The sequence below is a fragment of the Anabas testudineus genome, chromosome 3 (genome assembly GCF_900324465.2).
Source record: "Anabas testudineus chromosome 3, fAnaTes1.2, whole genome shotgun sequence".
NCBI lineage: Eukaryota > Metazoa > Chordata > Actinopteri > Anabantiformes > Anabantidae > Anabas > Anabas testudineus.
The window spans coordinates 21515025-21626404 of record NC_046612.1 but is presented as its reverse complement, the minus strand read 5'-3'; the positions used below and the strand labels follow the sequence as shown (position 1 = coordinate 21626404).

The 111380-nt window shown below is 39.5% G+C and overlaps 3 protein-coding genes and 2 long non-coding RNA genes across 10 annotated transcripts; 2 read left to right on the top strand and 3 right to left on the bottom strand.

Annotated features, from left to right (window-relative positions):
* The first annotated feature begins 871 nt into the window (after positions 1-871).
* Positions 872-27611, top strand: LOC113173971 (leucine-rich repeat-containing protein 49). Of its 3 annotated transcripts, none has more exons than XM_026377582.1 (16): positions 872-1167; positions 1358-1658; positions 1763-1859; positions 2303-2506; positions 3288-3354; positions 7043-7186; positions 11214-11275; positions 13220-13367; positions 15356-15439; positions 16690-16862; positions 17996-18091; positions 21664-21898; positions 22238-22423; positions 23115-23224; positions 25741-25894; positions 26790-27611. In XM_026377582.1, exons 1-16 carry the CDS (start codon positions 1078-1080, stop codon positions 27003-27005), a joined length of 2367 nt encoding a protein of 788 aa, XP_026233367.1. In that variant the 5' UTR covers positions 872-1077; the 3' UTR covers positions 27006-27611. The 3 variants fall into 3 exon arrangements, with proteins under 3 accessions (XP_026233367.1, XP_026233366.1, XP_026233368.1); XM_026377581.1 differs by having other exon boundaries at positions 16687-16862; XM_026377583.1 differs by lacking the exons at positions 872-1167; positions 1358-1658; positions 1763-1859; ... (1 more) ...; positions 3288-3354; positions 7043-7186 and having other exon boundaries at positions 12880-13367; positions 16687-16862.
* A 5409-nt stretch (positions 27612-33020) lies between these two features.
* LOC113173966 (thrombospondin type-1 domain-containing protein 4) lies at positions 33021-63838 on the top strand. 3 transcript variants are annotated; one of them, XM_026377573.1, is made up of 18 exons: positions 33021-33250; positions 33729-33783; positions 33867-33936; positions 35073-35374; positions 36052-36481; positions 37452-37554; positions 38984-39120; positions 56316-56520; positions 58312-58487; positions 58674-58770; positions 58984-59181; positions 59493-59622; positions 59961-60165; positions 60255-60428; positions 61063-61236; positions 61379-61558; positions 61756-61900; positions 62206-63838. In XM_026377573.1, exons 2-18 carry the CDS (start codon positions 33755-33757, stop codon positions 62346-62348), a joined length of 2898 nt encoding a protein of 965 aa, XP_026233358.1. In that variant the 5' UTR covers positions 33021-33250; positions 33729-33754; the 3' UTR covers positions 62349-63838. The 3 variants fall into 3 exon arrangements, with proteins under 3 accessions (XP_026233358.1, XP_026233359.1, XP_026233361.1); XM_026377574.1 differs by lacking the exon at positions 33021-33250 and having other exon boundaries at positions 33593-33783; XM_026377576.1 differs by lacking the exons at positions 33021-33250; positions 33729-33783; positions 33867-33936; ... (2 more) ...; positions 37452-37554; positions 38984-39120 and adding an exon at positions 49239-49437.
* A 5805-nt stretch (positions 63839-69643) lies between these two features.
* LOC113174292 lies at positions 69644-70694 on the bottom strand. The gene is made up of 3 exons (XR_003299896.1): positions 70620-70694; positions 70029-70106; positions 69644-69732 (listed from the first exon to the last, which is right to left on the bottom strand). It is a non-coding gene; the product is annotated as an uncharacterized LOC113174292 (long non-coding RNA).
* A 2558-nt stretch (positions 70695-73252) lies between these two features.
* LOC113174293 lies at positions 73253-74809 on the bottom strand. 2 transcript variants are annotated; one of them, XR_003299897.1, is made up of 3 exons: positions 74728-74809; positions 74328-74372; positions 73253-73271 (listed from the first exon to the last, which is right to left on the bottom strand). It is a non-coding gene; the product is annotated as an uncharacterized LOC113174293 (long non-coding RNA). The 2 variants fall into 2 exon arrangements; XR_003299898.1 differs by lacking the exon at positions 73253-73271 and adding an exon at positions 73620-74143.
* Positions 74810-91280: 16471 nt separating this feature from the next.
* pepd (peptidase D) lies at positions 91281-104757 on the bottom strand. Its single transcript, XM_026378169.1, has 15 exons — positions 104678-104757; positions 102875-103058; positions 102250-102377; positions 100952-101015; positions 98557-98604; positions 98149-98210; positions 97744-97788; positions 96302-96377; positions 94984-95030; positions 94344-94412; positions 93753-93830; positions 93308-93456; positions 92766-92950; positions 92005-92196; positions 91281-91803 (listed from the first exon to the last, which is right to left on the bottom strand). Exons 1-15 carry the CDS (start codon positions 104692-104694, stop codon positions 91660-91662), a joined length of 1488 nt encoding a protein of 495 aa, XP_026233954.1. The 5' UTR covers positions 104695-104757; the 3' UTR covers positions 91281-91659.
* Between the last annotated feature and the right edge of the window lie 6623 nt (positions 104758-111380).

The following is a 111380-nucleotide window of genomic DNA, read 5'->3' as shown; positions in this document are numbered from 1 at the left end:
AGTCTTAGTGGTTGCAACCTGCGCCTCTTCCTGCAGTGAAAAAAAAATGTCCACTGTGAGAAAGATCCCTTGTCGTTGTTTTTGTGCTCATCATGAGAACAATCCATTTCCTCGACATTACACCAATTTTATCTGAAATACAAAACAGGACGAGAGAACAAATCCAAATACGATGTTCACATGTTCAGGTACAAGTAATTACTTGTGCTTGTTTTAATTATGTACAGAACTCTACTATTATGTGTAATTTGCACCTTTACAAATCCAGTACTCTGTCAGCTTGCGTCAGTGTTTTGTCGTGTTACCCACTAATGGTTCACTGTGGCCTGATTGTAATAAAACTTCTGTCTGAGGACAATGTTTGTGCACCAGTTACATAAAACACCAGCCGTGTACTTGGATACTGTAGGCCTATCCAGTGTCTGTCTATGTTGTGTATTGTGATGTGAGTGTTGTGACATAACTACAGTAGTTCAGCTGGGTTTCTGGAAAATAGACTGTGCCCACATCTCTAAGCTCTATGTGACTGACCATAGTTCAGGCTGCTAGTGTCTACGCAGACTGTTGTGTAAATGAGGCCATTCATTTTTCTGTTGCATATGTGTGTGTGTATAACATTTATAAAACACTGTGAAATACCATTTGAAATACAAACATTTTCCTACAAGGCATTGTATATATAGATAGGGTTATAGATAGGTTAAGTTATAGATTATAGATAGGGTTAAAATGAGTGATAATCTTGGTTTTAAACCAGCTAAACCCAGACTTAGCCAGGGAAACTATTTTAGTATTTGTTTTCTCACGGACATCTTTTTAGTAACACGGGAAGTGAGGGTAACCCAGCAACCAGTTACCATGGCAGCACTGCTTGTCTCCGTCCGAGGAAGTTTGTAAAGTAGAAAAAGGATCAGTTTTGGGACAATGCAAACATAAAACTCTAGCAACGCAGTAGCAAATGAATTCGCAAATTTATTTTAAATGTTCGTGGCACCGTTCTTCGAAACCGAGCTTTGTTTCAGCGTCCAAGTTTGGTCTTCATCTTTTAATTGTTAACCTAGCTTAACGCTACGCTAAATGGAGCCGGAGAGGACAGAGGGCAAAACGAAGCGCTCTCATAAACACAACTCTAGTGTCAACGATAAACTGATGTTGCTCACCCCCATGGTAACACTTTTAATAAACTTCTACCGTTGTTTACATTATACTAGTATATATGCTAAATATTGACGATACATACTCGATAGAAATATAATATATTAAGTTGTAGCTTTTTGTTAGCTGGTTGTGTTATGGTCATGTTGGAACTAAGTGTTTCTGTATATTTTAAAGCAACATACTTGATCTGTTTCTGCAGGTCAACAGTTGCAAGTTGCACATTACAACTGCCAAATCTATAACACCGGAAAAAACCTCTATAGAAAACAGGCTGTACACATGCAGCCAGAGATCTGTCCAGACGCCTTCGGTGCCATCATTTTCCAGTGACTTTACAGATTGCTCTACACATAATCTAGTACCACTAGCAGGTGGTGCTCAGACTGGTTTTGCTGCAGTTTCACCTGCAGCACAAGAAGCTAGAGACAAATCTAGAAGAACGACCCACAGTGCAGGGGTCAATTACTACCATAATGCTTTGAACCTTCCCAGGCCAGCAGGTAAATATGGTGGTTTTACTTGGCAAAGGTCATGATGAGGTCATTTACGCAACGTGCTATGAAAGTTTGTGCATTCTAAAGTCAGTGTGTATTGTCCATATCAGGTGGTTCTGGAGGATTACATTACAACTCTGGTTTTCCCTTTACTCGGATGCCTTGTGACAGTTTCCCATCCAGTTTTCAACGAATTGACTTGGATAGGTATCCTTTTCAGATACATTTTTTTTTATTGTGGAGTAGAACATGTTAGTTCAGGTAAAAGTTGCCCTAAACAGGAACTATGATTGACATTTCACGCGTCATAATGTTTCATGATGTTGGTCTGGTATTCAAAGCATTTACAGTAAGAATAATAACACTTTCAAAAAAATGTCAAATGCTTCAGCATGCCACCAGGGAGCAGCAAAGGCCCTTAAGATACCCACACCTTGTCTCCTAAGATCATTGGTGATCAAGATTTACTTACTGGTGATTGAGTAGAAAACCCACAAGTTAATCAATATTTAAAATGAAATACAAAATATATATTACTAGTTTTTGCATCACTAGATTGAATCAGTTCAGGGTGAAATACAGGTGTTTTTCCCATGTCTGTCTGAAATTTGCCAGATGTTTTTATTTCTTCTGTTTTTTCAATCATTCAGGCACTGCCTGGAGAAATGTCCCCAGCTGGGCATTATGGATGAATTGCAAGTTCTCAACCTACAGCACAATCTAATCACGAGGATTCAGCATTTGTCACATCTGCAACAGCTGGTGTTCCTAAACCTGTACGACAACCACATCTCTGAAATGTCTGGCATTGAAGCTCTAAGCTCTCTTAGGATCCTTATGCTGGGGAAGAACAGGTTGGTTGTTAAGGAATTCATAAGCAAACACAAGAATATGTAAGATTTCTGAAGATTGAAGATTTGAAATTGCTTTAATGTGTAAGATAATAATACTATGCAGATTTTCTTTGTGGTAGGACAGAAAAAGCTCTAATGTGCAGAATTGTCCATCCTGATGTAGTGAAAACATTGCCATCTTGTTGTTTGCTTGTAGTGTTTTATCAATTTTAAACACTAGTGTTAAATGTTAAACTTCAGAGATGAGTGTTTTCCAGCAGGTCTCCGATTTAATTTGGAAAACCTTTTATTTCAATTAGGCAGTTTTGTTTGAAAATGTCAGCAGGAAGAAGATTAAAGTCACAAATCACAGTGAATGACATTAAGATCTTACAGCTGGCATTTATTCTGCTTTGAGTTAAACATTACATTTGTCTTTTTAGATCTACTTCCAGGGCCATGAATACCACTGATTTAGATTTCCACTGGTATTTTTCAAGAAACTACAGCCTTACATCCTGGACTGTAATTTGATCTAAATCCATATGGACCAACCTGAACAATAAGTCACTGTACACGACTGTATGTTCAGTTTCCTCTGGGAATGTAACCTTTTAATACACTTGGCCACAGTTAGCTGCTCTGCTTGGTTCCCATTCAAAAGACACTCACCCTCCTTTTGAAAGTGGTTGCACCTGGTGCAACCAAGAAGACTAAAAATGTTCATTGATTCTTTACATATTTTGTGCCACATTGTCTTGTACACTAATTTTTAACATTTTATCTCACCTTTCCCCGATAGAATCCATAAAATATGCTGCCCGGGAAGCTTGGCCAAACTGAATATTCTGGATTTGCATGACAATCAGGTACTGTTCTTTTACCATCCTCCCACCTACACAATGTATGCATTTAGTTGTTTGTTCAGTTACACATACAAAAGCTGGAGATGCTGTAGAAGTGGATTGTCCCTGCCACCTCCACCAGATGGTTGATAGCTATTGGTTTGCAAAGAGACACATTTCTCTAAATGCTAGAGTCAGTTATTAAAATCACATTGTCCACCTCTTACAGTTAAATAATACTTGATATAAATAAAGACAATTTTTATTAACTACTTCTAGAAATAACAAGATCAGCTCTATTTTGTAGATTATATGTCCTTGTCGTGTCCAGTATTGTATTCTAAATTCCTATATTGTAAAGTCAGGAATTTGATGGATGTCATGATTATCCTTTTGACTATTTCTGACTTTCAGTTCACAGCACTGTTAGAAAACATGAAAACAATCAGAACCCAAAAGCTCTTGTCTGGGGTCAACTCCCACACCCACTTTTGATTATTTATTCAACAGGCACAACTCATTATGTGCTTTTAGTATTAGTAGTATTTTTCAGCTATAGCAGATTTTACAGCTCTGCAATTCATTTGCGGTTGAATCTATTATGGGGGACTGATTTTTCAGCCTTCACAATTGAGAATGGCTCGATGATATTAAAAGCCTGAGAAAGCAAATGATGTAAGCAACACCAACATCTGATGAGGATTTTAGCAGCTCTTACACAAGAAAGATATAATAGAAAGACTTCCCTTGGTCAAAATAGTGTTTTGCCAGCATGCCGCCTACGCCCCTCCTCAGAGAGCTACTCCAGAGCCCGGGTAAGACTCCCTCCCGTTCTGATATTGGCAGCTCTTTACATAAGCAGATATCCCAATTACTATTCAATGTCTGTTACCATTTTATGTTATTTTTACCTACGAAAAATTGCATCAAGCTCTGTCTATTTTTTGTGGTTTTTAACCGCATTTTGGCAGTAAGTTTAAATAATTCTGACCAAAGGAGTGACTGTAGAATTAATTCATGATTATAATCATTTGTACAGTTCTTGTGTTTGATGACTTTTCTTTGCTTTCATTGGCAGCCATTTGCTGCCAGGCACCTATTAATGAGCAAAGAAGTCTATTATTCTTAGTACAACTGGGTTGCTTTTCACTCACTGACCTCAAAACCTCCTGTTTTGTGCTTTTGCATAACTGGTAAATCACCTTTACTCAACATTTCTACTCTCACTAGGGAACCCAACATCTACTTGTAATCTGGATTGCTGCATAATAAGTTATACAAGCAGACTGAATTCAGCTATGGAAATAGGAAATGAAATAATGAAAATACTGTTAGGTCATGACTATTCTACCCAGTCAGGTTGTTGTTTTGTCATTATTGACTACAGAACACCAACAGCTTGTCCTTTTTCATTTTGTTTGCATGATTTAACCTCAAGATTTATGTCACTGTCGTACTTTCTTTCCCCCAATTCTCTTGGAGGGAGGCACACATCTATCCAAACACTTGTACCCATTAATTTCTGTAGCAGGATGTTGTTTGGTTTCTGGTTTGTTGGAGCTATTTAAAAGGAGATCTTCTCTATGTGTCTGTGCAGCCTCAGTGACCAATTGGTGGGGTTACAATGAGACCTGACATTGTTGGATAACCAGTCTTTAGTTAGGCAGTGGTGTTTTCCACTCGATCAATTTGATTTACTGTAAACACTTAGATAAGATAGTGGAAAATGCCCTACAGGGTCTACAAAATAAAGACAAAGTATCATGTCCACTGGAAAAAACAATCCCTTTTACACATCAAAATGATGATTTTGATTAGGCTTGGCTGAATCTCTCATGGATGGCAATCATAGCTCTCTGGGGTAGGTTGAAGTTAGTTCAGAGACTCGCTTGCACGCACTAATAACACCTGTAACACAAGGTTATCTATTTTCTTGTTTTTAGACAATAGAGATTATTAAATATTTAACATGATGCGATTAGCATATTGTTGACAATGACTATATCAAGAGCTGATGTTATTGTCCATTTGGAAGGTGCCCGTTTGCTGTTACTTTTAACTCTCCAGACAACAACAGGTCTCTTGTCCTGCCTGTCAAACAATATTTTGAAGTCACTGACAAAATTATTGGAACTAGAGATGCTCTTTATATTTTACTTTTTGGAAATAATGTGCACTTATTATGGTACTAGACTGTTTGTGAAGCCTCCTCTCTATTTCTATTTAAATGTGACCTTAAGTTCGATCAAGTTTTCACACATTCAGAAATACAACAGGGATTTTAGTTCCTGCTTACAGAAAAAGTTCCGCTAAGGCATGTTGGTAGGTGTCCTTGCATGAACTGCCTGCTTAAGGTTCTTCAACAGCATTTCTGTCAGCCATTCCAAAATACTCCATGTCTTCTGCATTAACCATTCTTATGAATGTTTCTTATGATTTGGACCTTCAAATCATGAAACTGCCATATATGGTCCCTACTCTTTGGTAATCCTTTTCACCCTGGGGGAGCATCTATACATTTTCTTTTCAGGTCTTCAGAAATCTCCTTTGTTCATACCGTGACACATTATAAACCTGCAAACATGTATTGTGATGTATTTTGAAAACTCAGGTTCACACCTGATTTTCTCAGCTTACAATAGAGGTTGTCATATTTCTTCCACCCACGTACTGTATGTAAAATCTGATCATTTTTCTCAGTAAATTATTAAACAATGAAAGGTTGTCTGTCTTTCAGGACTTACATGGAAATCTGAAGGCATTTTGGGTCATTCTCATGCCAAAGTAAAGGGGAAGGTTTGGAAACTTTCAAGCATTATATCCAATTTGGATATGACATTTATATCCATAAATAACAAATTCCACCCCATGTTTGTGTTTTCATGCATCAGCCCAATATGACTCATAGATTGAATTTTTAACTGTGACAACATAAGGAAAATTATTGTAGCACTCATTTTACACAGGCGGTGATTTACTAATCACAGAGTTTACTTTAGCATAATTTCTGGCTAACATTGAAGTCTGAGAAAACGAATTTGAATGACAGTAGGTACAAACTTTAATGAACAGAAGACAGACAGAAATATAAAGTGCTAGTGGTGTGAAGTTTGAAAGATGTGTTTGTTTATGACACTGGAAGGAGACAAGGAAATCTTCACCGGTGAGACACAAATGGATGTGTCTATATACAACACTGGACACGTTTGAAACCTACCTTCAATCTTATATTTTGGTTTGTAACTAGAGTATATTTCATTATTATAATTAGTATATTTCATTACCAAATTTCAATTCCATTTGAGCTGCTTAACGTTAACCACATATCCTCAAAACAGTATGCACTGTAGGGACCAAACATGCCATGACAAACATTCCCAGGGTAAGAGCCCAAAGGAGTTCTTTTGAAATATTTTGTTATCTCCCAGAGACAGAGGGGGACAAGGCGCTCTAATATTACATCCCTGACTGACCCTTAGCTAAGTGGTTATTGTGAACAAACATTTAACTGGCCAATTAGATCAAAATAGTTTTAATCTGATGACCTTTAAATACATGACTTGAATGTGAGAGTGAGCATTGAATGTTTACATTTCATGTATGCTGTGTTCCCTCCCTCTGTACAATGTGATTACACTCTAAATATCTTGTGATAGATAGATAGATATTAAAAATCTAATATCTTGTGCTTTCTTACTGTGCTTTTACCCAGATTGGCAAGATAGAAAACATTTCTCACCTGAGTGAGCTGCGAATGTTGAACCTGGCTGGAAACAGCATCACCAGAGTAGAAAACCTGCAGGGCCTGCACTGTTTGACTGAACTCAACTTAAGGCATAACTGCATCTCTTTTGTGGTAAGGGCCCTCTTTCCCACTTTGTTGAAATCCTTACACAGTAATATAAAGGAAAAGGTGGCAGCTATTCAGTAAGCACAATCTAATTTTTAACTAAGGCTTTGTGCAGTTTCTATTTTCTTTCATTTGAAAGTGCAAGTAGGAGTTATATAAAACAAATGTTAAAAAAAACTATTATAAGCTATCCTAGTCAGTAGTTTTACTGTAGTAAGCAAGACAGTTGCTAAATTCAGTCAATACTGTACACCTCATAATAATGCATCACACACAAACATAGTGCCAGATTGTCATCTGCCCTGCAGTTTTTAAGGGCTGAGCTGATGCTCAGGTGTGTAATATTTGCTGTGCTGGTGAAGTTCCTGCGGCTACCAATATTGCCGCATTTTTTAATTACATTTACATAATTGACAAAAAACGTGCACCGATGCAAATGTTTCTTAGTAAAGTGTTTCTCAAGAGATATATTTTATGGTAGTTGCATGCTTCATCTTTCATCTTCATGCAATTTCTTCACCCTATGTGTTTTGGTTGGTTCCATTTTCCTCAATTACAGGATCACATATTGCAATTTTTACTGTCAGAAAATAACAAACAGAAATTACATCAATAGAATCTTTGTAAGAAAGTCTGTGGTGAAATGTATCTCATTGTTACCTGGAAAGACGTAGTTCATTACAGCCTCACTTTCTGGTGCAGTGAAAAAGAAACTAGATATTCTGAAAACGGAAATTCACTCCCTTTGGTTTCCATAGTGTTAATCTGATAAACAGAACAGAGCATGCCAAAACAGGCCATTCGTTTGTATGCAAATGCAATCCTGTTTTTTGAGCTAGAAAACACAGACAGAATCCAACATTGTGTTGTATGAAACATCTTCCCATCACTCACCCTGTCCTCTGCTTGCAAGTTGTGATTAAGAGCCACTTCCAGTTCTAATTATCGGATGTAATGTCTTTTTATTTGATACACAGGCGAGGAAAAATGCTGCCTCTCAGCAGATTCTCCAGTCTCTGTCATTAGTGGTTTTTGGTGCCAAGTGCTGATATCAGGCACAAAGTAAATAACCACCCTCCAGGTGTCTAGGTTTTTCCATCTCATGAGAGGGAGGGCAGATTAAAAAAGGAATTCTGGACAAGAAAAGATGTTTCATTGACACGTTTTAGGTAATTATAGGCTCTGCTGCATTATACAGTACATACTGAATGAACTTACATAAGATATAAGATATAACATAAGATGTATCACAATTAGTCTCAGGTGTGTTGTGTGATTTGTTTTCAAAGAACAGAGGAGTCAGCATGAGCAGTGATTAAACAGACAAAGCAAAAAGGCACATAGAGACAGTGACTCTATATATATTTTCTGTTTTGGCTTGTCTTCTTGTGGACCAGGTAGACTAAATAGCTTAATAAATATATTGTCTGTGGGTCTGTTCTACCATTTATATGTTATTATAGTCTGCAGTCAAGAGGATCTGCGGGGATGAAAACACTTGCTACCTTAAAAGAAATATTAAAATTATACATGGAACTTGCCACTAGCAAAAAGTAGGTCAGTATACAGTACAATACAACAACAATGGTAATAATGAAAAGATATGACCATTCCAAGCAGCAACCATGGAAATACTGCTCTTTCTAAGAGAAGGTCAAGCTGTACAATTCTACTAAATTGAAGACAACAATTAAATTGCTTGCCAAACATTTGATTTTGACCTCTGAAGTGTAGTTCAAGAACAACAAAGCGATGAACAGTTAACAACTCACCATCTGCAATTCTAGCCAACAAACCTGAGGCCAGATGTATGTCAGCTAAGCTCACATCTCAAGTGTTCGCTATTCAGTGAGCAATCATGAAACCCAACAGCTTACAATCTTTGAAACTCCCTTTAGAATCAACCAGTACGTGTTTGTTTGAGCAGCTTTCATGCTTTTTCGTGGTGTGTGATGTTGCATGCAACAGACACAGCGATGATGAGCGGTAGTTCTGTGTTTGCAGAGTAATGCATCTGCCAGAGCTTAGTACATGTGAGTGTGAAAAATGAAGACACGCAACCTGCCAGTAAGAAGAGGGTGGAGCAGGGCTAAAGTGGTGAAGGCACAAAGACACATAAATACACACCTGCAGGCATATACACATATTAACAGAGCTGTACCCAGCTTCTATGATCTGATTGGTCCTGATCAATAAGGTTTTTTCAAAAAGAGACCACATTGGTGGGCAGTTGTTATGCAGCACACCAATTCAGTGATGACATCATTCAGTCTGAGACAGGGTTTCTATATTTAGTATCAGACAGAGTTCAATGGCTGCTGCTTCACCAGCATCCGTACAGGGACTGGCACAGACAGTGTCTCTGGGTGTGTGGTAAAGGATCAGTAGGAGTTTGCCCTAAATGGCATGACTTGCAGTTTTTTTTAAAGAAGGAAGGAGAACATGGTCCTGTATTGCTAACAGCACTGTATCCTTCTCATCTCATCATGCTAGTCAGGTGGGGTTCAGTCACCCATGATAAAGAAATGCTTAGAGGAGTTTTAATGCAGCTAACAACAACAACAGCTAATTCCTAGAAATGACACTGCCTTTTTAAAATTTAACCCCAAGAAAATTTGTTTTCTCTTTTTTTTTATGTTTTGTGGTCTGGAGCAGTAGATTATTTTTTTGTTAAATTTTAAACAGTAAAGGCTTAATTACAATGAAGATTCACCCAGGTGAGGTTATCTGGACTTCTGTGTCCAGGTGCTCAGGACTTAGTATCCAGTTTATAGACTAATTAGTAGTATTAGATTAGTGTGCTCTGATGCTTGTCCCAAAATAATGCTTGCTATGTTTTAAGAAAATAATCAACAAAACATGAAAACGCTTTAAGAAAGTGAATTTATTATTGATTGGAAAAGTAGGCAGTCCAGATCTGGCAAGGCTCTAAAGAATGTCTGTAGATGGGAAAGTATGCAGTACGAAGTGAGCTATCATTTCTTGTATGCAAATTGTTGCATACAATGTGTAACAAATTGAACAGCATTAACATTGTTTCTGATATTGCATATTGTATTATAGTCTGCAGTTCGGCAAGTGGAATGGATGAAAGAGGAATGAGTAAGAGTGTACCATATTTATATGGTTGTGTGGGTTGTGGGAATTTTCCAAATATTAAGACTGTGCTGCAGTGAGGTATTGTTCTCTGCAGAAGAGCTAGCATAGCTTAAATGCTAGGCAAATATCCCATTTGAATTAAGACTGGTGACAATGCTAGAGGAGGCTTTGAGGCGGTGGCTGAAACATGGGCGGATGCTGACGCAGCTCATTCACACTGCTGCTGGGAGTGTCCTTTTTGCTTCCAGCATGTGCAACACTAGCCTTAGATGAGGACATACAGCACAGACTTTGACATTACTGAATATGATTTTCTCCACACTGCTGTATGATTAGCTGAAGACGTTGTGTTTGTGATACTGTCTGCATCCCTGTCTGTCCTCTTCAGCCTGCCAGCTGGCCAGCTGCTGCTCTTGCCCCACCCCCTCTCTAAATTTTGCATTGATTTTGATGTTGAGCTGGCCTAGAGAAGAAACAACACCCATCATACTTAGTTTCCCCTAATGATAGCCTAGCTATTATTTTGTGTGATAATATACAGTACCTAGCATCACAGTACATGTACAGCTGCATATAAATGTGTTTCAGTGAGCCTTTCAGGTTAGCATCCTGCAGTAGGGGATCTCCGCATTAGCGCAGCACACACTTTACGTCCCCTCCCCTCCCCCTTCCCTCTTCATGCTCTCTCTCACTCTCTCTCTACTGCCCCTCCTCTCCATGTGCAGACAAGGCAGCGTGCTTTATGTGTGTGTGTGCATGCGCAGCTTGGATGGGGATGCTGTGTGCTGGAGCTGAGAGCTGCAAGGTGACTGAGGGGATGGAGAGGAGCTCTGACGACAGTGACGATGCAGTGCCCTCTCTCTAAGTACCTTCTCTTTTTCACATCCCTTCGTCTCTCTCTCTTTCCTCTCCCTCTTTCTGTTTCTCTTTCTAGACTGAGGTGGAACGCCTGCCCTGCTTGCAGCGCCTCTTTCTCAGCTGCAACAACATCACCAGGTAAGAGCTCGTACCGCTTAACTCCCTCCTCCCCTCAGGACAGAGATAGGGATAGTGACTGGACACCTCCCCTCTTGTGGCTCTTGGCAGGGCCTGGCCAGCAAGCTGCAGGCAAACGAACACACATACACACACACACAGGTTTGCTGTAGTGGGCAGCTTTTGTAACCTAGAAAAAACCCCGACATGGATGTGTTCTTTATTGTTAGTAATTATTTTGTGGTTGCCTCAGAAATGGGTGTGCCTATTCTTTAAAGTTATTCAGTGAAAAAGCAGGTTGGGAGAAGATAGCAAAGTTCTAGAAAAAATTAATGATCAATTTGAGGGTTGAGTGAATTCGAGAGCAGCATTGCTAGGATAGTTTGTGTGGGATGAATGAAAGGTGTGTTTTGTTGCTCAGAGCCAACTTAACCTTCTTTACAGACTTTTTCCAATATCTGTATGTTATTTCTTTGCTTTCTGCACTCTTCTCTGGGCCAAAAAATCAATATGCCAAGATAATACAGTTAACTTTTACTCACTGAATAAAGCTGCTTTAAAATTGCTTTGTGTTTGTCTAGAGGAGGTGGATTCAGGGTGGGACAAAGGTTCATTAATGTCTCGTAGTCACCTTGTGCTGTGGTAGCCCTAACGTTAAAAACCAGCCCTGCTGTTCTGGTGTCTATATGATTCAGTGTTAAACACAGCGAGAGAGTCATGACAGAGAAACAAACAACAAATACGCAATTTGCGTTCTTAAACTCCACTGAAATGTGCAGAATGACAACTTATTCCAAATACCAAATTTTCACGGTACTGTATGCACACAAATGTACTACTACCTAAAGCTATTCTTTTCAACATATGCCCATAAGGGCAGTTTAGATGGTTTGTGTACCTTTCAAAACTGTTAATTTGTGATTGGAGAACAGTTGTGCTCTGTTGCTAGGTAGACAGAACACACATCTTGTTGTTGGAGTCAGAAAGCAGTAATGAAAAGATGCAAGAATTGTAGTGCTACTGTGGATGAAGTTGGAGGCTAGACAGTTCCCACCACCCCTTAGTCGGCAGACACAGCTCATACAGTATATAGAATATTTTTTAAAAGTTGCCTCTTGTTGGACCTTTTTTGATCATAATAACAATACAAAAAAGGGCATTGGTCCAAACACTTATGAAAAATAAAAAAAAGCGGTTTTCAGTAATCTCGCATAATCAATGTAAAAAAACACCATAACCACTTACTGTAAATCTGTGTACAAATTAAGGACAAACTAATTTACTGATTATTGAATGTAATAAACTAATAATAGTCTTAGGCCAACAGTATCAGCAGGGCAGGAGAGAATTTTAATTGAAAAATTTTGCTTTGTATTTGTTATTGCTCCCTCAACAATCTTCCCTGATGGTTGTATTTACTTTAATGGTTCATGAGAGGTTATTATCTGACCCTTTTTCACATCCAAGAAACCTCTGGCTAAGATCAGGCACAGAGCAATGTAACAGTTCCTTCAGTAGTTCTAGGCAAATGATTCATCGGAGTTATTATCACAAATTAGTAATGATTAAATCGCCACTACTTTACATAACATAGCTGTGCTTTTTTGTGTCTCCTTTTGCTACAGGGTGATATCAACAGTGTAGCAGTGTTTTCTCTCCTGAGTGCCTCCTGAGTAATGTCAGGCTGCCAATGTGTCTGTAAAATTACCAGTTTTTCATGTCTTTTTTTAGCTTGGTTCCATTCTGTCACTATAGGCCCAGATTAAAGGTTTAGGAATCTAAACATCGCGGCAATTGTCTTGTTTGACTTACCCTGTGGATGAGTCAGGTTTCCAAATAAATAGTTAGGTCATGATGCTTCTGTATAATTAAAATCACTGAGTGTACGTTGTTTTGTATTGCAAAAATTGTAGCATGTGTAACTTTAACTTGATATGATTTTAAATGTTCTTTGTCCGATTGTAGTTTTGATCAGCTAGCCTGTCTTGGAGAGTCACGCTCTCTTTCTGAGCTCACCCTGGATGGGAATCCTGTAGCCCTGGAGACATGGTACAAGCAGGCCGTCCTGCGCTGTGTGCTTCATCTGAGACAGCTGGACATGAAGCGCATCACAGTAAGACTGAAATACTTTTCTACAGTTCGTCTGTGCCTGTGAACTGGGAACTGGCCATTGGCCAAATGCTGCTCATTTGTAGTTGTGTCTGCTGAACTTTTAAAATCTCTCAATTCATATGTTTTTTTGTCTAACTTTTTACACATTAGGGACAATGAATCACACAGCCACAGTGTGTGAACATTACCATAATGACATAATCAAACATATTTAGATATATGCAGAATAATTGATGCAAGCAAAGAATCTTAAGGAAATTGTTTCCATGTAAGAATTACACTTACTATACTATGTATATAAACTATAAAAGCCTTTCAACCAATGACTATGTTGTACAATATGTTGCATTTACAAAAGCCTGTGTTACTATATCATATCAGACTTTTTTATTGAGCAGATGACCCCAAAACCTTATGCCTCTATCTGCGCATATCCTGAAGGCACTGTACATGTTGATTCTTGAAAGTGACTCTGTCTTGACATTTTGACATAAGGTTTGTTATGATTTCACAGTTCAAACTTCAGATGAACCCACAGAGGCCATCTCCCATTCACTCTCAATGGTGCATTAAGTTCTGCACTTCTTGATGAAGATATATTCATTAGTCTCTATTCATTACAGCATTAATAGAGTTCTAAACTGCATGTTAGAGGCAAAAATCATCACTAATGATTGTGAACTTTAATTTATTTGAAACAAACATTATGTACATTTAATCTTACAAAACAAAGTTTACTCTCAAGCATAAAAGTGAAGTCGTCAGCAAAGTGCTACAATGAAAAATCGGCCTGCTTTTAGAAGCTGTCAAGCAAGGAGCACCCAGGTCTGAGCTTGTATTTTGAAGGAATCTGAATTTACCACACACCTTTCCTCAGAACACACTGCTGAAAGGGAGAAAAAGAAAGACGTGATTCTCCAATTTCATTACTTTCCATATTTTTACTTGAATTTTAATGTACATATGATTTGCAACAGGTTTGGCAGGTTTTAATGCCCTATGGCCCATTAAATCCCTGCCACAAAGTAGTGCTACAGACAAACTGCTGTCTGTAGCTGTCAATCCTGCCAAACGCTGTTGTTTTATTTCCAGAAAAGTTACTTTTGGGAAATGCAATGTTTGGATTTGACAACAGATTTGTCATCCTGAGACTGGAGCTTCCATTTTTTCAAAGTGTGTCATGATATTGCTGAAGGGGAAACTTCGATGTAGCCGCTGATGATGTAGACATTTCCTATTGAACTGATTGGAAAACTCTGTCTGCAGAATGTGCCAGAATTATTTGGACCATTTGCAAAACAGAATAAAGGAAGGTCAAATAACTACTGACTAAATATATTGTCAGTAATGTACATTTTACTAAATAATAAATGTATAATCCCATTCTTTATACTGGAAATAATGTAGTTGAAACCTTTTGTGACTTTGTGGTAGCTGCTAAAATATTAGTATAATAAGTATTAGTGCTGTAAAATATCACCTTCTGCAATCAAAAGGATAATGATCAATTGCACAGAATATCATATGCTGTAGATATTTTCCTTCATAGAATCTTCATTAATTGAAGAATGACATACACACCTGGCATCTTCATCTCTCTCCACTAGCTGACATTAGTGCCTTGACTCCAGTAAGGCTAGCATTTTGCCTATATTGATCAGACTGAAGCATCGTCTCTGCTAGCTCATCACAGACAACTGAATATCCCCCAGCTCTTAGCTGGCACACTCAGATTGTGTTGGCAGCATTGCATTCTGGGAGTTTTGGCTTTCCCCAACAGCTGGGCTCAGTTGATCCGAGTCTGAAAATCAGACAGATAATCCTGTGATGCACCCAGCTAGTGTGAGATTTTCTCTGCTTTCATAGTTGTCCAGTTCTGTTGTAGAGAACAGTCTTCCTTACAGTGTCTTTTGTTGTTCCCCTCTCTCCTGAATAATTCAGAACTCATGAATGGAGCAACATTCTGATTGCTCTAGCTATCTTTTTCAGGACGAGGATCGGCGCATGGCTGGTGTACAGGCTCGAAAAGAGGAGGAGAAGAAGAGGGAGAGTCACAAGCAGACCATTCATAAGGTACCAGTCTGATCTGATTTGTTCTTGTTGTCTTTGTCTGCCTGGATTTAGAGTTTAAATATAGAGCAAATACACAACAATAGACTACATTTCGGATGCTTGAATATCAAGTGTCCTCTGAATACACTTGTGTCTTTTTTCAAAAATCGAATGTTGCTCGATAAGTTATTCTTGATAAGAAGATAATTAGTTGCAACAAAGCACAGCACAGAGCTTTAATAGCATCAACACTCTTACCATTTTAGAAACGCTGCATTTCAATGTTTAGCAGTGTTACCCATCACCTTAATGTTTTTAACAGTGGAGGAAATTCGAACTATAATTGTCATATCCAGATTCAAGTAAGCATTAGGTGCTTATTTGCACAACCCCCATGGCCTGTTAATGTGGCGTTTTACTGTAATTTGCATCTGTTTTTCTTTTTTTCTTTTTGAAAAGCTTTACCCTCAGATTTGTTTTGATGGGAAAGCTGATAAAGAAAACAACAAAATGCGTAAATAAATATTTTGGTCATGTCATGTTTACAGTTAGTTGATATGTTTTTAATTTTTCTTTGTCTTCTAACTTATGTGTCTTGGCATTACTGAGGCAAGGTTTTAAGTACCCTTTTTGAATGCTGCAATGGACACTTTCAACTTTTCAAATGTATCCAAATCAGTTCTACATCACACAAGTTGCCCTTTAGGAACTTGAATGGAGGTGGAGTACCATGTCCATAGTGGTACTGTCTGTAAATTAAACTTGATTTATTTAAATGGTCAAAGATGTTCTGTCTTGCACAGACGTCAGTTTTATTGAGTATGCATATGTGTATGCATGCGTGTGTGCATGTGTGTGTATATGTACATATTGATGTTCTCCTACTGTGTTTGTGCTACAGATGTGCCTTTTCCTGAGAGATCTCTGTGCAAAATGTTTTGTCTCTCAGTAACCTAACTCTTGCTAATCCCTGGTGTTGAGAAAATGTTATATTCAATGCTGCAGCCAAATGTTTGTGAGGGCAAAGGATTCACTATAACTGATACTGACTCACCCCTGTGTTGGGGAGTGGCACATTCCATGAGTAATCTTATTGAAACTACATGTTGGCCAGGAAATAACAATTGAAAGACACCAGAAGAGTATAAATGCTGCTGTTTGGGAGGTTCCATTAGCTTAATTCAGGCCCTCTTTGCTATGCTCAATCTGTCACTTGAAATCTTCTTTGTCCTCTGTGTGTGTCTGCTTGTTTATTGGTTTTCATCAAGGAGAAACGACGTCTGGCAATCCGTAATGCAGCACAGCAGTGGGAGGGTGTTAAAGCCTGCCTAGAGCTACCACCAGCAAACGGCACTAAAGAGGAAGTTAGTCCAGAGAATAGCCCTGCCCATAGCCCTGCCCAGACAAATGGTCTCGTCCAGGAGCCTTCTCCAGATGAGCCAAGGTATACACCATGTCAGCAGAAAATAGGTTACAGAACTAAAAGGGTCAATGGCTGGTATTATGCCAGTTTTATATAACCCTGTAGTGCTGGTCTATGTGTGATATCAGTATGTCCATGGTTGGTGTGGTTTATATCAGTATTATTTATACACCGTGGGTTAGATTTAGAAACATGCAGCCCATTAAGCTCTGCTAACCTTTTGGAACTTTGCTGGTATATTGGCAGATTTAGCCATACTAGCAGTCTAGCTCTAGGGTTGCTATGTCATGGTGATGAAGTAATATTATTAATTAATATTATACTAACATTATACACCTTTTTAAACTCAGCATTTAGCAATTATTAACTCATTCATTTCCTTCTCTTATTTAGCTCTATTTAGAAACTACAATCTCACAAATCCTCACCTAGGCTTAGTAAATTCTAAGTTAATCAGATTTTACCAGCTAGATTTGCTACTAACCAATCAAATCACAAACCTTTCACTGTATTTGCTCATTTTCCAAGCCCCACCCTTCACCCAATTGTTCATTTAGTACGGTGTTTTCAGCTGTTAAGAGTGTTGATTAAGTTGAGCAAGTTTAGGGAAAAAAGTGTTTGAGTGAAATAAGAATAGTTATTAGAATATATTTATACTGTATTTTATTATGTGACATTTTACAGTCTGCTGACATGTACTTTTAGAGAACATATTGTAGTTATTTCATAAATAACCACTACTAAAATGATGACTGTTTAAACATTTAGCCGTGGTTTGACGTAGCTGAGATAGAAAACTGAGAACACAAGAGAGGAAGAATCTATTGCATGTTATGTTCAGATTGCCAGAGATTTTACTTGACTGCCTCTTCACTGAGGAAAAGCCTGGTCTGCAGTCTTAATTGGTAGACATGGTTGTGCATAGAGTATTGGCTGAAGATCTTTCTGACCCATAGGCAAGTTCTATTTGGGGCACTTACAAAAATCCTTATAATAAAAACATACAAGACAAAAAAATTATATAATAGTGCCATGTAAAAAATGGACGCACAACAGCTAAATCAAGGAATTGATTTTTTTTTTCCATTTGAAAGAGTTGTGAAAAGAGTAGTTTGTTCTCTTGTCAAGGAGTTTTATTTATGTTTATCTATCAGACGGGTAAGCCCAGGTTCTGGACCAGAGAGACCATCAGGGGGAACAGAAAGCAGACTTCGCACTAACAGCCGTCCAAACAGCCCACGAGATCCCAAGTAAGACAAAATTACATGTGTGTGTATAAATAAACACAACAAAATAACACCCAAATGTCACTCACCACCCAGCACAACTGGGAAACACATGAATAGATTAGTGACACCTTACAAAGTTTTAAGATGTCACTAATCTATACAGTAACTTTTTCGAGGCAAATTACATCAATTACATTGAAATATTTCTAAGCAGCACATTGATCCATCTATTTACTACAGGGGAGTGGAGCTTGGCTGCTCCTGAGTTCTGTGAGTTCTCTAGTAACATCAGTGCCTACACGTCTAAGAAAACAGTGTTCTGTTTGACTGTTATAACATGATGTTTAAAGTGAAATACTGTAAATCAACAGTCTGGCCCCAGTAATATGAGAATAGGGCTCAGATATAGTTTAGTCTGCCACACAGAATATCATCCAAGTCAGAATGAGTTATAAGAGGGAGGGCTAAGATGAAAGTGGGGGCTGTGTCAAGGACTATTATTACATGTTTTAAAGACGACTTTTTCTTCCTGCACCAGGATATGAAAATGGCCCTTAAGCTCAATCCCTCAATGGCCAGGGCAAAGAATTACACGCGCAGTACGCGATTGAGTGTACTGTGCTACTTAAGATTTATATTACTTTGGTTTCTATTGTTTAAATTTAAAGGATGTGTTAATTCAATGTGTAGATTTAAACATTATATTGCCTATACAGTACAGCTCAGGTTATCACAGATAGCTACTGACGCGCTACATGCTGAAGAAAATTACACTGTCCTCCCCCATGTAGATCATGAAAGGGCAGATGATGGATGAGCTTGTCTCTGTCATCTGGATCTGCTCTGTGGGAGTCAGGAAAACACAGTAACCACTTTACGCATGTGTGTGTTTTTATTTTAGAGTAACAAACTGGGGACTGTCTGCAGTCCCTAGTTGGGGGCTGCAGCTGACAACTATCATCTCAATTATAGACAACTTACGGGTGAAAAACACAACTTTATCTGATAAAAGCTTCAGTATGGATTTTAATTTGAATATTTTCTTAGTACAAATGTAGGTTTCTGTGTCGCAGAGATATTGTGGGGCTCACCTTTGTTGTGTTGAAAAAGCAATTACAACTAAACATACTGGCTATGTACAGAGTATGATAATGTATACTACTTCAGAATATGTTTACATGTGAAATTGATCTTAAACTATTACCATCTAGAAGTTGAACAATCTCTGAAATGTAGCAATTTGTAGAGATGTCACACTTTTTCACAGACTTTGCTAGGACAACAGTTAGTCCGATATAGTCAGTGCATAGTGCTAATGTCAATTTCAGGTTGGTTTTAGTTCTATGGCAAGTTGTAGAAGGGATTTACTGGCTAAACTGAGGGACAATTTGTCTCATGCATGATATCATCTCTGGTTGACATTAGCAGCCAAATTAGAATAAGGATGAAGTCAATGTTGACAGCACATTTAGCATAATACTGTCACTACAGTAACTTATGTGACAATAGTTTATGTTCCTGCCAAAGCATGACTGTGATGCGGGCCAAACTTTATTCCAATGTGAACGATTTAAGATTTATTTGACTTCATTCCCCTGAGAGGTGGGGATGCAATGCAGTGGAAGAGCTCTAACTCATAAATCTAATAGTGGGGTTGGTCACCATGTGGAGAGATGAAAAGCTCTTTGTGCTTTTTATACATACAGTCAGCAAAGGTGAGAGTTGTGCTGAGATCCCAAGCAGGTGGTGTTGCAGGTATATATTCTAAGTGAATAAGTTATTTTCAGAATGGTGAGAAATAGGTTTGGTAGCTCCGATGAAATCTTTAACGACCACCCTGTAGATTAACAGGCTGCACAACTCAGCACCGCATAAGAATCCATCTGCAGTGCACTAGTTAAAGTGCTCATCTTTACTTTTTAACACAAAATGTTATTTTGTAATGACAGCTCGAAGAATAATGTTTCACACATATCACTACCACAGAGTATTTGGGCAATTGAAGACATGTGTATGATACAAGCTATGTCTTGGGGGGATTAAGTTGTTGAGACATGACAGATGTCCTTTTTAAAACAGCTCTAGGATTAAGTGAGATAGTCTTAATTAAATTAAATTCAGAGTATCCAATAATAGGCCAGAGCAGGATCCATGTACTGTAATTTTGATAGATTCTCACCTTGTTTGCTTCTCCTGGGTTGATGTCAGAAGGGAATTCAGTGCCACCTGGCTGCCTTTCAGCTGTGATTATAGGGGAACAAAATGCAAGTGTGTTGATGGCACTCTTCCAGGCACACAGAAGTCACTCTAAGTCTCATAGTGACTTATCTACATATTACATCTATGTCTCCTGCACCACTCTGGAGCTTACTCTGATTTACTGCCTTTAGCAATCCTATAATACGGAGACATGACATATCCATCCAATTAACTGTCTTTCAGTGTCTTAAGCCTCCCCATCCAGTGGTAGCCAAGTTCCATTGCATACTTGGACTTTAGAACTTCAAAATTTCTACTCACCAGCTGCACTGAGTGCAAGTATTTGCTATGTCATGTCAACAGTTGTACCGAGGTGTATTTTGTAATCTAAGTCTTTGGGGGGAGAAGGTTTCTATACTTTCAGGGGATTTTTTTTTGTTGGATTTCCGTGGTTGCAGCAAGAATGAGTCTGCCACAGTGTATCCGGTTCTTTTAATTTATCCCTGGGATCCCCCATGGTCCTTTAAGACCATCGGATGACATTTGATTAAGAATGACTCTCAGGGTATATGATGGATCACTTTGGGTAACATATAAGGGAATTTGGCAAGCATGATGATTAAATTGGACATTCCCTGCCTGCCACTTGTTTATTTGCTGAGGGTCAGACTTTGTATTTGTTGTCATTTTCAAATGTTGGATCCCCTTTTACTGCTCATTTATTAAGTAAACTGCTCCTTCTGTCTGGTACACAGGGGAGTTACCTGTTGGGGATCATTCTACTGTGTGTGCAACAAAGATGGGGAAAAAAATGAAGACAGCTTCATTTTTTTCCCTATGTATGTACCTCTACAGTATGTCTACTGTGCTTTCTACCCTTCTTTCTTTTTCTCTTTCTGTCTGTCACTGTTTATTTTGTCACCTCTCACTATTGAAACACATCTTATAGAAATTGGTCACAACAAGAATCTTGGATTAGAGTTATGTAATCATAGGATTAGTCCTCTAACCACCATGGTTTTCCTTTGTGGCAAGAATGGGATGGTGTGAAATATGAATAGGGGTGATTAGTTTGTTGGCGTGCTGAACCCAGAATTATCAGTGTTATTAGTATGCAGCCTGTGGCCATCTGATGCCCTGCTATGCTGAAAAATCCCCTGAGTGTCAGAAGAACCAGTAGGCTGAGCACATGGGCTCATACAGGGAGATTATGTCTCCTTGAGACTTGCCCAGATTCTTAGCTCTCACAACTCTCTTATCAGGAAAGGGCACATAAACTGTGGCAGACTAGAAAATATTGACTAGACCACTGACTGTTCCGCAGCAGCGTTACTTCTTCCTTCTCTTAACACAATGCTAGCTTTCACATGTTTTTATGTGTGTGTTCTTTGCAGGCTTGTAGAGGCAGGGAGCAGCAGTGTTCAGAGCTTGTCCCTGTCTGACAGTCACCTGGCAGAACTGGATGGAGACACCCTCCGTTTATTTGGACTCGGGGCCCTTGAGGCCCTGGAGAGGGGGTGGGGAGTTCAGACCGCTGGTGCCGTCACTGTAATAACCTTCCGCTACATGAACTTTGACGCTATTGTACCAACACTACCACGAATAAGGGTCAAGTTCCCCAATCTATCGGTGAGGGCACTAGCCACATGAGGCATAGGATAATAAATTTCATAAATTCTTCAAAAAGAAAAATAATAGAATGAACATTTTTCATTTTAGCTGCACATTTGTGGTAAATGTTGAATATAATCTAACCACATGCCATGTCATGACACAAAGAATGAGGATTTTGGAGGTGTTGAAATAAACATAGTCATCAACATTTGCCTTAAGTTACTGGAGCATTTGTTCAGAGATGGATCTTGTAGGAGTAGAGTATCGCATTAATGTATTAATCTACTTTTTCTTCAAGATAATCTAATGTATACTGTAGTTTTAACTCACATAAAATCAACATTTTTGTTACAGCACTTGATCTTCCTGGAAACCAATATCAACCGTTTGCCGCAACTAGCAGCCCTGGCTCAGGTGAGACGTCTTGACCAGCTGACCATTCACCCTGAGGGCAACCCAGTGGTCAGTCTGGCTCTGTGGCGCTCCTTTGTCATCTACCGCCTCCATCACTTCAATCTGCAGAGGATCAATGGCCAGGAGGTGAGGATCAAATCAGTACTGAATGTAGTCTTTAATGTCAAACTATTCTTTTACTTAAATTAAGGGCTAATAACTGTGTCTGAAAAATGTTTAGTTTACTGTCTATATGTATGTATGTACAGGTATATCCCATTCTTCCCACACAAGAATGAGACAGACAAGAGTACCTCACATTTACATTTACTGTTATTTGGCAGACAGGTACAAAGCAAGAAAAGGTTCCACTTGGACTCAGATACAGTCTGAACTGATTTGATTTTGATGGTCAAGGGTTAAAGGTCAAACTTATTGTGACCTTATGGCTGTCCCTTTCTTGTCCACACAATGTCTCAGGAATGCCTGAAGAGAATTTCGTTATATCTTGCCCAAATGTCCACTTGGATGATCCTATTAGGAAATGAGTCTGGACAGACATGCATGTAAACTGCAACTTCACAAATGTGAGGTGTTAATTGGTGGTTAGATTTGATTTAATAAACCCTGAAATGTGTTATAATATCTGCTGTTTTTTTCTTGCTTATATTCTTCTTACCTTCTATCTGTTTCAATGTGTCATCTGTAAATTTTAACCATCGTCTGTTAAATGCACTCAGATAAAATATAATACAGAGTTGTACTTTCTTAAACAAAGCTGTGTAGGTATACACTTAGTCGTCTTTTTCTGTGTAAGACCATGTTGTATCTATTTCAGGTGACCATGAATGATGTAATTGCTGCAGAGCGTGTGTTTGGGACACTGGGTCATATAGCAGCCACTGAAACTCCACGTTGCCGACTTCTTCTGCTGCTAGAGGAGTCCAGGTGAGAATTTGGTCTCAGATACTTGATCATGAAATAAAATAACTACAGTTTATTGACAGGCTTGTGATGTGTCCTTGGCTCTGTGCATTGTTTGTTTAAATTTATCATATTTGTGTGGATCCTTAAATGAGTATATGTGAGTTACAGCTTGTGAGTGTGCAGGCTACCATACATGTATGTGCATGCCTGGGCATAAAGTTTTGCGTGTATACATTTGTGTGTGTGTGCCTGTCTGTCTGAGACAGAGCCTGGCACCAAGGAGCCAAAAGAATTAAACTGTGTCTCAAAGTAAGGGTGGGAACTTGGCACTTTGGCACAAACATTCCTCTCTCTCCCCAACCAAAAGCTCTTGACGTATGTCACTTGGGGTCAATGAAAAATGTTTTTGCAAAGCAAAATTCTGTTAAATGTCAAACATAAGAATGTGTTTTTAATGATTATTAACAACTGAGTGGTTGCACACATTTTGCTGCTGCTTATAAGTTTGCCTACAGTTGGGAAAAGTGCCTAGCTGAATCATTATGTATTATATACATATGACAATGAACAGTGTGCAGATATAATTATGAATTTTAATGGTGTGGAAAAAAATTTAATTCATACTTAATAAAATATAAACAAAATTAATAAAACTTAATGTGAGGCAGTGTAGGAGTGTGTGAGCCTAGTAATGGATTTGAGCTGTCTTGCTGTACAAAGTTGCACTTTTAGAATAACACTGAAAATGAACTAGCAGATTTTAGGGGAAAAATGGCTTTGGCTGAATGTCACTTTAATTTATACACACCCTGTTATGAATAGATAATAGACAATAGCCCAAGGCTAAAGATTTTTTTTATATCAGCGATGAAGTCTTATTCACTGTTGTCTGCATGCACAATCACTACCCTTAAAGTTAATTATATCTTTTTGGCTAAATGCTGTTAGATTTGACATCTTATTTCTCAGCACCTTTCCGCTGTAGTCTGCGGAAAGGTTTTATTTTATGTTGTTTATTTTCTGGTTTCAATTAGACGTAGGCAACACAATGAAGAGAATATGAGAAAAGCACAAACATATTTTGCTTTATGTTACATGTTTGCACAAAGTTTTTTTTTCACTGTATCCTGTTGTGTTGCTCTGTGAATGGTGGTTTTAAAACAATACACTGTGAAGACGTCAGACAGTTGAGTGTGCAGCAGTGGGCCCTGACATTCCCAGGACTTACGGATTAGTTCACACCGGTGTCACGGCACTCACTGGAGTGCCTTAATGCTCTAAACCTTACATGTGGTGGTAGTAGGATAAAATGTATCTAAAATCTATGTGACTCAGCCATTTTACCATTTATATTTAATGTCATTACTATCTACAGTATTTTTTTTAAGTTTGCATTGGACACAGGCTCTAATTTTTATGAAGTGCAGTAATGTATGCATAATGCAGTTTATCACAATGTCCTCTTTTCACTTGTTTATTTGTGACACCGTCTGCCTAAGTCATTTACAGTACGTTTTCTTTTTTTAACCACAAAACAACATTGTTGGGTCCTGTCTTGACCTTGTTGTGTTAGTGACAATGAGGTGACCTGCCCTCTTCTACTTAACAAATTCAGTCAAATGGTTCTCACTAAAGGGAAGGCAGTCAGGGTGAAAACGTACGTGATATACTTTTTAATGCATATATTGTGTATCTTGCAAATGCAACAACATATATATTTTACCTTTAAATTGATTACACTGGCTTTCCCTGACAACTGAGTGTCTCTTTTGGCTTGTAACCCAGACTGGAAAAATGAATTCTACAATAAATGTTGCAAAGTTGTGTTAATACATTGCATAAGGACCATTTGGCTGACTTGGCAAACTGGCAAACTGATCATCGCTACTGTTCTCTCACACAGTACATTTAACAAATACAATTTGTTTAATGGGTACATACTGCTCACTGTTTCTTCTGATACACATGTAATTCTCACTACCAGTGACAAACATAAACTGTATAGACAGAACTTACACACACAGGCCTAACCTATATAAATTTATTTTACCCTGTTAGTCACTGTAATGTCTGACTGACATGCACTCACACTCACAAACTGTCTTATCCTATGTGGAATGTTTGCCTGCAGCTTCCTCTGAAAATACTATTTCAGCATCCTGGCACTGAGCTGTAGAACATGTTGGTGCAGTAATGTATCACATGAGATTTCACACTAAAAACAGAAACATTTGAAGTAGACTACATCACTTTTAGCATTTTCTACTAGCTTTGTGAGTGCACAAATTCCACTGCTGCATATATTGAAACATCTACCAAAAATAATTGATTTGTACTTAAATGACACTTGATTGAAGTGTAGGTTACACCCCTCAACTTCCCCCTCAGCAAGTGAGTAAAAAAGGTGTGTTCATATGGTTGAGGTTGAGAGGGTATTAGTTGATGGCCAAAAGTCCCACCTTTATTACATTGGTGCCACTCACTCCTCTTTCTTAATACCTTCACTCTGTTTTCTCATTTCTCTCTTCACCCTGAAGGAAGCGTCAGCTGCAATTCCTGTTAGAGGGGCGTGGCAGGCGAGCAGGACTGAGTCCAGAGGAGTTGCGAGACAATGGGAAGCTCCTGGGAGAAAGCCTGAGCAGAGCTCTGTTTAACTACCCAAGCAGAGACTGCAACGTAGAGAGCCCTGAGGTCAATTCCGTTTTAGTCACAGTGCTTTTTTTTATTGCAACATCAACCTATTTGTTTACTAATAGTCAGAAATGTCTTGTTGGGTTGTACAGTGGAAATCCACATTGTGCTCCACTGCTGTATTTCCTTAAGAAAACAAGTTAAGATGCTGCACTGCAGTTTTTTGTATGCATGTCACATGCTTAGTGTCCTCATCAATCATAGAAACAAAAATCTGGTATGTTCTATTTCTGAAATGAAGTCACTGGTTCTCTATACTTTTAGTATTAAATCATCTAAATCATCTGCTGTTGCCAGAAATAGTGAATTTGCTTACATGGAGTACAGACTTTGCATCATATCATCTTAAAATCATATCGGCTCACTCCTTTCACCAAATTCACCTAAAACAATCTCTTATTGACCAAATCCATACTTCTGTTGACATTTAATATCCTGCTCAGCATCTATATTAAACAGATTTGTGTAGTGCACTGTGATCGAATAAATTAAAATTATGTTACATGTTGTTATTGCAATCTCTGACTTCCCCATAAGACTTCTTCATAAATCTAACTACGTCAATGTTAAAAGGGTACAGGGTGGTGTAGTACTGATAGCACTGTAGCCTTAAAGTTAGAAGGACCTGGGTTCAAATACTCTGGGTACACTGGCCCTGACATGCACTTAGAGTTAGGGTTAATTGGGGACCCTAAATTGTCCAAAGGTGTGAATGGTGGTCAGTCTTTATATGGATCTAGCACAGGTAAAGCAGCTAAAATGATGTTGGAAAGGAAAAGAATGTAGTTAACAAGCGTCTTCCTACCTTCTACCTCTACCACTACACTTGACCTTAATGTCATTGCAACACTCAAACCAAATAAACATGAATGATATTCCTGTGTTTTCCTTATAGGAGGGCACTGTGGAGTCATCAGAGCGTGCTGCCATGATAGAGCAGTACCTCCAGGAGTTGGTCCAAAGGGCCTCAGACACCAATCTAAAGGGCGAGGCTCTTCACAAGCTCTGGCCCTCCATGTTTGCTGAGATGGTCAGGGACTGTGTGCTGGAAATGAGGGACCGAGCAGCCTTCCGCCAAGCCAGCCTTGCAAAGCTTTCAGAGACTAAGTGAAGAAGACCAAAGGATCACTAGTAGATCAAATACACATACAGTATGGACATAGTGTTCCACTTACACAGGGGGGACTGTAGTGCTCCATCTTAAACTCCATCTGTAACTCATCATCTCTTAGTGACATTAGCAGTTCTAAAACACTGAAGGGTGCATTTCCCCAGTGTTTGGGGAGACCTTCCCCAAGATGGATGTAGACTGTTTTAAAGATGTCTAAAGAACTTGTCATGACAAAGGCGTCTTGACTGAATGTAGATTTTCACTAAAGACACAGTGATTATTCAGTGCTTAGAGATGTAATACTGTATGCTTGAAGAAAGTAAAAGGGACATCTTGACTCACGGTGCAGTATGGTCCCTGTGGAGTGTGCTCAGCACTATAAAAGCCTTCTGACTAACCCCTTTTCACCATTGATATCATGAGCTGAAAATGACCAGTGACCCCTTACTTGAGACTAGAATGATTTTTCTGTCTTACATCATATTTCACTCATTGCTCGCTCACTTTTGCCTGTCTGACATAAAAAGAAGGGCACAAACAAGGATAAGGACTTTTCTTTGTTTATCACTGATTTTCAGTATTGTACTTAGTATTAAAAAATTCTGTATTAACACTCAGTTGGTGTATGTGTCTACGTGTGAAGAAGTCGCAGTGGAAGCATCCACCTGGATCCATGAGTCCTCCAAGTATTGTAATGCTCATTTCATCTTCTTTCTCTCGTAGGCAGTATACACTTGACAGTCACTTTGAAGCACTGCATTATCAACACCTCATAGACCACTGGTCTCTTATGAGGCAAGGACTATGTGTTAAGAGGTTCAGAAACCATGAAGGATCCTCTGGGTAGCATTAACTTAGGTTGGAATTTCCCTAAAGGCACCAGATCCATACCACCTGTTCCTGCTCCCCTCACTTCAGCCATCTCACTTTAACCCTTATTTAATAAGCCATGTCAGCAGAGATTACAGCACCAGTACCAGGAGGAGCAACTGCAAGGCAATGAAGTGTTAAACAACTGCACACACGCACAAAGGAGTTGACAGGTGCTGCTGTCCGGTGTCATCCACTCTACTGGAGAGCAAGATTGCTTAAAGGTATTTGATTTGAAGAAGACAACATCTAACGTTGGGTTGTATGTTAAATACATTGTTTCTCCTCAGAAAGAAGATTGTTGGGTTCTGTTTTCAGTTGCATTAGTGACTCATATCTCTTGCTTTACTGAATGTTCATGTCAGTCTTACTCATCCAGGTACTATGTCTTTGGGAAAGTTTAATCCAACCTAGACATTTAGGCTGTTTTGCTCTTGCTGAATATCAAAATAGCACTTCTAATAAATGATTCAATCTAAATCAGCAGACAAATACAGATGTTTAAACACATTGACTGAAAGAAAGTACAGTAAGACTGTATAACTGTATATTTAGCGTTTTGGTAAATCTTTCACTTGAAGATCTTATATGAACATGAAAACTGAAAACCGAATGCTGTGCAAGGGAACCACTCAGTGCCGATGAAGCCACTATATTTAGAACAACTCCGATAACCAACATTGTTTTGTGCTGACACATTTTGTTGTTTTATGGGACTATAGCTGTCAACATTGTGAGAGATTTCTGGTCCCCAAGAACTGACAGACCGCCACGATTAGTGATGACATGCATGAAACGGAAAGCATGAACAGAAAGCAAGAACAATGCTTATCAGCGTTCCAGCTTATCCAGACAGCATACTGTAATACTTCCTGAAACCCACACAGTCAACACGGCTAAACACACACACACATCTTGGTGACTAATAATCCACAATCAGTCTGTAGCTGAATTATTTTAATATGCACAGGTGTGTTCAACATATCTTACTGTAAGATTTAACTCTAATGCTATCACTGCTACAGATAGACAGCTTAACGAAGATTTCAGGTGAGAGCCCTATACTATAGGGAAACACTGCTTGAATGAGCTATAAACATTTCAGTTTCTATTGGATGATATGTGGTATGATAAGCTATGCCCCAATCATGTGTTTTAATAGTAATACTATACAATATTAGTATACTTCATTATTTATACAAGATTATAGAAGATTATGAGGTAGTGGATGTCAAACCCTGTAAACTGTACTTTAGACAGCAACATTTGTTCCAGTTTTATATTTTTTGCTTTCTGAGCTATTGCTAAAAGAATAGCACCACTGTCTGTCTCAATCTGTGAAGAACAGGCTCCTCCAGTTTCTTATTGCTTTTACAAGTACATTTTTATATATTATTTATATATTGTACACAACCTAGACACAATACTGACAATTTACAAGCCACCAACACCATTGTCATTGCCATCATTGTCAGTTTGCATAACTGATGAAGTAGGGATTTGTGTCTGTTGGGAGTTGAAGTAACTGAACTAGCAAACCCTTTGACTAGAATGCAGGGATTGTGTGACTTATGATAATTTGATCGGTTTAAAAATATAACTCATTACATATTTTGATTACAAAGATCAATTTCATCACTAATTTAATATATCAACCTTAAATGCCAAATATATAAATGCAGAATGCCACAGAAGAGGTCATATTATGCTCATTTGTAGCTTTATATCTTATTCTTGGGCGTGACTAATATGAAATTATATAGTTTTCAAGTTACAAAAGCACAAATACTACATGTTATAATGTCTATTTAAGCATCACCTACTCAGCATTCGAGTTTGATATGAAAAGATGAAGATGAGACAAAAGATCAACCTTTCAGCTTTTATTTCCAGGTGACTTTTAATTGTCTCTCAGCTTCACAATTGCTTGTTTTTCACTCTAAGCTAAGGTAAAGGAACTACTTTTGGAGGGGCGTGTACATATGGATAAAGTACTACTGTGCTGACCAAGGTTAAAAACTCTGTGCTCTACAGAGATACTGAAGGAGGGAGCTGCTTTTGCTCATGTGTATGCTGTAAATAAACATAATATTGTGAAATCTTATTTTGTAGCTTTAGCTTTGTAAATTACTATGTGTGCTGCACTGCAGAGTAAAACTCAGGCCAACTGTTGGCATTGTCATGTAATTCCTGAATCATGTAATAATAGATAAAAAACAGAATCTCAGATCCATATTTTAACTTTCTGATGTAGCATGATGCTTCAGAAACAACCCCTGCACTAGCTATGAGCAGAACTGTGGCACCTAACCTGAGAGAGTGGGTGGGATGGAGTACTTAAAGTGTGTAGGAGCCTAAAACAGATGGCCAGTTATGGACCTCCACAATGATTGGTGTCAGACTGTTTAGCATTTAGTAAACTTTTAAGAATATTGAATTTGCCAGACTGAAACCTGGACATTCCACCAGCTTGCAAACACACATTCACCTCGAGCTTTGGACCTGACTTTGTATGACATGGACATCCAACTTCACAGAAGTATATACCCTACTGCTCAAAGGTTTGGGATCACTTGAATATTTTATTGTTTTCCAAGGAAACACACACGGAATAGTCTGAATAGGAAATATAACAAAAGATCATGACATGCTGACATTATCAGAGTTAGAAATAATGATTTTGATGGAAATGATGAATGGCTTCTTGCACCAATTACAGTCTGGCAGACCTTAGGCATCCCAGCTGTCAATTCCTTCCAATCTGTAGAAATCTATTTTCCATCTACAAAACACCCCCAGACACTCACGCTGCCTCCACCACTCTTGACAAAGGTATTAAGCACCGTTGCAGCATCTTTTTATTTGTTCTTTGTCTCACAAATGTTCTACTGTCTGATCCAGAGACCTCAAACTTGGACTCATCTGTAGACAACACCTTCTTCCAGTCTTGGACTTGCAGTGTTCAATGTCTGTGTCCATCTCAGTCTTTTGTTTATAGTGGTCTGTCTGAGATACGGCTTTTTCTTGGCAATTCTGCCATAAAGTCCAGCATCCTGTCTCCTCTTGACTGTTGATGCTGACACTGGTGTTTGATGCGTATTATTTAGTGCAGCTGCCAGTTGAGGACCTGTGAGGCGTCTTTGTCTTAAACTACAGACTCTCAGATATTTGTCTTCTTGCACAGTTGTGCATCGGGGCCTCCCACTCCTTTTTCTGTCCTTGTTAGAGTCAAAATTGTAGGTTTCCTTTCAGTTTCCTTTCTTTGTTAGTACAACAATGGACTGACGGGAAAGTTCACTCGTTCTGGCTATTGGTACCTTTTGGAACCTGTAAACAAACAGCTGCTGATGATCAGATAATAAACTAACCTGAAGCCATGCTCCCACAAAAAGCATGATATGACCGCTTTCACTGACTGTGTATGATTATAGGCAGTTGAAGTTAATGTCTGTTCGTTAAAATGCCAGCTTACTAATTGAACTCTCGCTGATAAAGGTGCCATGCATTAAATCGCAGCAATGTTTTTTTTTATCTTGAATGAAATAATGAATAAAAAATAGTGTGGTAAGTGTGCAAGCCTTTGAAGAAACTCACTCATTTTTAAGGTGCGCATATTTATGCTATGTTCTTCGAAGTCGGTTCAAGACTTCATTGTGTCCATTGTGTTATTGATGTGTTGTGTATCTATTTCAGTTCGTGACCTACATTTCCCAGAACACCTTTTGATGGAACCTGCCTGCACTGATTTCATGCTGCTGTAACAACAGAATAATGTTCTTAAATAATGTACAAATAGAAGAGGTTAGTAATAAGGTTAATAGCAAAATGAGTGTGTAGCAGGATTATTGCACTAATACCGACCAAAAAAAATGAAACAAGGTCATGTAATATTATCTAGACAGTAAGTGGGTGAATGAGAAGAAAGAAATTGCAGACTGCACTGTTGATATTTTGAACTGTCTGACAGACTTTTGTATAGTCTGGAGACGTGGCCGCCAATTCGCTCCACCTCACAGAACCAATTACGTAGTTTCTCCTGAAATGAACCAAGTACATTATTTACTGTGAGACACACAAAAATAACACCTTGATTCTGCAATTTCACTAAAATCAGGTTTTTAAGATAGTTTAAGATAAAACTGCTGAGTTTCCATCTTTCACTGTCAACCAAACCAAATATTTACTAATAGAGTAATTACTGTGAATCTTATTGCAGTGTTTTTAATCAAATAAGTCTTCACTAGAAACAAAATCGTATTCATTCTCATTCTTTTATAAATGCTAAAGTTAAAGTAGCACAGTCATTTCTCCTGCTATACTTTTAGATTAAAGAGGCCTTCAGCAGGTCTTCTGGCGTTCTGGGATGATGCTTCATTAACAAGCTTTTCGTTGGAGGCTTCTTTGTCTGTGAAAGGTTTGAAAGCTCTGAGGTTTAAAGCAAATTCCTGAGCAACATCAACATCTACGCCCCAGCGAGTTTGTGAGTAGAAAGACTGAATCTCCGTCGTTTGGGTCCTGGAGCAAAGTTCCACAACACTCCACTGTTGTAGTGGTGTGTTACACAGGACAGGCAGAGATCTGGTGACATGAGTCTCCTTAATTACCAATAGTCAATCAACAGTTGCCACAGTGGGGTTAATAGTAAATTAAAAGATCACAATGGATGTTCCTCCAACTTGTTTCTGTCTGAGATAATGATACTGAGCTGGATGCAACGAGAACAACTGCTGTAGGTCAAAGTGTAAGTTAAAGTGTGTGACTACTGCTGATGGTAGTGATGGACTGACATGACCAGTTTGTGTCCACCATCAGAGCAGCTGCTGAGAAATGCGATCTTTTCTCTTCCTGTGGCTCCAGTTTAAAACCCTTCACTGTGAGAGGACAGGGTAAGAGAGAGACGCAGTATTTGGAGTATTTTGGAAAACATGTGCACTTTCACTCTTCAGTGACTCCGCCACACACAGACAAATCCCAGCGCGCCACTCGCACAGTGAGAAGACCAAACACACACCTACATATTAACATGGCACGCACACGCACGCACACGCACGAACAGAGGATAATAGTTGCGAAAGGGGGCGCAGCAGAGGCTGTTTTCTGTCTCTGTTTCTGTCCGTGTCCAACTTTCTGTCACTCTGACTTCGTGCGTAAAAGCAGCTCCGCCGGGTCTCACCGTGATCTGCTGCGCCCGGATCTGTCTTCCCAACCCAGGACATGGATCCTCTGACTGACGTGGCTCTGCACCAAGTCGCGAAATTAATGCTTCGACCATGAGGATAAGTGCGCTTGGAAACTGATCCGCGGACGTTAAGGTGTAAGATTTACCGGCTAGAAAGTGGCACAAACTTCAAAATACCCGCATCAGCAACGTACAGGTAGGTTGGCACGGTGACGAGTGGACAGTAACAATAATCCTGCCAGTGAAGTATAGATGTAAACGTTCAGATGATCTGATGTGGCGCGGACGCACAGTTCTGTTGAGTGCCCACTTGGTTTTAATGTTTTTCTCCACACTTTAAAGTCTGCAGGATTTTCCATCCTCTCTGGTTCAGTGAACATAAGTTAGAGAAGGTCCTGAGTGGGCTTGAGGTGGATGTTCTGGGGTAAGGGGGCTCCCTCATTAGGAGCCTGGAAGGTTAGAGGTCAACTCACATGGTCAGACAGAATTATGTTGTGTTTAGAAAATACCACAGGTCCTCCACTGTTCTGTAGATTGATAGTGATCAGACAGAGTTAAGGGAAGTTTTCGGACACCACCGCCTCTGGACTGCGTCCACACAAATGGCAATTGTGTTGCAAATGCCAGTGCCACTGAAGTGTATGCTAATCTAAACTTCTCTCTTTACTATTTAGTGTCTATTGCTAAGAATCTAGGAGCTATGCAGAGATCCTGTGCCTGGACTGTCAGGTAGTATAAATACACAGAACAGAAAATGTGTTTTTATGAATGCAATGTAAATTCAATAAATGATTTCTCTTTGTCATTTCTAGAGTCTCTGTGCTGCTTCTGCTGCTTTGCTCAGACCCCTTGAAATGCCAACATACGACAGACCACAGGAAGGTAAACAGCAGCTGTTTAACATACAAACCTGTTGTTTAACATCTAGCATCCATTAGACATCTTCACTCTGATGATAGTAGAGCTCCCGCAAATAGTTTTAGGAATTCCTTATTGGTTCATCCCTCAGTCTAATCATGTGATTTTCATAGGAGGGTGTGATGCTGGCCTCTAATGATCACACACATGATCATTTCTTGGTAGCACAGCCAAACTCCACCTGAGTTGCGGACTTTCATTGTCTGCTGCTGGTTCAGGTGCGTACCTGTTAAGATGTAATGAACAACAGTGAAAAGTTGTGTTGAATGCAGTGGGACAGAGACGCACTATGCCTGTTGTCGGCAATCCCCTTTTGAACTCTGGAGCCACAGAAGCCACATGGAGGGAACTGGTAGGTGCACCAGGTGTATGAAGCTGGCTGCAAGTCAGCTCCATGTGTTTCCACCGAGAGTCCAGCTTTGTGACCTATAGCTGACCTGGGTAATGACGGTGGTGTTTTGTTACAAAGGATGAAGCCGGGTAGAGGAGGTGGAGGGAGGTCTGAGGTCTGTCTGAATAGCCACACATGCAGATTGACAGCAGAGGAGCTTCCTGCCAACTCTCCCTACTGCTTCTGTATTCTCTTTCCATCTGCTAAAAGTCAAAAGCAGCTGAGCTTTTACTATGGCCATGTGTTTGCCCAGAGAGGTTGCTATGAATGGAGACAAAGTGCTCCTTAAAGAGCAGGATTTCCACACAGCTCCACAGATAAAGCCGGCTTGGCACAAGAGTCCTGCTGGCAGATTCCTCAAACAGAGAGTACAGTGGTCGGTGCTAATATGTCCCTGGCAGAGTTGCACTGAGGGATAGAGTCAATAGTGAGAAATGCAGGTAGCCAATGGGGGATAGACCACTAACAGACACCCACTAATCAGCCAAATCAGGCCTTTATGTCCATGAATAGAGGTCTGTTTTATGAACAGTGGGAGGCAGAGGAGCATGGTAGCTATGCTGATGAGGTGAGGTCACTGACTTGAGCTTTTAAACAAGTCTCCTAGATGGAGGATTTCCATCAAACCTTGGCATCCACATGTTGTCGCACTGCCCTGGTTCTTTGCACTTGTTGTGTTGCTAATCACTGTTGTTTTGTCTCCATACAGGTTCCTCAGAGGGCAGAGCTCCAGCAGGAATTCAGGGCAGAGAACAGGGAAGTTCAGGGATCCTGGGGTGCCTGGGGGACCTGGTCAGACTGCTCCCGGACCTGTGGAAAAGGGGTACAAGAGCAGAGCAGGCCCTGCCTGCCAGTTTACAGTCCATCCCAGTACCACTCCAGCAGAGGTGGTGTTCCCCCCCAGCAGCCAGCTCACGTCATCTTAGCCCTGCAGCCAACAGTTCCTCTGCACCGCTCCTCCAACAGCAGTCGCGGTGGGATGAGGAAGGAGATCCGGCCTGGTGGACGAAGGTGCTGTGTCAATTATGATGTGATCATTATTTTCCTCCCGTCCACTTTATTTAAACTCAGTGTTACGTTTTTATTCAATGATGAACAGAACTCAATCTGTTGTAATTCATTTCACTAACGTGGTGCTGGTGAGAAGAACATTTAGCTTTTTTTTTTTTTCAGTATTGCAGCTCTTGTCTTTGTTAAAATCTGGAAGTCCACACAAAGAGCCTGTATGAGTGCGCTGCATGCTGAGCAGCCTGGGCTAAAAGTGACTCTCTGGAGCCATCACTGTGGGCAATCTGACTGCCCTCCAGTGGAGAGCTAGTCTTTTGTGAATGGTGTCAAAGGCTCGGCTTGTGCTTGGCAGCTTTGTGACCTCCTTCCTGTTGTGCTTGCCTTTAAACAAATAACACTGACAATTGAGTCAGTGTTATTTGGGGCGGGGGGTATTTGAGTTGGAATATAAGCAACCAAATAAAGACTAAAGTTCCCAGAAGTCTGCTACTGTGATCCTGGTGCTGATCAGTCAAAGAAGACATTTAGCTAAAACATCCTTCAAGGCCTCGGTTATATAATGTGTGTATGTGTTTTCCATAGTTAGCAGAATGTTTACCCAGAGACGGTGATAATAATTAGTAGTGTCATTGTTTAGTTACCGTACATTTTGTTCAATTTCCTCATGTTTGTGTCTTCAGGAGAGTTACTCACATCGTTCCAGGGAGATTTGGCTATGGGAAAGGTCCTTACACTGCTCCGTTGCAGACAGATACAGGACAGGCCTTTGGGTTGACTCACCCCCAAAGACAAAGACGCTATCCTGCTGGTGATGCCCGTCATCCTGCCGCTAGAGGTCACAGCTCCCACAGGTCACACACTGATCCGTCCAGCAACAGCCAGTCCTACCGCAGACCCTACACGCAGGCCAGGGCAAAGCAACACAAAAATAATAATGTATGGGCTCCGCTCTATCAGCCCGGTTCAGCCAACCATGGTGAGGTCCAGCAGGAGCAGCAATCCGGCAGCCAGACCTCTGGGCCCCAGCAGTACCAGGAGAGACCTTACAATCCGTTACCTGCCTCCTTCTGCACAGGGGAGCCTGCTCACTACAGGATCTGTAACAGTAACGTATGTAACTTTCTTTTTTCATAGTGAGCTGATCTTAAAAGGTTTTTCCACAGAGATTTCCTTCCCGTCACAGCTTGGTGTAGCCTTTGCCCGTGAGAAATCAGGCGGTGGGAAACTGGGCTCGATTATTGATTTCCATTAGTAATTTGTGATGTGTTCAAATATTCTTTGGGACTTGAGTCTCAGTCGTTGATGCACTGGAACATGTCATCAGATGATGTGACTCTATAGTTCAGAACTAAAGAGGAGCTGAATAAGAATCATTTACTAATTTGTGAGATCAGTATATGGAATTCCAAGCTACAGTATTTGTAATACAAAATATTTTCATTGGTTAAATTTATAATTAAAAGCGGCTGGATAGTGTAGTAGTAACATTTTCGCCCTCCATGCGGGAGACCAGGGTTCCCATCCCAGCTGTGGCCTACTTCCAGTAGGGGTCCTTAGGCAAGACCTCCTTCCTCTTACCCTGCCTTGTACCTTGTAAGTCACTTTTGATAAAAGCGTCTTGATGACTTAATGTAGTGTAAAAATGTTTCCGACTTGCGAATGCAAACGTGTGTGGGTGAGCTTTACTTATCTGGAATGGAATCCATCCTGTGCATTCAAATCAATTCAAACAGAGTCTGGTTCTGTATATCGTCTCTAGTGTGTGATGACAGATATTCATGCAAAGTAAACCAGACCAGATCCTCTGGTCTATTGATAGATGTCAGGGAAGTTGGGTTTCACTGGAGAGCCTTTATAAATAACGGATTCTAACTGCATGGGCTTTTGGCACGAAAGAAGGGGCTAAAAGTGAGGGGTTAAAACAGGTAAAAGCTGTCTGTCAGTAGCTAAAGAGCATGAAATGTCAGCCTGCTGCAGTTACTAAAGGATTTACCCACCGGACCCTGTATCTTCATGGAAAATAAATTGTACATGTGTGTGTGTGTGTGTGTGTGTGTGTGTGTGTTTGGTCCGTCTTTAGGCCTGTCCTCCATCCAGCAGACACATCAGGGCTGTTCAGTGTTCTTCCTACAACAACCAACCTTTCATGGGCAGAGTGTACGAGTGGGAACCTTTCAGTGAGGGTAAAGTGTATTTATGTGTGGCTTATTTATGTTCTTTATATACAATGTGTGCATAGCCAGAATGTGTGTGTGTAATAATATTTTCACTTATGCTGACACTAAGTTATGTAATTACATTAAACTGCTATAATATGTTTTTCACGTTTTTATTTATATGAACTAAATCTTTAATATTTAGTATCTTGGCATTTTGGCACGTTAAAAGTTACTAATTATGGCTAAACTGATGCGATGGACCATTCATTTAGCAGATATTTGGGTGTAAATTTGACCTGATGATGGTGCGATATGAAAAGTTGAGGGATCATTTAGTGTATTACTATTCATCCTGACAGCAATGTCTCAACCAACGTTCATAGTAATCCAGTAGACATTATGAGATTCAAGCTTCAAGAGGCTTTACTGTCATTCCACAATATGCACAGACATGCAGTGGACTGGACTGAGATGCCATCCCTCTAGGTATAACTTTAACTTTAAAACACACATAGACAAACATAAAAGATAACATGGAGAATAAATAGCAAATAGAAATGTGACAAGGAACCTCAGGGTTGGTGCTAAAATCCACCCAAGTAAGTACAATGAGGGAATTAAAATGTCATTGCATGGACGAATCCCTGCACTAGCACGGATTCACACAGCGGGAATTTAAAAGGGTAAAAGACAGAGACAAATGTGACGTAAGGCCTTCAGTATGTCACCTGTCTGAAGGCTCACAGACAAGTAAACCGGATACTATATGTATATCTAGGCAACAGTCAAAACACCTCCTGAAATGTCATTTCTCTGAGGAACTAATGGAAATAACAGACTCCAAATTAATATCCTGTCAAACCGATGCACATTTTGAGGTTGGGTCTTTGGGCTGCAGCTGTGACTGACAGCTAATGCAGATGAATAGATTAAATAGCCTCAGGTAAATCTGGATCATTTGACCCTCATCTTGAGCATTGCTTTGACATGCTCATGTACATCTGTTGAAGGATTTGGGGCCTATAGTATGTCTAATTGTTAAAGCACCTGAACAAAATGGAAAGAACAGGGATCGTGGTCCTTGGTGGTCACTTACAAATGACAAATAAAACAGTGAATCTATTGCTGCTTACTGGAATTAGATGAATTGAATTTAATTAATTGAGGAAGACACAAGTAGACTTGTGTCTGTGTGTTTTTGTCTTCAGGTTCAATTAAAAGCTGCTAACAAGTAACTTTCCATGTGCAATACGTGCCATGCTGTAACGGAATAGAGATACAGTAATAATGTGTGCAAACATTTAGTCTCTATACCAACTTCATGAAGATCAGTCATACTACTCTGATCTCTTTGTGTACAGTACTGTTATGTTTTGTCATTATACACTGGGAGGTTAACATGCTGTCAAAATGTCTCTGGGTGTATGTAACAATCTCATAAATCTCCTCTCAGTTCCTGGGGATCAGCATTGTGAACTGAACTGCCGGGCCATAGGGTTCAGGTTCTACGTGCGACTGTCAGAGAGGGTGATAGATGGGACTCCATGTGGACACAATGATTCCTCTCTCTGTGTGGCGGGCATGTGTACGGTAGGCTGTTTTTTAAATTTTGAAAATCAAATCATCCAGGAGAGTCCCGGTTTTGTTTTCTATATGATCGTTGCTCATGTTCATTTAATTCTGTGTCAGGGATTGTGTTCTGCTCAGCCGGACTTACGTTTTTTTTTACTGCTACACGGCTTCATTGAGGCTGTTAGCTGCCAAGAATTTATTCATCTATGAGCTTTGTTCATTTGGGGATTTGACCTAAAAACCTTTTGGTCATAAAGCAGCAGGATGTTTATGACCGCCTGAAAATAATAGCCACATGTTTTGCAGACAATATTTGCATTATTGCAAATTAATCAATCAAACACTAATCAGCCCAATCTGAAGATTTAATCTTAAGACAATAAGAAGATTGCCATAAATCTCACTATCTGTCATGCATAATTATAAAAACTAGACAGTTCACCCAGCAAGGCAGTGCCTTTGTACACTGTAATCCATGAGGGCTGATGTAATGACGGCTGTGAACAGCAGAGGGCAGCACAGCATTAGAAACTCTTTGCATGTGGAGGAGTGAAGTGGAGGTCATGAGGAAGTTTTTTATCCCCCTTGGGCAAAAGCAGGACATCTGGGATCTCAATGTAGGGCATATTTGTACTTCTGGACCTGTATTTAATATTCACCAGGAAAACACACCAAAATGAGCACTAAGTTGGAGAGACATAAGTCAGTTAGAGTTGGCTACGTATATGTGCTGGATTCACTTGAACGTTCTTTTGATGTTGAAAATGTTGAACTAGGGGCTCCCTTCCAGTTGGTCATGCTGACCGTGCTCTGTTAACTCTGTGTATTTCCCATGCGTTGTGATCCCTCGACCGTCTTTGGAACATCACATTTTAATTCATTTAAAAAGCCCTCTGATCCCTCAGCTCGGCCTATGTCAATGACGCAGTGATCCTTCACATGGGCAGGGTTGAATTATTCCTAATAATGGTAATTCGGTTGGGATTTATGAGTCTGAATTGTGCAACATGTTTGTTTATTTTCCTTTCTTAGACTTTGCTGATTATTTTAGGATTCAGACTGCAAGTTTTCAGGGTAGGGGGATTTTTTTTCTCATCTCTTCTACCTCTGAGATTTTCTCAGCTGGTCCAGCCATTCGAACAGGAGATCCCCTCAATATACAAGCCAAGACATAATGTAAAAGCATCTGGATATTTCAATTTAAGTCAGAATTGCTTTCATCAGTGGAATTAAACCTGACTGTGTGAATAGATAAATGTAAAGTACTTTGACATATGGAATGGACGTCATTGTAATTATATTGATAAAAGAAAGACCCAAACAAACGGAGGCTGGGCTGCACAGTTATTCCTCAGCAGTAACAGCAGCAGCATGGAGCAGGAAGGAACCACAGGGAAGAAAGACGAGTTGGCAGCTCACACCGATTGTTTGAAGTGTCAGTCATCATTGGTGCCTGTTTGGATCAGCTGACGGTCAGCTGGTTTGGTACAATCTGCTTGACCTAACATGATACTTCATAACTTGTCAAAATACTTTAATAAGTGTTGGATCAAAATGGAACAAAACGGTCAATGTAATAAATTCACAATAAAATTGGTAGAGATTGTATTAAGGAATGTAGCATGTAGACGTAGACAAGCAGCTGCCACGTGTCTATGGATTGTTGGTCTGATGGGTTGACATAACATTTAGTACAGACAACTGTAGTTCCCATAGGATGATGTGTGTTTTGGTTTATGATCACATACGATACTAATGACATTTCCACCGCCCTCAGCTGCACTTTGTGTTGAGTGCGAATTATAAAAGGTTATTAGACTAGTGTAAAGTGGTGAACTCGTAACTATTGCTGGCTGTAAGATGAAATTAGCTCGTCAGTGGCTAACTTGTAGGCTGTAGATTCTTTAGCCGCTCCTGGAGCCAGGGTCCATGTGGAATAAGTGATTTGGTTTTATGTGGCCCTGGTGGCTTCCAGCTCTGCCCAGGAGCCAAACAGCTGCTATGGTCAGTGAATGTCTACCGTCTGTGTTAAACAGTTTCACTGGCCTATTTGTCACATTTATTACAAAACTGTATGTGTTCTTAAGCCCTCAGCTATTTCTGTTGGGTATTTTCAAGACCAGTACCACCAAGTAGGGTAATAACTTTAGTGACGTACTGTAAAACTAAATTCAGTAAAGTATGTAGTATTTATCTATTGTAGTCCTGTAAGTTGAAACACTGCTGCACTGTGTGGATCGGTAGATATTTCACACACTAGTGGAGTGATAGCGATGCATAATCCTGCAACTTTTGGAGAGAGACAGAGGCGAAATGTCAGAAAGAGATAAGTTATGACTTCATCATAACAATAACACATTAATTCAAAACACTTGGACTTGTTTTAGAGGAGAACGTGGCTTCACTATGTTGTTATTGTTACATTCCTTACAGACCAACTCATAAAGGCCATGTGCTCTCTGTGGCGATGCTACTGCTGATTACAGAGGAAACTCCTACCACACAACCCACAGTTTGTGTGGTCCGTAGTGCTTCTCCATGACACCTTTCATGCTGCATGAATAACAACCTAGCTTTGTCCATTTGACCTTTGGCCCCTGGTGCCACTGCAGGGCTCCATCTTGTCCATCTCATATTTCTCAGTCTGACACAGTGAGACCCTCAGATTGGCCTGTTAGTGAGACTCATGTCTGTCAGATTTTACAACCACAGCTAATGAGGCAAATCAAGGTCTTTTAAAGTTCATGCCCTGCAGTTTTGGTCTTACAGGTTTAGTACTTCAGTGTACTGCCCACACACTGACGTGTCCATGTTTTTTTCATTATTATTTTTGGCTTGTTTTATGGTAAATAATGGTAAATTGCTCATTTGCACATATTAATGGCCTGATAATGTTTAAACCCCATTTTATTGCTTCTGTTTACTCACGATCTACATTATGAATGTAAGATAGTTTAGGCCAATAGTTGCTGTCTGGTCAGGGCTTTTGAATTGTGCTTCCTCAGGGGCGCCAAGGAGCAGCTTCACAAATTCAGAGCAGCATTGCACGATGATCTCATTGTCTGACAGATTCATTGTATCAAGCCATTACAAGTACATTAATATGAAGTCTACATCCAAGCCAGCAGCTCTGTGAGACAAATGCTGACTAAAATGTCCACACTGATATGCTAGTAACAACTTCCTAATTAAATGTACAGTGCTAAACATGTATGTCTGCCATGTACAACATTTTAGTTTAGCAGGATAGCAAACTGGCAGTTGCTCTGTCACCAAACTAGCTGTAATTCATCTTTATTAGTACTTAAATATTTGTACCAAACTTACTGGCAATGAATCCAGTATCTGCCCATATACAGTACATTACTCGTTAGGGGTGGCCAATCCGGGTCCTTGAGGCCCACTGTCCTACTGTCGATGTGTTCACAGCTTATGATTGACTGAAGCTGCAACATGATTCTACCTACACTGCAAATCTGAGCACATATAACGTAGTTTCCAGTTTTGTGTGCTCGTTTCACAAGAATGTGCATACGAGGGCCGCTCTGAGGGACTGAAACCCTCTTGAATGTAGGGACTCGTTTGAGATGAACAGTGAAAGAAAGATCCCTTTATGGTGAGAATTCCTTTCAGCTGCCCCCCCCCCCCCCCCCCCTTATATCAAGGAAGTGCATTTAAGACGAGTGTGTGTATTTTTAAAGGGCGATGACTGACCACACACTTCCCTGCTAGCAGTGGGCCCAGCAGGTAATGGTTTGCACTACTTCATAGTGCTCAGCACAGGTGAGACGATGATGAAATAAGAGGAAGATCAGTTTTGAAAGCTGATTATAGTTTAAATGTTGTTGATCTATGTTGATATTTGATTTACACGATGTCAAATGGCTAAATTTGCATGAGCAATGTATTAATTCATGTTCTGTTTGCTAATAAGCAGCGGAACATTGACCTGAAAGATTTCAGCGTGGGTTTAGATCTAATGTTTTCTCCTAATAAAGATGACAGATAGAAGGAGGCTACGTCTGACCCGGTGCAGTGTCAAGGTCCCAGCCACAGTCTCCTTCTCTGAGTGGCATTTTTCCCAGCACCCAGAGCGTGGCTTGAGCCCAAACTCATCAAACAACATCCCAAGCCGCTCTTCACGTCTCTCCTCTGATAGCTGCATCTGTTTTATGCGTTTGTGGTGGACAGGCAGACTTGTTAAAAGGGGGATGAGTGCTCTGATATACAGCTTTGCCTGGCACACACTGGGAGAGATAGCTCAATCCCATGTGCACCCAGCTGCAGGCTCACAGGGTGTTCCCTGTCATTAGCCAGTGCAGATGGTTATAAATGAGATACATACTTGCTGAAGAAAGATGCTGTCTGTGAAATTAGCTGTTGTACAGTGGCTCTTGAGTTAAATGTATGACTTCGTAGCCGTGCCAGGAGCAGAGGAGTCTTTTGAGTGTTCTTCTGTCCTAAAAAAAGACAAACTGTGAAGAAGATAACATAACTCTGACGCTTGTCCAAGCCCCAGGATCAGCGCTGGACAGTGAAGGAATTATGTCTTACTGGACATACAGTGATACTACAACTTGACCAAAGAGCATCTTTTCCCACAGAGAACCACTGCAAACAGTAAATATTTTTTTCCTGTGCATCACAAAGCCAGCAGCGATTATTTTTAATATCAGAAATGTATCCATTGTCATATGGAAATGTTAGAAGAGGCTTAAAATTATTAGATTGTATCCACATGCACCAGTTTCATGCACCACTGAGCATCGGATATCTAGTTCTCCTAATACAGCTAGGCCTTTGCCTGGCAGATTGCTCTAGGTATGTCAGTGTGGATCAGTCAGTTGGTCTGCCACTATCTGAACAAGCAGCCTGTTGGATGACTTGCACTAAAGTTTTGAACAGACATTAATGTTTTCAGTTTGGCTTATGAACAATTTCCTGAGAATTAAAAGCATTCCCATCACCTTTAGCAGAACTTTGTGTCTTGTACTAATGAGCAAATATGGCTTTGTGTCTAATGTATAGAAAACAAAACCTAAATTAACAAAAACACGAACATCACTGTAATAATGAGTTAATCTGCTTAGTTCATAGAATGGAGATATGTTTTCTTCTACAGTAGCTGTCCTCCACAGGGAGTCAAAGGTCAGGTTCAGTTACAGAGCAGCAGCACTGGGACTAGTATAGATAAAGTATTCTGCTGAATGATACTTGTTAGGACACTTGTCACTGTCAAGAGGGAGGACAGTTAAGACAAATGCTCAGAAGTTGAGATGGGAAGGAGGTGACAGATTGACGTCTTAGTGCTCGTTGGCTCACGTCGGCTTTGGCCGGCTCTGTGTGGACAGAGTAACTGTGGTAGGTTTGAACTTCCTGGCTATTGGGGGTCAGACACTTGCCCTGCAGTTCTACACTTTTGCTGGGCTCTGCTGCTGCTGCTCATAAAGACTTTCTTCTGGAGACAAGGGAGTGTTTAACCTTGTAAGTGGGGCCTCATTAAAGCTGAGAAAGAGAAAGCAAAGTGTCTGCGGTTGATGGTTTCTCCATTTGATGCGTTTCCAGTACTCTAGTGGTTCCTTCCATATCTGTTGTACATTTGGTTTGTTCAGTTCCTTGTGATAACTGTTGTATTTTGTCTTCCCTCGCTTATTTGTAAATGTAAAATGAGTTTAAAGAAGTATTTCGATGAGAGACAGTTATCCAGACGTGTTTGATACATTACCTTGAATGTGTTGGTTTGGTTATACACAGGAGTATTGGATCTCAGGAAGCGTAGAAGCCAAGCCAGCATTCAGCTCTGCCTTGAACTTCCATTTCCTGATGGTATTCTGGCAGCTCAGCACAACAGCTGGGTCAGGCTCTTCAAATATGAGTGTCAGCACAAATAAAGAAAGTATTTGCACAATGAAACCCAGGCATTTTTCCTCTCAGTGTTGATTTCAATGAAGGATCAAAAAATACCTTCACCAGACTGGGAACAGATGAAGGAAGTTCGCGCCGTGGTGTGAGGTAGCAGGAAATGAAAGCTGAACTTTGAGGGTCACAGTGTGGAAGTTCTTTTTGTATATGATTATAATTTATAATCATTAGCATGTTGTTCTGCTATATCCACCAAACTGTTCTCTGTCATAGCATGAACACATACACTCCCTCACAGCACATGTCCCAAGTGCTGAGAGTCTCATTAAAAGCTGATGTCTGCAAATTATATACAGTTTCCCAGAAATCCCCAGAAATCTTTCCTGTCTTCTTGGTGTAAGCGGAGCTATTATTTGACTTGTGCACAGGTTGGATCCATGTGTTCATAAACACTGTTTGGGACCTGTCATCTTCTTGAAATGAATTATGACTTATGACATTATGACCAACGATACTGGACAGATGACAGATAAATTGATGCACCGCTGATAAGGTGGTTTGATGTTGGTGATTTGGGACAGCTGATAATGTAGCGTGCTGGTAGACTGGCAAACAGCAGGATGAGCTCTGCTGTGGTGTTTTGAGGACAGAGGGCAGGAATCCCAGTGTCCAGTCTCAGAGGCAGCTTTATGGGGGCATGCCATACGGATACAAGGCTGTATTTTTAGAGCTCAGCAGTCACAAAGGCCTTCCTCAGACAGACAACTGTTAACAGTGATTGCCTGCAATCTGGGTGGTTGTCAATGGAAGAGACGGTTGAGCACATTTTCTGCCTCATTGCTTTGTTTGGTATGTAAGAGATCTGGAGCTCTCAGTGTGTGGTCAGTGCTGTGAGGGCACCTGGAATTAGCAAAGAAGATAAGAAACAAAGGTGTGAATGTGTGTGTGCATGTGTGAGGATGGTATGTTGAGAATTATAGGTGTTGCAGAATGCGTGTGTGTGATTTGCCTGTTTGCACGTATCTTCATTATCACGTGTAAAAGCGTAGTTCCTGTTGTTCAGGGTCAAACCCCTTAGTAGATTAATCTCTTATCTGATGTGTCAAACGGCTTTATTAACAAAATGCCTCCAGCAGGTGTGCAAAGACATTTAGCACAGGACGATATTAGCTGACACTGAGCTTATCTGCTTTCTTTGTTCCTTGTATTGTCGGTTAGTCACACTTCTGCTCTTCACTTCTTGTTAAGGTCATGATGGGTGAATATTCAGTGGAGCTTAGGTTTGTGTCTGTGTTTAGCTTTAACAGAGTGAAAAAACAACATCATGTTTTAACAGTCATGGGCCACTTTATTAGGTAGAGTGAGACAGAACTATATAGATGTAAAAATGGTCATTCAAATTTACATTTACATTCAGATGTACATGTTCTTCTTTCTTCTTTCTTCTTTTTTTTTTTGTAGTATTTCTTACAAGCATGCGGTGAAGAGTTTGGTTTTGGTCCTGTTATACCCCCACACCGCCAGAAATGATGTTTGTATATTGGTGATTTGCAACAGTAAATGTGATTTGAAAGCAGCATACCATAAGTTTGACTCAGTTACATTTTTTGATGATGTAATTACGATATGTTGCTAATTTATTATTTGGCAAATCCCAAATTTATTGTTACCAAATGCATCAGTAAATACTCACAGATGATTTTTTTCTATCAGATTCTTCCAGTGCAGTTTTTGCTTGTGGTGAATACAGCATTAATAAACTTAAACCTGGTTATGTTATGTGTAGGTGATAAAGTAGGTGGTGACTGGCACCATACAGGATCTAGTGAAAGATGTGATCATAGTACAATATGGGAAGTGTAGGATCAAGGTGTTTGGAGTTTAATTATTTCTAGGGACCAAAGGTCAGGATTTCATCCTCTAATGCTTTGATATTTACCATATTTTTCTTCACCTGTCTCTTCACCTATTAGATAAACACCTGTAAAATAATACTTCACCCATCATTATTGCCCATTTTAAAAATCATTTAATTTATTTTATGCTTTGATATTTATTAAAGTTATTTACTATAATTTGGTTTTGCCATTAAGATATGACACTTTGTTGTGACAACGATTTTATGAAAAACTGACTACATGACAAGATAAGGGCATCATCCTAATTGATTACCAGTCAAAGCCTCTTGCACTACCCACACCAGAGATGTTCATGAAGCCATATTGATTTAAACCAGCACATATTGTGGCATAAATGATGTTCATTTACACACCACAGGTTGTGGAATTGTTTAACATCTGCTGCTGTAATGTTCAGGATGGCACGTTGTGGTACAGCCCTCACGTACAGTAACTATCTCATATATTCTGTTGCACACTCTGTCATCCACCATCAGCTGTTTTTTGAATGAAGAAAGTAGCAGCAGCAGCTTCTGTCAGCCACACCTTGACCCTCCCAGCCCTAATAGCTTCTTCGCCTGCTTTATTCATCAACTTGCTTTCCTCCACTCTACTCCTGCCTTCTTAAGTCAAATACATTGCTCCAAGGGAGCAATCCTGGAACCTACATGCCTGGCCTTGCTGATTAATGAATATCCCAGAAGCACAGAAATCATGTATTTTCTCTTCCTACTTACACTGTTAGGAGGAGGTGGATAAGAATAAATGGAGAAACTAGATTTTGAATGCCTGCACTGAGACTTTCCACATCCTTTGTTCTTATCCTTCAATGAGCTCATGTATGAAAGGTGATATAAGATGTAGTGTTGAACGATGAGGCCACAGTTGCTACAGATGTTCCTATTGAGCTTTGGATTTAAATGTTCACCAAATGCTAATGAAGGCTGGAAATGTGACACAGACTGAGAAAGGGAGCAGAATATAGTTTTTTGTATAAGCATGTGTCTGCCAGACCCTGACAGTGTCCAGTAAGGCTGAGCCCACCTGCTGCAGAGCATGACTCTGACATGTGTGGGTTGGAGATTTGAGTAATCAGGTGCCTGGAGCCAAGGTTGCTTCAGGGCTGACCCACTTGTTGAAGAAAACAAAGACCCCTGGGTGTACTGGAGAGTCAGTCTGGCCCCGCCCGACCTCGGGGTGCTATCCCTCCTTAATGAGTTCTATCCAAATGGAGACAATCAGGGGAAGCAGGAGACAATGTCTGTAGCTTCATTGTGACGGATGGGCTGCTGAAAAGGGCCATCACCCTCCTACACGTCTGCAGCTGTTCTTCTAACTGTGCATACTGTACACGGGGCTTCACGTGTGTCTGTGTCTGTGTGTGTGCACTAGTTCACTGGGTTCCAGCCAGTTGCAGGTGTGGAGGAGAATTTTGTTTTTTGCTCCACTTCCTTGCACTCAATGCCTGTGCTTACTCCTACAGAATATTAGAGTAGGTGGGAGGGTGTGACTTACTGAATAGTGCTCAAATACATATGATTATCAAATAAAACATCTGGCAAGTGGTACAGCCCAAGTTATACTGTATACAGTAGCAACTGTTAATGTTACTGTGAGCTAACAATTAAAACTGCTACTTTAAAGTAGGTAGTGTCAAAGTCTACATGTAGCCTACATGTATATATCCATCTGATCATTGGTCACCTCCTTGTCTCTATGCAACTTCCTAAAATTGCTACTCTGTAATTTTGGCATCTCCCTATTATCTGAAATTAAACTTGGTTTATTTTTAGATTCTGTATTTTATTTTAGAGGCAAATTTTCAGAAAATGCTCTCAATCTAAAAAAAAGGCAAAGTGATCTGTTTCTGAGCTGTTGTTGTTGTTGTATCTTGGGAGTGAGCAGAAAAAGCAAAAAAGATTCACAAAGGGCTATTTTTGAACCTTTATTTGCTCCTGCTTCTGGTTTTCATTGTAGTAATAGCACAGAGGTGATTGTCTACTGTAGTGTGTAATACTGTAGTTTGTCATTCCTATTGGTTGGCACTCACTGATGATTGCATGCCTGCCTGACAGTTATTTCCACACAGTTTTAACTATAGTGGTTTTACTTTATTTCAACTCGACAAGATTTCTTTTACTTTTTCTGGCACTTTGCAAATTTCCCCCAAACCTTCATCTCTGACCTCCAGTTTTGTGTCAGCAGTAGCTGCCACACTCCTCCTCTCCTCCTCGCCGTCTTCTCTCCCTCTCGCCCTCTCTCTCCTTTCCTATTCACTTTCTAACTCTCACTCTCCCTCCACCAAAAAAGCTCCGGCTTCCCTAGCTGCACCTCCCCCCTGCTCAGTTTACAAGGAGAACTTGTAGAGATCAGCTCTGTAGGGAGCGGGTTTATTTGGCATTCTCAGACCTGCAGAGGCGAGGAAGAGGCTGACAGTAGCAGCCACTGGACACGTGTGAAAGCTTGAGTGACTGGTTGGACATTTCTGTGGCCACATGAGAGAATGCTGTCAGGACTGGCTCTTCTGCTGCTTGTCTGCCTCCACATGCGTGTGCAGGGGAAGCTGCGGTCACAGGTAGGACCCGCTTGACGTCCGTGGGTCCTGTAGGAACCTGGGAGAGAGTGGGGATTCTCAGTGATGTTAAAATGTTGGTTGTAAGGCTTGCATTGCTCCGCCAAACTTCGTTTTGGACTTCTGTCTTTGCAGTAAGGTTTAGGACTTGGTTGACATGCTACCACATGATTGTTGCCAAGAAAATTCTGCGCATGTGTTGGACATGGAATTTAAATTAACTCTGATTAAGACATCTAAATCCATGGATGTGGACGCGAGGAAGCCTGGTGCTCATTTCCAAGCAGTTTCTTTCGCTTGTAAGCGGCACTAGAGTGTGTCATTTCATAACTTAGACTTCTAATGCAGCCACATGATCCTACCCCATCGAGTACAAGTATTTACAGTATGGATGTATTGACTGTTGCTCCGCTTGCTCTCTGAACTGTTTATTTTTCCATAGCACAGTCTGCTTGTAGGATGACATTTCATTCCTAGTGGAAGACTTAGAGAGTCAGGCGAGTCCCAGGACTATAAAGATGTACTTGGAAGTCTATTAGAGATCCACTGCAAACCTGAATTAGCCTGCTGCTGCCTGTGGCTTGATGATTAATGAGGTTATAGTGTGAGGTGCCTGAGGTTGTTAATGCAAATTCGTGAAGTGCCGAGATCTCAGGATGTCTACGCTAGTTTTACCATGTAATATAATAAACGCACTTTGCAGTTTGGGTGAGTCCCTACTTGTTGTTATGTTTGAAAAGATAGTAGAGTGAATAAGAGTGGTCTGTTTTTGTGGAAATCAAGCTGAATAGATGATAGAACTACTATGAAATTGAGTGGTAGTGTCCTGCATCATGCACTGCTGCAGCCTATCATCTCATACAGGAATAACAGTGTTACATCTTGTTTTATGTTGATTTTCTTTGAGGATGTTTGGATTGCTGCCAGCCCTTTTACCTGACACTGGATTTACTTCTTTTAAGAATTCAGAGATCCCACTTTTTAAAAATACAAATATTAACATTTAGTTATTTAAGCAATGCATACAAAATATTACATGAGTTGTATCGTTCACAGGCAAATACTTGTTGTTTTTGATCATTCAGGTCATCAGTCCATTCCTTTGGATGTTTCTAAGAATTCAACCCTTTACTTCTCGGTGTTAATGCTCACTAGAGATTATTTTTTTGGCCTATTAGTCATAGTAGTGACGTTAGAAGGAACTCTGGCTGTAGATCCATCAAGCTTTAAGCTATTTCAGTAGTATTTTACAAGCCAGGGGGCCTTTAACAAAGACACAGTGCCCTTCACCCAACTGCACAGATGAAGGCAGTCTGTGGTATGGATGACTCCTCTTTTTACTGTTGGGATCAAAGGTCTCGCACTCATCCCTATTTGGCAACAAATGTTCATGCTTGCTGCTGGTAGGATATCATGCTGTAATAACCTGATTTTAATGTGATGAAATGATCCTTTTAACACTAAAAAACATTTGAAACTGTTAAAAAGGCACAAACAGCGATGTACCAATTAGTACATTTGTTGAAACCACAGCTACCACTTGTTTTGTCCTCATCTTTTCCTAGTCGCAGTAAATAATCCCAGCTTGTCTGTGTTCATTTCTTGGTTTGAGACATGTTGCTATTGATTTCAAGAAATGCTATGTTGTGGAGAGCGGAAAGCTGAGTGATTACCATCCAAACACCAGAACTTGTGTTTCTATTTGTGGTTACAAGCCACAGTTAGTCTTCTTGTTAACGTTCTCATTACATCAGAGCCAGACGTGAAATCTGAGCCTGAGGAACAAATTGAATAATTCTGCAGGTTTTCAGCTATTGATGAAGTCACATCTTCCATGTAGTACACGCAGAGCAGGACCAGACTTTATGTTGCGCCTAGTTGACCTTTTAATGTTGCAGCGGACACAAAGGAGAATCATAAACATGCTCTTGGTGAAAGACCAGAAGCTGCATGTGCTACAAAAAAGGTCTGTCACCACCTAATGATGCTCTGCTTTAATTCAGACACTAAAATGAAGACACAGCGTTGTTATATTGGCATATATTAGTATAAATAATACTTTTGTGTAATCCACAAAAAGACTATTTTATACTTACAGTGTATATCTCACACAGCAAAGACAGTATATCAGGGGCAGTCAGTGGTTCAAACAGTTTATTAGTGAGAATGTCACATGTGAACTCAATGACAGTGTTGCTTCCAGATACAGTGGTGTTTGAAGTGCTGACTAAAGTAATAGCAGTGTCGCCTGCCCACGCTCATTAAAACCAGTTAAACTACCGCTGCATCTCAGCATGTGGGAGGCAGATGACGGTGGCCATGCCAACCAAAATGTGCACTTCACATGAAACAGTGATCATGCATTATCTTTTTTATTTCTTCTTTTTTTTTTTGTATGTAATGTCTCAGTAATCCTGTTTCCAGACACAATGTTGTGTCTCCTCCACTGTAAATTCTTTATCTCTGCTGCCTCGGTATACTCAACCTGGAAGTCAAGTTAGGGCTATATTGCTTTTCCAGATGAGCTTATGTGTCACAGCTGACCTATTCATGATTACTTCACAGGCCGTTTGCCAAAGAACGTTACACATTTTCAACATGTGAGAAGCTGTAGAAATCCCCAAAGAGTTCACTAAGCTGCCCCTTTTAACCCTCCACTCATAAATATGTTTTAAAATACTAGTCTGCTTCCAATGCATTTTTACAGTAGGAGTAAATAGCATGCCTGTATTCCCTGAGGTATACACTGAGGAGCTGTGCTGATGTCGCACTAGCTTTGCCGGGAAAGAATCACGGTGTCTGTTGGTATGAATCAGTATCATAGTTCAGTTTGTTTACAGCAGTCTAATTTCAATGGTACGTTTGAAGCCAGTGAAAATGTGATTCGAAGGAGAACGGCCCCTGCCTCACAGTATAATTTGTTTTGTTTTTTGCGGTCAGTATGAAAGCTTCTCAGCTTTTGCCAAGGCCCAGGTTAGAAGGTTCTGGTGGGATCTGAGCTGCAGCCAATGTGGATTCATGTGAAACCACAGTGGCTAGCGGGGGGGGGGGGCTTAACTGCACTGTGTCCAGACTAAGAAAACATCCTTTTATCGTCCTTATTCCATGCTCATTGTTTCGCAGCACGTGGACCAGCAACATGTAGCCGAGCTCTGGACGTGGAACATTTGGAGACATTTGACAAAAAGACATTTGACATGTTCATGTTTTGAGGCTCAAAATGCCAATGTTTGTTTTACATGTTCGTGACAAACTAATGTTTGAGTCGCAGTAGATGTGAGTAATGTTTGTCAGAGTCAGAGAGATACAAAATAATGAACCCCGGTCTTTTATAGTGCCCAGGTTTCTGCCAGTCCTCTGTGTTAGTCTGTCTCAACCTTGGCCTTGATGTGTCTGTCTGTCACAGATTTATCCTCTAAACACTGGTGTACAACACACCTGTTGCCCTCATTTTCCAAACGCTCTCACATGCTTAAATACTGTACATTTTATGTACCATTCTATAACTCAGGTCTAAGGACCAGTCCCTCCAGCTGTTAAAAGTTAATGACACTGGAAGAAAAATCCCTCTAAATTGAAGTATCAGCTCGGGGCTGTATGCCAGTGAGCTGTGATTCCTGATGATATCCCACTTCAGCCAGTGAGGACACACAAAACCTCAAGTTAAAAAAAAAGAAATCACAAAAGACTGAACAGCTACAGAAGCATCAGAGTTCATTTAGGGTACAGAAACACTCTTCAACTCTTCAAACCGGAGATGTTCCAGCAGCGTGTAGAGCTCTGTCCTTCTCCACATCCCCAGCCTAATTTACCTGAGTAGAGAGCGACGTGGAGACCTGTATGCAGCGTCCACTACTGCTTTTTAAACATTTTTTATTCATATTTGCATAGTGTGACGCCACACACCAGGCCTCCTGCACAGATAAAAGAACGATTATTGCAAGTCAACAGTAACGTTACGCCAGATCTGTCGGAAAGAGATTTTGAGCCTGTGCAACTGTGTGCCGTGACTTTGTGCATGGTTAGTATTAGAAATGATACAGATGTCTGGTATTTGCCACTTCTCCCCACTCTGAAATTGCTTTAGACAGTTAGCCACTGGCTCTAAATCTTTATTACAGAGAAGAGATACGTCTGCACACATTCAGCTGAAACAGTAAACTGGGAACCATTTCTACAATTACACTCTAACAGAGAGAGCAGGAGCCTGTGAAAATCATCAGTCATTCTTGGACCACAGATTAAGCATGTGTCCTACATAAGACTGTGGTTGCTAGATGTTTGAAATTTCAGTTACACCATGTATTGAGAGAATTATCACATCAGAATGAGAAGACTAATAGTTTATGACAGCTTATTGTTTAGTTTTTGTTGGAGATAACTCAGTTGGTTTACTCTCTCCCCTCTCACCAATCTTGTTTCCAGCCTAGGTTAATCCTAATGCTAACCCAAACCTAACACATTTTATGTGTTACAATTACAGTTCATAGGCTGTTTGTCATAACACTGAGGACATGGGTCAGAGGTGTAATGCCCTATTTTATTGTAAGCATTCAAACCTTAAAGCAGAAAAGTGAGTAAAAAGTGCTGGAGTTCAAGAAGAATCAATCAGGATGTCTGTATCTAATTCTAAATCTCTTATTCATTTTTTTTCTGAGAGCTGAGGAAGTCTCCAGTGACTAGTGCCTTTGGCAAAACTGTGAGTGAGTTCAGTTTGTTACAAAAACTCAAAAAACATTATGATGAGTTTAACCCAGCTGCATCTTGTGGGAAAATCATCAGGATTTACTTTAAGATGATGTTGTTGTCAGCGACCGTGAGTAAACTGGGAGACGTCTCCACTGTTGTGACATGTGTAACCAGTTCCAGATGAAGGTGGCCTTTAACGACATTTTAAAATGTCCCATTATAGCTCCTCTGAAAACAGGGCGATCTCCCTCAACAGATGGCACAAACCTCCCACAGAGAAGGTAAAAAAAAAAAAAAAAACCTATGCTGTCTCAGATTGAAGAAACTAGGCCAAGACGCCAAAGCTGCCTCCTCGTTCATCAGCCGCTCTGTGAATTCTGTTTCTGCTGGGAAGAGTAAGAGGCTGCGCTCATGTGTCCCGACAACAGCGACACCTCATTTTGATGGGTTCACGGTTGAGGTCAAATTTGTCAGAGACAGACTGGAGTGCAGATGTGACAATACGGGAGATGATTCGGGGGCAGATTAGGACGTTAGTGTTTTGTGCTGCATGCTCCCGCAAAGTTGCGCAGTGATTTTAATAGTGCAACTTCAAACGACTAGATATGAGGCCTCGCTCCCAGCTCTGCTTCCTGTCAAACCTCTCAGTGTGTGTTAAAATCAGCAAACATTTGATAATAAATGATGTTTTAATTCAGACATTTTGCCATCCACATGGCCACAGATAACCTGTTATCATGTTTCATGAGAGGAACAGTTTTCTATTTTTCAGGCAAATGCAGCCTCTTTGCCATTTTTTACTGTTTTAGTTTAAAGGGATTTATAGACAAAGTGTGGATATGGAGGAGATATCCGTTGGTATTCGTATCACCAACAGTCCTCCATGACTGCATTTTCATCTGTTTTCCATGGCGGACTTATTGTAGCCAGTTTAAATGTCGCCTAATGCATTATGTATTCCTTTATTTCTGGAGTCAAGCACTCTGAGCTGCTTGATATTCTCTGATTTGTTAAATTGTTGCTGCGTTATGTTTAGTGATTTTTTTTTCCCCCCTGGCTTTATTCTGCCCCATGCTGAACTGCAACATAATTCCACACTGAAATGCAGAAGCCCTTTTTTTCAGCACTCTTAGTTTGCTGTTCTTTTTTCTCATCACTTATTTCCTGTGTGGAAGGAGGCACTTTGTGTGTGTTTTGGCCCAGGTGGTGTTTTGGCCCTGAACGTAGTGAGCTGCTACAGGTGGGAGAGAGCCAGACTCTCGACCTGAGTTCATCCCAACTGCCTTAACAACTGGCCACCATCTCTTCCTCCATCTCTCTTCTCTCTCTTTTTTATCCCTTACTTTTACATTTCCCTTTCTTCTCTCAAACACCTGTAAAGGTCAGGAGCCACAAAACTAGTTTTGGTTTACGTTGTTGATGGAACTCACTCCCAGTATTTGCATTAGTTCTCAAATTAAAAGATTTCATTATTAGCAGGAGAGATATTTCAGCTGCCATCAGGAGATCCACATGGAAATCCAGAGAGAGCTGAAAATAGATTAGAAGGCCTGGTGGTTGGCTGTGACCCAATCCCAGAAAGGCTTTGTGTCATTATGTCTTTCCAACCGCGATGTCCACTCTGTTGGTTTCCGTGGTGAGGACTGTGCTCTGTTTGGGACTCGCTGTGCTCTGGCACAGCAATAGTCACACACCAGTGTGTCCGAGTGTACAGTAGCTCACCAGGAGCAGTTTCGGCTCCTGCACCACCTGTTTGCACAGCGAGCTGCTTTTACTGCAGGTTCGGGTGAATTTATGGACTCCTGATGTTAACTGCTCTATTTTTACTGTGCCTGGGTTTCCTGTCATTTATTACCACCAATGTGACAGGGTAAACCCACCGCCCTAAAGATTTGGGAAGGGGATTATGGGAACTGTTCTGAGACAGTCATACCAACACGATGCCTTCAGGAAGGAACAAGATGCCTGCTTATTAGTTATAGTATTATGATAATTACAGTTCATTCATTAATTGATTTGCTACTGAGCAAGAATACTGCATATATTGTACTTGCACACTTCTTGTAAACCAGAAACGTCACTTCTATTTAGCTCATGGTCGTTTGGATACTTGAGTTACAGATGTTTTACTCTGTACTGGTTGTCACTCCTCACCTCCTCATTTAAAGCCCCTTTTCTCCTCTGTGTCACAGAGTCTAGGCTGCGATGACTATCTCGGATCAGGAAAGGTGATGGACAAGTGTGGCGTATGTGGAGGTGACAATACAACCTGCAGGCTGGTGTCGGGGGTCTTCAAACACAGTTTGACCAAGATCGGCTATCACAGGATAGTGGAGATCCCGAAGGGAGCCACCAAGATCAACATAACAGAGATGGTGAAGAGCCAGAACTACCTAGGTAGGAAAAAACACTTGTCACGTTGATACTGTGCTGTAGTTTCACAACAGAAAAACTGTAACCTTGTGTCTTCTTGCTTAAGCCTGGTTTACTGGTCTATTCTAGCCACTGTTTCATATCTGGTATAATGTTACACACCACTATACTGTTGTCAAGTACCAATAACCTAATAAAAAGTCTTCTTTTCCTTTCGTCTGTTTCCTTGGTTGTAAGTCGTTAAAGGCTACAGATGGAAGTAGGGGACTGAACTGTATTTGGGGTTACGGAATAGGGAGCAGACCCGGAGGCTGAATGCCAGAAATGTATGGAGAAGCTGTAATCACTGAGGCATTGGTATAATCTGGTCCCCGGCTATCTTATGCTCTGAGCTAATAAATCTTGGTTAATTTTATATATATTTAGATATATCTACTGTAAAATATTTGAAATATGAAGCAGTGCTGAATGGAGTATTTGTGTCTGTCACAGCTAATCAAAGCCAGGTTTACAGTTTCATTAGATGCAGTCTTCAGCAGAGCTTTGCTTTCATCCCATAGCATATGTAGAGGAAATGGGACTCTTCATCATCCATTACAGCACATGTAATGTTATGTCACAGAATGAAAACGATTGACAAATTTCATGGTCAACCATTAAAGAAATCAGTAAACAAGTGTATAAAAGATTTGTCATTTGCTATGTTGACATTAGACAAACATCTAGTTGTAAAATGAATTTGATTTGTCTGATTAAAAGAGGAGTGAGAATTACTCCCCCACTACTGTGGTGCAGCCTTTCACTGGTGCCTCTTAGACAGCCTTACTACACAGATAATTAATGTCTTTATAGATGTGCAACAATGGGACACAGTAGTGGGTTATATTCAGAAGTGACTGCTGGAATGTCAGACATTGTTTAATAAGAGCCGTGCCCCGTCTCAGCAGTAGGCTGAGGGAAGAAGGGAACAGTCCTGTTTTTTTCCCCCCGGCCACTTCCCTCGAGAAAAGTGCATAAACATGCTTTCATTAGGGGATCTTGCCCCTCAAGCTTCGCCATCCTTTTTAATTAAGGTGAAGAATTTCACCACTCTGTAAAAAAAAAAAGAAGAAAGAACACAGATGCAGGATGGATTCAGTGGTTACCTTTCAAATCCTGAATAGCTGAATGCCAAGTACGCTCTGCTTCTTCTTTAGTTTAAAGTTTAATTTAACCTGACCACTCAGAATACATGCACAGGCACACACACACACACACACACACGGTGTAATGTAAAACAAACAAGATTACATTCGATTAGATTAGATAGTTTGAGCGAAGAGAAGGAATCCAGCACGAGCACCTACTGTATCCTCATCCTGTGTCTGATTTCCCATCAATAGGCCTCTGTTCTACGCTGTGCATATCTAATAGTGCTTTTAGCTGTCCAAACAGTCTTTTACTGGCCCGTCTAATGTTACGCTTCTAATGCTATTCTAATGGCCTCTTGTACTTAATCCACAAAATAAGTGGAAAACATTTTAGGAGATTTTGTTACAGCGTTGGCATGAAAGATTTGCCAGCACACCAACACATTTATAAAAGACCCTGCTTTGAAAGTGCACATGGCAGCATGTTTGCAATTAGTTATAATTAGTGTTTTATGTGGAGAAAATCTGCATCACAAATTTTGTTTTACATGCGCCACAGTTCCCCTTACATGTAAATAGTTTTACATGAAACAACAACTATGTGGAAGAGGTCGACGTTTTCCTTTTTATTTGAGTTCTGAACTGTCAGTGGTGATTCTGTGGTTGTTCTCGCTGTCTCTGTCAGCTCTCCGAAGCCGATCGGGACGATCCATCATTAATGGAAACTGGGCAATTGACCGACCAGGGAAGTATGAGGGAGGGGGGACCATGTTCAGCTACCGCAGACCCAACGAAATCAGCAGTACAGCTGGGGAGTCCTTTGTCGCCGAAGGGCCCACTAATGAGGTCCTGGATGTTTATGTGAGTTACAGATCAGCTCAAGGTTGTTAATGCAGTGACTCTTCTCTTCAATTCATTCTAAAAAAATTTGCCGGAGAAAATGAGAGTTTCCAGAGCAGATATCACATTTTTAAAGAGCAAACATTTGAAGTTGAAGAAAGTATTACTTGGGTATTGTTGACTGAGTCCCATGCATTTTCCCCTCAGATGATCTTCCAGCAGCCAAATCCTGGTGTTCATTATGAGTACATTCTCCCCTCTGAGAAACCAGCTGGCCCTCAGCAACCAAGCCACAGACCAGAAGGTTATTACTATGTCTGATTGTGCAACACATTTTGAACACAATATGATCAATTGTAAAAATCGGAAAAAAGTAAGAAAATCAATAATCAATAAAATGTGCAGTACCCATCTAGTCATACATACATGCTGTATAACCATCCGGCCAAACAAACATTTATTCATCCTCTCACTTTAGCCATCTTAGGGCATCTCAATGTATGTATCCGTGCCTTAGGGAACAACGTGAACGCGCAGCCTGGATACGACCATGACAGCGACGTTCACCAGGGAAACGTCAACCCAGCGGGTGGGGGGAGGTATCCTCCTCGTCTCCCTGACAACCATGTGCCAGTCGCACAGCCACCCAGACGTGAGAGGGAATACAACTGGAAACTGGCTGGTGCGACAGATTGCAGTGCCTCCTGTGGTAAAGGTATGAAGCACAGCTGGTTTTACATAAATGCGTTTTTAGTTGCAAACATGCAGAAGGACGTGATATAAACTGGTTCCTTTGTATAAATGAACTGGACTAAAATAAGCACAATTCTATTACTAAAAGATATTTTCTCCAACCTTTCCTAAATAATCATGAGGCCAAGTTTCCTTGTGATAGCATTTGTTAGTAAAGCACTCTGTTGTATAGAGTAGCAAAGACCAGTGTCTCACCCTTAACACACATTGTGTGTGCATGTCTTCTAACCACTATTTGTTTCAGATTTAAGACTTTAACTATCTGCCTTTCAGGATTCAGATACTCCGTCTTTCACTGTGTCCATCGGCTGAACCACGTCCAGGTGTCGGATGCTTTGTGTGACAGCAGCAGCCGACCCAGTCCGCAGGAGGAGGCCTGCAACCTGCAGCCGTGTCCAGCATTGTGAGAGGCCGCTCTCTACTCTTCTGTTGTCAGGCACACTTCTGAGTACTGCTACATTTAAAAGACGTAACATTAATATATTAGGACACCTAAGCTGCCACGGAGGTTATGAAGAGTTAGACAATAGACAATTTAACATCTCTAGTGTTAAATAAATCTGCCCTCATGAGTGTTGAAAAAGAAAAGATCTGCATATTAAAACACCTTTTATAGCCTGTCTCATGTTGAGAGGGACACAGACGGACAAAACACATTTACAATTGAACACATCACCATAGAAACAGCTAAATTAATACAGTCTGTCTAACACCAAGCTCTTGTGATATCCACCTGAGCAGCTGGGACATCGGTGAGTGGTCAGAATGCAGCAAGACCTGCGGCCTGGGCATGCAGCATCGCCAGGTCTTGTGTCGCCAGGTTTACGCCAACCGCACCCTCAATGTCCACACGAGCCGCTGCCGAGACCTGGAGCGGCCCGAAACCACCAGTACCTGTCAACTGAAGATCTGCAGCGAGTGGCAGATCCGCTCTGAATGGACCTCTGTGAGTGTTACTGAATAAGAGTGTGACTAACGACACCTTGTCATGATACAACTTGTACAGCAATCGTGTTTTTTTTTCTGTCTCTGTAGTGCTCTGTGCCATGTGGGCTGGGTCAGAGGTCACGGGAGGTGCGCTGTGTCAGTAACGTGGGCGACTTTGTTCCCGATGAGGAGTGCAACATGAATTTGCGGCCCCTCAATGTAGAGAACTGTGACATGGGAGCCTGTGCCAAGAGCTGGTTCTACACTGCGTGGGGCAATAGGGTAGGTGTTAGAGTCAGGGGAATGTAATAGCTCCCATTCATTTCTAATAACGGCTGTAGTTGTGATATACAGTAGACCTTGACAAGCGGTCAGTCAATGTTACAGTAAAGTAACACTGACTGACTATTATCCAACTTGTAGAGTATGTGTTCAAGATGTGTTGTGGTCTTTGAAGACTCAGACTATTACAATGACTAAATATACTGCACCAGGAAAAGCCTGAGAAAGGATGTTCTGAGGTTTTTCCTGTTTTCACCATCATCAGATGGCTGTGGAGACAGTGCAGAGCAGTACAGTGGGTCACTGCAAGGAAGGAAGAACTAAACAGATGACAAACATGGAAAAAGTGTCACAAAGAATTGAACAAATGAAAGAGATGATCTTGTTTTATTGTGGTGACACTGCTGTACAGCACTGTGACAGTGTAATACATTAGGAAATGAATGAGTTCAACAGAAAACCAACTACTGGATGGATCAAAACCAGGCAAAGATCAATCACTGAAATGTGTTCAGTTTCTCTACAAGCATTGAGCATTTATGTTTTCAATTTAAATCATGAACAAAAGCTCATTGTTGTAGTGGTTCAGTCACTGTCCGTGAACAGCACGAAATAATGTGTGAAATCTCCTCAGTGCTCTGCTGAATGTGGGATGGGTGTCCGGACCCGCGGCGTCCTCTGCCTGAACAACCACATCAGCAGTCTTCCCCTGGAGGGGTGCGGCAGCGAGCGGCCTGCAGACTCTCAGGTCTGCAACAACGGCCCCTGTGAGAATCGCATTGAGTGGTTCACAGGCCCCTGGAGCCAGGTATGAGAACGACAGGCGGTCAAGGTGGACTGTAGCAGTTGGATTTTAAAACATTGGATTTTATAGTGCCTTTATTTCTGTCTCTGTTTTGCAGAGTGTAATTGAATCTGTATGATTTATGTTTATGTTGTACGTGTCTCAGTGCTCTGCAGAATGTGGTGCAGGCAGCCAGCAGAGGTCAGTGGTGTGTCTCATGAAGTCAGATGAAGGATTCACCGTCATGCCACCGTATGAGTGCTCCTCCCTGGAGCGGCCTCTCAGCCAGCAGACCTGCAACCTCAAGGCCTGTGGGGCAAAGTGGTACCACACTGAATGGAGTGCTGTGAGTAAGATGTGCCACCCTGTTTACTCTTATTATTAAGATGCTCTTGAACAAGACATGGACTTTTGATTGATCAAAACCGAATATATATTTTCATGGTCTCTCTGATGATCATTTGCAAATTAGCAGCAGTGTCACAAGTAGACCGAACTCAGCCAGGGGTTTCATTCACCTGAGACTGACTCCTGTCCTTGCAGTGTTCAAAAACGTGTGAAAGAGGTTTTCGTGTGCGGGAGGTACGCTGTCTGTCAGACGACATGCTCTCCAGCGAGGACTGTGATGAGCAGCTGAAACCGACAGAGAAGGAGGACTGCAACCCAGAGCCGTGCATACCTCACATAGGTCAGCCATCTCCCAACATTTTATCTGGCATGTTACAGATGCGGATTAAAGATTCGCTAGTGAGCATCGATAGACAGCAGTGATCATTGTTGTGAATGGAAAGTTGCCAGTTAGGAACACGAGGAGTAAATGAGCATGTCTGAAACCGTACACTGGAAATTGTCTGTTGATCTGAACTGAATCCTAGACTAGTATGTTGATAACACTTTACCCAGGCTCACGTGTTTTCTTGGTGTCATTTAATGAAGATCATTCAGTTTGATGAATAAAATAAAGCACAGATCTCACACGTCTCCTTGTTTCAGATGAGAACTGCAAAGACAAGTACTTCAACTGCAACATAGTGGTCCAGGCTCGCCTCTGTGTGTACGATTACTACAAGACAACGTGCTGCGTTTCTTGCTCCCGGGTCGCTCACAGACAGTCGACTCACCGGGGCCGCAGCTAGCGCTCTCTGCCAGGGCCCCTCGGACTGGGACAGACTCAGACTCAGTAGCACTCTGGTCCTGTGCCAGCTGGACCATGCCTAAAATGGACATTTGTTTTGTTTGCCAAGGATGAAAACTGAGGAAGGAACATTTCTGTTCTGGCTCATTCGGAGACAGCTGTTAGGAGAAAGGCAGACGTAAGAACAGTGGAGCTCAGGAGCCCAGTGACTGGATAAACAGAGCCCTGGTGGTGCCAAGAGGAGGAACCCACTAAACACTTTACAGAATATAACCACAACTTCTAATTATTCTTTTATGTTTCACGGGAAGCAGTTTGCAGTCGTATTTTAATGCTCTCGATGTGAACCTTAGAAGAGAAGAGCACCTGTGACTGTTTAACGTGAACTATGTGTAGACAACACGATTCTTTAAAGTGCTCAGATTTACGGCGTCATGTCAAATGAAGTTGGTCCAGTTTTCACCTATAATCAACTATTTAACAACCACCTTGATGACCAAAGATATGTAGCCTCATTAAACTGAAGACAAACACAGTTTAGCAACTTTTTGCATAGATGAAGGGCATCAAACCCCCTTTTTTTTTTTTTTTGGGCTCACAGCATAAATTCTCAAGAACAACTTTGGAATTCTTAGAGGCCCAGATGGATTTTTTTCTGATTTCCCAAACCGCTTTTTTCCTACCTACCATGACGTATAAATGCATCCTTTGTAATATCTATGTATATATGTACAGTATGTATGACAGAGTGAATGATAAAGGTCTTTTTAAGGGTTGTCAGACAGTCCTTCCAGCAACTGACAAGAAAAAAAGTCCTCCTTATTTATTTGTGTGACTCCCCATGGAGGAGGCTGGTTTACTGGCCACTGATGGCCCCTTTTGTGGCTGCAGGGATGAACACTTTGCTGCCTCTCCACCAATCACAACCTCTGAACCTATTGTAGGAATTCCACAGCCTGCTCGATGGTGGAAGCAGATGGTCAGATGTCCTGATATGTTTTGGTGCTTTTAGCTAAAAACGAACTGTGTATATATTTTTTTCTGTGTGTGGGATATGAGCATTCCACAATTAATACAATTCCTGATAAACAACCATAAATACACTGAATTATTAATAAAATATGATTCATATTTTATGTAAAGATAAATCATAACAGTATTTTACAAGGATTGATCTGCTATGGTAAACACATGTTTAGGAAGAGCCACAACACCTCTTAGTTCACTTTTTCAAATGTTTTTTTTTTGTGTTGTTGCTGTTATCCGTTCCATCCAGGCACTAAACGTACCTCTGATCTCTAAGTACTGTGTGTGTATCCCAATGACTCGAGTGTGCAGTTATTCTTATTTTGAGTGACGACGTCATTCTTCATGAGATAAGTGGGACAAAAATAACTAATAATGTGTCCGTATTTGTCTCAATATAGATTTCCAGTGTTCAGCAGTTAATTCTCTAGTGTTGTTGATGTTGTCTGTATTAAAGAAGATACTAATGGCTTGTGTGCCTTCCAGCAGCTTTTCCTTGAACAATTCACATAAACTAGCTGGTGAGGAAACAGTGTCTCCGTGATTCATGTCATAGACAATGGTGGTATTACAGCAATCACATTTCAAGTAGAGGATGTGTAGTATCTTGATGTATTGCTGCTTCATCATCATGAGTAACTGTCAGGATGTATGTTTTTATCTGGGGACAATATGATTAATGTCTGGCTCAGAGAATCTGAGCGAGCAGTTTCACTGACTCAGCGCGTGTCCATCTCGTCCTCCCACAATTGTGGAGCTACTGTGGGTTAACTGTCTTCTGCATTTAGTTGTGTGTGGAACCTGAAACTGTTCAGAGTTCACACAGAGTTTCCTTTCCTCTCTTTTGATCCTGTCCTCACGTTGATCTTGTTCCTGCAACTTGACATCTTTTAGTTTCTTTCTCACTTCTGCACTGAGGCTATTTTTATCATTGATGTTAGAAGGAAAATGTGTTGGAAATCTTTTTTCTGTCTGGAGATTTTGACTGTTCTCACATTATTTACTGGCAGTGTGCGTCTCTGCCTTCTGGTCTGGAGTGAACTTTTGACTGGGAAGGTGCAGCAGTACTGTACTCTCCACCCATATCAAACAGACTGCAGAGGCTGATACTGTATGTCAGAGCGGTTTAGGGACCCTTTCAAAGTCAGGATGCAGTTACAGGAATATAATGTTATCATGTATCATATGGTACAGAAATATTATGGTAATAACAACACACATTATTATCAAATCAAGACAAAATGAGTTCAAAAGCTATTCCAGATACAGCAATGTTCAATTTCTATTTAATTCTTTTGGCTAAAAAGGAGCTGTAAACTCTTAAGTGTCCACCTGGAGGTGGTACTGACATGTCTACAGGATGAAACTGCTGCTTACCAGATGCAAAACTGAGCAAAGTACTCAAGTAAAAGTGTGAGTATTTGCCAAGGAAAATACTCCACTACAAGTAGAAGTGTCCTCTAGTTTTCTGATATGTTCAGGCTGTGGACTAAAACAGCAGGTTCATCCACAAATGACAACACTTTATTAGTTTATTATGATTTTTATAAGAATGTAATCCTGAAAAAAGTAACCAATGACTAATGCTGTTAAAATGAATGTAGTGGAATAGTAGTGAAGTAAAGTAACCCATAATGGAAATACTCCAGTAAAGTACCTCAAAATTGTACTCAAGTGCATCATTATCTTGTCACTGACAGCCCCAGCATGGATACTCATGGACGGAGTAGTTGTAGAAGACAGTTAATCAAGATTATTTAAAAAAAAACAAAAACTTTTTAATCATTTAATTAGAATATAGAAAATAATTATGGCAATATAAATATAGTATATATAGTATAGTAGTAGAGTATATATAGTAGTAGCTTTGCCTGTTCATTAGAAGACATATGTGCATTTGTGATGATGAGGTGTTCAATCATTTTTTAAGCTCTTCATTTAAACAGGAAAAGAACATAATATCCACAGAAGTCCTCATTAAACACGGCCTTTAATACAAAAAGCCAGAGCACGATGAGCAACAATGTCTCAAAAGTCTTCATAATGATGCTGCAGGCTGACAGCTGAAGGCTTTATAATCCACAGCTTACATGGCTACAAGGTGTGATGCATCCCTCACTTAGCCAACCAGTCGTGCTGCAACGAGCTTCAAGGTGGAAAAAGGCATAAAACAAGAAATTAAACACTTTCATCACACGGGAGATCAGAGAAAACAGCAATTAGCTTCCTGCCCTTCACTGCCCTCTTCCTGACTCCATTTTTAAAAATCCATGTAATCATCCTTTGATCATCACAGGGTGAAGCTCAACAAACACCTCTTTGGATCCCAACAGCATCACGTCGCTGTGTTGGTTTATGTTTCCCGATTCTTCTTATACGATGCAGAAGACATGGGTCTGTACAACTTCAGAATAACAGAGGATCATTACATCTTCATCTTATCCAGGGTTCACATGCCTCATTACAAAATGTCTTTATCACCAAAGTCTTTGTATTTATACAGATTCTTTAAAAATCATTTAAATACAATTTTTCAGTATCTGAAGAGAAAATAAGGCCTTGAACATGTTGCTCTAGTGGCAAGAATTGATGTGTCAATGTTATTCCTAACTTTACCATCTGATGGCGCCAATGTAGGAACATTTCAAATCACCTTGTGAGTCTTCATGAGACTGAGATCCCCAGTAGAGAAGCAGAGCAGCAGTTTTCTTCTGCTCTTAGGCTACAGAATAAAGGTCAATTTTTAAATGTATTTATGACTTTAATCTGTCTGTTTAAGTGTTTGAAAAAAAGAAGATTGCTACAATATTCATGACCTGATTTTGCTAAAAACAACAACAACTAAAAAAACACAGCCTTCTGTTGGCAGCGCTGCCAAATAAAAGCAGAAGATCAGAGACTGATGATGTTGACATGACTTGTGTAGCTGAGCAGATGGAAACAGAATAAAAAAAGATGCTACAGTTCATCATGTACTACTGCAGATGATTGTAGTATACATCTAATACTAGTACCACCTCAGTTACTGCACAGTGAAACGTTGCACACAGAGAGGCTGTGAAAACCAGAAGACGCTACTGGACTGTGTTAACCTCCTAGAGGAAGATCCTGTTAATAACAGCTTTATTGAGATGTGTTGCTGCCATCAATTTCTAAATTATTATATGTTTTTTCTTCAAATGGTCCAGTTTAAACATGTGATATGTTTTCTGTGTTCTATTGTTTGGGATTGTAGTTGTTTAATAGATTGAGTTTAATTAGTTATAATCAAAAATGTCAAAAAATGTTTATCACAACATTAAAACATTGGTTGAATTTTAAATATAAACTCAATAATAATACACATAGAGTGTTCAAAAGTTCAATCTCACAGCTATGAACCATGAACAAAGCTCTTACTAAGATTATTCATGTTGATGTGTTGTGGTAGCCATGCTGGTTAAGTGTGCACCTCGTCCTCCTCCGTTCTTCAGGGTGTGAACCACACATGGACAAACCACCAGTTCACCATCTCTTCAAAAACATGGCTTTCATTAAGGATCTTACATTTGAAATGGGCAGAGTACAGATATCGACTTGTCCTTGTCTTTCTTGGCCTCAGTCAGTAGTGGTTTCTTGGCAGTAATTTGATCACTGTTGCACCGCTGTGAGCTCTAATCTGCTGTGTTCACTGGTGGTTTCTGAGGCTGTTAACTCGAATGGAATCTTAACTTCTTTAAATTTGAAATGTCGACTGAACTTTACGTCTCAGAAATGACTGTATAGGACTATTTGCTTTGAACCAGTTCTACCTCAGCACTGCACTGGTCTCTGATTGTTCTAATCTTATACCTTGGTTAAGGTCTTGGTTATAAATCTTAGTCTGTGTGTCGTGTTTTAATTGGTAAGATACCAAATGCAACATATCTGATTCCACCTGTATCAAAGATGAAACCATAACCTCACTGTATTTTCTGGCTCAGGGATTTCTGTCCCTTTCATTGAGTTTGTTGTTGTATCTGAGTTTGTTGAGGACACATCGGCCTCACTGAGGTGCTGTTCTTATTAAACCTGCAAAGCATGAGTGCATTTACTGCTGCTCTCTGTGACATCAATAGTATGAATATGAGTACTTACAGGAGGTAGACACAATAACGCTCTACAATACAAAGCATTACCTTGCCTGGCCATGCGTAGGACTTCAAAATATCTTGTGAAATGTAAAATGTCCATTGGTTGTTAGAGCTATTGAGGCATAGATATAGAGCTATAAAGCCTCTTCATGCCTCACTTTGTACTGTTGTGTAATATTGTGAGGTGCTCCTATTGTTTGTTGCACTTATGTTGCTCCTGAACCAGTAACGACACTGTGATGCTGCACTTGTGGTCATGACAACTGAGAATAGTTCACTAAGTTATAGGGCTTTAAGGCTTAAGGTTTTAGGTGGGCTTCTTTTGTCAGGTCATGTGAAAGCTCCCCTCAAACATTTGGCCTGTTTATTTAATGTGTCTTGTCCAGAAACCCTTTGACATGTGGAGAAGGAACTGGGGATTTAACCTGGTTTAGAGACTGCAATTCATTCTCTGAGAAAACTATTTGACAGCCAATACATTTTGTATTTTTTTCAGGTTCACACAGTCACACGCAGATTCACAGTTTATACACTTCACTGTGTTATATGGGTTCATCTCAGGTTGAATTCTGTAGAAGGCTGTGGAGACATTTTAATTCTACTGTAAGTAAAAGTTCAGTCCATTTCTTCTGAAAAGTCAGATATCTATAAAGACTTTTCTGTTTCTTTAGTTCATTATCAAATGTTTGCTAATTTATAACTTGAATGAATTTCATGACAGATTTTTTTTAATTATGATGTTCACAGCATTAAGAAAATGTTTTCAGTTAGTTTGTCGGTTCATGTTAATGAGTCTTCATGCACACAAAGGTTAACTATGGAGTTCCACAGGGTTCTGTGCCTCCTCACGAGGCACAGAGATGAATACATTTAATGTATTAAATTGTCAAAGTGATGAAACTATTACCACAATTCTCAACCATTTTAAAAGCTTTATAAAAGAAACGGTTGACATATTTCATGGTTTTTCTTCTTATTGCCTCGTGCCGTCTCTAATACTCAATAACAATCTTGATTGTATCTGTTAATGCAGGTCATACAGGTACATGAAAGTAATAGAGAGAGTATTCTTTGTTATTGATCTGTGGTTAATAAAGACACTGAAGTGTAGCCTCAATCTCCTCTACTGTGCAAGGGATGCAGGTATCTCATTATTAAACTATTTTGTTCATAGTAATGAGCCAGTAGTTTTTCTATTGTCTCTGAAACATACTTTATCTTTCTAAAATATCATTAACCAAATGGAATGAAGGCATGTCTAGAACCACATCTACTTTTGAAATCAGTGATTAACGTTTTTTAACCGAGATAAGAAGAAAAAATCAACTTCAAACTGTTCAGATGAATTATTTACTTGAGCGATCAGGTCTGACTGAAATCCAAAAACAGTATTGTTTATCAGTAGATAAAACTGTATTTCATCTAATGACGAAACTGAGAACTTTATTCATATTCAGTAATTTTACAATGTACTTTACACTGAGAACCTAAACATGTCCTGTAGATCGACCTCTTTTTGTTCCATTCTCACTTCTACTTTGTGGTTCTCTCTATTTTTGATGAAAAATGGAAATTGAAGGATCAGGAGTTTCTTTTTCTTCGGCTGCTGTCTGGACATTTTGACAGTTACAGCACTAATTACTGCTCTCTCTGATGTGGGCTGTAGCAGATTCGAAGTCTTCTGTTCTCACCTCAGGGTAGCCTCCCACGTCGTGCACGTCAATACCCAGCAGGTGTCCCAGGCCGTGGGGCATGAAGACGGAACCTAGATGGACCTTCAACATGTCTTCCACACTGCCACTGAGGATACCGATCTTTACAAGCTCCTCCAGGTGAACCCGGTCAGTCAGGCGGTGCATGTCTGTCCACTTCACACCTTCAACACAAGCAGCTTAGTTAATGTTAAGTTAAAGAAGACACAGCAATGCTTTAACCTAAGCTTTAGATTGAAATCCTAAAACTCAAAATGTAGGCTTTAAATACTATATTTACATTTTTATTGTACCTAGACGTGTAGTTCCCAAAAAATATTATTTACAAGATGCCTCTAAGTGAAATTAAGAGCAGAAAACTAGAGGAACAGGAAGCATAGAGAATAAAACATAATAATCCGAATGAAACCTGCACTGTTACCAGAAGATGGCCTCGTAGACGGCCCTCTGATCTGGAGTGAACTTTCCGTTTGCTGGGAAAGAGCAGGTGATGTCTGAGGTGTAGCAGTAGTACTCTCCACCCATGTCAAACAGACTGCGGGACACAAAATATCACAACTGATTCTGTCAAATGTGGATTGTGTCTAAATTGTTTTTGAGTTATTCACAGTTCAACAAATATGTATGATGGAAGAAACACTAAAGATCACAATTGTAAACACAACTGTAACACAGCTATTTGGAGCCATTTCAACAAAAGAGCACTGCATGTAGCTGATGGAGGTTGGCATTTGAACCACTGGTCTGATAATGATGCAACAGCTCCCCCTCTAGGTAAATTTGTAGAGTTTGTGAGGTGGTTGGATTTAAATCCTACTGACAAGTACTTACCACATGTCTCCATCCATTATTGTCTTATCATTGGGAGCACCAGCATGGCCGTAGTGCAGGACAGAGGAATTGTGGCCTCTGATGTTGAACACACAATGCATGAATTAAAGACAAATAGCACATTAAATCATCTTTATAACTACTACACTACAAGCTGGTAATAGTGTTGAAGATTAAATATAAACCCACTGTTAAAACAATATGAGTTGCACCAGTTAGCAGGAAAATAACTGGTATCTCTGATCACTAGTCTCTAGTAGATACTCATTACACATGGCCATTAATACGAAAGGCCAGAGGATGATTACTAACAATGTCTAAAAATTCATCATTGATAATGCTACGAGCTGGCAGTACCCCTGCAATCAAGGAAAGTGATGAACTGCTTTAGTAAGCACGGTTTGTTTTGGGTGACAGGATATGGAGGACTTAGCAGGACTACAGACTGTTCAGCCTAATATGTAGAGGGAGCAACAAGATCCCTGTTATATACCTAACTAAACACTTAAGTATGATATCAAACTAATAACCCTGAGTAATTAGGGTAAGTCTGAAATAAAAAAGGTAAAGAATTCATGCATAAAGACTTACGTTCCACAGATACAGGTGTAGGAGGTGTGGCGCATCCCTCCTTTGGTGTAGCAGTAGTGCTGGAACAGGCTGTCCGAGTACAAATACCTGGGAGTGTACTTGAACAACAAACTGGACTGGACCAAAAACTCATCAGCATTGTACAGAAAGGCTCAGAGCCGGATGTACTTCCTGAGGAGACTCAGGTCCTTCAACGTCTGCAGCACCATGCTGCGGATGTTCTATGAGTCTGTGGTGGCCAGTGTCATCTTTTATGCTGTGGTCTGCTGGGGCAGCAACATGAAGGTGGCAGACACTAACAGACTAAACAAACTGATTAGGAGGGCTGGCTCTGTTCTGGGGGTGGAGCTGGACCCTCTACATGTTGTAGCTGAAAGGAGGATGCTGTCCAAACTCCTCTCAATCCTGGACAATCCCTCCCACCCACTGCATAGTGTGTTAGTTGGACAGAGGAGCACATTCAGCCAAAGACTTATTAACATTCAATGCTCCACAGAGCGCCACAGGAGATCCTTTCTACCTGTGGCAATCAATCTGTACAATTCCTCCCCCCTCTGTAAGGGGTGGGGGAAGTGAAACTGTCATATACTTGCTGTGAATCTATATATTTTGACCCAATTTCATTTATCTATTTTACATATTCTGTATATATATAGAGTTTTTCTGTATTGATGTTATTGTGTATTTATGTTGGATCCTTCCTGGTTGTGGTTCCTTTTCTTTCTGTCTGTTTTGAGAATAATGGTAATGAGGCAAAATTATTTCCCTCTGGGATTAATAACGTTTTTTGAATCTTGAATCTTGAAAAGAGGAAAAAGGAGAAGGAACAAGGTAAAACCAGGAAACTAACCAACTGCAGAACAGCAGAGTTTAGAGAAAACACCAATTAGCTGAAGGACTTTCACTGCCCTCTTCATGACTCCATGCTTTTAAAGCATTCCTCAAGCAAATAAGACCTAATATTTAGTTGAATCCATTGACATCACCAAACTTTTGTGTTCTTCTTTTGCGATGCTTTTCCGGGCTTTTACTGCAGCCTCTTTCAGTTGTTGTTCAGTCTCCTCTTTAGCTGTTAAAATGCTTAAAACTCCTTTGTGTTTTGGGTCATTATCTTGTTGCATGATCAAGGATCTCCCAAACAGTTTGGGACTGAGTCCCAGAAGAAGCCATGCAGCCCAAGCTATGACCTCCACTGTGTTTCACAGATGAGCTTGTATGTTTGAGGTCATAAGCAGATTATTTCTTTCTTAGCCTGGCCTTCCTATTCTTCTTGTTAATTAGTGGTTTGCATCTTCTGGTGTAGCCTCTTTACTTTTGTTCATGAAGTCTTCTATGAACAGTAGATTATAATACCTTCACTTCTGCCCCCTGCAGATTGTTGCTGATGTAACAAATAGTTGTTTTATGGTCTTTCTTCACCGCTCTGGCAATGTTTCGGTCATCAACTGCTATTTTCTTTCATAGTCTACCCGTTCGATATCTGTTACTTAGTACACCAGTGGTTTCTTTCTTCTCCGGGACATTCCAAATGCTTGTACTGCCTAGGACCAACAGGCACAGGCAAAAACCAAATCTAAAACTGAGCGTAGATGTTCAGTGCTATTTATTGTTTGAATAATCAATGTAAGAAGACACACCTGTCAGTCATATGTTCCTATACTACAAACGGTGCTATCTTCTAACTTGTGTATTGGATTCAGACTTAAACACCTGGAAATATAAGGTGACATGTTGATAATTTGTCTTATATACATCTTTTGATATCAAACCCAAATGTTTTCAGTCTACAGCAAAACTAAAGAAACTGGCCTCACTATTCCAATAACTTTGAAGGGGAGTGTATAACATGTTGTAATGTAGTTAATTAATTATGTGTCATTTACTCCTAGTTTGTTCATGGTAACAACAATAGTAGGTAAAAGTGTAAGTTACTTTTTCTATCTTGTGTTTTTAAAGTGCTTCTGTACTTTCCATATCAACTCCACTTTTACATAAGACTATGAATTCTTGATTATTACTTCATGTACGTCTGCAGGATTTATGCAGAGTGAGCATAAAGAGTTCAAACATCAGTAAAAGTGCCATCAAGCACTTGTTCACTCTGGATAAGATTTTCTATTTTTACTACACACCTATATGGAATGTCATAAGTGAAAATCTCTTGCTTTTAAGGACACATGAATAACAACATACTGAAAACTAAATGTAATGAGAACAATAGTAGGAAGCTAATAGTGAACAATTTCTCACAGATAACACTGTGAATTAACTGATTATCCACAAACAATAAACAGCCTGCTGTGTTAATGGTGATGAAGTGAAATCTCGTGTAAAATATTGCTTTAATGTTACAGCTTATTGGTCAAAACCTATCTCTGTTAACTGCTGGCATCTGAGCTACTGGATAAAATAAAATCAATAGCATTTAAACAGTTTATAGACTCAGAGGATCCTGACATCTTTTAAAATTATCAAAAGGATTCAAGCTCAGTAACCTGCTTGAATCTTTGGGTGTTTAATTTCTAGGTCTGGACTTTCCATTTCTTTCTATTCTATCGTTTTATTTATTGTATACACAATTTACAGTTAATGGTAAATGGTCTGTCTAACTGACAAACAACCTCCAGCTCAGTATCGGTTTTAATCAGACGGCTGCAGACAGACAGAACAAGACAGTGAGAGTGACAGGATTGTTCTTTCTCTCTGATCATTACACTGCTAATTTATCAATGTGTAGTAAAAATGTACCATGATGTCCAACTACACTGTCCAAACCATAAACAGAATTCATACTCAACTCTCAAATTAAGCTAGAAGAATTAAGTCTCTGCATTGTGACGGTGGTTAAGATATTTTTATTTTGTTTATCACAGTAATCCTCACACAGTTAGCAGACAAATGTCCAACACACTGTTCATCATTCACAGGAAGAGTGCACTTTAAATATAGCTGCAAACCTGTCTGTACATTTTTCAGATCTACTACTGCACAACCTATCTTCTCCCGCCCTGTCTTGTTCTCCCTAATTCCTCCACTTAGTGAAGATATTTCATATTGTTAGAGTCTAACTGGCTACACCTCTGCATTGCCTAAATAAAAGACATTACTCACTTCCATATGATCACTTAATATTGACATTCCAGTAAGAAACAGTCTTCAAGACAACTGAAGTTTCTATATAACATTTCTCATTTGTTTGTGTTAGTAAAGCAGCAGCACCACCAATATGGTGAGAAGTGAAACACATACTGAGAGTATTAATAATAGAACCACATAAATAACACCAGGCAATGGTAGCCAGTAGTAACACTAATGAAGGTTTACATAAAAAAAGCCTATTAAAAAGAGCCCTGAGAGCTGTGGAGGGAAGAGGGGGCAGAGGGGTTCAATCAAGTCTTTCTCCCCAGGAGGTGTGCCTAAAAAGCATTCCTCTTTATTTCAGAAAATGTCAATTCAGACTCTAATGCCAAGGACAACCAGGGAAGCACGAAGTCCATTACATCTGTGCAGACTGGCTTCTGACTCTACGAGTGGAAAAACAACAAAAGACAAGCCCCTGTTTCTGATTGCAGACACAGAATTAACTGACTGGGCAGCTGTAATTGCCAAAGTTTGTCATTTAAAAGCAGCAAAATCAGACTGTAGAAACTTTTAGGTAATTGAATTAGAGACAACAGACTTGTTATAAAACTAAATGTAACTACTCACCATTCCACTATGACTGGGTGCAGAAGAGTGTTGTTTACTTGGAATCTGAGAAATAAGCAACAAGACACAGCAACATTATTAATACTAATTCAATCTGAACTAAATTGATATACTACCTTTAAGAAGTTTGGCTCCGAGTGTAGAGTAGATAAAATGGTGCAATGTACTTGGATAAAAACAGAACTAAGAGTAGTGGTAAAGTCGGCAGTAACACTGCCCTTAACTGATAATAAGCAAAGGCAAGATTGTTTCTTCAGTTAAATCAAATTAAGTGCAGAATTAGGTTACTCAGCAACAATCTGTATGCATGAGAATCTGTTGTATCCTTGCTTATAAAAGAAAAAACAGTAACCTCTTAAAGCAAATTATGTTAAAGCAAATTAATGCCAGTTCAACTTACTGACTAATTCCTTCAAAGGAGGCTTCATGGCAGATGCTCCCACTATCTGTATTCTGTCCTCGCTGCATGGAAAGAAAACACAAAAATAACATCACTACAAACTACACTAGAATGTCAGTGTTCAGTGCATTAAATAGATTTATATTCAGGCAGATCATCTCTCCCATGACAATATTTAATTAGTGTAAAAACAATTCACTTTCACTGCATCTTTAGCTGACCAACACAGAACAAACATTCAGACAGCAGCAGATATGTGGTATCAACAGAGTGAGGCAAGTCTGATGGGAGTAAAACCACACTGAAGAAAAACAGATACAAAAAACCTTTGGAGTTTGCAGTTTACAGTAACTAAAAAAAGATTTTCAGAAAATGTTACACAATTTTAATTTTCAAATGGCAAATAAAAATGATTGTGAACATTTTTTATTTTACTAAAAGAACTAAATGATGACCAAAAACTCCAACCTTAAAATACTTAAAAACACATTTTAAATTTTCTCCACAAACAACTTTCTCTTCAACAATTAAAGGTGATCTGTAGCATGTTAAACAGTGTAGAGACTGTGTGCACTCTCCTTGACCATTTAAAATACAAAATAAATGCTCTAATGCTCTGCTAAAAAAAAATATTACTCTTTTATGTCCCTACATAGGCAGCATTGCCAACTGAATGCGGTTATAATATTGTAGCCCCTAGAACAGGGGTGTCGAACTCAATTGCATATTTAAATATTTAAAATAAACTTAAATTTTAAATATTCCAAAAGATTTTACTCTCCATAAAAAGCCAGTCTGTCAGTCCTGTCAACATTATACAAATTCAAAATATGAACATGCTGCATAACAAAACCTGGAAATATAAATAAAATTTGTGCTTTTCAGCAATAACAAATCAAATCATTCAGTCTTTGCTCTTAAGTCATTTTATCAGAGCTGTATCTGTTTTTGTCAACAAGTTATTTTATATTTGTTGTGAGGTTCTGTGTTGTGGAGATTCTCAGGATGGACTGCAGGTTCTCACCAGTGAGACGACTCCTGTGTGCTGTTTTGTTAGTCTTCATCACTGAGAACAGCTTCTCACTAAGATTTGTTCTACCAAACATAAACAAGGTTCGAGCCTCATGTGGACGGAGCTGGGACATTTCTGCGGGAATGGAGTGAATAAACTGTGCGGGTCCTGCAGTGTCCTACTTTACCTTCAGTCATTACACTGCAGCTCCATCAGCTCCATCTGAATCTGCACAGGTGCAGTTACCTCATAGACGGCAAAATGATTTTCTTGTTCGTCAAAGTCACCAAAGGTCCGTGAGAACTCAGTTTATCAGCAAAGTGAGTATTTCTGAACACCGTAGTAACGATATGGTTCAACATTACTAGGCATCCTGAGGACCAGCTTCATAATAACCTGCAGCATCATAAACTAAACTTGATTAACGTGGAATGTGTTCGGCAAGGCAGCTGAAGCGCTGCATTATGGGATCTGTAGTTTATTGTGTTACCATCGCTTCATATATCTATATTCAATATAGAAATGATCTCTTTGACACATATGCCCTAGAATAATATCTTAGGCACCTAAATAACATTACTTGTTAAGTTTAGGAAACTATCCATAACCAGTTCTTTCGTTTTGTAAAAATGTTACAGATGTGTTCAGTTTCTTTGTTTCTTCATGTGGTGTTGATGTCAATAGAAATCATTTACATTGGGGTTAAAGTGTATATTGTAGTTTGGTTGCAATGCAAAACAACCAGTGATGTGTAATTGTTATGTTATTGTGATTGGAAGGTGAAGTGTCATGACAGTGGTTTAGTAGAGTGATTGGCTAAGGGGCGGGAGTTAGAGAGGTCAAGGGGTCATCAGGGTAGAGCGAGCGAGCGAGCGAGCGGGAGCAGCACGAGAAAAACAGACATTAAGAAGGAAAAGTACAGTTTTTACGGTGAATATTGTGTTTGTTATTCCGGCTGTTGCAACCGCTACAGCACAGTGGACTACAGTACAGCACAGTACAGTACAGTACAGTACAGTACAGTACAGTACTACTAAGTAGCCGTTCTAACGTGCACTGACAACAAGAAGGAGGTCGGCGTTGTGTGATTAGCATTGCGGGCTAACAACCAGCTAGCCTGACCAGGAGAAAGCCTGACAGCTCCTCTGGCAACAAGACAGAAGGGTACAGTTCAACCTCACAGATGAACTGACTCCTGACGCTCACTGCGGTTAGCTGTGAGCTAAGCTACGGACTGCTGCTAGATCGTGCCGACAGCGTGGAGGTTCAGCGTCTGGACACAGAGTACTCCAACTTTGACTTCTGCTCGCTGGATGAAAGGGTTTCCACGTTTTTGGCCACCACGTTCCCAAGTGTCGACCAGGCCTGCAACAGGGGGTAGGGTATTTTTATTTTCGCTTATCTGTTTTCTATTTGGTCGCCAGCTGGTGTGTGTGTGTGCGCGCCCACAAAATTGAGGTAAAGTGAAATGGTATTAACGTTTTCTTTTATTTCAATACAGAGTTTTGTTACTGTGTTTCTTGACTGATATATATTAAGTATTGTAAACCTATTTTCAAAGATTGAGCACAGTATCTGTGTCAGTGAATTCTGTGAAAGCAATCTGGTGACATTTTATTTGGCTCAACAAAAGTTATTTTATGTCTTTTCTCTTTTAATTAATACATTTGGCTATAATTTGGGGACATAGTTGTTTTTTTTATCTGTTTTATAGGTTGAGATAGAACAATAGACAACATGTAAGATTCAAGATTCAGACTTGGGATCAAACGTTATTAATCCCAGAGGGAAATTGTTTTGCCTCATTACCATTGTTCTCAAAACCAACATAAATACAAAAAACTCAATATATATACAGAATATGTAAATAGATTAATGAAATTGGGTCAATATATTCACAGCAAGTATATGACAGTTTCACTTCCCCTACCCCTTACAGAGGGGGGATGAATTGTACAGATTGATTGCCAAAGGTAGAAAGGATCTCCTGTGGTGCTCTGTGGAGCATTTGATGTTAATAAGTCTTTGGCTGAACGTGCTCCTCTGTCCAGCCAACACATTGTGCAGAAGGTGGGAGGGATTGTCCAGGATTGAGAGGAGTTTGGACAGCATCCTCCTTTCAGCCACAAAATGTAGAGGGTCCGGCTCCATCCCCAGAACAGAGCCAGCCCTCCTAATCAGCTTATTTAGTCTGTTAAATAAGCTGATAAGGAGTATTTTACTAACTGATTTCATTCCGTCGTTGCTTAAACTTAAAGGGGTGTTCATATCAACTTGGAAGTAAAGTTTATGAGCTCAGGGTGCTATCCTTCTATTAGAGGATGAAGGAAGTGCTACAATATGAATTACTGTTTTCTAATATACTGCTGAGCTGCTGTTGCTTCACTGAAGAATTGGCTGTTCGTTGAAGTGATAATTTGCACCTCCACCTGTGACTAATTAGCAAATCTAACACCTCAGGCAGGTGCGGAGATGTAAAAATATTTGAAATAGAAGCAGCAGGATGAGTCATCAGATAGTTACGGGATAAATAGAAATATAAATGTAGTAGACGTAAAAGTATGTAAGAATCTTTCAAATGTAAGTGATTTGTTGGCCAATAAAAGCTGTTCTATATATATATTATGCTGATTTGTCTACATACATACAATGGAAAGGAAAAGTATGTGAACCTTATGTCTTTATTGAAAACAACCATAAAAACCTCACAGTGCTAGTGGAAAAAGTATGTGAACCCTTATAGTAATGACCTAAAAAAAAAAAAACTCAGCTGTTAGCATAGGATAGGACATTTATTTTGAGGGTGTGGACTACAGCTACTTTGATGAAACACACTAACTTTTTGAGTTTGCTCCGCACAAGAAGAAGATGCTTGTGTGAGCCATACTTCGCCAAAAGAAGCTTTCAGAGGATCTACTATCAAGAAAGGTTGATTTATATAAAGCTGGAAAGGGTTACAAAGTGATTTCAAAGAAGAAATTCACCAGAATTTACATTTAGGCAAACAATCTACAAATGGAGACACTTTGGGACTGTGGCTACTCTACCAAGAAGTGAGCGGCGAGTCAAAATGACCACAGGAGCACAACAAACACTCATCAATGAGGTAAAGAAACAACCCAGAGTGACAGACAAAGATTTGAAGGCATCATTGGAACTGTCTAACATTTGTGTTCATGAGTCTACAGTAGGTGAAACATTGAACAAGCAGGATGTCTATGGCGGGACACCATGAAGGAAGTCGCTGCTTACTAAAAGGAACATTGCTAAACACCTGAAGTTTGCCAAAGAGCACATTGATGCTGCACAGCAGTATTGGCAAAATGTTTTGTGAACTGATGAAACTATATTGACACAGCACTACATACGGAGTAAAACTGTAAAGTGTGGTGGGGGAAACATCATGATTTGGCCCTATGATACTGCATCAGAGCCTGGCCAGCTTGCAGTGATTTGGGAGAAGATGAATTCCCAAGAGTATCAAAAAAATCCAATGGTTCAAATACTTTTTCCACTATCACACAGAAAAAGCTCTCTCTCTCTCTGTAAATACTAACATGATTTACAGGTAAGTCTAAACGTATTTGACCAATGACAGAATGTTTCTGATCTTTCCCTTTTATATACCACCACAATGGATTTAGGGATTTATGTTGGAAGAGGTTTCACAGAAATATGGAATTTACCATTAAGGAATTACAGCCATTTTAGGCATATTACTTGGGCTTCAAAGGTTTTTCAGAAAAAATTTAAAAAATACTGCCATGTTCTGGAAAAAGATTGTTTGGACTGATGAAACCAAGAGTGACTTGTACCTGAATGATGGGAAGTAGCAAAGGAACAGCTCATAATCCAAAGCATACTACGTCATCTGTCAATGGTGGAGATGGCGTTATGGCATGGGCATATAGAGCATGGCTGCCAAGAGAAGCATGTCAGTGGTTATTGATGACCTGACTGCTCAGGATGAATTCCAAGTGTATAGGTCTATACCCTCTGCCCACATACAGCCAAATGTTACAAAACTCGAAGTACAGCATTTCATAGTGCCGATGGATCATAACCCTAAACATGCTGAGGAAGTAACTCAAGACTTTTTAAAGGCAAATACATATAAATAAATATTCTAAATAAAGACAAAACTGAAATTGAAAAGACTCTAATAACAAGCAGCAACTAAAGGTGGTGTGTATAAAGGCGGTGTGTATAAAGGCAATATCATAAAAAGTCCAGATACTTCTGGCCCAATTGTACCTGTGTAGCTTTGTCTGTCAACCCTTTCTCAAAGTTCTAACTCACAGCTATGGACAAGGTGGTGATGACTGTTGGCCATGACCACAGCTCTTTGAAGATTAGTGTGACTCACTCTCCCATCCAAGTAGCGTAGCTTTCAGGCAGTTTGGGAACAAAAAGCATGGATTTCCCAGCGTCCACATCAATGGCTCCAAAACAGTCAGGCTCGGTTACTCCAAAAGCCCAGTGGAAGAAAGACTCCTACAGAGAGAATCAGCCAGGACATTAGTGAGGGAGATTGTAATGGTAAACTCCAAGAATACAGGGCGTTAGCAAAATCTGGTCAAGTTAGTACATGGGACATACACTCACCAGCCACTTTATTAGGTACACCTACTAGTACCAGGGTGGTCTTCTGCTGCTGTAAGTCATCTGCCTCAAGGTTCGACGTGTTGTGCGTTCAGAGATGCTTTTCTGCATACCTCGTTTGTAACGAGTAGTTAATTGAGTTACTGTTGCCTTTTTATCAGCTCGAACCAGTCTGGCCATTCTCCTCTGACCCCTGGCATCAACAAGGCATTTGCGCCCACAGAACTGCCGCTCACTGGGTGTTTTCTCTTTTTCGGACCATTCTCTGTAAACCCTAGAGATGGTTGTGCATGAAAATCCCAGTAGATCAGCAGTTTCTGAAATACTCAGACCAGCCTGTCTGGCACCAATAACCATGCCAAGTTCAAAGTCACTAAAATCACCTTTCTTTCCCATTCTGATGCTTCGTTTGAACTTCAGCAGATCGTCTTGACCTTGTCTGCATGCCTAAATGCATTGAGTTGCTGCCATGTGATTGGCTGATTAGAAATTTGCGTTAACGAGCAGTTAGACAGGTGTACCTAATAAAGTGGCCTAAGTGTATCATTTTAATGTGCCCATTGAATTTTGAGCCAGGGTACATGGTGTAACTAAGTGCTGTAATTAATGAGATCAGAAACAGAACAGAAAAGTGATGTCTCTACAGGGTTAGCCTACATAGTTTAATGGAGATTAACAGTCCCAGAGACGCTCACCACTGAACTCAATTTGAAAAGAAGGTGAGGTTTCTGTGGCATTTTAATAAAATGCAATGTTCCCTGATTGTTTGGGGTCATAACTGAAAGAATATGAACCTAACACATACAGAAGGACAGAAACTCACTGATGACCTGAGATCAACTCTGGGTCACTCATGGATGGATTGATAACAAATACAAGACCTTGCCCACAATACAGCATCAATTTTGCAACAACATACCTGCTTGAAAACAAGGTCCGTGTCCGTGCAGTACCTCTGCTTCTGCTCTCCTCCCTGCAGCACCACCACAGACTGTGGCACCACTCCATCTTTGGCTTTCAGCTCTCTGCACAGTCGTCCATGGTTCTCAGCAAATAGGGCAGCAGCCACCCTCAGGGTGTCATTACCCAGCCAGTAGATGGCTCTGCAAAAACAGGGAGACACAGATGATAGGGTGGCTCAAGGTGGAGCAGTGTTTGGAGAGACTGATTCAACTGGGCTACGGCCTAGATTAGGACTGCCCTGTCACAAGGTGCAGAAGGATATACTGTCCTCACCAAATATTATCTGGTGCTTTGAGGCATTCAGGAAGAGCAAGCATATCATTTTGAGTAAAAACACAGAGGAAACAAAAATGCTTATTCACAGAAAAATGCAGCTGCAGTGGGAAGAAACAGATTTGTCTGACTAGTGAAGCTGGAAAGAGAGACCCATGTATCTACTGAGCAGGGAGAGGAGACCTATTATGTTTTTTGTTCTGTCTGGAGTTACAGATATAGACAGATCAACAACTAAAAGGTCTTCTGTTATAGTGTAAATCATAGTATTTGGTCATGGCTTTTGGCCATATCTAATTCAGTCTGCACAATGAGTTTATCTACAGTATAACCTGGAGATAGATACATATATAAGCACAAAACTGCAAAAATGTATGATGTGTGTACTGTATTTTCCGCACTATAAGGCGCACCGCATTATAAGGCGCACCTTTAATGAATGGCCTATTTTAAAACTTTTTTAATATATAAGGCGCACCACATTATAAGGCGCATAGAAAAGACGCTACAGTAGAGGCTGGCATTACGTTATGCAACATTAGATGGAGCTGCGCTAAAGGAAATGTCAACAAAACAGTCAGAGTGTAGTAGGACTAATAATAAGGCCGAAGCAATCTAGTCAGTTCAGTGCGTTTATTGCGGCACACAAACAAAACTACAGCGCAAGCATCAGCTGAGCAGTCTTTGTTTTGTTTGTTTTAGAAAAACACAAAAGGAGTCAATATTAATACCTGGTGAAATCAAAGTCCTTGAAACATAGATAATCCAAATCCAATAGGAAATCCAAAATAATCCAACGAAAAACACCGGCATTCAACAAAACAAAAGTGGAAAAAAAAGTATCACAGTCCATACTGGGGACCTTCAAAATAAGAGGTCAGCCTGAAAGGTAGTCGGTGGATCCTCACACAGAGAGGTCGGTCAAACTTTATTAGTAGATTGCCATCATGCCTTTCTGTTCAGGTGATAAATGAATAACAATAAGTTGTGACAAAGGCAGCTAAAAAGTATTATACTATTGTTATTAAAAATTGATCAGAGTGAGAGTTGCGTTTTTTAGTTGATCTTTGTTAAGATAATTAGTTGCAGAGTGAGCGCTCTTTCCACTCTCTGTTCAATAGAACAGCTTTGACGTATTTTCTCCGTCGGTAAATTAAGCTAGTTTAGTTTCCACAGTAAAACCAACTGGTTCATGTATATGCTGAGAGTGCTTTATACGTTTGTGCCTTGGAAAGCATTTGTCTTTGTAAGTATTAACATGTTTATTGTCATTAGAAGTGTGTTAGTTGTTAACTGTTACATGTGATAAATTACGTGTGCGTGTTATTGTAATTAGCTTCATTCAAGTCAAGCTAGCGTGTGAGAGTGTAACATACCAAATGTGTAACGATGTGTATTATTTGTTAATTTAGTTTCTTTCAGTTACATAAAGAAAAGATAGGAGCTTGTCCTCCAACTGTAGCCATCTCGCTTTGTTCCCTCAGAAACTCTGTTTAGTCTTCTTTACTTAGCCATCTTGTTGCTGCCTCCACTTCTGCACCATTGATTCGTTCATGTCAAACGTCCATTCCCGTGTTCTACTGCGTGACTGACTCAATATTGATCCATGTATAAGGCGCACCGGATTATAAGGCGCACTGCCGGCTTTTGAGAAAATTGAAGGTTTTTAGGTGCGCCTTATAGTGCGGAAAATACGGTATATATGACGGACTGAATTCATCTTGCTTTGACAGGAAAATTGAACTATTGAGTGTACACTGCTGCAAGATCAGTGTTCTTTCGCTTTTATGCACCTGCACAGAATATTTATGCAGTGCATTATATAAACACACAAATCCTTTTCTGTTAGGTTTTTGATGGCAGTTTGTTTTTGCTAACAGCTAGGATGTTAGGGAAGGTTTGTATTTGCTTTTTAATGTTGCTCAAATGTTATTTTTTTATGCAACAGCAATAGCTGGGGGCTTTGCATTTTTTAATGCCCATTCTTCGAGATGCATGTTCTTCAAAATGCTCAAATGGTTTGGTTGTAAACCTGGACTAGACAAGAGTGAAGTGATTAGAAAGTTAATGGTAACTGTGGCTGTGGAACCTGACTTTTTTCTAGTTCTTTCACACGATGGACTGTTGATGCTTTTAGTTGTTCTTACATGATGTCTTATTTTTGCAAATAATTTGGAAAATGTCACTCAATATACAGGCTCAGTGGGCTCTTTTGTGTAATATGTTTGGTTCTGTTAATAATAATTTAAAAAAAGATAAGAAAAGGGAAACCCATCACCTGGGTCAAAGCAACACAGTGTCTTCTCTCATGTAGTGAGCCAGTGATTGGGTTAAGGTGGGGTTATATTTGAACGCAGCACTTTTTGAGTAGTATGTCCAAAAAAATCATCTGGCTGATTTCATTGGATTTTTATTTTCATTAGAAATAATAGTGTAGTGTATAGGACTTTTCTCAACAGAAAACATGCATCTATTTAGACATCTATAAGTATTTGTAACTAAAGCAGCTGGAATACATACATTAAATAAATAAATAAATAAATACATTAAAACAAAACCATGGCAACACTTACTCAGCAGTGTTTACCAAAATGGAAATGTCAATACTTAAAAAAGCACAATGCCATCAAGATGTTACTATACAGTAATTCAAATGGTGACAGCCAGTACATTTGCTTTCCCATGGATGGGTTGCTGGTGGCATAAGGATGATGTGCCATTTGCTTTCCATCTGCCCAGATGCCACAGCTATAGATGAATTGTCTAGTAGAATCAGAGCTGCTTGTTTCCATCTTGTTAAATGATGTTAAGGCCTGCTGTAGTCTGGAGACTCACTATTGGTTGATCTCTAGAGAAATGAACAAGAAAAACATGGCTGAAATTGAAAAAAGATTACCTGCCCATTCACAGTAGAAACAACCTTGAATGTGGCATAAGCTGTGTCTGATTCTTACTTTTCCACATATCACAGGAGCATATTTGATTATTTTCTACTGCTATCTTTACTTTTTTACTTGTTAGAATTATTTCTTCTACCCATATTGACCATGAAGAGAGCTCTTCTTAAAGCTTTTTCAGTGGGAAGTGATGGGGATGAGTTAAAGCTGATATCTTACAATGTTAAAGCATTTTTAGTATACAAATAAAGGGAAAGGGAAAGTCACAAAAAGAAAGAAATCAAAAGGTCATACTAAAAAGGCAGCAACTTTGGAAGAACCTAATGTGACAAATCTGTTAAAGCCTTTTATTGTCTTCAGATAATTTTTAAATAATATTTTTTGCACATAGCCAGGACTGTGGAACTTAATTAGGAAGTATCTTTTGGGAGGATCCCTTAAAGGCCTGTATGGACAGGAGAATTATTGTGATAAGTAACATCTGTTTCGTGTTTATATGGGTCCATAACTGCTGAATTGTTTAATGTCAATGTATTGATTTGTCTAGTAATGGTGATCAGCTGTGGTTGGCTAATGTCCTTTTGTCAACCCTGTGTGAGTTCTGATTGTTTTCACTGATGGCCATAAGAACGGTTTTCTGAAGCTGCACTAAAGAACCAGAGAGTCACAGTACACGCACTGAAATTTCATTTCATTTTTCACATCAGCCAGAACATTAACACACCTGGTTGTGGTGGACAGGAGTCAAGACAACATAAAAATTAGACTCATGTAAGAAACAAAAAATGAAGTCATCTTTGTTGTTATTTTAATTAATGCTACTTCTGTTGTTAATGAACCATGAGGTGAAACTCTTCAATACGTGAATACAGAATCTCATGTTGAATTTATAAACACTGTCAAACTGGCACAAGAGACATATGTAGCTGCAAAAGCTCCTTTGGGAGAATAGAATAGTTCCAGTGTTAAGCTAGTTAGTTCATTAGTAGGATTATTTGAGCTGAATACAAAACAGTGGAAACTGAACACAGAATGAATTATGGGACATTTGCTGCTGCTTGAGCAGGGAGTAAATACATCAGCATAATGTTCATATCTTTCTGTCCTCTGCATGTAAATTCACACTTAGTGGGGTGTTGGGATAAATTCTTGCTTGACCTTCACTCGTGTCGGACCAAAATAATTATTTCAAATGGCAAAACAGTTTCCCTGCAGATTTCAAGAACTGGCATAGACCATCACATTATGTAACTGTTTATTAACTGTCACATGATTGTACTCAGCAGCACCCAGGTGCTAAATAAGAGAGAGTAACATCCAGGGCACATACAGTATGGACATGCAAGTGTACACAAAGCAAATGATTAAAACACTAATGAAGGCTCATCTAGCAATCTTTGCCAGTCTAAATGTACTTAAAAAAAATACACCAGAATAATGAAACTATGGCAGATGGGATCAGATTAGTGCAGACTAACCCAAATCCAGATCAAAGGCCGCTCTCTCCACAGGTTAAGCAACAGTTCCATCCATCACGCAGGACAGCTGTTTATGATTGAAGGGGATTAAGCACAGCACACATAGTTCATCAGGATAAATTCTAAAACTGGATTGTGCTAAAGCAACTAACTTTAGCTGCTAAATCATTTCAATTATTAAGCAACTCTTTCCACTGGAAGTCAGCTGTGCCAGTTCCCCAGCATTTGGCAGATCTGTCATTATTACCTACAAATGTCCTTCAGGTTTGACAGTGCAGGAGTAGAAAGAATAGAAACCATCAGTTTTCATTTCACCTAAAGGGTAGCTCTAGGAAAACCTGTCACCTTGAGTCTGTGCAGTGTACAGAAGCTTTCACTATCAATTTTAATCAGAAGATATTTTATGTCTGTAACCATCTGTAACCTGTTAACTCTCAGACTCTTATTAAACAGCTCTGTGTTTGGTATATATGATGTCTGACAGCTGTTATTCAATAAAACCACTGCACCATCACCTACAGTACCTGCATCATGTCAACTCCCAGAGTCCCATTGTTTTTACAATACACACCTTCTGTTCTTGTTGGACTGCTTGCTCTCTGGCTTTAATTTATATTATTGTCTTATGTGGGTTAGGCAGGTGCTTTTGCAAGTCACCGAAAAAGCAGCACTAGCCATTTGTTCAATTACATAAAATGGATTTTTACAACAACGTTTTCTGATTGCATCCTGTTTCCTATCAATGGTTGTATTTTTTTAACCATGACCACAAATATTTTTTAATCTTAGCCAAGAAGCTATATTTGTGGTGTTTCTATAAGCTTAAGAAAGTAATTTATTTTCTTTCAAAAACTAATCAGTATATACTACATTACTACTACCTGCAGCATGTTCATGTGTAACTTTTTGTGTACCACATCTTTAATAAAGCCAGAGCATGATTATCAACAATCTCTCAAAAGTCTTCATAATGATGCTGCAGGCTGACAGCTGAAGGCTTTATAATCCACAGCTACATGGCTACAAGGTGTGATGCGTCCCTCACTTGGCCTAGCAGTCGTGCTGCAACAAGCTTCAAGAAGGAAAAAGGCATAAAACAAGAAATTAAACACTTTCATCACATGGGAGATCAGAGAAAACGGCAATTAGCTTCCTGCCCTTCACTGCCCTCTTCCTGACTCCATTTTTAAAAATCCATGTAATCGTCACACGGTGAAGCTCAACAAACACCTACAGATTCTTTAAAATCATTTAATTGGATTATTCAATATCTGAAGAGAAAATAAGGCCTTGAACATGTTGCTCTAGTGGCAAGAATTGATGTGTCAATGTTATTCCTAACTTTACCACCTGATGGCGCCAATGTAGGAAAATTTCCAATCACCTTGTGATATTTCCATAAGGGAGCAAAGGCTTCAAATACATGAGCCTCTTTATGTGCGAAGCACATCACTCAGATAAGACGTGTACATAAATAATATGCTGTGAAGTCAATGTAACGTGCTGCAACATGCATCATCGTGGCCTGTCACGTGGGGCCTATATTTCAAATGATGTTCATGTATAGTTCAAGGACAACAGTAGCATTACCAAATAACAAGCCAGAGCAAGATTGTTTTCTTAATAAAACATAAATCATCCAATAAACATGAGTTTAATGACTTTAGCGCAAACTGAAGCTTAGATGCTTAACTGGTTTATCTTTCAATGGGAGATTTCATGGCAGACGTTCTTTCTACATATTCAATATTATATCTATACACAAAAAAATACAAAAAACAAATGTCAGTACAGTGTTTACTATAATAAATGTTTTTAATTTTATTTTTTGCACTGTATTTATTCAAAGAGGAACCTACAATAATGTTTTGAACACACTAGGACTAGAATGACAGGGCATCAACACATGTAGGAAAGCAGATGTGAAATAAGGGGCTGCAGAATAACCGTCACTCTGGCAGTTGTGGCCTCTACTGGAATTAGTTATGAGTTAAATGATTAGATATTAAAGTGACTGCTGCTTCAGTTTTTATATGTATTTATGACTTTAATTTGTCTAAGTGTTTGAAAAACAGAATACTGCTGAATTATTTATGACCTGATTTTGCTAAAAACAACAACAACAAAAAAAAAAAACGGCCTTCTGTTGGCAGCACTGCCAAATAAAAGCAGATGATGTTGACATGACTTGTGTAGCTGAGCAGATGGAAACAGAATAAAAAAAGATGCTACAGTTCATCATGTACTACTGTGGATGATTGTAGTACAGATCTAATACTAGTTGCTCTATCTGACACCTAGGACATCATGTCACCTCAGTTACTGCAAAGTGAAACGTTGCACACAGAGACGCTGTGAAAACCAGAAGACGCTACTGGACTGTGTTAACCTCCATGATGTACTCCTAGAGGAAGATCCTGTTAATAACAGCTTTATTGAGATGTGTTGCTGCCATCAATTTCAAAATTACTATTCTACCTCAGCACTGCACTGGTCTCTGATTGTTCTAATCTTATACCTTGGTTAAGGTCTTGGTTATAAATCTTAGTCTGTGTGTCGTGTTTTAATTGGTAAGATGCCAAATGCAACATATCTGATTCCACCTGTATCAAAGATGAAACCATAACCTCACTGTATTTTCTGGCTCAGGGATTTCTGTCCCTTTCATTGAGTTTGTTGTTGTATCTGAGTTTGTTGAGGACACATCGGCCTCACTGAGGTGCTGTTCTTATTAAACCTGCAAAACATGAATGCATTTACTGCTGCTCTCTGTGACATCAATAGTATGAATATGAGTACTTACAGGAGGTAGACACAATAACGCTCTACAATACAAAGCATTACCTTGCCTGGCCATGCGTAGGACTTCAAAATATCTTGTGAAATGTAAAATGTCCATTGGTTGTTAGAGCTATTGGGGCATATATATACAGCTATAAAGCCTCTTCATGCCTCACTTTGTACTGTTGTGTAATATTGTGAGGTGCTCCTATTGTTTGTTGCACTTATGTTTCTCCTGAACCAGTAACAACACTGTGATGCTGCACTTGTGGTCATGACAACTGAGAATAGTTCACTAAGTTATAGGGCTTTAAGGCTTAAGGTTTTAGGTGGGCTTCTTTTGTCAGGTCATGTGAAAGCTCCCCTCAAACATTTGGCCTGTTTATTTAATGTGTCTTGTCCAGAAACACTTTGACATGTGGAGAAGGAACTGGGGATTTAACCTGGTTTGGTACCAACACAGAGGAAAGCAGTCCAACAGCTCTAGATTCATTTGTCAGACCTCACTTATAGTTAGCAGTATAGACTGCTTCTTCCCTGTCGATCATTCTGAATTAATTTCAGTAATTAATTCAGCTAGACCATCAACATGTCTCCTACACCCCATCCTGACTAGACTGCTCGAAGATGTCTTACCTTGAATCAGTACGATCTGGGCACAAAAGTTGGCTACGGAGGGAGTTCCACAAGGTTCTGTGCTTGGACCGATTCTTTATGCTCTATATATGTCCCCCAAGGCAATATAATTAGGAAACATTATAAAGTGGCAAGAAAAACTGGTGTGTGTTTTAAAAGGGCAGGACAGCTTTCAGCAACACATCCAATCTCATCACACTGATTGGACTCAAGGTTGGCTCACTCCTGGCTCCAATTAGCTCTTGGAGAAGTCAGTAGGCTAGTTCACATACTTTTTCAACCCTGCACTGTGAATGTTTACATGTTATGTTCAATAAAAACATGAAAACATGTAATGTTTGTGTACTATTATTTTCAGCAGACTGTGTTTTTGTATTGTTGTGAGTTAGTTGAAGAACAGAGCACATTTTATGACCAATTCATGCAGAAAAGCACTGTAGATTTCAATTGCTATGCACATGACACCCAGGTATATTATCTGGATTATATTATATGAAACCAGAGAAAAATAATCAATTAATCAATATTTTTAGATATCAAGCACCTCCTCCCAGTTCAGGTTTGGGGCCAGACACCCTCTCTAAATTTAAGACTACACTTAAAACTTTTCTTTTTTTATAAAGCTTATAGTTAGAGATGGCTCAGGTGACTCTGGAACATGTCTTAGTTATGCTGCTATAGGTTAGTCTACTGTGGGACCTCTACTGATACACTGAGCTCTGCGCCTCTCTCCTTTCTTCTATCCATTCAAATGCCACGGTTGCATGTCATTAACTTTGTCTTTTCTCTCTCCTGTAGTTGTGCTTCCTCCTCTGTACTCCTCCGCAGGTGTACTCTGCCTCGGAGCTGTATATGTCCTGCCCAGTGGTTTTTGTTGCCTGCTGTTCTATTATCTCCTCTTTCCACTCACCCCAACCAGTCAAGGCAGATGGCCACCCACCCTGAGCCTGGTTCTGCTGGAGGTTTCTTCCATTAAAGGGAGTTTTTCCTCTCCACTATCACATAGTGCTTGCTCAAGTGGGGTTGTTGGGTTTTCTATATCTATCTGTATACGGTTGAAATGAAAAAAAATCAAAATTACCAGGATACACAATTTATGGATATCAGAGTGAAAACCACTTTCATTGACGCCAAGAAAAAAGAGCACCTTTAGAGTGAAAGAAATTGCTGTCTCACATGTCACAAAGATGTGACCACTAGTTTTTTCATTTCTCTGAAGGATTGGTCTAGAAGCCATCTTCCAATCTGCTGGTGCATTCAGGCACTTGTCATCAAGTACACTTGCCACCTATCTCCTATAAGGTTCAGCTCACATATCACATACAATTCAAGATAATACTGAGGCTGATCCTGCTCATGACAGCTGGTGCTGACCTTAAATAAAGGTCTCCTCAGAGAGCATCCCCACATTTGACCTGAACTAGGTCCAGCTACAGATGTGAGTTCAATATCATCACTGACCCACAGAAAGGTAGTGAGCCTGGCAAACAGAAGTCTGAGCAGTGACATGGTTTTCAATATTTTGGCTCAGTATTCCACCACAATGGGTTTGGAACCGAAGACCCGAACATCTAAGGTCTAGCACTGACTGCAAAGGATTTTTCAGGATTAAGTGTTAAAATAGATACTATTATTAATTATCGGTACACTGTGGTACACCTTTTACAATTCCTAAATTGATTGTCATTACATCAGACTGAGGATGAGGAAATATCTCTGGTTTAGATCCTCCATTTAGAGGACGAAGGCTGGATAAACAATCTTCATACAATGCTACTTATAATAATACAGTCTGTGTTGATTTGATGCTGCTCACTCTTGTTGGATGATTCACAGAAATACTATAAGTAAATATCTGTATGAAGGAAATGTCTGTCATGCAAATCAAATAAACAAATCTTTTTCACACAGTTGCAAATTAAATGGTTTATTTATTATAATTTCATAGGACTTCACTTCTGAGTAAAAAATTATCAAAAATGAACCTTTTCCTCAGGAGGCACAGAGATGAATACATTTAATGTATTAAATTGTCAAAGTGATGAAACTATTACCACAATTCTCAACCATTTTAAAAGCTTTATAAAAGAAACGGTTGACATATTTCATTGTTTTTGCTTCTTATTGCCTCGTGCCGTCTCTAATACTCAATAACAATCTTGATTGTATCTGTTAATGCAGGTCATACAGGTACATGAAAGTAATAGAGAGAGTATTCTTTGTTATTGATCTGTGGTTAATAAAGACACTGAAGCGTAGCCAGACTTATCTGGTTAAGGAAATGTATCCTTTAGAGTTTCTCACTGCTAACAACAGTGCTGAAGGTTTTTTCAGAGTCGGCCATAAAAGCCTCAATCTCCTCTACGGTGCGAGGGACACAGGTCAGCAGCTCTACACCATCAGCTGTCACAGCAATGTCATCTTCAATGCGAACCTGCACACAGTAGTTGGAAAACAATGTTATGAAGTAAAAAATAAAAAGAAAATTGCATAAGAATCCATGTCCTACAACATAAAGTAGCCAACTATGTGGTGAGACAGAGGAAACCAACTACGTATACTTTATTTAAGATGTTTTACTTTCTTGACTTATTTCCCCAGGAATCAACCAATTAAACTGTGGTGCCGTACTGACCCCTCCAAAGCCGCGGAAGCGAGCCAGCACTTCGTTGTTGATAAAGCAGCTCTGAGCAGGATTGGCCAGGGCCTGGTCCAGCAGGTGGTTGATGAAGTATATTCCAGGTTCCACAGTGAGGACCATCCTCTCCTTCACCAGGCGGCCCATCCGAAGACTCCTCAATCCAGGCTCATCGACACGCTCCACCCCCTGCACAAGAAATAGTTTAATAAAAACAAACTTCATTTTATGCAATTTTCAAGTTTTATTTGAGAAATCTTGATTGTGATTTAAGTTTTTTTTAACAAGATAAGAAGAAAAAATCTACTTCAAACTGTTCAGATGAATGAGCTACTTGAGCAATCAGGTCAGTATTGTTTATCAGTAGATAAAACTGTATTTCATCCAATGACGAAACTTTATTCATATTCAGTAATTTCACAACGTACTTTACACTGAGAACATCTGCAACATTGAGCAGTTCTGCTGTATTTAGTTTAGTCAGATGTGCAATTGTACAAAACCCTGAAACAGTTTTTAGAGTTTAGATGACATTTCCTCTTTGTCTCTTCAACATAAACATGTCCTGTAGATCGACCTCTTTTTGTTCCACTCTCACTTCTACTTTGTGGTTCTCTCTATTTTTGATGAAAAATGGAAATTGAAGGATCAGGAGTTTCTTTTTCTTCGGCTGCTGTCTGGACATTTTGACAGTTACAGCACTAATTACTGCTGTCTCTGATGTGGACTGTAGCAGATTTGAAGTCTTCTGTTCTCACCTCAGGGTAGCCTCCCACGTCGTGCACGTCAATACCCAGCAGGTGTCCCAGGCCGTGGGGCATGAAGACGGAACCTAGATGGACCTTCAACATGTCTTCCACACTGCCACTGAGGATACCGATCTTTACAAGCTCCTCCAGGTGAACCCGGTCAGTCAGGCGGTGCATGTCTGTCCACTTCACACCTTCAACACAAGCAGCTTAGTTAATGTTAAGTTAAAGAAGACACAGCAATGCTTTAACCTAAGCTTTAGATTGAAATCCTAAAACTCAAAATGTAGGCTTTAAATACTATATTTACATTTTTATTGTACCTAGACGTGTAGTTCCCAAAAAATATTATTTACAAGATGCCTCTAAGTGAAATTAAGAGCAGAAAACTAGAGGAACAGGAAGCATAGAGAATAAAACATAATAATCAGAATGAAACCTGCACTGTTACCAGTTATGAAGGCAGAAAATTAACTTCCACCCACTTTTCCTCTTTTCACTTCTGTAGGTCACTGAAGTGTACTGCACAGCTAAACTGAAAACATGATAACCTGGTTTGATGGCAGCCATGACAGCTCGGGAGGACTTGAAGACGGCCTCGTAGACGGCCCTCTGGTCTGGAGTGAACTTTCCGTTTGCTGGGAAAGAGCAGGTGATGTCTGAGGTGTAGCAGTAGTACTCTCCACCCATGTCAAACAGACTGCGGGACACAAAATATCACAACTGATTCTGTCAAATGTGGATTGTGTCTAAATTGTTTTTGAGTTATTCACAGTTCAACAAATATGTATGATGGAAGAAACACTAAAGATCACAATTGTAAACACAACTGTAACACAGCTATTTGGAGCCATTTCAACAAAAGAGCACTGCATGTAGCTGATGGAGGTTGGCATTTGAACCACTGGTCTGATAATGATGCAACAGCTCCCCCTCTAGGTAAATTTGTAGAGTTTGTGAGGTGGCTGGATTTAAATCCTACTGACAACTACTTACCACATGTCTCCATCCATTATTGTCTTATCATTGGGAGCACCAGCATGGCCGTAGTGCAGGACAGAGGAATTGTGGCCTCTGATGTTGAACACACAATGCATGAATTAAAGACAAATAGCACATTAAATCATCTTTATAACTACTACACTACAAGCTGGTAATAGTGTTGAAGATTAAATATAAACCCACTGTTAAAACAATATGAGTTGCACCAGTTAGCAGGAAAATAACTGGTATCTCTGATCACTAGTCTCTAGTAGATACTCATTACACATGGCCATTAATACGAAAGGCCAGAGGATGATTACTAACAATGTCTAAAAATTCATCATTGATAATGCTACAAGCTGGCAGTAACCCTGCAATCAAGGAAAGTGATGAACTGCTTTAGCAAGCATGGTTTGTTTTGGGTGACAGGATACTGAGGACTTAGCAGGACTACAGATTGTTCAGCCTAATATGTAGAGGGAGCAACAAGATCCCTGTTATATACCTAATTAAACGCTTAAGTATGATATCTAACTAATAACCCTGAGTAATTAGGGTAAGTCTGAAATAAAAAAAGTAAAGAATTAATGCATAAAGACTTACGTTCCACAGATACAGGTGTAGGAGGTGTGGCGCATCCCTCCTTTGGTGTAGCAGTAGTGCTGGAACAGGCTGAAAAGAGGAAAAAGGAGAAGGAACAAGGTAAAACCAGGAAACTAACCAACTGCAGAACAGCAGAGTTCAGAGAAAACACCAATTAGCTGAAGGACTTTCACTGCCCTCTTCATGACTCCATGCTTTTAAAGAATTCCTTAAGCACTCATCCTTTAATCAACATGGTCAAGTACACCAGTCACCTCTATGGATCTTGCTGCACAGGTATATGCTTCCTGGTGTAATACAAACCTCTTCAGCTGCTGCTCCTTCCTACTGTCACATTTAACGTTTAACTATTCCAGTAATGATACTTTGTCAAATACTGACTTAGTGACTATAGTGCCTGTATCAGAATGATGTCATCAAAGACCATCCAGTGACAGGAGCAGAGATACAGTAGTGTCCATTTTCCATAGAGTTCATTATCATGTTCAATATCAGTATTTGAAAGTACAGTAAGATAAGCACTGGTAACCTCCATTCACTGTAGATATAACCATAGATAAAGATTAGCAGACAGACAGTCTGTATGTGTTGACACTAACTATCTGTTGATACAAATCTACTGACGAAATGCACCACTTGCCTCTCCATTTCATATTCTTTTTTCCCAGGCTTCACATTCTTCATCACCTACAGGGGAAAGGTACAATTATGTTAGAAAACTTAAAAACCACTACAGGGCAAAGTTCCTATAGATTCCTTTAAAACGGATCAACTTCCACTTGATACACTCAATCATTTGTTGTGTGTACCTGAAGCAGTAAACGTTCTTCCTGTTCTGATGTGACATAAAATGTTGTAATAGAGTTTAACTAATTATGTGCTATTTACTTGCTTGTGCAGGGTAACAACAATAGTAGGTAATAGTGCAAGTTCCTTTTTCTACCTTATGTTTATTAAGTGATTTTGTACTTCCCATGCCAACTCTACTTTTACATAACAATATAAATTCTTGATTATTACTTCATGTGCGTCTGCAGGATTTATGCAGAGTGAGCATAAAGAGTTCAAACATCAGTAAAAGTGCCATCAAGCACTTGTTCACTCTGGATAAGATTTTCTATTTTTACTACACACCTATATGGAATGTCATAAGTGAAAATCTCTTGGTCTTAAGGACACATGAATAACAACATACTGAAAACTAAATGTAATGAGAACAATAGTAGGAAGCTAATAGTGAACAATTTCTCACAGATAACACTGTGAATTAACTGATTATCCACAAACAATAAACAGCCTGCTGTGTTAATGGTGATGAAGTGAAATCTCGTGTAAAATATTGCTTTAATGGTACAGCTTATTGGTCAAAACCTATCTCTGTTAACTGCTGGCATCTGAGCTACTGGATAAATAAAATCAATAGCATTTAAACAGTTTATAGACTCAGAGGATCCTGACATCTTTTAAAATTATCAAAAGGATTCAAGCTCAGTAACCTGCTTGAATCTTGGGTTTTTAATTTCTAAGTCTAGACTTTCCATTTCTTTCTATTCTATTTATTGCCCCACACTGGTGGTAGACAGGGCTGGAGTTATTATGGGCTGGAGTTATTATGTTTGTCTATCTGTCTAAGAAATGCTTGGGAGAAATTCTTTCAACTCTAGCACCACTGTCCAATTGGAGTCATGGATGAACTGATTAAATTTTTGTTGCCCAAGGTCAAAGGTCAACGTGACACTGACTTCACATTAAGTCAGTTCTTGCAGCGAATACGTGTGAATGTGATATGTGAAGATATGTTTTGCTTTAAAAATGGCAAAACTGTCCAATTGAAGTCAGTGATGAACTGACTAGATTTGGTCAAAGGTCACACAAACTCAAAGCGCTACTTCAAGTTTTTTGAAGACAACAATTTAAGCACACTTGCAAATTGTCTATCTAACTGAGAGGCATCTTACCACTTTATGGGCTTCACTGGAAATCCTGTTGGTGTAGCGCAGGACCTCCAGCTCCATATCGGTCTTAATCAGACGGCTGCAGACAGACAGAAACAAGAAAGTGAGAGTGAGGGGGTAGTTCTCTCTCTCTGATCATTACACTGCTAATTTATCAACGTGTAGTACAAGGAACATACCATGATGTCCAACTACACTGTCCAAACCATAAACAGAATTAATACTCAACTCTCAAATTTAGCTAGAGGAATTAAGTATCTGTATTGTGATGGTGGTTAATTGAGATATTTTTATATTTGTCTACAAGTAATGCTAACCGAGTTAGAGGACAAATTTCTAGCACACTATTCACCATTCACAGGAAGATTGTACTGTATATAGAGTAGAGGAAACCTGTAATTTTTGAAATTACAGGTTCCCCAGTATTTTCTCCATCACCTCCTGCTTTGTTTTTCTGTGGGCTATACACATGATCTACTTCTCTATGAAACTTCTGCTTTCTCACACTGTCAAAAATCTCCATTTACAGTCCTGATATCATCATATCTGACCCGTGATCTCTCAGATTGTATCTCTTGAGGCAAACAGTGACTGGCTACTTTCTTTAAATTTGATTGCAATGCTGCCTGTACATCTTTCAGACATACGACAGACATCTTTCAACCCACCTCCTCCCTGTTACGTCCATTACCTCTGTGACATCCTCTAATTCTTCAGCACCACCACCCTCTAGACTCTGGGGGTTCTTGTCCTACTGTCCCAATTTCCTCTACTTAATGAAGATGTTTCATATTGTTAGAGTCTAACTGGCTACACCTCTGCATTGCCTAAATAAAAGACATTACTCACTTCCATATGATCACTTCATATTGACATTCCAGTAAGAAACCGTCTTCAAGACAACTGAAGTTTCTATATAACATTTCTCATTTGTTTGTGTTAGTAAAGCAGCAGCAGCACCAATATGGTGAGAAGTGAAACACATACTGAGAGTATTAATAATAGAACCACATAGATAACACCAGGCAATGGTAGCCAGTAGTAACACTAATGAAGGTTTACATAAAAAAGCCTATTAAAAAGAGCCCTGAGAGCTGTGGAGGGAAGAGGGGGCAGAGGGGTTCAATCAAGTCTTTCTCCCCAGGAGGTGTGCCTAAAAAGCATTCCTCTTTATTTCAGAAAATGTCAATTCAGACTCTAATGCCAAGGACAACCAGGGAAGCACGAAGTCCATTACATCTGTGCAGACTGGCTTCTGACTCTACGAGTGGAAAAACAACAAAAGACAAGCCCCTGTTTCTGATTGCAGACACAGAATTAGCTGACTGGGCAGCTGTAATTGCCAAAGTTTGTCATTTAAAAGAAGCAAAATCAGACTGTAGAAACTTTTAGGTAATTGAATTAGAGACAACAGACTTGTTATAAAACTAAATGTAACTACTCACCATTCCACTATGACTGGGTGCAGAAGAGTGTTGTTTACTTGGAATCTGAGAAATAAGCAACAAGACACAGCAACATTATTAATACTAATTCAATCTGAACTAAATTGATATACTACCTTTAAGAAGTTTGGCTCAGAGTGTAGAGTAGATAAAATGGTGCAATGTACTTGGATAAAAACAGAACTAAGAGTAGTGGTAAAGTCGGCAGTAAAACTGCCCTTAACTGATAAGCAACAAGCAAAAGCAAGATTTGTTTCTTCAGTTAAATCAAATTAAGTTCAGAATTAGGTTACTCAGCAACAATCTGTATGCATGAGAATCTGTTGTATCCTTGCTTATAAAAGAAAAAACAGTAACCTCTTAAAGCAAATTATGTTAAAGCAAATTAATGCCAATTCAACTTACTGACTAATTCCTTCAAAGGAGGCTTCACGGCAGATGCTCCCACTATCTGTATTCTGTCCTCGCTGCATGGAAAGAAAACACAAAAATAACATCACTACAAACTACACTAGAATGTCAGTGTTCAGTGCATTAAATAGATTTATATTCAGGCAGATCATCTCTCCCATGACAATATTTAATTAGTGTAAAAACAATTCACTTCCACTGCATCTTTAGCTGACCAACACAGAACAAACATTCAGACAGCAGCAGATATGTGGTATCAACAGAGTGTGACTGGAGACTTTACAAACCTCCAACCCAAACACACACTTGAAGAGTTGTTTTTCTGATCAGTCACCTGATCTTACTTCTTATATACACAAGGTGTTATAAGACTAATTCTAAGTAAGAATGAGTAATGTGTACCAGTGTCAGGAGCACTGCTGGTTTCAGGTTGGACAGGACATCCACAATCTGCAGGGAAGCAGACAGGTAGTAATTAGAAGAGTGAGATGCACAGTTGAACAGCAGAGAGGAGCAAGCACCAATTTACTTTTACTGTCACGCTGCAGAATAAAGGTCACGCTGGCGGGCGCCACTGTGGTTATGTGGCCTCTGTGGCAGTCAGCAGCACACAGAATGACAAACCTCAAGTGACTATTACCCCTCTGCCAATAGCCTAAAGGTCATAGAAAAGAAACCTGACTCACTGCTAACAGACACTGTAATATTTCAGCATCATTTTTATTACTAACCCAAGACATTTGCTTTATCGTCTCTGCAGGCAGAAAATTCCTAAAGCATTTTTAGACCCTGGAATAATTTCCATGATTGAATTTTTTTTAAATTATCACTCGTTTTTAGTTTTGAAATGAGTTAGGAAAATCTCACAAAACGTATGTTTCTCAATAAAACAGTGTTCTAGTGAATGAGTAGGTCTAAGAATAATTTCAAAACATGAGAGGCTGCCTTGATTGAAATAGGAGATAGAAAACTTTGAGTTTTAATTATATTTCATGCCTGAGTAAGATTTACTTCTATTTGCGTTGGTTGAGTTAAAAACAATCTTATCACTCAACTAAATTCAAAACAAAACTTAAAAATTTAAGTGGTGAATAAAAATATATGTGAACATTTTTTTTTTCCATTTCATTAAAGAGCTTCCCTGCAGATTCGTGTTATTATACATACTTGGAATTTCTCAAAATATCTTCCCAGACAAAATATTTTGTCAACAACAAATGACTGTATAACAGAATACTTAAAAACACATTTTTTTTTTCCCACCAACAACTTTCTCTTCAACAATTAAAGGTGAACTGTCTGCATGTTAAACAGTGTAGAGACTGTGTGCACTCTCCTTGACCATTTAAAATACAAAAAACTGCCCTAATGTTCTGCTAAAAAAGAAATATTACTCTTTTTATGTCCCTATACAGGCAGCATCGCCAGCTGAATGCTAAACACCTGCAAAAGATCTTATTGTCTGTCTAGATGGCACTGTTAGGCAAACAAATGGTAAGGCGGTTATAATATGAATTACTGTTTTCTAATATTATACTGTTGAGCTGCTGTTGCTTCACTGAAGAACTGGCTGTTTGTTGAAGTGATAATTTGCACCTCAACCTGTGACTAATTAGCAAATCTAACACCTCAGGCAGGTGCGGAGATGTAAAAATATTTGAAATAGAAGCAGCAGTATGAGTCATCAGATAGTTACAGGATAAATATAGAAATATAAATAAAAAGTATGTGAGAATCTTTCAAATGCAAACTACTGAGTGATTTGTTGGCCAATAAAAGCCATTTATATATATAATAATAAAAAAAACAAACAAAACAAACAAACAAACAAAAATATATATATATATATATACACACACAAATTAAATTGAAGACTGTACAATATAATAAAATATCATTCTAAATAAGTCTTGTGACTGAACTCTTTCAGAACAATTCACCAGTGTTGCAAACTTCTATCACATGAATTATCCTCATGATGTTTCACAGGCTATGTGTGAACAACCTGATGTCATGGACTTCTTCCACAGAGTATTCAACTTCAATTCCAAAATAGTTGGTATGCTGTGTAAATTCTACATAAAAAAATAATAAATCCTTATTTTTCTGTGAATAGAACATGATAAAAATGTACCATTTGAAGAAAAATATATGGTAATTTTAAAATTGATGGCAACAACACATCTCAAAATAGTTGGAAAAGAACCATGTTTACCACGGTGTAACATCCCCTCTTCTTTTATAAACAGTCAACATGACTGGAAACTGAGGAGACCAGTTGCTGGAGCTTTACGAGAGAAATGTTTCATTAACTGCTCAACAGCTTTTCTAGGCTTTTGTTGCCTCTGTGCCAACATTTTCTAAAAAAAAGCATATTTTTCTTCAAATGGCACATTTTCTCAGTTTAAATATTTTATGTTTTTATGTTCTATTGTGAATAAATATGCGTTTATGAGATTTGCAAATATAGTCCCAATCTTTTTTGGAATCAAGGTTTAACATCCTCTTGTGTGCATGCGCCCTAAACATATTCTACTGTGCAAAATCCTAGTACAGACCTAATACTGATTCTACTACCTGGTGTTACCAATGTCATCTTTTGATCATAGGTTCAAATAAAAGAATGATGGCTTTCACCTTTAAAACAGCCTGTGGAGGCTGGGTTGCCCTTTCTGTAACTTCATACCTGGGTGACTTAACATTAAGGTTCACTTACTGCACAGAAAAAGGTCACACACACACACACACACACACACACACACACACGGGCTGTAAAGACCAACACAGAGAGACTTACATCACAGGTATAATGCACCTCATCAACAGCGTACTTGTCCTTGAAATGCTCTTTAGGAAAGATCCTGCAAAACACACAACTCTTAAAAGAAATCAAAATATGACAGATGGAAAAACAGACAGTATTCAGGACAAGAATCAGGTATGGAGAGAAAAACCTACTGAAAAAGTCAATGTATTATAATGCTGATGAAGGAACCTCTGAGTGAAAGGATTCCTATTTGTCATGTTACCACATTCAGGGTAGGGAATTAGAGAAACGTGATTTTTCCCTGAGAACTCTGACTACTCTGCCATGAAAACACAGAACAGGGTTTCTAATCAGCTTTTTACAAGAGCACATGTGCAGGACAAAGGCTGCTGACACCAACCACTCTACTACTATCACCTGAGAATGCAGCTGGAACAAAAGGAGAGATCATTAAACAAAGTGATGCGGCCTCATTTTTAAATCAAGTATGCCCAAAATGCCACTACAACTGAAACCAACACAAAATTCCTTGTAGATGTCTAAATAAGTCACTTTCCACCATGTATTTCTTTAATTAGCACAGTTTGTACCGTAAAAAAAGATCACTGACTGTGTATCTCTCACAAAGCTGTCAGTTTTTGCACTTTGATTTAAAAAAAGTCTTTTTCTGTCTCAGTTGCATTTAAAATCTACAAACCAAGCTTCCAAAAGAAGCCTAAGGTAGAAAAGAAATCTGATTACACATCTATGTATATGCAGATTTCCTGGTTTCTCTGTGTATCCTGGCTACTTGAGTGCATGTATACACAGTCACGCTTTACATTTACATTTAGTCATTTGGCAGCACTTTTGGCCAAAGTGACTTACAAGTGACCTTCAAAGCAAGCAAAATATCTAAGCCTAGGAGAAAAAAGTAAAGTGCTGAAGGAAGAAATCTTTCTGTTTCATGAGGTGCAAGTGTGATTTTTTTCTTCTAATACTCAAGAGCAGGCAAAGTTGCGGCCGAGTTTGAAAGTGAGGCTGCTGAGCGTGCAGAGGTTGATAGCTCCTTCCACCATCATAGAACCACTGAGCTGACGAGCTTAGGCTGGGATTGAAACTATAAATAAAGATTCTTTAAAAAAAAATTAATTTTGATAGCTTGTGTGTTACAAATATCAGAGCAGATTTTCAGTGTAGTGAAATGTGCTTAATACGAACATGATTTGACTGTGTAGCACATGACTTTGTCTGTCAGCCGTTTCTCTACGTTCTATCTACCAGCTATGGACCAGGTGGTGATGACTGTTGGCCATGAACACAGCTCTTTGAAGATTAGTGTGACTCACTCTCCCATCCAAGTAGCGTAGCTTTCAGGCAGTTTGGGAACAAAAAGCATGGATTTCCCAGAGCCCACATCAATGGCTCCAAAACAGTCAGGCTCGGTTACTCCAAAAGCCCAGTGGAAGAAAGACTCCTACAGAGAGAATCAGCCAGGACATTAGTGAGGGAGATTGTAATGGTCAACTCCAAGAATACAGGACGTTAGCAAAATCTGGTCAAGTTAGTACATGGGACAAATCAAGAGCTCAATAACAAACTTTTAATGTGCCCATTGAATTTCGAGCCAGGGTACATGGTGTAACTAAGTGCTGTAATTAATGAGATCAGAAACAGAACAGAAAAGTGATGTCTCTACAGGGTTAGCCTACATAGTTTAATGGAGATTAACAGTCCCAGAGACGCTCACCACTGAACTCAATTTGAAAAGAAGGTGAGGTTTCTGTGGCATTTTAATAAAATGCAATGTTCCCTGATTGTTTGGGGTCATAACTGAAAGAATATGAACCCAACACATACAGAAGGACAGAAACTCACTGATGACCTGAGATCAACTCTGGGTCACTCATGGATGGATTGATAACAAATACAAGACCTTGCCCACAATACAGCATCAATTTTGCAACAACATACCTGCCTGAAAACAAGGTCCGTGTCCGTGCAGTACCTCTGCTTCTGCTCTCCTCCCTGCAGCACCACCACAGACTGTGGCACCACTCCATCTTTGGCTTTCAGCTCTCTGCACAGTCGTCCACGGTTCTCAGCAAATAGGGCAGCAGCCACCCTCAGGGTGTCATTACCCAGCCAGTAGACGGCTCTGCAAAAACAGGGAGACACAGATGATAGGGTGGCTCAAGGTGGAGCAGTGTTTGGAGAGACTGATTCAACTGGGCTACGGCCTAGATTAGGACTGCCCTGTCACAAGGTGCAGAAGGATATACTGTCCTCACCAAATATTATCTGGTGCTTTGAGGCATTCAGGAAGAGCAAGCATATCATTTTGAGTAAAAACACAGAGGAAACAAAAATGCTTATTCACAAAAAACCCAGTCAGACCACAGGAAGACTTGCAACTGGAAGGTCATAAAGGTTATAAATCTTGGTATTTGGCCATGGCTATGTTGATAAGATAACAAACAAGACATATCTGATTCAATCTGCACAGTAACATGAGTTCATCTATAACCTCACAGTATTTTATGGCTCAAGGACTTTTGTATCATTCATTGCTGACTGACTTTACAGGTCTAAATGCATCTCTGTGAAGACGGAGAGGTGAGGTGGTAAATTATGTTACTGAAGGAGACAGACAATAGCCCAGAAATCAATCAATCAATAATTTACTATGTCCACTTTTCTTAAGACGACTCACTAAAGTATTGATTAAATTAGGTTAGCTTTTGAAGTGCCGTCTGTGCTGCTCTACTGGATTATATAATATCATAAGGTGTGTCTGCTCTTTGCTCCATTCACAGCGATCTGAAGGTGCTGAAGATGCTAAATCTGCACACGGCTGACACTTTTATGATTACCACAGCAGATTCCTTAGTGTATAATGATAAATCTGATCCGGTGTCCTGTGAGATCATCAGATAATTATTTAATTACTGCAGCATACAGTGATTTCTGATTGATAAGCATTTGATTTATTTCAGCATTAGATACTGCATTTAAAAGAGAAAGAGAAAACAAACTGCATGCGGAAGCACTGATGGGAATGTATTCATTTCTGAAAGATGGAAAATACCAAAAACCAACACACACAACACATGACTGTAGTGAGGGTTTTGGTAATATTTCACAAGTTAGTATTTCACAAGTCGTTTATCCCTGTGAGTGCGGGCACAGTCCACCATGATAACTCTGGAGGGTCACATGATGATTAAATGGCTAACAACAACAACAAAAAAATCCGTTATACGAAAGTACGTCTCTAATCTTTTACTCAGATTTGAGCTGATTCTTGTGAAATACAGGTGTCAGAATAATTTCAGAGTAAATAAATAACACTCATCCTCCGGTGGATGTGTGAGCTCCTGAACGCAGCCAGGCTGCTCTGTCATGATGGGTCACGGTTTGATGTCGTGTCGAGCCAAACAGGTTGATTTAGTCAACAGTCTCGATAATTACTAATGATTTCTTTAACTATTACATTGCATAAACATGTGTACGTTGATTAAAGTTGCAGTTTTCCGTCTAGAAAAGTGAACTGTCTCGTATTCAACTCCACTTTAACACTGTTTGGTTTGAACTGCGCATGTTGACAGAAACCGTTCAGTCTTCCTGTCAACACCGCTGTTCAGCAACCTCTGCGGCTAAAATGGGAGCGACATATGTCGGAGCTGAGAGTAAAAGCCAACACTCTACACAGTTAAACTCAGAATAAATGAATAAATTTCTCCTGCACAGTGTCAGAAATCAGAAACGGAGACTCACTGTTGAGCTGCAGCCATGACGATGCTCTGCTCCGAACTGTGACGTGCGGACGGGAGGCACGTGATTGTTGTACGGCTCAAGAGCCAATCAGAGGACGTGACGTCGTGCTGCGTTCACGCGTTCAGTAAAAAACAGCTTCGACAGCGAGTTTTCACTGTGCATCATAGCTCGGGTTCATGTTCCCAGTGAGGCTGCTGTTTATAAAGAGCAGCTGACAAGCAGCAGGGATGGACTTCAGAAAAGATAAGAAGATGCAGAAAGTCACCCACAAAATGTCACTCATCACTGCAAATTCAAAAGTACTTGGAAAAGTACTGCACTACAAATAAGAACACTTCAAAATGTTATTCCAGTTGAAGCATTAAAACTACAAAGTACAAAGGAGGACACAAATAAGGGTACTGCTTTAGTTACTCATTTTAAAAATAATAATAATTATATGCTCTTGAAAAGCATCTCGTCCAGCTCAGATGTTGTGCAACAATCTAAAATGTTTGTCAAGTCAAAAGCCTTATTCCTGAAAAAAATAATCAGCCAACATGAATTTATTTTTTCTGTTCGCATATTTACTCTTCAGCTTGTAGTAATTTAGTCCATCCTTATGTACAGCTCTTGAGTAAATGCACTTAGTTATACATTTCACCACTGGAAGAATATAGGTACACAACATTTAAGTTACAGATAAATAGTGTAGCAAACATAATTGGTGGCCATAAATATAGAGTACAAATAGGGTATAAAATAGGTTATCTGCTGCCTGAAAGTTACATTTAAGCTTCAACTACAGTTCTACATGAGACTGTTGTTTTTTTTAAAAGAGGAATACTATAATTAAAACAGCTCACCTCATGTAGTCACACTGAAATGCTGCTTTCTGTTCTCTTTTTGTGTTGTGCTTAGGAAGTGAAATTATCCACTGTCATGAATATAAATGCTCCCACACTGAGAGAATTAGAACCTGTTCTGTAATCTACAGGCAGCAGACGTGTCTTTTCATATGTGTACGTGATGAGACGTTGTTCTTTTATAATGTATTTACACTTGATTTCTCATGTTTTTACAGTTGCTAGGGACTTGTTCAAACAAGAACATTTGCTTTATAACCAATGTAATAAAGGTTTACAAATTAGAACTAGAATAAAACACAGGTAATATTGAACGTATCAAGTGCCCATGGGTGTGGGGAACACAGAAAACCTTTGGTTTATCTATGAACAATGAGATAATAGACAACTGTGAGTATTCTTAATAGCTTTTTGGTTTTTGCATGTGCCTAAAACCTGAAGTAAACAGGGTCAGGTTTATGCATTTTCCATTTAAAACTATAGCAGATGAACTCAGTTACTACACAAAAAAATCTGAATCTGATTTTCTGAAGTGAAATGTGAGACCATTAGGAGCACAGTCTCTAGAAACGAACAGTCTGTGCCTTAGATTTGATCCTATAATTGTGCCTCCACAGTAGAAAACAGTAGGGGGAGATGCAACTCTCTTTTGATACAACGGAGTGGGAATCTGAGAAATTATTAATTATTATGAGTGACTGCAGATGCATGATGCAGGTAACTCAAAACAATGTGTCATAAAAGACAGCATCCAGACATAGATGAAAGACAGTCAGGAAGGTTGGTACACTCACCGTGAAACATGAGCAGCTTTCTCTGTGATAATGAAGAAGTAGGTGTGTGATAATACGATATGTGCTAACAAGACATTATGACACCTATTTCTATTTCTTGTGGAAGTAAAGTTTTTTCACATTGAAATCTAGGCATATCAAAATGATCTTTAATGTATACTTAGAACTTATGAAGGTACTAGAAGATAAACACATTTGCAAATGTAATTTATCCATGTCTCAACACTTTTGAAGTGTGCACTGGTTATTTTAACTAAATCTTTTTTTTTTAAATGAGCACCTATTTAAATCACTAGATACTATTAGTTATATAAAAACTATCTTTTACACTATATTTTCAGCAATTAAATGAGGACATTGCAAGAATATATATTATCATGTTGCACACTCATAATTTTGTTTGTGCCTCAGAGGTCCCCTGGCAGAGAGCAAGTGTTTCCATTGGTATACAGCCTAATAGAGGACAACAGGCACCACAACAACACTGGAAGTGTAGACTGAGTGCCAGGTCTGCTGATACAGTTGAACTGCCCGACTTTGAACTCAGATTTTTACTCTCTTCAGGTTTTTGACTTTTGCAATGGAAGGCATCTTCAAAGAAAAAAATGGCTAAAATAAATACATATATGTACAGCAGTGAGAAAGTAGGACGGTTGGAGACACATGATTACATGAAATTAGGAAATTTACAATAAAAATATTAATAATTGTGACTCGAATCTTGCTATTTTTGCTAAATTCCTTGAAGAAGGCACTCAATCCTTAACAAAAATGATTAAGATTGTTAAAGGCATCTCGCAGATATAAAAGATTATATGACTCTTTCCCTATATAATTGCTCCCCCACTAATTGCCCCATTAAATAAAGATCCATACAACATTTTTTTATTCAACAGAGCAATGATACAAGTGTATTGTCCAATGAATGCAGTGTAATGTAATATGTATAATATAATAATTATTATATGGAGGAATGAGAAGGTAATGAAGCAGGCATGAACACTTCCTGTCACCACTATTTATCTAAAGCTGACCAAACGTCAGGCCTTTTTGAGACATGCAGTATTAAACAACATCAGGGTTTGAGAGTATCACATTCAGAACAGATCAGATATCTTTAAATTTCCCTACAGAAATCAACGCAATACCAAAATGCGTCAGTCAATTAGGCTGATGGTTGAGTGTGGTGAGAAGCACTATTGACTCAGATTATTTACTCTCTTCCGATGACCAGAACAGGGTTTAATTAAAACACAAAATGCTGCCTGCAGGCAGATGGATTCTGCTGAGTGAGTTCTCCCTGAATACCTTCTGGTTAGCATGATGTTTTACACAAATAAAATAAAATATCATCTCTTACCAAAAGGCACCAAACGCAAACAAAACAAAACATTATGTATTAATATATATTTAACCCTTTTTCATCTTGGTGACATTATCATTGCTATTTTGCCAGTAGTAAGTATTCCAAAAACATAAACAACATGGAGCAACGTCTCCTTTCATTGTTTGTCCTTTGTTAAGTTGCAACACAATGTAACCTTTGCCTGTGTCTAGGTGATTCCTCCATACATGAGCAGAAATAAGTTTAAGAGCTCTGCTGTTTCATCTGGCGGTTTCAATCCAGCATTAGTTGTAAATTATGTCAGACGCTTTCATTAAATATAAATTATCTGTATCAGTAAACATAATGGAAGATATATATTATATTTAAATGAGTTGAGTTGGGATTAACAGTCACTGCACAATGTGTACTATAGCTTGAGATTTGATAAACTGAGCAATATAAAATGGAGCATTACCGGAATGGTCAAATGTACCTTTCTCGCTGAACCTACAATCTGCCTTGAGCAAAGGTCATAAATGTAGTCATATTCTCAATCTCTCAGTTTAAACACGTGACCATCAGTCAACTGCAAATCTGGCTTGCAAGGCAGGCGATGCATTTTCACCAAGCCGGAAGAGATGGATGTGAATGAGAGGTGTGTATGAAAAGACAGAAATACACAAAAATCTACATGGAATTTAAAATAGCTCAGGGACACATTTACAGCCTTGTGGTGTAAAATAATTAAATAAAGCTTTTGTTAATTAAATTAAACTGTAACTTTATCTGATTATCTAAATTATGAGATTTCTTTCAGCCTATGAGAGGTACACTCTGTGAGGAGAAGAAAATTACTCAGGTTAATTTCATTTTGGTCTAAGATGAGACGCGGGACACATGTCAGACTTTGTGTTTATAATGAGTACATAAATTAGAATAAAGAAAAAGGCTAATCAGTTCAGAGGTTGTTTGCATCTGAGTACGTTTTCATCTCAACAAGATTTTACGAATTGATCATCACACAAACTGACACATGAAACACACTCCTGTTCGGACCTCTCAAAATTAGTATCAGTATGTCTTACACAAAATCTAAATGAGTGATAAGCTATTTCCCTTCCACTGCATGTCTGATGTTAGAATGACCTTGAAATAACTTCACAAATTTAGGACAAGAAGTGGTTTTTGTGACATTTATCAGTGGGAGAAATCTACAAAACCCACAACTGACAAGACAAAAAAGAAATTAATGTTGGTTTACAACACAAAGCATAACAGGTTATAGGTCAAGGCTAATTGTTTAAATTAATTATTCTGAAAAGCTTGTTCACACAGCACTAACATTTTCATTGTTCAGAACAAGAATCAGCTCCACACAAAAAGTGTGCTGTTTGTTTGAAAATTATGCCATAGTCTGCTACCTACTGATTACTATCTAAACAACCCCACAAATGGCTGAGTTAACAGAATGATGCAAATTGTAGCGAAGGCGAAGGAGGAGGTCTGCAGGAGGTAGAACAATGCTGATTAGTAGCTCCTAAAACACATAGTCTAATTACTGCAACACCATCTACACAGGAAATGAAACCAATGTTGTTTTCATAAAATGACACATATGAGAACAGCATGGAGAAAATCACACTTTTCCTCAATGTGAAGGGGGGCGGGTAACTCAGTAGAACATCTGTAGTGCATTTTTTCGCTGTTATTGTGTTCAGTAGTTCACTCTGTGAACCCCATGAACATTTGAGATTATCCCGAGATAAACAACTTTCAGTGGTCTGAATTCTTTTTGTCCTGTTAAATATGGTGTCCCACAACAGTCAGTACTTGGACCACTTTTTGTTTTGTGTCAACAAACAAAACTGTTCCCTTTGACAGAAAATATTGCATGCTGCTGTGCACTATTATATACATTCTTTACATTATCTCTATGTGGTATTATCTACCAGGTGCATGCAGGATGTCTGTATGATGGGGAACACCACCTGTGGCAATGTGTGTGATGGACTGAATTAATCTTGCTTTGGTAAGGAAACTATTGAGGCCACATGTATTCTGCTGCAAGGTTAGCGTGCAAACACATGCCAACACTCACTTATCAGTCTATAGTGAAATGTAAATATACATACAAGAAATTGAGTTTGGCAAAAAATAGCACAATACCATCTACATTTAAGACTTCTGTCCTTCATTCTTTGACAGCCAGTACATTTGCATGTATGGATACTCTGCTGGTGGCATAAGTATGACGCGCCAATTGTTTTCCATCTGCCCAGATGCCAGAACGAGAGATGAATAGTCTAGTAGAGTCAGATCTGCTTGTATCCATCTTGTTAATATGCCTCTGAGAGTCCTGCTGTTGTCTGGAGACTCACTAGTGGCGGATCTCTAGAGAAATGAATAAGAGAAATATGGTTATGGAAAGCAAAGGAGACCTTCAGAGTTAAATAACCCTGTACATAGAAGACAAGTAGATCTGCTATACTAATTTGAAGCTGATGGGACTTCAGTTAGAACTACATTAAACTGCAAGACAACAAGTGGTGTACTATCAAGTCTTATGGCTTGTGTAAAAAAGCATTAACTAGCTTAAGAATTAAAGCTCAATCACAAAAGACCGTAACCGGATACTAATCTTTCATTGCCATCTGAGCCCTTACCTTGGCCACTTAAAACTATAAAGGTATTGTACTTTAGCAAATAAATAATTTGTGCTGGGTGGGAGTTGCAGTCTACAGTGAGCTGAAAGTACTTAAAGTGCTTCAGAGTTAGATCTAAAGTCATCAGGACCACATTAGCATAATCCATTCTGTTTCATTAGTAATAAAAATATTGCTGAGTCTGACTTTAATTAAAATGGGTTTAGCTATGTAGTTATATGTGATGGGTAGTGCCCTGCATTGAATGCAGGACCACCCATTGGTAGGCATGACTGTCAATTAGACAGAACCAGCCCCTTTTTAAGACAGGTGTAGCAGGTACCAGTCTATTTGTTTGAAGCCGGCCAGATTGGTGAGCCTAGTAAAAGTAAATCTTTACTATAATACTAATATAACAATTTTTCTGTTTTGAAACCTGAAAGATTGTTATGAAGCAGTGTAGTTGTTGTTCTCTGGCTACATTTTGGATCAGTTTGCTTTATTCAACTGTTAACGCTGTTTAAAGAAATTCAACTTTAATAAGTAACATTTCTTTGTAACTTCGGTGTTGCTGTGTGGAGTCGTTCCATGTTGTCCATATCTGCTCTAAGACAGCACAACAAACACTGCTGCTACACATTGAGGTCTGGAATCAGTTGTTCCATGGCCTCACTGAAATTTAGAAGCAGCTGTTTTACTGTAAATGTATGTTTTGTATACAGTTGCCAGTCGGTTTCCAGTTTGACTGTGTGTTCTTGCCTTTTTTTGAGAATATTATTGCATGTAGTGATAAACAGTGGCCACCTCTTGGCTATTTTTCATTGCATATTAACATGACTGGTGTCTTTTATGGATATTAGTGTACATTTGGAGTGTAAGTTGCAGTGTTTTATTAACCTGAAGTTGTTTAAATAATTTATCACATAACCTGGGTCACATATAGTATGTACAGTATATTAATTGCAGTGGGAGACAGGCTTCACACCTGGGAGTGTTTGTGCTGTTTGTGGCAGCCTCTAGGCTTTAAAGATTTGCCATCTGAAGGAATATTAACTAATATCCTCATTACGTTTTGTGATATCTGTATGAAACATG

Bases quoted from the DNA above. Each gene is read 5' to 3' on its own strand.
- LOC113173966 (XM_026377573.1), top strand. From the start codon at position 33,755: ATGCAGAGATCCTGTGCCTGGACTGTCAG. The intron at 36,482-37,451 runs GTATGTAACTTT...GTCCGTCTTTAG, and splicing joins ACAGGATCTGTAACAGTAAC to GCCTGTCCTCCATCCAGCAG. The intron at 59,182-59,492 runs GTATGAAGCACA...TCTGCCTTTCAG, and splicing joins CAGTGCCTCCTGTGGTAAAG to GATTCAGATACTCCGTCTTT.
- LOC113173971 (XM_026377581.1), top strand. From the start codon at position 1,078: ATGGAGCCGGAGAGGACAGAGGGCAAAACGAAGCGCTCTCATAAACAC. The intron at 11,276-13,219 runs GTAAGAGCTCGT...GTCCGATTGTAG, and splicing joins AGCTGCAACAACATCACCAG to TTTTGATCAGCTAGCCTGTC. The intron at 23,225-25,740 runs GTGAGAATTTGG...TTCACCCTGAAG, and splicing joins CTGCTGCTAGAGGAGTCCAG to GAAGCGTCAGCTGCAATTCC.
- pepd (XM_026378169.1), bottom strand. The intron at 95,031-96,301 runs GTAAGATGCCTC...TTTCCCCTGTAG, and splicing joins CCAGTGAAGCCCATAAAGTG to GTGATGAAGAATGTGAAGCC. The intron at 91,804-92,004 runs GTCAGTACGGCA...TACTGTGTGCAG, and splicing joins GCTTCCGCGGCTTTGGAGGG to GTTCGCATTGAAGATGACAT.